Source organism: Fundulus heteroclitus, chromosome 5 (genome assembly GCF_011125445.2).
Source record: "Fundulus heteroclitus isolate FHET01 chromosome 5, MU-UCD_Fhet_4.1, whole genome shotgun sequence".
NCBI classification, from domain to species: Eukaryota; Metazoa; Chordata; class Actinopteri; order Cyprinodontiformes; family Fundulidae; genus Fundulus; species Fundulus heteroclitus.
This window is the reverse complement of record NC_046365.1, coordinates 42991562-43134514: the sequence shown is the minus strand read 5'-3', so window position 1 is coordinate 43134514 and position 142953 is coordinate 42991562. Positions and strand designations below refer to the sequence as shown.

The following is a 142953-nucleotide window of genomic DNA, read 5'->3' as shown; positions in this document are numbered from 1 at the left end:
ATGAAAGGCCTGAAGGCTTCCTTAACTTTGCGTTCTTGACGTTTAGGACTCTTCTCATATTTTGTTACTGATTGTTTAACTGCTCTGTTCCACTGACTCACATGTTTGATTTTTTTGTGTTATGAGATCTACACTGTAATGTTGCATCATGTTGATCAATATGGGTTTATAAAAAAATGGAAACTGTTTGCTTCAGACACACAAAGATCTATGGTTGATGCACCTTTTTGATTTGATATAGGAAGAACCAGGATCTGATTGGTTCTGAAGATCCTTTAATATTAGCTGGTAATGGTAACTCCTAGTTTCAATAGAGGTACTTCTCGCTCAGATTGGCCGAGAGTGGGATTTCACCTGGGGTCACATCAGTTTTTATCATCTTTTAGAAAAGAAAGGCCCAGCCTGCACTCTGATGCCCCACACTGGTACTCCTGGATTTGCAAGGTATGAAAGTGATGGATGATTGTCCGCGGGAATGGAGAAAGGAGAACCAAGTGGGGTTTGACAGGGTTGGGAAAGAGTAGATGGATTCGACCTTGGTTACTGAACAGGTTTAGCTTACCCAGTCTAATATAATTTAAAAATAATGTGCGCATAGGTACCTAAAACAGGCCTTACTTTATTAGATGAACCCTAAATTGTAGATAAAAGCTAAACCTTTGATTTTGTGTATTAAACCTCTATGAAGCATTCATGTTGACCTGTACTAAAAGTTCCAGCACTGCCTGGTTCCAACACGGGAACCCTTTGAGTCCCACTTTACAAGTTTACAGAAATGGTTCCTCTGTGTTTTGTTCACATTTTCATATGATGGGTCATCTTGTTTTGTCTTGATGCTGACGACGCCATCATCAAAAAAAAAAAAGAGGAATGTTATAAGAATTAATATTCTGAAGTCACTATTGCCTCACACCATTTGGACAGAGGAGGCCTGGAGACCTGATGTCTGTGTATAAGATCCACTGTTTGCTGATTGCAAGGCCAAATGCTGCAGCTGCTGAGGGATACTGATTGTTATGATAGACTGTCTTTGTTTTGTCTCATGGGATGGCCACTGTACAGTATTAGGGGGAACCGAAAAGTGAGACAGGCAGAGACAGGGCAGACGCAGACTGCAGCGGAACCGTGGGGTGCGATTACTTTCCATCTATGTGATCTCTGCTCTGTTTCTCAATAAAAGTGCTGGAACTGTATCATTCCACCGTCTCCTTCTTCAGGAACTCAGGGAAGTCAGTTATCTGTTCAGAACTCCCATAACACCGCCCATCCAGGAATCTATAGAACCCAGTCTCAGGTTTCCCGTAATTTTTGGTGGCCATCTTGGACTAAAGATGTGCGCGAATATGTTTTGGCCTGTCCGGTTTGTGCTCAGAATAAGCCATCCAATCAGCCACCTTCCGGATTATTGAACCCTCTCCCTATTCCTGGACGCCCTCTCCCTATTCCTGGACGTCCATCACATATAGCACTAGATTTTGTCACAGGTCTCCCTTCGTCTTAGGGTATGTCTACTTTCCTGACTGTAGTCGACAGGTTTTCCTAGGCTTGCCACCTCACCTCTCCGCAAGCTACCCAATGCCCTGCAAACAGCCCAGCTACTCATCTGACACATCTTCAGACTACATGGCATACCCACTGACATTCTCTCTGACTGGGGTCCCCAGTTTGTCTCTTAGGTCTGGCGGCACTTCTGTTCTGTTCTCGGTGCCCGCTACACCCTCACGTCTGGATACCACCCTCTAACTAACGGTCAAACTGAGAGAATGAATCAACAACTGGAAACTACCCTCCGCTGCCTCACTTCGTCTTCTCCGTCTGATTGGAACAAGTTTTTACCTTGGGTCGAGTATGCACTAAACTCCCATGTCTCGTCTGCCACTGGTCATTCGCCTTTTGAAGCCTCACCAGCCACCACTACTACCCATAGATGAACAACAAATCCCCTTCTCATCTGTCAACGACTACATCCGCCGTTGTCAAGACACCTGGAGGACTACTGTCACCACTCTCACTCGCACCGCAGAGCAGAATAAGAGGTTTGCCGACCAGCACCGGTCACCTGCTCCTCAATATCACCTCGGTCAGAGAGTCTGGTTGTCTTCCAGGGACATTCTGTCAAACCCTTCTGCCAAGAAGCTCGCCCCCCGGTTCACTGGACCATACGAGATTGAGTCAGTCATCAGCCCCACTTCCGTACGTCTATGCCTGCCACCTCACTCCCGAGTCCACCCCAAGTTCCATGTGTCACAGATCAAGCCGGTTCTGGAAATTGACCTGAACCCTCTGTCCGAACCCCCTCCACCCTCCCAGGACAGTAAGAACCCCTGCATCCGCAAGATCGTGGATGCCCGTCGACGGGGTAAGGGACACCATTACCTGGTTGAATGGGAAGGTTGCGGTCCTGCGGAGCGGTCATGGGTCTCTGGCGCAGCTGTGGCCAACCAGGACTTTCTGAGTGAGTTTTGGGCTTCTCGTCTGTCTACATCATCATCTGAGTCACCAGGAGGCAACCATTGAGGGGGGGGGGGGGGGGGGGTAGTGTCAGGTTTCTCTGTGTGTTGGTGATCCAACTCTGCTCCACAGGTGGTTCTAGTCAACCGGAGGAAGTGGCCCACACCTGTGGCTCGTTGGAGCAGTAATTCACTGGCGTCTTAAGGAGGGCACAGACAGATGGAAGACGCCAGAGCCTTACCCAGTCGTGGTACGATGTGGCCTCTGACCTGATCCTGGAAATCTGTACTCGTGAGTGATTAATTTTTGATCTCCTGTTTTTTCTTAGTTTGGCTTTTTGGATACTCACCCGCCTTGACTTCTCGTTCGATGAACCAGCCTCCCGTGAATCCACTACAATCAGATGTTGCTCTGGCATTCCTCCTCTTACTCCCTTGGCGTTACCAAGTTGGGCTCGAGGTTCCGCCTCCCTGGATTCTGCTGGTTCCCTCCGTTCTCTGATTAATCCATCTGTCACCTCTGTCTGCCGTGGCTCACTCCGGATCCCCCGCCGACTTACCATCAGCCCGCCGTCTTGTTACTAGCCACCTGTTAACCATCGTGAGCATTCAACTCCAGAGTTCCCTCGGCACTACTTCCCCGGTTAGATCAGCCCAACTAAATGGTAAGCGGCTCGGATTCTGGAGATTTCCCTCTGGTTCGATCTCTCATAATCCATTTCCTCTTTCTTTTCGCAGTTTCTCTAGCATTGATGTTCAGACCTCAATAGATCCAGTCAACTCTGCCGTTCTCTGCAGCCTGAACTTAAATAAACATCTTAAATTGCGCTCTGTCCTCTGTATTGTGTCTGCATGTGGGCAAAACATAGTGGACAGTCAGTATTTAACTAAATCAGATAAGAAGTCTGACAACTGATCCAAAAACAGAGTAAGGGCCCGGAGGACAATACAAAACAACAAACAGAAGAGGTTTTATTGCTTTGCAGTTTGGATGAAGGAAACTGGGGGTTAAATGTTCAAAAGAACTGTAGTTATTAATTAGCCTGGGACTAATTAATAAATCAGACTGAAAGATGGTTGCCACTCCTCCTCCTCTTCCCGTAGATCTGGGAATGTGGATATTTAAATAATTGGAGGGAATTGACTCATTTAGCCAGGTTTCTGTGAGACAAAATAAATCAATCTGATTATCGGAAATCAATTTATTAACTAACAAAGTCTTTGGAGGGAGAGACCTTTTATTTAATAAACCACATTTAATTGTTATATTTTTTAGTTCAAAGTGAGCCGTATTGATTTTTATTTGATTATTATGATTTCTTTTACATTAGTTTTTGATCTGTTCAGTTTTGGCCGTGGGAAAGACACCGTCTCAATAGGCTAACGGGTGGGTAACAGTACAGAAGCTGCAGAGAGGTGTGTTAAACTACGGCTCTGCTTCCTGGTCTGGAACCTGGGTTGTCAGCATTTAGGAGAACTAATAAATGCAGCCAGATTCCTAGAAAGTAGAGCTGCACCATCCAAAGTGGGATGAATGCCGTCTCTCCAGATCAGACCAGGTTTTCCCCAGAAAGTTCGCCAGTTATCAATGTAGCCCACGTCGTTTTCAGGACACCACCTAGACAACCAGCGGTTGAAGGATGACATGCGGCTGAACATGTCATCACTGGTCAGATCAGGCAGGGGACCAGAGAAAATTCCGGAGTCCGACATTGTTTTAGCAAACTCACACACCGAAGCAACACCAACTTTAGTTACCTCAGATCGGCTTGACCGGGTGTCATTACCGCCAGCGAGAAAAACAATCTTACTGTATTTACGCTTATCCTTAGCCAGCAGTTTCAGGTAAGATTCTATGTCACCCGTTTTGGCCCCTGGCAGGCATTTACCTATTGTCCCTGGTGTCTCTAGTGCCACATTTCTGACTATTGAGCTGCCAATAATCAGGGTCGGCTTCTCAGCGGTTGTGCCGCTGAGTGGGGAAAACTTGTTAGAAACGCAGACGGGTTGGTGGTGACCTGGGGGCTGGAATCTAGAGCTATGCTTCCTACGAACCGTCATCCAGCCGGCCTGGTTACCCGGCTGCTCGGGTGCTGCTTCTGGAGAACCGCTACATAAAGTTACTCTATGTGGCTCCGCGCTAGCAAAGGGGCGGCTATCAACTGTTTTTTCAACAGCACAGAGCCGGGTCTCCAATTCTGACACCCTAGCCTCCAAAGCTACAAAAACACTACATTTATTACAAGTACCATTATCACTAAAGGAGGCAGAGGAATAACTAAACACCTGAGAGAGCAGGAGAGAGGGGGAGACTTAGACAGAGACTGAGAAGCGGAGAGAGAAGTAGGGGAGGAAGCCATTATGGGGCTAAAGCTAGGCTAGGCCAAAGCTAGGCTAGCTCCCTCCCTGGGGGTGCACATCACGGACAACCTCACCTGGTCTGTGAACACCACGTCACTGGTGAAGAGGGCACAGAAGCGAATGTACTTCCTGAGGAGGATGAGGAGAGCCCACCTGCCCCCGCCCATCCGCACGACCTTCTACAGAAGCACCATAGAGAGCATTATGACCAGCTGTCTCTCTGTGTGGTGTGGAGGCTGCAGCGCTTCCGACCGGAGGAACGTGAGGCGAGTGGTGAGGACAGCAGAAGGGATCATCGGGGCTCCTCTTCCCGCCATTAAGGACATTTCATCACAGCGTTGCGTGTCCAGAGCCCGTAACATCATCAGGGACCCCTCACACCCCCACCATGGACTGTTCTCCTTGCTGCCCTCTGGGAAGAGGTTCCACAGCATCCGCTGCAGGTCCACCAGGTTCTGCAAAACCTTTTTCCCTGTTGCCATCAGACTGTTGAACTATAAACTGGACTCTGCACCACATTTGCACATTTGCATATCTGCGTCACTGCATCTCTATCGGGCATCACCAATGCTGCCGAACTTTTAGTTTCCCTTTACTCAATCCCTAGGGCCAAAACCAAAATTTTCAGGGCGGGCAGGGGTAACGCGACCCTCCATTTCCGTACAGCCCCGTACGGCCCCAATGTCTAGGTATGCGCGGCGGCGGGCCGACGCGCACCCGGCCGGCCCGCCCGCCCGTCCCGCCGCCGCGCACGCCGGCCGTGCGGCGGCCCCCCAAAGAAGGCCCTTCTCCACTCGCAGCGCGGGCTCCATCCACAGTGTGGCGCCCGGGGGTAGGGTCACAAACAGTACGGCCCGTACGCAGCCGGGGGAGGGCCGTACAGCCCGCGGCGGGCGGGAGGGGAAAAACGGGAAAGGTTCACGCATTGGCCGAGCCCGCGCGTCCGTCGAAGTGGCGCATTTTTGGGAGGGCCAAGCGGCCGAAACGTGGACCGGCCGTACAGGACCCATAGATTCCCTTTGCCGCTGGCGTCGGGCCTTCGGCGCCACCAACCTGTCGGAGAGGGGATGGCGCCAGCGTGGCAGGGGGCAGGAAGGGAAAAACGGGAAAGGTTCACGCATTGGCCGAGCCCACGCGTCCGTCAAAGTGGCGCATTTTTGGGAGGGCCAAGCGGCCGAAACATGGACCGGCCTTACAGGACCCATAGTTTCCCTGTGCCGCTGGCGTCGGGCCTTCGGCACCACCAACCTGTCGGAGAGGGGTTGGCGCCAGCGTGGCAGGGGGCGGGAAGGGAAAACGGGAAAGGTTTGCCCATTGGCCGAGCCCGCCCGTCCGTCGAAGTGGCGCATTTTTGGGAGGGCCAAGTGGCCGAAACGTGGACCGGCTGTACAGGACCCATAGATTCCCTTTGCCGCTGGCGTCGGGCCAGAACTAAAAAAAAAAATGCCACTTATTTTAATATAATGTTAAAATTATTATTTAACCCGTTTGCAAATATAGCTTCCAGACCCCCAATGTGAAATAAAAAAAAATAAGTTAATCTCCCACTTCCAGGCTGGGGGTGTCTCAGTCAGAGACCTCTCCCCAGGAAGAGTGCCTCTCGCTGGGTAAGAGTGCTTGACTGGACCCCCCCTTCTGGAAGTCTGCCTTACCATAGGCACAATTAGAGCTACTCCTGTTGAATTCGTATCCACCCCATGCTGGAGACAGAACTAAAAAAAATGCCACTTATTTTAATATAATGTTAAAATTATTATTTAACCCGTTTGCAAATATAGCTTCCAGACCCCTAATGTGAAATAAAAAAATTAAAAAAATTAATCTCCCACTTCCTGGCTGGGGGTGTCTCAGTCAGAGACCTCTCCCCAGGAAGAGTGCCTCTCGCTGGGTAAGAGTGCTGGAACGATGACCCCCCCCTGCTGGAGCTCTGACATTCATTAGGCAACATGGTAGAGCAGGTTACAGTTTGTAACCCCATTAGAACACATCCTCTGAAGCACTGGGCACTCCAGGCAGTCCAATGGGATCTTGACAGATCTTTGCACCGGTTACAAGTTTTGGCAGGATCTCATCCACAAAACCTGCGTTGTTTTGAGAAAACTGTAGGAAATAAATGAATGATAATCTAAGTCAAGCTCTTACCACTACTCACAGACATTTTAACACATATTTAAAAATGCCACCTCCAGGCTGGGGGGGTCTCAGTCAGAGACCTCTCCCCAGGAAGAGTGCCTCTCGCTGGGTAAGAGTGCTTGACTGGACCCCCCCTTCTGGAAGTCTGCCTTACCATAGGCACAATTAGAGCTACTCCTGTTGAATTTGTATCCACCCCATGCTGGAGACAGAACTAAAAAAAATGCCACTTATTTTAATATAATGTTAAAATTATTATTTAACCCGTTTGCAAATATAGCTTCCAGACCCCTAATGTGAAATAAAAAAATTAAAAAAATTAATCTCCCACTTCCAGGCTGGGGGTGTCTCAGTCAGAGACCTCTCCCCAGGAAGAGTGCCTCTCGCTGGGTAAGAGTGCTGGAACGATGACCCCCCCTGCTGGAGCTCTGACATTCATTAGGCAACATGGTAGAGCAGGTTACAGTTTGTAACCCCATTAGAACACATCCTCTGAAGCACTGGGCACTCCAGGCAGTCCAATGGGATCTTGACAGATCTTTGCACCGGTTACAAGTTTTGCAGGATCTCATCCACAAAACCTGCGTTGTTTTGAGAAAACTGTAGGAAATAAATGAATGATAATCTAAGTCAAGCTCTTACCACTACTCACAGACATTTTGACACATATTTAAAAATGCCACCTCCAGGCTGGGGGGGTCTCAGTCAGAGACCTCTCCCCAGGAAGAGTGCCTCTTGCTGGATAAGAGTGCTGAAACGATGACCCCCCCTGCTGGAGCGTCACCTACCGCGTTATGTACACTTTATATGTACGTCAGCTACCGCGTTATGTACATTTAGGACCTCAAAAAAAAAACGCCACTTTTTAAAAGATAATGTTCAAATTATTATTAAATCTGTTTCCAAATTTCCCTTCCAGAGTCCTATTAAGAAATTAGAAAAATATTTCAAAGTCTAAATTGTTTGTTTACATTAATGTTGTAAATGAGAATGTGATGGCTGAGGTGAGATTTGAACTCTGCTCCTCTAGATGGAAGGCAATGTTGTTATCCACTCTGCTACACCCCTTAATTTGCAGTTTCAGACATGTTGGCAGTATGCTGGGTGGGCAAATAAGCCATTAGGAAAACAGGCCCGTACACCATCCCTCCTTCTGTACGCCTATTTTTTTCCACAGTAAGGTAAAAAAACAGATACTGCAGGACATAGGAGGGGGCTACCTGTTCTAAAGTGGGCTTGTTTTGATCCTCTTAAATTAAACTTTGGTTTGGTACCAAGTTTGGTACACTTCTTTTTAGGAGGCCCTGATTAAGGCCTCATCAAGGTGAAAAAAACAGTTGCTGGGAGACAAAAGAAACAGCTACATGTGCTCAGGTGGGCTTGTTTCGATCGTCTCTATTTACTGTTTCGTTTGGTACCAAGTTTGTGAGGCTACGATGCTCCTTTGCTAAACAGTGGCACAAAACACTGCTTTCTAGGCAGCTCCATTGAGGCCTCCTAAGCAAGGTGAAAAAAACAGCTGCTGGGAGACAAAGGAAAAAGCTACATGGGCTCAGGTGGGCTTGTTTCGATCGTCTCCATTGACTCTTTTGTTTAGTACCAAGTTTTTGAAGCTACGATGCTCCTTTGCTAAACAGTGGCACAAAACACTGCTTTCTAGGCAGCTCCATTGAGGCCTCCTAAGCAAGGTGAAAAAAACAGCTGCTGGGAGACAAAGGAGAAAGCTACATGGGCTCAAGTGGGCTTGTTTCGATCGTCTCCATTGACTCTTTTGTTTGGTACCAAGTTTGTTACCCTTTGTTGCTCCTATGCTGAACAGTGGCACAAAACACACTGCTTCTCTGTGTTTTGTGCATCTCTTTTTCATACTTCAAACAGTTGCCATTCTTAGACGCAAGCACCCAGAGGCACAAAAATCACAGACGGCGGTTGAGGGTTGAGCTAGAACTCATATCTAAATTTTGGTATCACTGCGCATAAATAAACCTTTCTGCCTCAGCTTTTGAGACTCAAATACTGTCTTGAGCCCTTAGGAAGTTGGCAGATTTTTTCGGGGCAATCAGCTTTTTTTTTTTTTTTCACAGGAGGCTGATTTTAACATATTTTGTAGGTGACCTTATGAGGAGCAGAACCTGTGATTTTGAACTCCCTGGGTGGTTCCACGTGGACACAGTAGGGGTCAAAAGGTGAAAATGTGCAGCCTTTGATGGCACACAGCTCACACACGGCTTGTCTGTTCCAGCTCCAACTCGGCATACAGGAGCCCCTTTGAGGCATCTACCAACAAGGAAGAGCTCATACCTGTATCCCCTTCCTATAGCTACTTCCTTTTAGCAATGAGATAAGAAGATGTGGTTAGTGGCATGTTGTAGAGCCGGGCTATTCAATTGGCGGCCCCAGGGCCGGGTCCGGCCCCTTTGGGTTTTTGTACCGGCCCCTAGAGTGTACTGTGATTATTACATACTGATAGTCTTACATAGTGCATGAATATGACTAACTGCACGTTCTCTCGTGCAGTAGGGGGCGGGATGCGCACGTTTAAGTCATGGTGGAAAAACAGGAATACAAAAACAAATACCTGTTTTCGTCTGACATATATGTGAAGGATTGGCTAACAAGACAAAATGTTTCTCTCTACCTTAAAAAAAAAGAAAAGTTGACTCGGAGAACAGGCAGTCCAACAATGAATGGAAAGAGAAATACGCGTTTATTGCAGTTGATGCGAATCCTGTGTGCTTAATCTGCAACGAGTGCCTCGCCGTGTGTAAAGAGTATAATTTAAGAAGGCATCACAACACAACGCATGCTAACTTCAATGCTACTTTCCCACCGGGCTCAGCTGCTCGGAGGCAGAAGATTTCAGGGCTCACATTTTGTTATGAGCAAAGACGTCGCATATTGTTTCGGGCCTGTACGGATCAAGAGAGAGCAACGGCGGCATCGTTACGAGTGGCATGGATATTGGGAAAAAAGAAAAAGCCGTTTACAGACTCGGAGATAGTCAAGGAATGTATGCTGGCATCCATTAATGAGGTGGTAACAGATGAAAAAACCCGAAAAAGCATTATTGATTCGATCAAGCAAATTCCAATATCTGACACGTCAAATATGAGGAGAGTCGAGTCCCTTGCCTCGGATGTTTTCGAGACACTTTTGGACAAGCTGAGGAAGGCTGAGGTGATGTCTTTGGCCGTGGATGAGTCGACAGATAACGGTGATGTTGCGCAGCTGTGTCTCTATGTGCGATTTTTTGATGGAGAATGTTTTCGCGAGAATCTGCTTGGACTACTTCCTCTGGAAGGGCACACCACTGGTGAGATTTTATTCACCAAAATTGCTTCATTCTTTGAGGAGAGCAACTTGGATTTGGCGCGCGTCAACATGCTGGTGACGGATGGCGCGCCCTCGATGGTGGGCAGGGATCAGGGGCTTGCCGCGAGGATGGCAGCCGTGGCTCCACATATGAGATCGCTACATTGCCTCATCCACCAAAGCCTTCTGTGTGCCAAACTCAGTGCTAAGTTAAAAGAGACCATGGACTCTGTCATGGCAATTATAAACTTTATCCGTTGCACCTCCAGTTTACAGCACCGCCTTTTCCGCCAGCTGTTGACTGACATGTCTGCTGAACACAAAGATTTGCTCATTCACAATGACATTAGATGGCTTAGCAAAGGAAACGCATTGAAACGTTTTTGTGAACTAAAAGGAGGAGATTCTGGTGTTTCTCCAGTCTTCAAAAATGAAAAAAGCTGGCAAGTTTCTGTCTCTGATGGGAAATGATGATTTTAATGCCACTGTTTGCTTTTTGAGTGACGTTTTCCATCATTTGAATCAACTCAACATGGAGTTGCAGGGCAGGGATAAAACAGTCTCAGAACTTGTGGAGAAACTTCATGCTTTTCTAAGAAAGCTCTCACTCTTCTCTGCTGATCTTTGTCCTGGGAAGATGCTCCACTTCCCCACATTAAGGAAATCTGGTCTGCAAATTACTGAGGTGATGTCAGGCTTTATTGACTCACTGAAAAACAACTTTTCCATTAGGTTTGATGATTTCAGCATCTCCAGCGAAGTGGTGAGATATGTTAAGGACCCTTTCTGTGTGAATGTTGAGACAGACTTTGCATTGAAAGGAAAGGAGCTAGTACCATCATTGGATGAAGGTTTTTTACAACTGGAACTCATTGACATTCAGTCGTCAGATGACTTGCAACAGTCATTGCAGCAGGCAGGTTTTGAAAAATTCTGGACTCATGTAGTCAGCCAAGAAAAATTTCCACACTCAAGGGGTCTTGCACTTTTTCTTATGACAATGTTTGGCTCAACATACACTTGTGAGTCATCATTCTCACACATGAATGCCATTAAAACTCACAATCTCATATCCCTCACTGACCAGCATCTGCAACACTGCTTACGCATTGCCCTGACAACATATACACCTGACTTCACTGCTCTTGCTAAGTCAAAAAAATGCCATTTCTCTCATTAGATGCAAATGTTGGCAAACTACATGCAAAGTGACAGTCATGTTAGTCAAACAAGTAATGAGGATTGATTTTTGAACAGTATGATGCAATTAACATGTTATTCACCTCATAATATGCACTTAATGTTTTTTTTATATGGTATGGCTCAACTGAACTGAATATTGAGGTGTCTGATGCAATTTTAATATAGGCAGATAAAGGAAAAAAAATGTAAAGAGAGGTCAACTAAGGGACTGTTACAGTGATTTTTCTTCTCATGTTAGCAGGGCTAAAATGGCTGAGGTGATTATTGTTGAAAGCAGTTTGAAATGTGCCTTGATAAAGTTCACTGTTATGTTGTTGTAATTAGAAGCATACTATGCAGTTTTGTTTTTTATATTTGTTGGTGCACTTGGAATTGAAGTTGTTTGTCAGTTAAATGAATGAAAATGTAAACAACTGACAGTAGTAGTCCATGTGTGGATTTATGTGTATATGTTGTTCTGCATTACAAAACAGAATATATTGACTTCAGTATGTTGTAATTTCTTTTTTTGTTGCCGTGATTACTCATATTCTCTGGCCCCTTATTTTGCCTCAGATTCATGAACTGGCCCCAATTCCAAATTAATTGAATAGCCCTGTTGTAGAGCACTTCCAGGAAATGAGCATTTATAAGTTTGGTCCAAATCCATGAGCTGCAAAGGCCTCAATTATCAAAAATCAAATATTGCTTGGCTGGTGGCATAGCTCCAGAAACAAAACGGGCCCAGATTTCACTCTTGGCCATATGCTGCAGTACCATTTCCCACCACCATTGGTGCTATTGATAGTTGGACAGGCCTGTACACCATCCCTCCTTCTGTACACCTTGGCCCATAAAAAACGCGCATAATTAAATAAGCCACGGTCTTGGTCAATAGCAGAAGCTTCCCCACTTTTCCCTTCCCGCCCATAGTTGGTTCGTGCAGTGCTCTTTCCGACACGTTGGTGGCGCTATGCTGGGTGGGCTAATAAGCCATTGTAAAGCAATGGAACCAGTTCCGTACAGCCTCCCTCCTTCCGTACACCTTGGCCCCTAAAAAACTTGCATAATTAAATAAGCCACGGTCTCGGCCAATAGCAGAAGCTTCCCCACTTTTCCCTTCCCGCCCGTAGTTGGTTTGTGCAGTGCTCTTTCCGACACATTGGTGGCGCTATGCTGGGTGGGCTAATAAGCCATTGTAAAGCAATGGAACCAGTTCTGTACAGCCTCCCTCCTTCTGTACACCTTGGCCCCTAAAAAAACGTGCATAATTAAATAAGCCACGGTCTCGGCCAATAGCAAAAGCTTCCCCACTTTTCCCCTCCCGTCCAAAGTTGTGTTCGTGCAGTGCACTTTCCGACACGTTGGTGGCGCTATCCTGGGTGGTCTAAGCCATTGTAACATACAGCTATCCTTCCTTTCGTACGCGCCCCCCCTCCGATCCCCCCCGATTCGCTAAATCTAGAAGAGAGCGCCATCACATGGTGCACGGAAGGCAGCACGCCCGTACGAAACGCCGACTCGGACCAAGCGGGCGAAATGTAGGAGCTTGTATTGCGCGCGTAAGTACACTACCGCGTAACGAACACACGCATATTGATTGTATGTGTAAATCCATACGTACGGTGTTCAAAAGCATTGCGGCTGTACGGCCGAAGGCAACGTTTCGTACGATTTTCCCTTGACTCAATGTAAATGCATCTTTGCACAAATGCCTTTTTGCACCATTATTTTGCACATAAAAAATGGTTTGTACATTCTACTGCATACCGTGATTGCACACTGTTCTTCTCCTGCACTGTTTACATGTTTACATTCTGATCACTGCTGCACTTTATATTGTAAATGTTACCTTATTCCACCTGGATTCTGACTATTCTCCATAAACTGTATGCACTCTGTACATACAAAATGACAAATAAAGTTGTCTAAGTCTAAGTGTTGCAGTTGGATGATATAACACTTTGAAGCGGATGCTTGAGGTATTGAAATCCACACTTCACACTGAGACTCAACAGCATCCTTTGACCCCGCTCCGTTGAGCACTCCAGCTTCCACACACAGTCCCAAAACATGACTGTTTGGTTAAATGATTACTCTGAATTGCCTGTAAGTGTGATTGTGTGTGTGCATGATTGTCATATGCATCTATGTGTTTTCTGGAGATGGATGGGCTACCTGTCTAGGGTGGACTCTGCCCCACCACTGGAGAAAGGTACTAGATCATCCTCTTGCCCAAACCCTACAAGTACAACCAGATATAGACAACGGATGGAAGGACAAACTCAATGATGGGTGTCCAGATGCATTTTAAAAAATTGACCATAATGTAGGGGAAAGGGAAAAAATTGACTAATTCTCGCTCCCCTGTTATCAGACCAACTAACTGCAGTCATTGGCAGACATTGTTCTTCCTCATTGTCAAGGAAACCACAGCTGCTTAATCTCTGCACTGAAGGAACTAATCAGATTGCTGTACCTACACACAGACACAAACACCTTGTCATGTTCAACATATGTGAGAAGCCAGCACCTATTGTGCCAGGTTGCAGTTTTCCTCACTTCAGCCACCATCACTTTTGTGCAGAAGGTGGCTGAAGTCACGGTAACAGGGTCTTGCTCTGGGTATTTAATGAGCACTCCTCTCTCAACCCCAACAATTTCAATTGCATCTCATTTTTTACTGTCAAAATTTACTATCTTGGTGTGTAAAGTTGTACATGTTATTTGCCAACTCAAACCCCTCCTTCTTCAAAACTGTCTTTAACAATTGAACTGAAGAACCTGATAATCAGTCTTGAAAACTTTATTGCCAGGATGAGTTGTGGCAGCTGAGGCAGACAAGCAGAACTAGACTGGACAGATGATCAATGGCTGATGATGCAGGCAAGCAGAACCAGGTTAGACCAGAGACAGATCTGGACCAACGCTGAAGGGAGCTGATCAGAAAGGGAGATTCTGACAGAGGAGCCACCGGGGTGAGCAAGCAACTGGAGCTCTCACCGCTGTCACAGGCTGCATAAATCAGTGAGGGCTGAACACAAACAGGGAGGAAGGGTCCAGCTGGTTGAGACACGGCGGCTGCACACATGAAGCAAGACGAGACGATCTGACAAGGAGTTGATAAGTGAGGCAGGTAAAAGTAGGCAGGTCAACAGGTGAGCAGATTTGACTCTAAATAGTGCAGCAGGTGGATCTGATTAAGGACAGAGTGGTGGCCGGAAGGAGACTGAGCTGATTGGATGATAGCTGCTGGCTGAGGAGTGGCACAACAGATTCCAAGAAAGTCCAAACAAAACAAACAAAACCCTAAAACATGACAGTAGGACATTCACCAAGATGAAGCTCAATTTTTATTCTCCTCCTTATCCTATGGTGACCAGACATCCCCGATTTCCGGGAACTGTGCCCGTTTTGGACCACCTGTCCCCGGCCAAAACTGTCCCCGGAAATGTCCCCGATTTTACCGAGGGGGAAAATGTTGCGTATAGACTGTTATTACGGTAGAGCTGTTGCGTGCAGAAACAGGTGTTATGGTAGCTGGTTGCGCTGCTGACAAGGAACAGAGCGAACCACTAGATGAGCGGTAATGATGCTTTTGGATGTCAGCTGCCATTAAAACACAAAATAGAAGAAGAAGAGCGCACCACTTTTAAAACAGAAGAAGTGGAAGTTAGTTGTCAACCGGTGGCAACTGATGGGGAGCTCCCCTGAGTCATGGTAAGTGTGTTAATCGATCGGGCTGATCCTGTGATAAATGTTTGGTTTGTGTCCAGGTTAAAAAATAATCAATAAAAACTAAGACAAGACCACGAGTTGCTGCTTGCATGAGTAAAAGACACTTAGATAAAATGTTACAGAATGATTGAAAACTCTTTGTAAAGCACTAATCTGGTATGCTGGTTCTCCAGGGATCAACAAGGGTTTATCTAAAGATGTTTTAGAACTGATTATTGATGTTTAGTTTATATCTCAGATAGTTATTATAAGTAGAGTTCCATCCATCCATCCATTTTCCGAACCGCTTTATCCCTCATGGGGTCGCGGGGGTTGCTGGTGCCTAGCTCCAGCGTTCACTGGGCGAGAGGCGGGGTACACCCTGGACAGGTCGCCAGTCTGTCGCATATAAGTATAAGTAGAGTTATTACAAGTTATTTTGCAGATTTATGGTTGTGATTTATGAGCACAGACTTCCAGGCTTAGTGTGCTTTTCTACTGCTCAGTTTGGATATATGAAAGTTCCTCATGAAAAAATAGGAGTCAGTAACAGCTGAATGAGACAAGATCTGCATGATCTGAGAACAATGGAGTAAGAGATAACCGTCTGTTTAATGTTAATTTATTATGTAGTTTTTCTTGTAGCTCCAAAAATTGTGGTAATTAGCATTTTTTGTATTTAATCGGATGAGATAATAAAAATAATAATAATTGGAAGTTTTCATGTTGTATATTCTAATGTTTTTGGAAGTGATTTTAATTATATAATGTCTGTTTTAGAATAATGTAAGACTGATACAAGAGCAGAGAGGAAGAAGATAGGAAGACAGACAGGAGATTAAATGAGAGTGGAGGAAAATAGGAACACTGATGGAAAGAACTGTTGACAAGAAGGGAGAATAAAAGTATTAATAAAGTTGATAAAGTGATAAAGCGTTGACATGATTTAAGTGATAAAGTAACGTATTGAGTGATGTAGTGTGTTAAGTATGCTGTGTGAAACAGAGTGACTCAGGTTTGAATTGAGAAGCCCAATTGTCTGAGGATTTAACCTCTTTCTGAGTCTCTGCACTGAACATGAATTTCACTGCACTTCCCTAGCTGTGGCAGAATGAAGAGGCAGATTAGTTGTATTTTTTTCTTGTGTTTTAAAAATTTCTGTTCTGCACATAATATATCCTCTCCTCTTATTTTATCCAGACCTCTGGATACCGTGGCTGATGGCTCTTCAGACACAGAAGGCCTTGAAGAAACCAGAGATGATCTCATGTTAGTGACTCACTGACCGGAGTTAACTCACCTTAAAGGATCAAACAATATACTCACACATCAGCTACTACCATACACATACACATATTGTAGTTATACACACTTAATGTAAGTTTATACATGTTCATGCTGCACTACACACTCAATCACTTGCATTCATGTCAAGGGGATTTCCAAGTCTGTGCTTTTTTAACATGTTTAACATCTTTTCACCTCACATCGCCACAACCTATTTTCTCATCCCAAGCAGGCTCTATGCACAGCTCCACATCTTCTTGAACCTCAGCATCTCCTTTGTTTCTGTCTTTCATTATTGGACAGACTGATTAATCCAGGTGTGTCTGACCTCAGTAACAAACCACACACACCTGGATTAATCAGCTTGTCCAGTAATGAAAGTCAGGAAACAAAGGAGGCTGCTGAAGTTCAGGCAGTAGTGGAGCTGTGCTTATAGCCCATTAGTGAAATAAATGAATCTGCTTCTTAGAGATGCACAGCCCCCCCCCCCCCCCCCCCCCACACCTTGCCACCACCCAAAGACACGGTTCTAGTTTTCTATTAATAACACTATTGATGTATTCATTTTATTAATCTTAGGATATACTAAAAGTGTGGAGAGGCACATTCCGGCTTTTACACTTGATTTTTGTATCAACTGTTATGTTGTTTAAATATTAATATATATGTAAAAATAAATTAAACCATTACTGTCTCCATTTCCTAATTTCATCTTGATGAGATGTATTGATTTTTATCCACGAGCAAGAAATGTCCCCAGATTTGATTTCAGAAATCTGGTCACCTTACCTTATCCATATGTAAAATTAGTCTTGCTTGTAATATTTTGGGGCACTAGTGGGTTTTATTTGAGAGTAGGCTAACAGGATATGTGGTTGTGAGAGAGAGGGAAGACATGGTGCAAAGGTCCAGGGGGTTGGAGTCGAACCCAGGACAGTCGCATTGAGGACTGAGGCTTCTGCACATGGGTCCACCCCTGCGCCCCCACCGTGCCCATAATTGTAATTAAGTTTTTTTGAAAAGCTTGAAAAAGAAATTGCTTAAAAAAACATGAGTAATACATATCAGCTAAATTAGAATAAAACAGAACGCAGCAAGGGACACTAAAAAGAGAGACCCAGAAGAACCGTTTCTTAAAGGAACTGAATCAAAAGAGCCAGACCTCCCATCACTCACCTGTGTCTAGGCAAAACATTCAAGCAGTAGGCAGTTAAACACCTCAGCTATAATAACAACAACAGAAGGGCATCGCCTTGCTCAATAGCACCTGAACCACAATAAAGACATGAGCTAGATACTCCTTTTAGTTCTGTCAGGCCCACATTATTCCTGGAAGTTCAGGAATGTAAAGCAGAAAACCTTGGGTTCTAAACCCTCTCTGCAACATCTGATAGAGCTGTTTATGTGCCTGGTCTCACTTGTGTAATTAAATGCATTTAGGTTATCTAATATTTATCTAAATAACTGTGAAGTATTTTCCTGTGAAATATTTCATGGTTGTGATGCACAACAAACACTTTTGGTTACCTGTTTGCTTATTTTGTAGCTGGGCTATTGTTGCTAAATGTCAGACTCACAACAAAGTTCTGAATGGTGACAGGAAACCAACAAGACCAACAGAGCCCTAAGTCCAAAATGTCAAAATATCTGATATTGTTTCAGTTTTTGATGCATGACAGCAGTATTTATTACAATAAGCAGAGAGCGATGACCAATGAGCTCAACAGAAATTAGGTTTGGTTGTTTAATCATTACATTGTTTAGAAAGTTTGATCAGACTGTAAAACGGGTATAGATAAAACAGCAGTTGAAGCATTTAGATAATTTATCTTCAAATCACTCTGATTATATGTTCCATTGTATGATGTGATAAGCTGACAAAGCTGACATACTTCATTGTTCTTCATGTTCTGCAGCCTGATTCCAGGAACTATTTAATTGTAGTCATACCTGACATGGAGAAGAGGACCACCACAAGTCCACGCAGAGCTGCAGGTAAACTCATGGCTGCTGAGACACTTCACTCAGAACAAATCATGGCAGCAGGTATTGAAGCTGAAGCAGTTGATCAGTCGTCCAAGTTCACATCTGCCTTCAAAGCTGAAGGACGCCGTCTGTCAGTTTTTTTCTGTTGCCAGCCTGTGGTCTGTGGTCGCAAAATGGAAACTTGCCGTCTGACGTACCCAGATGTCCTGCTGCAGAACACCATTAGAAAACACTGAAGGTAAAAAAAAGCTGCTTCCTGTCAAGACCATTTTAAAAAGCTGTTTCACGCAATCTTTGAATCAGTGTATAACTGCTGAAAAACAGGTTTCCACAAACATCTCAGAGCGCCGTGTGTGATTACATCAAACCAGAAGCAAGTGCATTGCATTTGTACAAAGCTGATGGTTTGTTGCATAAATACACACTGCAGATTTCTTTCTTTCAATGCATTTGCTGTGGAAAACTCAGTTGCCCTCCTGTGGTTGTTGATCAGTCGTGTTAGAATTACCCAGAACATCTTAAACAGTCTCTAAATTCTCTTTCAGCAAGTCTTTGAAAAGTATTTAGAACATGCATTTATTCTCCACTCTGCTGAGTCTCTAATTTTAATTGAGATAATAAAATATCCAATATAAAGCTTTCCTAATTAAAAAGCTAGCTCAATAAAAATTATGTCTTCAGTGACAGAATCAATTGAGGACTCAATGTAAACTGTATTTGTGCAGATGGCTGTTACATAAAAGCAAGTACTGGGGAGATGAGCGGCTGAGATCTCGTGAGAGTAAAACGAGGAGACCTTGACCAGCCTTGAGAGCTACCTGGACAGTGAACAGTGTCTTGACAGCATCATAACGGGGAAACCGAAAACACACAATCAATAAAACGCTCCCGTTCGAGCTCAACCAGCGTTGCTTCAACAAGATCTCCAGATAGGAGCTATAGCGAAGTCCTGGAATCCATACATAATAAGCTAACTAGCCTGGTTGCCCGTCTCGCCTTGGTAGAAGTTCTACACAAGGAATTTCAAGCTCAGAGATAGTCGCTGGAATACAACCAGGTGTCATAGTTTGGGTTTTGTCTAGTTTTAGTTTTGGACTTTTTGAGATGTTTCTTTATGTTGCCTGTCACTCCTCTGTCATCAGTCACTAACCTATCAGTTCAGTCCACTTCCAGTCCCTCCTTAGGTCAGTTCCACCTGTTACCAGTAATCAGTTTTCACTCCGGTCACCTGTTCACTTACTTACTTATACCCGCCTCAGCCTACTCAACTCTGCCAGATTATTTAAAATCATTCAGTTAGTCTAGTGCAGCGTTTTCTGTTTGCCTGCCTACCTGTGATCTGACCCAAATTTGCCTCCTGATTATCTGAGCCTGATTAGTCTGACTGAATACTGGGTCCTCAGTTTCTGTTCATGACACCAGGAGCAGGTTGCTTCCTTGAAAGCTGAGAATAATTCGCTGAGGGAGGAAGTCAGGAAGCTCACTGATGGGATGGTTCAGCTGTGCGGTGGAAATAGTAAGATGAAGGAATCCATTCTGGACATTCAGTCTCGAAGCATGAAAGATAACCTCGTCTTTGCTGGAACAATCTGCGAGTTCCTCCGGCAGCAGCTGAAAATCCCGGCGGACAAGGTAAAACACATCACTTTCGAGCAGAGAAAAGAAGCCTGATATAATCTGACCTCGGCCGAATGTAGCTAAATTCGAGCATTACAAGCAAAAAGAGCAGGTTAGAAGTCGGGGCAGAGAGCCAGTTTCCAAAGGAAATCCTTGATCGAAGGTGAGTTTTATTCCCAATCAAGAAGAAATACATAGCAGAATGCATCAGGGCTACAGTTGCTGTAGATAAGCTTTATATTGTTCATCTGAAGAAGCTGGCTCTTGGGACGTGGAATGTCACCTCCCTGGTGGGAAAGGAGCCTGAGCTTGTGCGCAAGGTTGACAGGTTCCAGCTAGAGATAGTTGGACACACCTCGACACATGGCTCTGGCTCTGGAATCAGTCTCCTTGAGAAAGGTTGGACATTCAGCAGTGGGCATATGTGTTGCCCCTCATCTTGGTGCCTGTACATTGGGGTTTACCCCGGTGAACGAGAGGGTAGCCTCCCTCCGCATACGTGTGGGGTGACGGGTTCTGACTGTTGTTTGTGCTTATGCAACAAGCGGCAGTTCTTTTTTACCTACCCTTTTTGGGGTCCTTAGAGGGGGTACTGGAGAGTGCCCCTCCTGGTAAGCCTAATCGTATTGTGATGGTTTGCTGGGAACGTCTGGCAGAGTCCGCTGTAAGACGGAGCTTTAGCTCCCACCCCCAGGAGAGCTTTAAATACGTCCCGAGGGAGGCGGGGGACATTGAGTCTGAATGGACCATGTTCCGCGCCTCTATTGTTGAGGCAGCTAGTCGGAGCTGTGGCCGCAAGGTTGTCGGTGCATGTCGTGGCGGCAACCCTCGAACCCGCTGGTGGACACCAGCGGTGAGGGAAGCCTTCAAGCTGAAGAAGGAGTCCTACCGGGCTTTTTTGGCCTGTGGGACTCCGGAAGCAGCTGATGTGTACCGGCAGTCGAAGCGGCAGGTGGCTCGGCTGGTCGCCGAGGCAAAAACTCGGGCGTGGGAAGAGTTCGGAGAGGCCATGGAGAAAGACTTCCGTACGGCTTCGAAGCGATTCTGGTCCACTATCCGGCGTCTCAGGAGGGGGAAGCAGTGCAGTACCAACACTGTTTACAGTGGGGGTGGTGTGCTGCTGACCTCGACTCTGGACATCGTGTGTGGGTGGGCGGAATACTTCGAAGACCTCCTTAATCCCACCAACACGTCTTCCATTGAGGAAGCAGAGTCTGAGGACTCTGGGTCGGGTTCTCCCATCTCTGGTGCTGAGGTTGCCGGGGTTTTTAAAAAGCTCCTCGGTGGCAAAGCCCCGGGGGTGGATGAGATTTGCCCTGAGTAGACTTAGACTTAGACTTAGACAACTTTATTTCTCAGTTTTTATTTCTCGGAACCAAATTTCGTTTGCACACAGCTTGGAAATTACAGTGAATTGCAATATATTTCAGAATAAAGTAAATTACAGGACAAAATTACAGGATAAAGTGCAGCAGTGATTTCACAGTACAGCAATTGAAATGTAAACAATGCAGGAGAAAGAGAGAGTGTGTGATCCCAGTGTACAGGTGAGTATATCTTAAAAAAAACATTTTCATCAACATATTCGTTCCATGTCATTTCCCGTTTTATTTTGAAAACCCAGCTGAGAAAAAAGAAGCCTTTTCATGTGGAAGCATTTTCCCTCTTTCTCTCTTTTTTAAAAAAAAAAAAAGAAGTGCAAGCGAGGTGCAAATCTGCACAGAGAAGACAAATATTTATACCATGCCAAGGTTTTTCACCGTGGAAGAGAACAGGAGCTCTTTTGAAAACGTTCTAACGTGGCTTAACAACCAAAGCTACTTAAGCTAATCAGAATTAGCTCCCAATTTAATCCTAAAATAAAGTAAACCTTATATGTGATTATTTGCCTTTTTTCCCACTGAGGATTAAGGACTTTGATTAGGAAATTCTTAGATGAACATGTCTCTGCTTTCCTATTTGTCTAGGCCCGGTAATCTGATATATGTGTTTGGAGTGCCTGGTCAGGAAAGGTTAAGGTTCTCTGAAGCTTTCTGTTTTCAGCAACCCTGAAAACCCAGAACCCTTTACAGTCAGTGTTAGGTGTCAGGTAACCTGTGGGACTACCTCATCGTCTCCGTGGGTCCAGCCTGGTTCCTCCAGCTGTGTCAAGTCCACAACAGCTCCAGACCACAGCAGCTCGTCCCTGGGTCCCATGCCCCAGGGGTCTCCACACCCCCCTGTGTGCAACGTCTCTCATTGTAAGGATCTCACCTTACGTGCCGTTCAAGATGTTCTTTATACAACAGGAGTTCCAATGTGGGGTGTCATTGCTGCTTTAATGTTCCTCAGAGAAAACCTTCATTCATTGATATCACCTTCAAGCTGTTACCCTTTTATCATCACAGCCCACCAGCCATCCTGACCAGATCCAAAATGTCCCCAAAATTTAATCTAATTAAATAAATTTTACTTCTTTTCCGTATGTAAGAGGATAACCATTAAATTATCCTGATCTAAAAGCCCTCTAGGTTAACAGTTAGCTAACCTCTGTTTTATGCGTTCTTCCCCTTAGGATGTTTTAACAACCAGTTAAAAGAACTATTGAGTTATTTGTTCTAGTCGAGAGATATTAAATCTCCATAAATATTATAACAATAGTACACTGATGCTTTAATCCCAAATTTACCCATATTATTTAGTAGAATGAGGCATTATTCTAATGTTATTGCAACCATATCCATTTTAGTCAGTAACCTTTTGTTACAGTTTTATTGACGCCTGCCGGATTGGCAGAAATCTGCTTACTTTAAGATGTTCATTAAATGAAATTTAATTAAAAAGTTCAGATTACTCTACTTATATTGTGAAAACCAATTAATTTATTTATTTATTCAACTTTTGATATAATACCCACCTAATTTCTTAGGTTACTCTATGATTCCATCAAATTGCTTCTTTAAAAGTTTTCACCTTTAAATAATCCTAATAATTTCATAATGTGTGGGTTTTTTGTTCTTTTTTTCCCTTGTGTGTGTTTTGTTTTAATTGTGTACGAAAAAAATCTGAAGTGAAATGCATGAAGTCGTGTCTGCAGAACTCATCTGTGTTTGTTGTCGAAGGTTGCCAATGCCATAAACATTCAGATGTTTACATCATGGATTTGTTTATCATATCTTTTGTCCTGTATCAGGTTATACTGTTCCTCTGAAGTTAGCCTCAGCTCAGCATAACTAATAACATCAGATGATTCTGTAACTGATGACACGTGTAACGTGGCCTTCTGATATTCTGACGCTTTTCAAAATTTCTCATTAGTTGCATTCAAATTCCAAGTAAAAAGAAATAAAATAAATAAATAGAAAACCCTCAGAAAAACAACCATATTTATGTAACCCGGATAGTAATAAAAAAAACATAAGGGTATACCTTCTGTCACTTTTTAATTGACGGGTGATTAATGACCCTAATCATTTCCGCTCCCCCTTGATTTCCGGTCTCCCCTTTGATTTCCGGTCCCCCCTCCCCATTTCCGGCCTCCCTCGATTTCCAGCCTCCCTCGATTTCTGGCCCCTCTTGATATCCGGCCTCCCTTTGATTTCCTGCCTTACCCATATTATATTATTGTCATTAATACGATATTATTATTAATATAGTTATTAACTTTATTATCGTGATTATTTAAGTATGTCTAATGATTCCTTTAATACACATCCAGCTACTTAATTCAGTTTATCCACATCCAGTTATTTAATTTATCTTATACACATCCAATGATTTAATTTTATCCACATTCAGTTATTTAATTTTTATACACGCTCAATCTGATGCTTAGCAGCAGCATACCACCCATATTAAAAGGTGATATTAATTATAATACAATTCACTTTACTATCGTGATTATTTAATTATATCTATTTATTTCGGTTGTACACACGCAATTAATGTATCTTATACGCACTCAATCTAACGCTCAGCAGCAGACCAGCCACACTCTACGTGGAAAAAACCTCCGTCCCGCACCTCTATACGGTGAAATAGAGAATCCTTAATCTTTAATCCTGATATAAAGCTCAAGTCAGTCCTCCCTCCAAACTAAAGGTTTGGAGCGTCCTCATACTACGGTGGACAGTGTCTTACTGACCACAGGTTTTTGGGTCACGACCTAAATTTCACGAGTTCTGTAGAGGAGGGGAGGAGTTGTGTCAAACACATGTGCTGCGTTTGCATGCAGCAGGAAGGGGAGACAATATCGATCCGGCATTTGCAGTCAGCAAATTCGTGCAGGGCGTTATCTTATCATTTTCACACAACAGCAAAACCTTCCTTTCAACGAGCATGACATCCTTTCATTGTTAGTTAATAAACAAAAACACCGAGCCTCTCTGTTATCTTCATCAACAGAGTGTCTGCTCAGCGCAGATCAGTGGATGGACACTACACTTCCTGGTCAGCTAGGGAGCCGAGCAGGAAACCTCCCTGTTATCTCAATAAACCAGTGACCATCGCCGCTCAGTGCGCCACACACCAGGCCATTGTTAGTTAGCAGAACAGGAAAGCGTTTCAACTTATCTCAATAAGACACTGCTCCGCGCAGGTCGGGGTATCCGGCGTCGGTAAAACTTAGTATACCGCTGGAAGTCACGACTCTCTCGGTAAACGCATCCTCTCAGTACCAGAAATGTATAAAGATGCTCATTCGGTGCAATGTAATCATCACTCGAGATCATGCCAGAAACCTCTTCAGCTTCGCTCCTCACTAACGCTCAGATCCATGCCGAGGGTCAGAACGCAAGCTCCAACCCACAACATGGCATACGCTTCTTTGGTAAGTTCTAATGAATATATTCTAACGATTTTTAAGTTATATGTTGAATATACGGTGGGGGAATCCCCCCTATGACGCCACTGATCATGTGATACCGTAGTAATCTCACTTGGGGAATCCCCCTTACGCTTTTCGGCTGTGTAACAATATATGTTTAATTATTTTTCAGACCTCACAGGTGTGGAGCAAGAAAATGTACTTTTAACACCGTTGAACTAAAGTAGGATTTACTTTCATAAAGATAAAGTATCTCAAGTATTTAAAGATACTAATACGTTGTTTTAACCATTTTATTTTTATTGTTTTAGGTTTTTTTGATGGGAACGTTCTATAAGGTGAGGAAAGACTGAGCTAGCAATATTATCCTTGTAATGAATAGCTTATGAAAAATAAGTGGTTTGTGTGTTCTTTCTGTGGGGTTCCTTGTTTGGTTCCTTAGATAACGAAGGAGTCCTCAGAAGAACTTGAAGTGAAGCACACCTCCCTCAGTCGGGGAAAAGTTACAGAAATCATCTTTTTCTTTCGCCCGACGGCTGCAAAATCCTTTTTGCAAAATTAAGATTGGTTTGCTTTTCTACATTGAAACGTTTTACAACATTTTTCTTTTAAATGTGCATACTGTTTGTTTTCAAAGGCTATTTCTACCACAAAATCCAAGAATCAAACCCTTCCCATGATTACTGGCTCTTCTACAACCTAATCCACGGCAAAATATTTACTAATGTTTATTGGAGTAATCATTTTTCTTAAATCATGATTTTATTCTTGTGTTTTTGCCCCCAAAAACAGCAAGCGGTCTAACCCAGACAGAAGGCTACAAAGAGATGTGCAATAACGAAAAGTATCCCTCTTCAGCACACTGTGAAAAGGACAAAGACATTTATGTGTGAAATGTTTGTCTCCCCTTTTTAGATAATTTCAAGGCTCACAATCCATATAAAATTAACCATGGTAAAAATGAAAAATGATTTAACTTTATGGTGCTTACTGCTGTTTCTTGTTCTTCATTCAAATTTGCACAAATATCCTATTTCTCAATAAACTATACATTGAAAGGGTGGCTCTTTTTGAAGTGGATTTCTGTTATTACAAGTTATTCTCTCAAATAAATAAACTTTATTTGTAAAGCACTTTTCAGTTCTGCCTCACATGGGTTTAAAAAAAGAACTAAAGGTTATATGGAAGAAAGTAATTTATGAGGAATGGTTGAAAAACAGTTGTGGAGTTTAATGAAGAAACTGCATTAAATATGAAAACTTAACACAAGCTACCATCATCAAAAAGCTAAATGTTTTAACAAGGTCTGCTGTAAATGTCACAATTTAAAAGACATAATACAAGATGTTGATTATGTCAAACTTCCATGAAGTTGAACTTAGTTATCTGCTGCAGATATCAGGGGCTTCTCATTTTACCTCACTGTTGATTCATATAACACTTCACATACTAAAACACAGTTTTCTTTTTTAACAGAATATTATTTCTGAATTTTTACAACATTTTTGAGTAAAACGTTTAACCTTGGCTGAACATCGATATGTCCATAAATTCTAAAACACGTCAACCAGCTTCTTGGGAGTCAGGGTAGGAAAAAAAGCCTACTCTGTGCAACCATCACAAACTGAAAACCTAACTGTTCTGGGACTTAGACTGGAACTGTGTGCTTCGGTCAGAAGAGACTAAGCTTTAGCCTTTTGGAAACAAGCGTTGCAGCAGGGTTTGGGGTCAAACAATGCAATAAAGGCTGTGGTTGTAACATGACAAAATCTTATTCATTAGTAAATTAAATCCACCTGTGTATCGTTTTGTTTCTTTGTTGTTTTTTTGGAGCCAAGGATTTCGCCATATCTGTTTGAGAGATTGGTTTCTAAATCTGGTTTACTGAATAAAACATAGAAATCCACTATTACCATCCTTAAAGCAGTCAGCTTCACCATGATAGCGCGTTAAAATTCATTGTGTTTAAATAAAAATAAACAAAAGTAAATTGTAACAATATGGTTCTAATTCATCAGATCTTGACTAATTTAACCTTTTTCCTACTAGGTTTCTAAACATTGAATGCTTTTTCTCAGGATTCCAAAGTGTGTATAACCAATAAATCAGTTTTTCTCACTAATCTCTAATTTTGTATCTTAAATGAAATATTTCTTCAAAGGAGCAGCTAAAATGTTCTTTCTTATTATTCTTCTGATAATTTAAGTCACACACCATTACACCCCAAAAGTTTTTTTAATATCTCACCTTTTATGTTTATATTTTGGTAAACCCATAGTCTCTTACAGACGTTCAATTTATCTTTGGATCCTCTAAAGAATCGTCAAGGTCTTTGCTAAAAGCATTAACTGAGTAGGTCAGTAATACGGGGCTGCTAAGAGCAAAATGGATTTAACTATAAGATGTAAGAATGTATAGACATTTGTAGATGATACTCTTCCACTTCATATTTTTATTTTTGGGTCTCATGTTTAGCTTGATTTCTATATGTTATGCCGCTACTGCTCAATAATTCCCCAATTCTCGGATGAATAAAGTACATAATGTGTTATTTGAGTTTGTCCAAATGAATTGATGTCCTGTGAAAACAGGGCTTTCGCTGTATAATGAAAATGTATTATAGGCACACCATCACTTTGTTCCTGGTGTACTTTTAATACACGCAACTGCCGTATGCATGTATCAGTTAAATATCAGCTAATGTTCTTACAGTGTGAAAGACTTCAATTTTAAATACATTAATGATGAAACTATATAAAAATTATTTCAGTGTAGTCTGAAAAGTTATTTGAGTAATTTAATTGAAAGTTTTATAATGTATTGATTACATTTTTATGTAAAATGTCACAAAGTAAAGGCTATATGATAAGAACCACTGCACAAAAAGATGCATAATTTTTTTTTTGTCAATGTTTTTAAATCTGACTATACCAGATATTTTTTTGATTATTTGACTCCATTCTGATTTCAGTTTCAAATGAACAATCCTTTATAATTTCAGCACATAGTCTCTTGCATCTAGGTCCTCCAAATGCAAACCGTTAATGCTATAAAATAATAACTTGGGTGACATTCGTAAACGGGGCTCGTAAACAACTCAGCAGGTTTTTAACCACTGAAATTAGACCCCTTATAAACTTCATACTATCCATCCTCTTTACCTAACACAGATTCAAAGTCCATCCATTTTCTGACCCGCTTAATCCCTCATGGGGTGGCGGGGGTGCTGGTGCCTATCTCCAGCGTTCACTGGGCGAGAGGTGGGGTACACCCTGGACAGGTCGGCAGTCTGTCACAGGGCAACACAGAGACAAACAGGACAAACAACCATTCACACACAAGGAGAATTTAGAGAGGCCAATTAACCTAACAGTCATGTTTTTGGACTGTGGGAGGAAGCCGGAGTAGATTCAAAGTCTGATAAGCAATAAAATATTTTTCTGCAAGATTACCCTAAAGGAGTAATAACCGGTGGGTTTTTATAGCATATATACCGTAAAGTGACACACACACCCTGACCTATTTGACACCTTAGCCCATAGCCCAGAAAAAAGTGAGTGCCTCATTTTACATTCAAGTCCTCACTTTACTAGTAAAATTAGCAAAATTATTTGTTGCTCAGCTGCAAGTACAGGGAGGCTAAAGTTACTATCCCCACTCGTATTGTATGTTGGGTTCTTACAACTACAAAATACAACTTTAGAAAAAAAAAGACTCAAGTTTTCAAGTTTTAATTTGATATTTTTCCATAAATCGACATACGATACAATTTTACTAACACTATCAATCTGGCTGAAGCCCTACATGAACGTAGGCTGGCTGAGGCTTATTCATTTGTTGTCGTTAAGCGTGAACTGCACTGATTCTTCCTCAATCTGGCGCTGCTCTGTAAAGAATCAACAGTCCTGGGGGATTGTGATCCCTTTCATCCGTACTTCAGAGCATAAATGTTGAAAATATGCTAACTTTACAGGTTAAAATCTCTTAAAAAGTCAGAAGACTGCTACCGTTAGCGTATCTGCGGTGAAGCTCAAAGTGGACGTTCAAGCTTCATTTGATTAAACATTTACGCCAATAATTTGTAGATTTTATCAAAGCGGTTGAATGCAAACTCTATAAAACAGCGGCATTCACAGAGGGTTGCTGGGTCTAGTTGTGTTTGTAAACTACATGAAAACTAAGAGAAACTTATATCCTCCACAAAACTCCACCTTTAGTTCAGGGTTCATCCTTAAAACTCTGCCTTCCTACCAGGGGTCCGTTTCTACCCACTTTTAGCCATTTAGCCCCGGATCCTGCAGCGGAGATGTAGCTTTAGGGGTTTTACAACACCGGTTTAGCTGTTAGAGAGTCTGGTGTTCTGCGGCTGCCTTTGATTTCACAACAAAATCCAACAATTTTGTGCTTGTCAGCAATTTTGTCGAATAAAAGAAGAAGTTTAGACAATTACTGCCATCATTCAACAAGAAAAAGCCACTTCCAAACCTGTTGATTTGACCTAAGCTCCCCCCAACTAAATATGACCCCGGATAGAAAGCCCCAGCCTTCTCTAGTCGTACACAAAAGCAAGACCTCAAATCTGAATTCACAACAAGCAGCAACGGAAACACATTTTGTGTTTTTGTATAAAGTAAGTATTTCACTCTTTTTAGTTACAGTTGGAAAAAATAAAGAAATAATGAAACCATCTTCCAAGCAAGAATCACTGAAATTTAAAGCTAGATGTATGAAGCTTTAACTTTAACACAGATGATAAACTCTACATTCAAAGCCAACTTAACTGGACCCAACTTGACTGAAGAAATGCACAGAGAAGCGTGGGCAAATAGGACATTATTGTATATATTGCATTTTACAATACCATAACTCTTATTTTAAGCAAGTTTGAATGACCAGTAATCATCATCAAGTATTTTACCTTGCAAATTATTATATATGTAAAGAGCACAATACGTGTTGAGCATGTGCTGCTGTGCAGGTTGGTGTAGGTGACAACATCTGAACACCTGAGCTTCATCTGAAATGATTAAAAAACTAACTTTGAACTAATGCCGGTCATCTGTTTCACAGAGCAGAGTCTGAGTGAGATTTGTTGCTAATTCGTATTTTACGAGGAATTCGCTTTGGCAATACAACGAGCAAATGTAGAAGTAGTGTGAACAATACAAAACAAATCAAAGCTGTATAGGAATAGGCAAGAACACCTATTTGCAGAGGAAGAAATGGCAGATGTTTACACACTCATTATTCCGAGTTTGTGTTGCATTGCAACAGATTGAGATCGTTGGGATTCAAGACAGAGAAAGGCAGAAAAAACACATGTTTCACAGTGGGCATGGTGCATACAGGATGCGGTGTTAGTTTTCCAGCCCACCAGTATTTTCAGTGTTAGTCTGATCTGGCCAGTGTCACACTTTAAATGGGACTAAAGACTCTTTCAATATATAATATGTCATAAAGGTCGGATTTGCAGTGTAGGATGTGCCCGGGAAACCACCAAATAAAGGCCCCTTAAAGGCGTCTGCATCAGACATTTAAATGACCCCAGTTGACTCCTCTCCTCTATCTGTAAAAATCAGACATTTGACTTCTGAGTAAAGATGGAAGGTAGCATAGGTCTGGTATTACTAAGGCCACAAGCACTTATGTGCAAATGAAGGATAAGCTTACTCTGCCGTCTCATATCTTTTACAGTGTTATTTCTAAAGGCAGATAACCCTGAAAAATCACCTCTGGATTTTTATTTTGCGATTGTCTCAAAAAGAATTTACAAATTGAAAGGTATAAGAGGCAAAGGCAATTTGGATAAGCAAGAACCATATATAAATAGAAATGTACAATGGATGCAAAGGCATTTGTACTACTTGAACTGTTTTGCATTTTGTCAAATTATGATTACAAATGTCAGTGTATTTCATTGGTATTTTATGACATTGATTCATACAAAGTAGTGCATAATTGTAATGTGGATAGAAAAGAATCTGTGGTTTAAAAAGTGGTTTTCAAATGCAAATCTGAAAAGTGTGGACTGCATTTGTATTCAGGGCCTGATATTCCAAGATAAAAAGAAATGGCTAAATTCTAGTCAACACAAAGCTTATTGTTCAATTGAAATTGGAAAGAGAGGGGCATACCCTTACCAGAACATGGTCGTCAGCCTAAACTGACGGGCTATCACTCGGAGAAACATCTCCTTCTTTAAATTTATTTTTCAGAACTACCTTGAATGTAGTTAATCACCGGGAATGCAAAAAATTAAAGCAAATTGAAACTTTAACAAAGAAATAACCAAAATACCAAGCAAAATGTCTCCCAGGGAGTACAATGTGTCTCATTGATACATAGGTTATTATCTTATTTCAGACTTTTGTTTTCTTTCTGATCCCTTTGGCAATGCAAATTCAGTTATTAATGCTTTTAAATATATACAATGTTCCAAATCTCTACTTTTGTGACTTGACTCATAAGTATCTATCAGCACTAGCCATGATTTTAAATTTATGAACTTCTAGTGTTTCTCTACCCCTGGAATTCAGCATCGACAACAGTGTCCAAAACAAGACTAGAATTACAATTTTAACAAGTGTTGTATAGTAACGAAGTAAAAATACTTCACTACTGTACTTAAGTATATTTTGGAGAACTTTATACTTTTCTCGGGTATAAATTTTTTTGATAACTTTTACTTCACTATATTTCTGAACTTAATTGCATACTTTTACTCCAATACATTTTCAATGTTTGGTTTAGTTACTCGTTACAAAAAGAGAGACTCGCCAGTGATTCCCGTTCGGAATCACAGGCAGACTCGCAAGTGTTTTGACCCCACCTACTGATTGACTGCGACAAAGTCGGGACTTGCCTGGGCTTGTTCATCACCAACAACAGGATAAGAAGCTGGTTCAGTGGTTAGGGCAGATTAAATTAACCTTGTGGTATAGGTAAAGCATCTAAAAGCAGAGAGTTTTCTTAACTCAATGATAACCTGCAGGTGTATCTATTAGCAAGTTTACCACTTCCTGTAGGTTGGCTGGAACTGGTTTATCAATTAACCATCTTCTTAATATACACCTCCTGGTCTACATTTTGCCTGCACTTGGTTGTGTACAATTGTAAAGTATATAGCACTGACCTTACTTGAAGAAAGGTTGTGTTTTCTGTCTAAACTTGGTCTAAATTTCTCTTGCACTTGGCTGTTTATATTATTTCAAGTGAATTTGACTTTGTTTTACTTATACTTTTTATTACATTACATACATCTATTTTACAGTAATATTCATACGTAAGACATTTCAGATACTTTTACTCAAGTAACATTTCAGTCAGTGACTTGGACTTTTACCAAAGTCATATTTTGGAGAGGTACCTATACTTTTACTTGGAGTTCTGACTAATTAGTGCCCAACAGGTGTGACAGATTGCTGAGGGAGTGGAGGGTGAGCTTCTTCTTCTTTTTTTACCGGTGTCTTGCCATCAAATAGTGCATTATCACCGTCTACTTGATCTTTAGTTACTTTTCCTTAAATCGTTAGTTTTAGTCCAGTTTGTTGTAGATAAGATGACATGATCTTAAGCACCATCTTTCCATATTTATTTGAGAAGATATTTGTAATGTTCAGTTGTTTGATTCCTTCTTGTTCCAGTCCTTAGATCCATTCTTTGATTTGAGTATTTAATACACTCAAACAGCACATGTTCCACAGTTTCTGGAATGCTGATCCCAGTAATATGCTGCAAAAACCTACAAATAATCAGTTTATTATTATCAGTTTACACCTTAACTTTTAATTCATGAATGTCAAAAGCACAGCTTGTTTTTCCCATTCTCTGGATTTTTTTACCCATCCGTGAATACATGTACATAATACCCATATCTCTCATGTATCAAAGTGTTCACATAAGCTTGTATACTTAACACGTTATTGCTTGAACTAATCTTTTTTAATAAAGAAAGATCAACGCTAGTTGATGGTATAGCCGGCATTAAGGTAGACTAACGGCCCAATTATTGATTCCTAACTCCTCAATTATCTGAATAATTCCCTTACTAAATACCTCCATTTTAATTTTACTACTTTCCCAACTTTCAATTAGTATTTTTATTGTTAGATGTGTTTCTTTTTGACTTTGTAAATGAGCCCAATAATTTGCCCTCAACTGTTTCCTTCTAAGACTTAATGGCATTTCTCTAACCTCGATTTTACTAACCCTAACCCTTATGTCCAACCTTTTTAAAGATGAACCGAATCAAAAACAATACAACCGTAATCTAGAACTGATCTAACTAATGCAATATATACATTTTTCAACGCTATACGATCAGCTCCCCACACACTTCCTGTTAAACACCTCATAATATTCAATACTTTCTTAGTATTGAATAGTTTCCACGTAAGCAAACTATCAAACCCCAAGACTTTAAAAATGTTTACCCTTTCTAATCTTTGTTTATACAATTTCAGACAAATTTGACTTTCTTTCTCGTGAAAAACATTGAGATTTCTCAACAGACAACTTAAATCCCCCAAAGACCAATCTTCCACTACAATCAATAGCATCCTGAACTTTCTTTACAACATATTCCTTCCTCTTTTCCAAATTGCCCCGTCATCTGCAAAAAGGGATTTTCCTATGTCAGGTTTATCATAATAGAAAATAGTACTGGACTAACTTCCCTGAGGGGTGCCGTTTTCAACTAAAAATGAATCAGAAATATAATTACCCGCACGAACCTGGAGGGTGAGCTGAGTGAGAGGAGGAACTAAAAAAAAAAAAAAAAAAAACTAAACCATGACAGTTTCTACCAATTTTCATTTTAGAAAAGAAATATACCGTTGCAAAACTTCTTCAACATGTTTATACACTACTTAGAAATATTTGCTTGATTGGTTTTATCTTATAAACTACTAACACAATTATCATATTTGCATAAAAAGTAGTCAGTATTAGAAAAAAAAGATATGTAATGTTTTCAGACTTTAAGTAATGAAAGGAAAATATATTTAGCCTATATTCATAATTAACAACGGTAATGTTTTTGCAACAGGAAGACTTCTGAAATCAACATTAAAAACACAGATGTCCTGTCATGTTCTCCACCCCACTTTTACATCTCTCTGGTAAAAGAGAAGTTGTGCTTCAATTAATATCTGATACCCTTATGTGCTTGTGGGACGGGATAGCTGTCACACATGTAGAGATGCTGCTTTTAAGACTTTGCACCAGGCTCTTAACTGATTTCCAGACCTGCTTATATTAAGTTATTTCTTCTTTTAAAACTGAAGTTTTCACTAGATATCATGTTTTGCAAAACAATATTCCCTTGAGTTATTCTGCTCTTTGTAGAATAACACTGGAAGTGGAACGATAGGCTCGGGGATTTTTTGAATTTTTAGAGATAAGCTCTCTAGGCAGACAATGGAAAAATGAGCTGCAGATAAAAGCTGTTATTAATGTATTTTACTGGGTTTTACATAGGTGCATGCTGGCTTCTCTTTTGTAACTCCGCTGAGTGAGACGGAGAACAGGCACAAGGGGAGAAGCGCGGCTGAGGACATGTGTTGTGATTATAATACCTGCAGATGTTATCTTAGTTGTCCACAACGCCTCCACGGGATTGCCTAGTAGGCAACGGCCCAAAGCAGGAGTGCCTAAACTATTTCCAGGGGCCATTTAAAAAGAATTTCTCTTCTACCTCAATTCAAGAATGGCACAAATTTAGCTTGAAACTCAAAACTAGAGGTAGATGGACACAGATTACGTACAACTTAGTTTTCTTGTTCACCAGCCCGTGAGTAATTTCCACTTGATCGTTTTGACTGGTGGGGTGAAAAAGTTTAGACACCACCAATCTAAGGGTGGTAACTCAGAAAGACAGGGTACAGCCTGCAAGTTTGCTGCTTAACATATAACAAATACATGGTGCTCCTAGCCATTTGGAGTTTCAAAACACTGTTACATTTACAAGAATGACGAGTGGTGCCATTTTACTTCCCACGCCATGGCTGTAACAGATTTTTTTTTCTAGTTGAAAGAAACTTGTAGAAAGAATGTAGTTGGGTTTTATATATTTTTTATTAACATAAGGAGTGAGGAAAGAAATTACATTTGTTTATTATATCACAAACTCATTGTAAACAACAATCATTTCATATATCACAAGCTAATTGTAGGAAATACTACTTTAATATATCACAAACTCATTGTAAACAACCCCATTTTCATATATCACAAGCTAATTGTAGAAAAGACTCATATAATATATATCAAAGAAAGATATGAGAAAACATGTATGCATTGGTTTCAAGACCCTCCCCAGTAATCAAAGGCGGCTAGAAGCTGATCTCTATATTCGGAGCTTTCTTCAACTGCGTGAGCAAATGCAACATTGAGGGGGTCATACACCTGCTTGACCAGCGTCAATTCATACAGATAGGCCTGTGCGACGGCGTTGACTGTGTCGTTGTCTTGATGGATGTTGCGAGCGGCTAGAAACTGTTGAATGGCATCGGTAAAACGCTCGTTACAAAGCACAGGCATTATACGATGGTAATTTCTTTCAAAGAACCCGTCCTCAAAATGCTCCTAACGTTCAGGGTCACTCAAACTAGGACGGCCCGTGCTACATCTGTTCCACTTATCATGCATGTACTTTTCGATGGCGGTGCTCAAAAGATGATACACCACAGTTTTCACATCTTTGATGAAGCCGTAGCGAATCCACCCGTCGTATTCAACAGCGCCGGTGTCAGCGTCTGGTTCCCCGGATGGAAGCTGCGTATCCTCGGGTTGAGAAGGGTCCGGGAAGGCTGGTTCTCCTTGGCCGGAGGGAAGTTGCGAGTCCTGGAGCTGTGAGTACTCAGACTGAGAAGGGTCCGGGGAGGGTGGAAGATTCAGCACTTGTGAATCTTCCTCCTGGGTCTCTGACAGAGACGGCATGGCTGGAAGCCTGGCTGGAAGTGTGGTTGGAAGCATGGAATTCTCATCCCGTAAAACAAAGTACTCGGGCCGTAGTTTCACACCTCCAGGGGGCCTGGACCAGTAGACGGTATGCCTCTGCAGCGATGCGAGGAGACTCTCGCTGTCGCTTTCGTGAGATGATTCAGGGGTTGGCGAGGGTGAAGGAGGGTGGTGCGGGCCCGGAAAGAATTTGTCGCTGTCCAGAGAGCCATGCTGCGGTGATGTTGGAGTAGTTCTTTCAACCGCGTAGTTGTTCATGGTTTCAGATGCTAAAAGTCTGGTCAGTGAAGTTGCATGGAGGTCCCGATCAGTCTGCCCGGTTGTTTTTTTATACTGAGAAGGGGTGTGGTTAACATTGAAGGGGGGCGTTATCGGGTGTTGTGAGGAGGGCGGGTCTAAAAAGCAACCACTTTCTTGATCCCCCAAAACGTCTCTCCAGTCGCAAAAGTTGCAGAACAGCGTTGACATCCGGTCTGCTATCATCTTGTCACACCATGCGTTAAGCAGAAAAATAACCGGAGTTGTTTTATCTTGAGCCTGTCTCGGAGTTGCGCGGTAACCCCCCGTTTTTGATTGTCATGTTGGTGAGAAGATCCTATTTGTTGAATCTGTGTCAGTTTCGAATTCCTAAAGTGGGGGAGGGGATCGGAAATGGGGGGGAGGGGTATGGATTCCGGAAGTGGGGGGAGGGACCGGAAATGGGGGAGGGGTATGGATTCCGGAAGTGGGGGAGGGGACCGGAAATGGGGGAGGGGTATGGATTCCGGAAGTGGGGGAGGGGACCGGAAATGGGGGAGGGGGGCCGGAAATGGGGAGGGGGGACCGGAAATCAAAGGGGAGACCGGAAATCAAGGGGGAGCGGAAATGATTAGGGTCATTAATCACCCGTCAATTAAAAAGTGACAGAAGGTATACCCTTATGTTTTTTGTAATAATATAAGAGATGGCAAGGATAAGTTTGTTTATTATATCCTTTTATTTCAATTAACATTTCAAAGGTCATACAAAGTTATCAAATATGTTTGCATTGTTTAATATAAGTTCTGTATTTTGTGGTGAATTGCCAGTGAAAATTGTATTTTCCTACAGGAGTACGGTCAGTGAAGGTAGCACAGGGGAGGAGAAAAGAACCAGAGGAGAGGGTGGAAAAAACACAGGTGAGAGCAGAGGGTGGAGGAGGAAGCAATTGAGGAGATAGCCAAGGAGAAGCAGTTAGTGGAGATAAAAAGTGAGTAAGCTCAGAACTTGTCGACAGGAGAAGTTTTAATAAACAGCATGCAAGGTAGCAGGACCCTGTAGAGTTTCAACAAGAAGCTGTGGTGGGGTGTGCCTGTTTTTTCTTGGTTGCTGTACTTACCTGAGAGTAAGAGCGAAGCTAACCTAGCTGTTCGCTAACTTGGACTGCTGTAAGCTGGTGTTTCACTGCTAAAGTGGAACAAAAGGGCTGCAGAGGACTGTTACCGGCTTGGATAACACAAGACGGACTCCAGATAGTCACTCTGAGTGCCCACGTCGTTCAGAGTACCTCTGGCACCGTGGGAACTGAGGACCAGGAGATGTGGAGCCCGTAGAGAGCACCTGGAATCCCAACTGCATCATTTCTGAGCTGCTGTTTCATCTGATCGCTTTGGAGGTCCATTTGGGCACAGGACACAGGTACTGAGTTGCTTTAATATTTTTGCTCTTTGAGTGAAGAGGATCGGGACTGTGGAGTTGGTGGGACTCTTCCATTTTTTTTGAGTAGCTGATCAGGCCTGCAACGTAGAGGTAGTTTCTGCCGGCATTAGGTTTAGGTGTACCATACTGGTTATATGATTGGTGTTTACACTGTATGTGCATTCATTGATTCTTGGTACGGGTGACAATATTATGTTTTTACTGTTTTGTTTGCCTTTCCAAAAACCTGCCATCTTTTTATATTATTAATTGTGTCAAATTAAAGGAGGGTTACTATGGTCTATTTACAGGGTGTGTAGTGTAATTTACTTTAGTAGTGTTCAATGCTGCTTGATCCAAAAGCTTTAGAGATATTTAAACTAAATAGTAAGAGGGTATATGGAGATTTAAGAACCCAAACCTCACTTATCTATTATATACCTTAAGTGAGGGCTACATTTAGTTCCATACAGGTTTGTTCAAAGCACAGTTTTTTTTACATCTATTTAAATCAAAAATCATGTATCTCTAAACTTCTTTCACATGGACTGCTTTGTGATGAATCATTATTATTACAAGCGATAAGATCTCAGTCATTTTAAATTACTTTAGGGCTAAAACATATGTGATAGGATCTGTGCCTAATTTTGTAAAACAGTAAACTCAACAAGCTTTATGTAAAGCTTATTACCAGTTCCAATTTTCGAACAAAGCTGAAATATTTCCGTTCAAGCCATGTTAATATCTCAGTGTATCAATTTAATTTGGGTCGGATATTTAAAGTGAAAAAAAAAAACTTTGTTATTGAAGTCCCTCTTTTCCTTTCTCTAGCTTTTAGTTAACATAGTCCATGCTTAAAAATGTCATTTGAATTAGGTAGCTGCAGTCTCTCAAAACATTTTTGAAACCATGATATTTATAATTTTGACCGAATTAATTCACACAGACGAACGATCGGTACAGCGCCCGCTTCACAGCAGACGCTGCACCAATCCGCCTGTCGATCTCCTGCTCCATCTTCCCCTCATTCCTGAACAAGACCCCAAGATACTTGAACTCCTCCACTAGAGGCAGCACATCCTCCCCAACCCGGAGAAGGCACTCTACCCTTTTCCGGTTCAAGACCATGGTCTCGGATTTGGAGGCACTGATTTTCATCCTGGCCGCTTCGCACTCGGCTGCGAATCGCTCCAGTGAGAGCTATAGATCACGCCCTGATGAAGCCAATAGGACCACGTCATCCGCGAATAGCAGAGACGCAATCCTAAGGCCACCAAAACGGATCCCCTCAACACCTTGGCTGCACCTAGAAATTCTGTCCATAAAAGTTATGAACAGAATCGGTGACAAAGGGCAGCCTTGGCGGAGTCCAACTCTCACAGGAAACGAGTCCGACTTACTGCCGGCAATGCGGACCAGACTCTGAGACCGGTCGTACAGAGACCTGACAGCCCTTATTAAAGGGTCCGGTACTCCATACTCCCGTAGTACCCCCCCACAGGATCCCCCGGGGGACACGGTCGAATGCCTTCTTTAGATCCACAAAGCACATGTAGACTGGTTGGGCAAACTCCCATGCCCCCTCCAGAATCCTGCTGAGGGTGTAGAGCTGGTCCAGTGTTCCACGGCCAGGACGAAAACCACAGATAGGACAGGGTTGTGAGGAAATAATGTTCATTCTTCACAATCAATGCCATATGTCAGCACACGGTCTAAAGTATGTAGCCAAGAGTGCATCGGTTTATGCACATTTTAAGCAAAACCAATTGAGTCTAGGATAGTTTTAAAGGCTACACTAAGGTTATCACATTCAGTGTCAACATGAATGTTAAAATCACCCACTATAATAAACTTATCAGTATTTACCACCAAAGCAGATAAGAAGTCTGACAACTGATCCAAAAACTGAGAGTAAGGGCCTGGTGGACGATACAAAACAGCAAACAGAAGAGGTTTTATTGCTTTGCAGTTTGGATGAGGGAAACTGAGGGTTAAATGTTCAAAAGAACTGTAATTATTAGTTGGCCTGGGACTAATTAATAAATCAGACTGAAAGATGGTTGCCACTCCTCCTCCTCTTCCCACAGATCTGGGAATGTGGAAATTTGAATAATTGGAGGGAGTTGACTCATTTATACTAACGTAGTCCTCTTGTAGCCAGGTTTCTGTGAGACAAAACAAATCAATCTGTTTATCAGAAATCAATTAATTAACTAACAAAGTCTTTTCCCATGTTTTATTTTGTTTCATTTTTTCTACATTTTATTCCAACTTGCTTTTATTCTATTTTGCTTGCCTATGTTTTAATGATTTAAAGCACTTTGCATTGTCTTTGTACTGAAATATGCTAAATAAATAAATGTGCCTTGCCTTGTCTTTAAGTAAACAGAGTCTTCATGGTTCCTTCAGCAGCAGCTGCAGAACGGAGACAGGACAGTAGGCGACAGCACCCTCCAGTGGAAGACCACTGTCACTACAGGAGAACGCCTTTAGTCTACCTGGGAGAAGTGGAGCTTGGTGAGCAGTGTAACAGCTCCTCCCATCGTGGAGTCGCTGTTACACAATGATCCTGGGAAGGAGAGGAGGAGTGGCGGTTTGAGCTCCGGAAATGAAACTTAGCAGCAGCATCAGTTCTGACGAGTCGTGATCCAGTTGAGTCCATCTCTCCAAATTCAGGTGAGTCCAGATCATCATCAGACATTTACTGCTAAAACTCCCACCATGAGCTCCTAACATCAGGTCCACTGTGGTAATTTTCAGCTGAAACATTTCTCTGACTCTGTTTGCGAAACAGAAATATACTGATTTTCACGCAGGTCCACTAAATGAAGAAACCTCCACCTTCGGCTCTGAAGAGTTTAACTTAACTGACCATATTCCGCTCTTTCTACTTTTAACAGGCCAGCAACACAAAGAAAGGTTCTGGTGTTTGTTTTGTGTTCTCAGATGTGAACTGTTTCTATCAGTGGAGAAAAACACTTAAAACCGGAATTAATCAGAAAGAATCCTGAAGAACTGGTTCAAAGGCTCTTCAAGATAAACATTTATCTTAAAGGTGCGGCTGCAATTTAGCCAGAAACACTCACTCCAACTGTTTACCTTCTATTAAACATTAAACCATTTCATCTGGGTCGATGCAGTCTCTCCAGAAAAGCTTGAAACTACATTTATACCAGGAAGGAAACTGAATCAGCAAACAAGGAATTACTTTGATTAACTTTAAACGTCCAGTTCGACTTCTACGTCACAGTTTACTTTATTCAACCATCCGTACGGGACAACGGAGAGCTGAATCCTCTGTGGCCGCTGTGATGAGGCAACTAAAGTAAATCTGATTAAATGTACAATTCAACCACAATGAACAAAAGGAAAACAGGATTTGAGAGTAAAAGAAAGGATAATAAAGAGTAAGGGCCAAACAGGAAGAGGTGACCTTTCTGACTGTGTGAAGCTGTCTCTGGTCTGCAGGTCATGGTCCTTGGCTGATATCTGGCCCGTTGCCTGGGGGGTGGGTCCCCTCCTCGGTGCTGGCCGGTCTTGTTGCCAGAACTCTGTGTGGGCTGCCCGGCTAACGAGGAGACTGGAATCTGGGCTTGGACTGATGCTGGGTTGTGTCTAATCGTTTGTCCTTTAGCCTTCACTGGTTCATCAGTCTGGGTCTGAGGTCTCAATGTTACTTTGTTTTGTCCTTCTCCACAGTCCTTCCTGGTGGGTTCTGGCTTGGTTCAGGAACATTTGTGCTGTTTCTGTCCCACATGTAGCCCACATGTAAACTGTCACAGCAACCTGCACCCTTTGCCTGCCAGCAGACCCTGTCTTTATGTACTGGACTGCCTTTGGGAGATAATTGCTGCATTTCTGGGTCTGTGTGATCCGGTAAATCAGTCTTTTGCAGAACTTCACTAAGTCAGTGACTCCTTCAGTCTGTCTGCTCCATCTCATGTTGTCTATCTGTGATGGTTCCTCTTCTCCAACCTCGTCCACATACAGTCCCGGCTGCAGGAGTCTTTGCAGATCATCGCTGAGTGACTCTTCTTGTGACATTGACTCTCAGTCCTTTCCTCCTTTGACTTTTTCTTAAACATTGTTACATACTGCATTGTTCTGTCTGCAGGTTCGGAGTCTGGGGGCTGGTTGGTGCAAAAGATTTTCTCTTTGGGGACAATAAAGTCCAAAGTATAACCTTTATCTAACCAGGCAAAAGACCCACTGAGACCGAGACCAGTGGGCGGTCTCAGGGTGGCGGGCTAAAATATTCCAGCTGCAAGCAGCACTGATGCAGGGATGTTAAGGTTAGACCCATTTCAACAACAAGGAACACTAGAAGTTTGACAAATACCAAACTCTTAAATAACAAGGTTGACCAAAGTCATGTTCTCAGTGGTGTCAACTAGAGGACTTAAAGCAGTTTCAGAAGGTTTGAGGGACCATAGAGAAATATTCCCAGATGAAAAAGATATTGTCTGCACCCATAAACATTTATTAAACCAGTCTTCTCTGTCTCAAGCTGCAGACATGTCGGCTGCCAGCTGCCATCTCTCTGAAGATCAGTTTCTGTGCTCCATCTGTTTGGACTTGTTCACTGATCCCGTCACCACACCATGTGGGCACAACTTCTGCAAGAACTGCATCGCTCAACACTGGGATGTCAATGAAAGCTGCCAGTGTCCAATGTGTAAGAAGCACTTCAGTGCAAGACCTCAACTGGAGGTCAACACCTTGCTGTCTGAGATGGTGGCTCAGTTCAGACGTGAAGCTCAGCAGGAAGCCAGCAGCAGCTGCAGCTCAGAGCAGCAAGCTGCCAAAGCAGGAGAAGTTCCCTGTGACGTCTGCACAGGAACCAAGCTGAAGGCCCTGAAGTCCTGCCTGGTGTGTCTGCTCTCCTACTGCCAGACTCACCTGGAGCCTCATCTTACAGCTCCACGGCTGAAGAAACATCAGCTGACGGAGCCTCTGGAGAACCTGGAGGACAGGATGTGTCTGCAGCACGATAAACCTCTGGAGCTGTTCTGCAAGACCGACCAGACATGTGTCTGCTCCCTCTGCTCTATTTTAGACCACAAGAACCACGAGTTTGTTCCTCTGAGAGAAGAATCTGAAGGAAAGAAGGCAGAGCTGAAGAAGACAGAGGCTGAAGTTCAGAAGATGATCCAGGACAGATGCCTAAAGATCCAGGAGATCAAAGAGTCGGTGAAGAGGAGTAAAGATGCTGCAGACAGAGAGAAAGCAGAAGGTGTTCAGGTCTTCACTGCTCTGAAGGAGGCTGCTGAGAAAGGCCTGAAGGAGCTCGTCAAAAAGATTGAAGACAAACAGAAAACTGCAGAGAAACAGGCTGAAGACTTCATCAGATATCTGCAGCAGGAAATATCTGAACTGACGAAGAGGAGCTCTGAGATGAAGCAGCTCTCACAGTCTGAGGACCACGTCCACGTCCTTCAAAACTACTCCTCCCTAGAAGTTGCTCCACCCACCAAGAACTGGGCACATGTCAGAGTCCATCCAGCCTGCTATGATGGGACTGTGGTGAGAGCTGCTGCTCAGCTCCAGGAGATCCTCTTTAAGATAAATGTGATGTTTGAGATGGATCTGCAGAGGGTCCAGCAGCATGCAACAGACGTGACCCTTGATCCTGAAACCGCTCATCCTCATCTCTCGCTGTCCCCTGATGGAAAACAAGTGAGGCATGGTGATTTGAAGACTCTTCCCAACAACTCAAAAAGGTTTTTTGTATCTGTCAACGTGTTGGGAAAGCAGAGTTTCTCCTTCGGCAGGTTTTACTTTGAGGTTTGGGTTAAAGAGAAGAGTCACTGGACTGTAGGGGTCGCTGCAGAGTCGGTTGACAGGAAGGTAAAAACTCAGCCGAGTCCTCAGAACGGTTACTGGACTGTCGGGCTGAGGAAGAATACCTACAAGGCTCTTTCTAACCCCCCAGTCAACCTATCTCTTCTGTATTCTCTGCAGAAGGTGGGGGTGTTTGTGGATTATGACCAGGGTGTTGTCTCCTTTTATGACGTTTTCGCTAAAACTCTAATTTACTCATTCACTGACTGCAGCTTCACCCAGAAACTCCACCCGTTCTTCAGCCCAGGTCCTAATTATGGCGGTGGAAACTCTGCACCTCTGATGATTCTTCCTGTTAGTAAAACCACCTAGGTCAGGAACTTCTAGATGCTGCTGAAGCTGATTAAAGAGAGTCATTATCCACAGTGAAACCGGTCCAGGGCCAGCACGGTACCAGATAATAAACAGGATTAAGGATATGGGGGAAATTAGCATAACTGGGTTAAACTTGGAACACTAGATAGCAGCAAAGCGTTTCCAGGGTGATCTTTGATAGAAGTGTTGGTGTACGTTAGGGATATCTGATAAATCGCGTTGTAAATTATACCTTAGTTATTTGAACATGGTGTGATGATTTGCCAATAATATGATCTTAATTGTGGTAAAATGTATTTGTATTATCCTGAAGTTCAGATGGTGATTGGTCGGAGGACCTTCCAGTGAGATGCTTTTGGCTCAAGCTCAAGAAATTGTGGTCAATGTTTAATAAAAGCGAGTTCCTGCGACAAACACCACGTGTTATTTCCTCTGTTTTAATTTATGTATACTTTGGACTAGAAAATGGGTGTGCATGCAAGGACGGCTCTGATAGACCTTCCTCTGCTAATAAACGGGTCTTCTGCTGTTATTGAATATTTCCTTCAATATAAAGAAGAGAAAAAGCAGAAGCTGTTCTGGTACGTATGTCTACATCACGGTTCATCATTTCCAAATATACTCTTCAGTGAGACATTAAAGGAGCTATAACCTGCTAAATCAGTTTTTTAGCCCTTGGATACATTTTGCAGTCTATAGAAGTGCAGAGGAGTTGAATGTAGTCTATCTAGGAGCTGTGTAGATATGTTTAGATTATAATTGGGTTACATTTTTCAAGACGTTTAGTTTTTTCTGTCCTCTATCACATTTTTAAATAATTATGTCACAGTATGACAACACGGCCATGGACGTCCAGCTTACCAATTTAAGGAATCTGACATTTTTATTTTCTGCTGCAATTTTGTGGTCTAAGCTGAAGGACGCTGAAGCTATGAGTGGATTCTTTCTTTTTTTGTAATGTAAATTTACCAAAATAACGCTGACTTGGATTTGGAATCACCGTTTAATCTTAATTAATAAGTAATTAAAGAATCACTTATCATTATTTCCCACAACAGTATCAGGGTCACCTGCAAAACTAATTTCTTTCCACAAGGGCCCCAATAGACACCTTTTTTGAATTTTGAATTAAATATTTTTGTGTTCACACAATTTTGTCTTATTTTGGGGTTAATTTTGCATTAATTACTTGTACGGAATGGCCATTTTCCTTTTTGTTGAGTAACAATGCAACAGTTCCTCAGATTTCATTTCTGTGTTTGGCTTATTATTGCTGGTCAGGCCCTTGGCTCCATGAACCCAGTCTCTTCTCATTCTAGCTCTATAGTCCTACTTCCGGTCTACGTTGTTATCGTACTGTAATCTATTCGTATATCACAAAGGGGAGCTTCACAGAACTGTTTCTAGCCTCTGGCCATCACCTGCTGTTGAAACCTGCTCTTCACCTCCAGTCTCTTCAGCTTTCTACAGCAGAGATGTTCAAGTCTTAGCTTCCTTTTCATAGATACATTTTTTAAACACAACACAGTGTTCGGTTCAAATATTGGGTTCTTTGCCTGCTCAAGCATGACATGTTTAGCTGCTTCTATTTGCTAATGGCTCACCATGATGTAATTCTGGCATTCTTTACACATAAAGCTGTTCTTCTCCATGGAGGCCAGCTCCAGCCCAAGGATGTTCCTCTGCTGCCTTTTTGTTAAATAAGTGAAGGGATACTTGAATCATTCAGTTGATAACAAAGCACTGGCTGCAGGAGCAATTCTGTTTCACTTTGGGTGCATATTCAGGTGCAACAAACAGACAAAGAAGAGATTTCCTCTTGTTATTATTTTAGAAAAAATTTAAATGAACTATAATTTTTCCTCTAGATGGAGAGCTGTGGATGAAGACCTTTTCTTATTTTAGTTACTTTAATATTTTAAATATTTGTTTTTGCATATACCATTCATGGCTGTTGGTTTAGAGAGCTGATTTGAGGCCTTAAAGGTTGAAAATGTGGACAGAAGCACTGATAGGGTGCTGGAGTCGGCAGCAGTGAGGAGAGAGAGCACAGCGTTGAAACAGGGACTTCCCTTAGCCTCCATCATCTGCAGGGAGGGAAACAGACTTTCACACACACACACTGCCTCCCACGTACACACACACGTACACCGCGCCGAGCGCTAGCAAGAGGCTTCACACGAAATCCAGACAAAGGGACTGTAACCTGCAACGATGGAGGAAAACATGGATGAATCCCAGAGCCAGAAAGGTAGGAAGGATAATAAATCTCTACATTTTAGTCAGATTTCATCAGATTCTGTGTTATCCCATTGTTCTGTTCATCCATCCCTCTCAGCTTCACGGGAATCCTTTGTGTGCTGTGGGCAGATATGAAGCAGGCAGCGTTCACAGGAAAAACAAACACTTTCTATTTATTCCAGCATTTTCCTGCTTCAGTGTTGGTAAACCGTGAGCAGAGACGGTGACATAGGCTGTGAATGTTGAAGAAGCCGTCTACATGTCTGCCCCGGATCCCATTTTGGGATCATCGCTGCCCGTTTTCCAGTGAGCTTCGATGAATGGATGCATAAATAAGCAGATTGTTTGGGCTGAGGATGAGAGGAGATGCCAGACACTGGAGGGTCGTGTTGTTTTGGAGGCTGGACGGACAGATGGACGGACAGATGGATGGATGGATGCATGGATGGATGGAGGAGGTGGGAGTGGCTCGGGGGAGGAAAGGGGGAGAAAGAGGGAGGGAGTGTCAGGCAAAAGCATGAAATAAAGAGTAAAAATGAGAGGGAGGGGGATAAATGGGGCAGTGATTGATGCCTCCATTGGGATTTTCTTTGTTAGCCTCCATTGTTGGTGCTTCACGCTTGTCTGAACGCCTTTTCCTCTCCTCTCTGCATGTCTCCCCCCTTTTTCTTTGCTGTCTGTCGCTCCTCGCCCGTTCCCTCCATTTTCTTCATATCTCTTCATCGGAGGCCATTCCCTGGCTTTTCCGTCCCATATGAGACTTTCTGCATCCATCAGCCTCCTTCTTGTTTTCTGGCTCTGAAGCTTTATTTTGACTCATCTCAAGCTGAAGGTTCCCTCCCTTCACTCCCATCTCGCTCCCTCCATTTTTACCTTTTGTGTTGCTCTTTGAAGGTTTTCCACAAAAGTTTAGTTAATTATTACAAAATGAAATCTTCAAAGAAAATATGATTTTATTCTTTTTAATTAAGAGATCATTTTTAATGACTGTTGTTGTCGATGCTAAAAATGGGCGTGTCCCTCTTCTTCATCACACCTCCACTCCTAAATGCCACATTAGGTGCAGTCTGGCAAGTAAACAACAACTGAGCCGTTCAAACAGAACATGAAGGGATTCTGCCTGATGTTTCTGCATTAACCTTTATTAACACTGTATCTATGGAAACATCACAGTGCCAGTGTCTTCTGTTGTGTGATAGGTTGATTTGTGTGCTTTTTCTGGAAGGAGCCGGTTCCAGCCAATCAGAGAGCTCTGTGGTGATGCTCAGTGCTCATCCAAACATCATTTTTCATCCCAGGACTTTTATTCCCAGGTTTCACCTCCTTTCCTTCTGTTCCTCCTCTGAAGCAATTCCCATCATGACTTCAGGTGTCCATCTTCCTCTCTTTCGTTTAATGTCCCTCTTTTGTTTCACTGAAGCTGGCCTCGCCCTTTCTTCATTTCACTCTATTTTAAAAATGAGTGACTCACCTCAGGTGTGATGAAGCGAGCCAGGTGAGAGGAAGATGGAAATTAAGGGAGCTGTGAATCGGTGAGGCGAAGAAAAGCTGGACAGCCTGTCTTTGCTGGGACATTGTGGAAACTTTGTTTTTATTTGTAGAGATCGGTGGCTCCTCTTCAACTTCAGTGTCACAAAACGTGAAAAACCATGAAATCCCCCTGATTCTGAGCTTTCCTGGTAACAGGCCCAGCTGATTGGCTCACGAACATTATTAATCACAAATAGCTCAACTCTGACTAAAGCCTTGCTCAAGTGATGCAAAGAAACACCTGTCATACAGTTCGCTTGTGGATAGATTCACATTTTATAGTTAAGTATATGCATATATATATATATATATATATATATATATATATATATATATATATGCCAAAAAACTCTTTGGGAAACTAAACAGATAAGAAATAACTTCATAAGAAATAACTGAAATCACGTAGTTACAGTGTTTTATGAAATTTTCCGGTTGTGGATAGAGTCACATTTTATAGTTAAGTATATATATATATATATATATATATATATATATATATATATATATATATATATATATATATATATATATATATATATATATATAACTCTTATAATAACTTGATAAGAAATAACTGAAACCACGTAGTTACCGTGTTTTATGAAATTTACCAGAATCCAAATGTTTGGTGACTTCAACATTAAAGCTAGAGTCTGTGATTTTTCCGGAAGTTTCCAAGTCCCTGTTTGAATAACTGTGCATGCTCAATACCGTCTTACCTGCTCTTCCTCTCTTCAGGGGCATCACGTCTTAAAAATCTCCCAAACTATCTGTCAGACAGATGGCTTGAAATGGGTGTTAAGGAAGCAATCTACATTAAGAGAGAAAAACCAACCTTAAACAGAGGAGGAGGCCTTAGGTTTCAACTCTCAAAAACTTACAACACAGCTATAGGATTAATTCCAGCCAATCATCACCTTAACTCTCACCCTCATTCGGGTGATCAAAACATTGTTCCTTTAAGCCAAGCCAATAACAACCCTAACGACTCCTCGTTACAGAGGAGTGGACCAGTTTCGGTCCATTCTGCTGGCTTAATGGCTTTAACGACCGCCCATTACTAAGGGGTGGTCCTGTTTCTGTTCAATCTGCATGTTATCTAATCCATTACAAGGCCTTTGCTAGGCAGTAGTATAAAGCTTGTTACTCCACATTACTCCAGATTTCTTGAATTGAGAAAGCTTCTTGGAGAGGAAGCGAAACGTCTTCATCTACGGAAAACAAGTCCAGTTGCTTTGTTTTTTTACCTTTTTGAAATGACCATGACCTGATGACTGAGAATCTTCACCAGCACACATTTGTGCATATTTACCACAAGACCAGGTGACCAGACGTACGATATTGCACATGCTCACAATGAGTAGACAAGAGGAAGCTTCGTCCAGTGCAAAAAGGAAAAGTCCAAGATCAGGTGTGGAAAAAGTGCAAAAAAAATCTGGTGCCAAGACAGATAAAACACGAGTAGCTGTGAGCTGTCGCTTTACTGCGAAGCGTTGCAGGATGGTCTGCTGGCTCTTAAATCAAACTTACCATTTACACACAACGCTTTGCTTTATAAATCACCTGTAAATATGACAACATCCCATAATTCAGACATTTCTGACATGTTAACACTAGTTGTAAAATACAAAAAAAGGTATTAATGGCTAAAGCTTAGCAAACAACAGCAACCAGGAACTTTTAGCATTGGCCAAGAGGGAGATGGCAACACATCACCATGGTGACAAAAAGGTCATGTGACCGTTTCCTGTCTCCATCCCTGAAAACTGTAACCAAACCAGCACACATGTTTAACTCAGGTGGAGTCATGAGTTTTATTCTTCGTGTTTATAATATGTAGCTAACTCGCTGTAGAACCTGTCTGATGGTTTTAGGAGCTCCCGCCTTCTGATGGCGTCCTCCACCTGCAGCTTCTGCCTCCTCAGCAGGACTTCACCATTAAAATGGAAAACAGTTTGTTCTGGTTTAAACACCAGAACCTGTTAGCATCTATCAGTGCGCTAACCTCCTTCTGTCTGTCAACTAAACACGTCAGGAGCTCATTATGTCATCTGCAAACCTGAGGCGTCTCTCAGATATGACATCACTTCCTCTTCCTGTCAGATCGATCTTCTGCTGTAAATTGGGCTGCATCCTCCGGTTCTTTGTCCCAGGAAATATTTTTCCTGATATTGGAGAAATGATTTTCTCAGCTATGTTAACTGTTTGAACAACTCTGTGTTGGTAAAATAAGTTGAATTAATGCAGAGTTTTGTTATTATCAAGCTGAAGATTGATGGATGGGGAAAAAAAGGGCACCAACATGAGCAATGAGTTCAAAATGTGTCAATTTTCTTTAATTTGCCTCTGAGATCCACCACAAATTACAACAAAAAAAATTAAAAACCTAAGAACCAAATCCTTCAAAGAGGGTTCTGTTAGAACTTTCCATAAACTCCTGTGGTCCCAGTGGGGCTGAGCATGTTCTGAACCTGAGCAGCACCAACAAAAACACCCAGAACTTCCAAATTACACTCAGAATATTATAAACCAGTCATGAACCAAAGTTTTTATACCAGCAGAGACAGAAGCAGACGGAGGTCCAACTGCACGTCTTCCTGTTTGATACTCAGACTGAAGCCAGAAGTTCTCTTTGACTTGATCTCCATCATCTTCCAGTTTGTCTTGGAAACAGTCAAACTGGAGCGAAACCTGCAGATTTGACTATAAAAGGATAGAAATCTGGACAGAACTCAGGGAATCTGCTGACTCTGGGCTCATGGTCATCTTCTCCTGCAGCAGCTGCTGGGAGCACTGACCGTGAGAATCCAGGCGCAGACCTGTAACTGAGGCTGGACTCTGTGTGTTTGCCTCATATCCATTTCATTATTATGACCGCTAATAGAAAGGAGCTTAGTGGAGAGAGGAACGGGTCGATACAAATCGACTGAGCCGGACCCACACATCTACAGAGAGAGGCAGCAGAGGCCGATCTGCTTCAGCTCTGCATTCATCCGGCATGCAGTGATCACACACCTGCGTGTCCGACCAGTAAACCGGCTTCCTGTTCTCAGGCGGCGCCGCCCGTTGATGGAGTCGCTCCGAGCTCAGTGTGAGGATGACATCATCTTACTCCTCATCATCACCACCACGGTGTCTCGCTGTGCTGCTCCTCTGAAGGAGGGAGTGGTTCATCCTCTCCATCTTCAGAGAAATAACAGCTTTACGCCGCATCATCTGATCAGAACCGGCCATATGCTCCAGTTTTCTGACATGGACCAAGCATGCTGCTCTGAATGTAGTTTTTCTGAGCCTAATATCCTGCAGAAAGCTGCATGGCAGAACTACTCCTGGTAAAAAAAAGCAGAAAAGCTGCTTTTATTTTAAAAACAAAAACATTTAGATACGTTCCTCAATAAATCAAATGTTTCTGTGAATATTACTGAAATACTTTTACACAGAATAGTTGTCCCTGTGTGAGACGTAATATTTACTGAAGCAGCTCTTTAGTTAAACTCTGATGCATTCATTCAGTGTTTGGATCTTAAGAGACGAAAAGGAAACAAACTTTGATTCTTTTGGGTTTTTAAAGAAGCTTAAAGAACCGATCCTACAGATGCTCTGGGTTACTTTGCAATTAAATGTTGCTTTAGGTGAATGAAATAACCTCTCTGTTTCATCATTTGGTTTTACGTAAAAATATGCACAGATCTCCAGTAATGTCATAAAGCAGAATAATAAAGCTGCTCCATTGAGTTCATTTAGTTGAAACTGCTGTAATAATAACAGTTATGCTGCTGATAAATCCCCAGAAAACAAGGAGCAGTATTTTTATAGTCAGGGTCCAGTGAAATACTTCTACTGCCACCAGTACGTTGCTGTAAAATTCACCGGCTGCTGGTGCAGAACGCTGAAAATCTTTCTCTCACTGTTGAACTTTGACCTCTGGATGATGTCTGGCTGCCGTTAACGAGCATCGGCTGATTTTAACGAGTTATGCTCCATCATAAAATTTCTCACTGTGTGTTTCCCAGGCTGAGGTTAGAGTTACAGAAACATGCAGCAAGGCTCAGCAGTTCAGAAAATCTGGGTTTAGACGTCAGAACAAACAGATTGATTAAATAGAACCTGTCTGACAACAGGAAGTAGGCATCCAGATCAGAGCAGCGCCACATTGTCCGGTGATCTAGAGAAATTCAGCAGATCAGAAATAAAGTCACTGAGGTCTCTCCGTCTGAAAGGCTTTCCACTCCAGAGAACCAGTGAGAGCCGTAATCTTCACACGGAGAGAACCCAGGAGAAGCTGGTCTACCAACATCACGCCAAGAGTTCACCATCCAGGAGGAACCAGAACAACATCTAAAGCTCTGCAGACCTCACTGCCTCAGTTAATTCTATAACTGTGCAGAAATGGCCTCCATGGTGGAGATCCAAGACCAGAACCACTGCTGACCCAAAGGAGTGGATATCTCTATCTCCTCACAGCTCTGTAGATCATCCAGTCAAACATGGATGTTATGAAGCTCCTGATGGTCTTCGTAACCAGCCACACTGGTATTTCCTGTCAGAAGGATCCTGGTTCCACTGGGTTCCTCTGTTTCTGGTTCTGTTTGCAGACATCTCTGCAGAGTTTGAAGAAAACAGAGAAGGTTTGAAGACTCCATCGTTCCTCAGGTTTCTCTGTCGCTCTGGAGGCTGTGAGTTAATAATCTGTAGAGGAAAGGAAATCTCACAGTTTACGGGTCGTTTGAGACATTTCTAATTGACAATGTAAAAACACGTTATATTTACTCATCAAATGTTCACATGAAAAACTATAAATATTACAGCAATACTGACGATTATAATATAATAATATCTCATTCACACTAATTTTGAAATTAATGAGAATCTTTATTTCGCTTCACTGAGAACGGAGAGGAAGAAAAATGTGTCCAACTGTGACCGACAATGTTTATAGGTTTAAACGGTTCTGTTGAGCCTAAAACAGCATTTCAGCCTTAAAGCTTATTGAAGCATCTCTGAGAACGTTTTCAGCAATGAATCAGCAGCTGTTCGTATTTACAGTCTGTTGGCCGACTGGGATCAGTCCTTTCCCTGAGCATCAGTGCAGAGTCTGGAGTCCTGGTCCACTCTGACAGGAGATTTACAGGCTGCTGGGTTGTTTTATTTATTCATGAAGCCATAAGGTTCAGGCTCTCCGTTTAAAGGCAGAGATGGGAAATCTCCCAGAGGCACAGCTGAGAAGAAGGAGGAGTTATGGATGGAGAGACGTGATGATGGGCAGCTGGAAGGATCCTTTCAGGAGGCCATGCCAGCAGAGATCAGCATCACTAACCCAGAGACCGAAGAGAGGAAGAACTCTGCTTAGATCTGATCCAACCCAAACAATCTGTGCCTGAATCACCTGAACCTATGCAAACAGTTCACCTGCACGTTTGGTTCTGACCTATCTGGGTCACCCTGTGTGAAGCACATCTTCAATGGGGCTGAAGATGTCAGCCTCCATTAGGCCAGAGCTGTGCCTGCTGAGTGAATCTCTTCCTGGGTTTCTGTCTCTGGGTCCTCGGTGATCTCCTCAGACACTCTGATGATCTTCAGACTCACACAGCAGGAACACTGGACACCCAGACCCGTCCAAATAACTGCCTAACGAGCTCTGCCTAACGAGCTCTGCCTAACGAGCTCTGAGTTCTGATGGGCAACTTCAGCGACTAAAACTGGATCATCACTGATGAGCGTTCATCTCCAGCAGCCAAACCTAAAATCTTCAGTCACAATGAGACCTGAACACAGTAAATGAATCGTGTCCACACAAACGGATCAGGAGTCGTAACATAAGTTCTGAACCAGTAATCACAGCGACATTCAGGGAGAAACTATAGAACCTTTGCATTAGTATCCAAATATTTAGGCAATAATACAGAAAACTGGTGAAACTATTGGTGTGATAGTCTGATGCAAACATTAAGATTACAGGAAAACATGAAGCAGTTCCTCCATGATAACAATAAATCAGAGCTGGAAAATGATCCGGTTTCATTTCACAGAAAAATAACCCGAAATAACATTAAAATTGACTAATTCGCCGAATAACTGGAACACCAAACTTTAATAAATTTTGACTGTTTTGACCCCTTTAAATGATTCCTATAAGTTGGAATAAATATGAACGCTGAACAGGCTTGTAATTTAGTAATTAACATGTTTATGTGAGGAAATCATCCTTGGCAACATTACCGTGAAATAAACCCTTCCCTCTTAATGCCACACAATTTCTAATGAGCGATTAAGACACTTGCTTCTGTACTTTCTGGACCTCGTATCTGCTGTACGTGCTTCATGAAAAGTCGGGGAGGCAGCGGCACTCTGTCCCGCCCACCTCTCCTACTGAGCATGCTCAGAGCAGCTGTGGGCGGCGCTCAGTAGCGGCTCACAGGCAGAGAAACAGAAAGAACCGCTAAATACGACTTTTTGATCAAAAAAGAACCCCTGCCGGCTTCATCGGTTCGGGCCGTGAGCAAAGCAGCACAGTAATGCAAGAGAGGGGACCCATCTGCAGCCGGTACCAGGCTCCATCCTTACAGGAGTCTGGTGTCTGGTTTAGTCTTTTACCGAGATTATCTTATTTATTGCAACTATTTTCAAGAGATTAAAATTGAGCCGTTTCTTTGGTAATAAATAGAAACATATTGATAAACTCTATATTACTGTTCTTTTTCCAGTGGATGTGATGGGAAAGTATTTGTGCTCAGGGCAACCAAACGGCTAGCGCCACCACTGTTCACTGGATTTAGTGCTTTTACTGCTGATTTCACTGGATTTAGTGGTTTCACTATGGCTGCATTACATCTCCGAAGGTCAATTAGTTTGCAGAGAGCGGCAGCTGCAACTGTCTCACAATGAATTATACAGACAGCAACTTCACAAAGTTAAAAAGAGATCAATCTTGAACATACCTTTATAAAATCAAATAATAACAATAACAATAAGATGGTTTCCCTGGGATTTTCTGACTCTTTTCAGAACCAATTCTAACTGCATCGGACCAGACTGATGAAATGGATCCATGTCACAGTAAATTCTGGGTCAGTGATGGGGTGACTCTGACACAGTGATTACAGTAATCTGTCACAGATTTGCTTTGATCAAATGGGTTTTTAATATGCAGTCATAAGAAAATATCAGCGAAAAGATGAAGCAAGTTAAATGCAGAAACCATCTGAACAACGTAGACCTCTTTTCTCTCATGGAGCTAAACTCCAGGAGGCCACTGGAGCCTCCAGTGATCAGCAGCCGGATCATCTTTGCCGTGGTGTCTCCGCCCAAACAAAGAAAACAGCCGCAGCCTGTCCCACTTTTTACCGGGTCACTGGGTCTCTGCAACATCTGAAGCCCAGATATGTAAATATGACGAGGATTAGAACATGGCTGTGAACACAGAGCGAGATAAGGAACACATACATGCAGAGAAACAAGTGAACATGCAGCACAGCCTCCCTCCCCCACCACACACACAGCACCAGACTCCTCCTCTCTGAGCCCGTCCATCTGCCTCTCTCTGACTCACAAATGTGAGCAGAGACAAATTTAGCCCAAGCCTCTGCTGTGACCAGCCTTTTATTAAATGGAGGCAGTCGGTGCAAAATGGTACCGTCCAAACTGGGCTCGGCGGCCATCTTTGTTCCGCCGTCACCGCCCCAGTTGGGGAGGCGAGCGTCTCCATAAACTGAGCGGACTCGGCCTCCGTGGAAATGGAGGACGAGCATCAGCGAGGCTGGCGCTCGGAGTCGAGCTGCGCTGTTGCCATGACAACGCTACAGGCAAAGTGGGTCATTGGGCTGCGGCCACGCCCCTGTTGGCATGGCAACAACATCGGTCAATTAAACTTGAGCAGTGCCATGAATCTCACACTCAGTGAAAAGCAATGTGTGTGTGTGTGTGTGTGTGTGTGTGTGTGTGTGTGTGTGTGTGTTTGTACTTGTAGCTGAGTGGGACATTTTTTTGCATTGTTCCAGTAAAGTGAGGACTTTGGAAATTTTTTTGGCCTTCGATTTTTTTCTGGCCTACGGGTTAGGTTCAGGGCTTCGTTGTTGATTAGGGTTAGGATTAGACTGTAGAAAGTCTTAAATGGCTTGTAAATGTCAGGTCTGACAAACTGAAGGCGCTTCACACTACATTCACACCCTGACGGTTGTGAGCTATGCTAGCAGCCACAGCTGCTCTGGGGCAGACTGACAGAGGCTGCCATGCATCGGCGCCACCAGACCCTCTGACCACCGCCAGCAGACTTGAAGATGAATGGAAGTCTATCAAACTCACGACATGGTCCTCACTTTTTATCTTAAACAAGGATTTGTGTGTATGTGTGTGTGCGTGTACTTGTACTTGTAGCTAAGTGAGACATTTTTTGTGCTTTTTTCCGATAAAGTGAGGACTTTGCACCTCTTTTTGGTCCCAGATTTTTTTCTGAGTTAGGGGATAGGTTTAGGGCTAAGGTGTCGAGTAGACCATACAAAAGCTTCAATGACTTGTAAATGTCTTGTGTAGCGCTTTAACTAGTCTGACAACCTGAAAGTGCTTCACAGTACAATCACCCTGATTGTGGTGAGCTATGCTAGCAGCCACAGCTGCTCTGGGGCAGACTGACAGAGGCTGCCATACATCGGCGCCACCGGACCCTCTGACCACCGCCAGCAGGCTTGATGAGTGGAAGTCCATCAAATTCAAGACATGGTCCTCACTTTTTATTTTAAACAAGGATTTGTGTATGTGTGTGTGTGTGTGTGTGTGTGTGTGTACTTGTACTTGCCACTAAGTGAGACATTTTTGTAAATTTTTCTACTGAAGTGAGGACTTTGTACCTTTTTTTGGTCCTCAATTTTTTTTCTGGGCTAGGGGTTACGTTTAGGGCTAAGGTGTCAGGTAGGGTCAAACAATAGAAAGGCTCCAATGGTTTGTAAATGTCTTGTGTAGCGCTTTAACTAGTCTGACGACCTGAAAGTGTGTGGAATCCTGGGCATGGATGCCAACTGACAGCACATCTGCGATGTGATTGGCTGAAGTCAGGGCCTGTTTTGGTGCTGTCAGTTATGCAGGACGGCACCAAAACAATCCCCAGCCTGAACTTAAAGGAGACCTGTTACTGAGCTGCTCTCCCCTAAAGCGAGACGAGCTCCTGAGGACCGGATCAAAGGATGATTTAAATGGGCGCAGTGGGATTCTTTGCTCCCCTCTTCACCACTGCGTCTGGGTTTTAGTAGATAAATAATTTGGTCATTAGCAGGACACAGTACAACTACATCCTGTGGAGGTAATTCAGGCATTTGATCCTGGTGTGACACCCATCCATCCAGCCACTGTCTCTACTACAGTCTACTGACTCAGTATGTCAGATGGGGATCAGAACCTGTTGGTTCTGCAGCTCCTGTAACCTCTCACATTACCGCATATCTGCCTTGTCTTCCAGAAATGGGTGAAAGCAGCTTTAACTACACATTGCACCGATCATTCAGCAGCATTTTACACAGCTGATACTATTACATCACATCATTTCCAGCTAAACCAGGCCGGCGCAGATTCCTTGGATCTAAAATCCTAGTGACGCATAATCTGCACACATGCTCCACTGACCCAAAATTAGGATGAATGTGAATTTCATAGAAAAGTCCTATTGATAGCATGAGCAGCTTTATGTGGATGTTCTGTCTGCACCAAGGATCGCTCACCTGGGTTTTCAATGGAGACATGGCTGAGGAGTTGGCCTCATCTTCTGACTAATTCTGCTGATATTTATTTGACCACCAGGGAGCGCTGACATACTCTTTACAGAACATTGTATATCCATCCTTATGGTCAGTAGATATTAAGGAACAATACACTGAGATACTGACATCACAGCGAATTCCGGTGGACTTCAAACAGGACCGCCAATGTCTACAATTAATCAAGTGACAATAAAGTCTCTTGATCAATTGTAGTAATATTGGTAGTAGCAGTAGTAATAGTGGTAGTAGTAGCAGTACAAGTAGCAGTATTACTAGTAGTAGTAGTTATAGTTGTAGTAGTAGCAGCAGCAGCAGTAGTAGTAGTAGCAGTAGTAGTAGTAGTAGTAGTAGTAGTAGCAGTAGTAGTAGCAGCAGCAGTAGTAGTAGTAGTAGTAGTAGTAGTAATAGTAGTAATAGTAGCAGCAGCAGCAGCAGTAGTAGTAGTAGTAGCAGTAGTAGTAGTAGTAGTAGTAGTAGTAGTAGCAGCAGCAGCAGCAGTAGTAGTAGTAGTAGTAGCAGCAGTAGTAGTAGTAGTAGTAGTAGTAGCAGTAGTAGTAGTAGTAGTAATAGTAGTAGTAGCAGCGGCAGTAGCAGCAGCAGCAGCAGCAGTAGTAGTAGTAGTAGTAGTAGCACTACTAGTAGTAGTGATAGTAGTAATAGTAGCAGCAGCAGTAGTAGCAGTAATAGTAGTAGTAGTAGTAGTAGCAGTAGTAGTAGTAGTAATAGTAGTAGTAGCAGCAGCAGTAGCAGCAGCAGCAGTAGTAGTAGTAGTAGTAGTAGTAGTAGCAGCAGCAGCAACAGTAGTAGTAGTAGTAGTAGTAGTAGCAGCAGCAGCAACAGTAGTAGTAGTAGTAGTAGTAGTAGTAGTAGCAGCGGCAGTAGCAGCAGCAGCAACAGTAGTAGTAGTAGTAGTAGTAGTAGTAGTAGTAGTAGTAGCAGTAGTAGTAGTAGTTCACAATTTGATATTAATTATAATCCAAATTGATCTCGTTATAATAAAACTCCAATTATTTCATCCCACAAACTAAGAGTCACAGTCCAGTTGCCCCAGTTGGAGATGAAACGTTCTACAGCTGCAGCATTGAATCACTGCTCAGTTTCTCAGTGGCTGTGGTCGTGCCATGAAGACCCGGGTGGAGGGGCGTAACCTAGTGTGTGTCGAGCTAATAACAGCTAGCATGTTAGCTATTTCAACTGGAAGGTTTTTAAACCTGGCGGCCGCTGGTGGAAACCCTACAGTTGACATCTGTCCTCATTTTCAGCCAAACACATGAACTCTGGATCGGGAACATCAACTCTGATCCTGTTCTTGATTCCTCAGGCCTGCTGCAGCAGAAATTCAGTCACAATTTAGTTCATGACAAAAAGAAAACAGCTGAAAGGCTCAGGAAACCGTAGCTCACATCTCTGCAGACCCCACACATCCTGCACACTAACTTCCAGACTTCCAGAGCGCTGTTTGCTAAAACCTGACGCCACAGAGAGAGTCTCTCCCCCCAGGATGAACCCCTCATGGTCAGCCACACTGCTAAGAAACCAAATCAGTAAATTCCACTACCACAACTCACCACCTCCTTTTTATTTACATATAAAAGCAAACACACTGTTAACTTGTGCAGATTCCTGTAAACTGTGAGCTCTGTCAAATTCCTTGACTGCACACAATCATGGCTGAATAAAGCTGAACCTGATTCTGTGAGGAGGTCCCATGGCTCGCTCAGGTTTAACGCTGAGAAGGAGTCTGTCCTCCTCTCCTCACTTCTGATCCAAACTGCAGCAGCGGATCAGAACCAGCCTGTCCACTGGCAGCAGGGTTATTTCCTGTTGGAGCTGCCAGCTGGCCAGCCCTTTATTCTATGTCCTCTAATAAACTGTGATTAGCCTGGATGCATCTTTAGTTCTGACAGAACAGCAGTAAAACTGCAACAGGAACAAAATATTTCCTGAGATCAGTAAGTCGATCACCAACATGTTCTGTTTTATAGGTGCTGAAGGAGGGTGTTCCGTGTTAAAGTAATTTATTCCTCATGGGAAGCAAGGCGCTGCTAACCAGCCTGAGGCCTGAGAGGAAAATATGACCCATAATTAAAAATAACGACCTTTAAACTGGAAACTGCTCTGTGGCTCTTGGCTTCTTGCTGCCTCTGAAATGCTGCCGGACTCCAGGCACAGGAGGAACCTCTGAGTCGGTGTCATCAGTGTCCAATCAGCTGTGTTTTAGTTTCCAACTTTTTCTTTGCTTGTTTTTGTCTTTAAAGAACAACTGCTGGACAGACATCTGGTCTTTTTGCATCATATAAGATTTTCTCTGTGTGTTCTTTTAAATATCTATCTCGAACAACTCACCTGGTACCACTTTAGAACCATCAGCTTTCTAACATACGGTCCGTGTCACGATCATTGGGTGTTAGGTTCTCATAAGAGTATGCCTGGAAATGACCACAGGAAAACAGCTCCAGGCCTAAATCTGCTGATATCTACAGTTCACAAGAGGGAGGTGGATGGTGAGGGAGATAAACATTTCTCCAAAACTCACGATTAAGGAACTGCAGCAAAGAAATAGCTTCTCAGGGTCACCATTTCTCCATGACAACCATCAGATGCTTCAAAAATTGTTTTCTGAAAGCAAAATGTTCATTAATGTTTGGAAGACTAATATCAAGTGTTCTTTGGAAATATTCTCAAGTTGAAGTAATTTCTATTTTAAACATACATCAAACACCCAGTTTCAGTTTCAGTTGTATGTTATCATTCAGAGGACTGCTGGTTCTGATCCGGTCAGGAACTTTGATTGTTTGTTTGTCACGATCACGTTACCGCCTGCAGTTCTCAGAAATACCAAGTCCACCACAGGAATGGCTGATATGCTGATGATGAAGGAACATGTTGTGTGTCTTCAGGCTGTAAGGAGTGCTGTGAGCGATGCGTCGGCAGTCTGCCCTGGGCCTCCCTCATCGCCACCATCCTCCTCTACATGGGCGTGGCCTTGTTCTGTGGGTGTGGCCACGAGGCTCTGAGCGGCACCATCACTATCCTCCAGAACTACTTTGAGGTGGTCCGAGCTCCTGGAGATGTCCTGGACGTGTTCACCATGTGAGTAACACACATTTCAGATGAGCTTCAGGTTGGCGTTAATATCAGCTCAACAATAAACTGCTCCAGTTTTCTCTTAGCAAAGGAGAACATGAGGGTTCTAAGTTCACAGTGGTGTAAAACTGAATAAGACACAATGAATGTAGAACACCAGTAAAATGTTGTTGATCTTTTACTCAGTTTATGCGTTTGGTTTCTTTTAGGCCCTTTAAAGCTGTTAAATAAAGTTCTATCCAGGATAATTTCAACAGTTTCTGTTCAGCTTTGCTCCACCAGCTGCATTAAACTAACAGTCAGATGTACTGTTGCCTTGCAAGAAGGACATTTTAAATTCTTGGATGAACTTTGGTTCCTCAATGAACTTTAAGATTCCGTGAATAATTTTAATGGTGATGGTTTTTAAAAAAAAATGTATTTGTGCTTTTGTGTGTACATAGTTCTTCAGTTTCTTTAATATTGATTTAGTTTAGTTTTAGTTAAGTTTCACTAGCCTGGTAGAAAAGAGTTGTTGATTGAAATATCTTTGATTTGAAGCTAAATTATTTATGTCATAAATTCTTATATTTGAAGACAAGTTCTCACACATTTATTCCACATGTGTGCAGAGTCTGCTGTTAGAAACGTTAGAGCTCAAATCCTTCTTTCACCTATTCTCCTGACGTCAAATCCAAATATGTTTGATATTCACAGGACAATACCCGACAGACCGAGAGTCATTCGATAACTTAAAAGGATTTAATAACACAATCCCCCTGACTGGAGTCACGCTGAGCATGAGCCCCACAGAAGGCAGGTTCTGTTTTCCCTGAGCACAACGCAGACCAGGATGTTTCTGACTCCTTCAGAGAAACGTGTTGTTGTGCTGAACGCGAACCGTAGAAACACAACAAAATGTCGTGGTGTGCTCAGCTCCTGAAAATGAATCCTGGTGAAAGGATTTATGGGCGTGGCAGCCCTGTGTCTTACCATCACTGATGGAATAAAAGCATCATCACAGTAAATAACGGCGGCTGTTACGGAACAGCTCATCATCTGATCAGGGGCGGGTTTCTGCCAACCCACCCCCCCCCCCCCCCCCCCCCAAAACATCTCAGCATGATTCCTGTCAGCAGTCCCACATCATTACTGCATGCAAACATCAACATGTAAACAGATGAATACTCGTGTTTGTGCCCTCTCCACAGCATCGCCATCCTGAAGTACATCATCTATGGCCTCGCAGCTGGTTTCTTTGTGTTTGGAGTGCTGCTGCTGGTGGAGGGCTTTTTCACCACGGGAGCCATCAGGGATCTCTACGGCGAGTTCAAGATCACCGCCTGTGGACGCTGCCTGACTGCATTTGTAAGAGAAACCCTGGGTTTTATTAAAAATACTTGAAACAGTTTGGTTGTATTGGTCTAAACAATAAAATAAAACTAATATATATCTTAAATGTTGACAGTTGAACCAGAAACATTATTTTCAGTCTATTTTTTCCTTTTTCCTTTTCTTTGCTTTAAATCTGAGATTAATTTACTGAAATCTGCTTGTCGAAGCTTCGTCTCCTGCATTTAGCTTTGTGTCGGTGCATTGTTTTTACATGACCAGGAACTACAAATGTGTGTGTCATCATAGTTTTACTGCATATTTACAAGTTGCGTTTGATGAAAATGTTGGCAGGATGTGTCTACATGTTCAGAAGGCTACAGAAAAAAATAATACAAACATTTCACTTCCAGATATCATTCTGCTTAAAGAAATCTAGAATTCACTGGAGTTCAATGAAATGCATATAAAACAGGAGATATCCGCATATGCATGTTTGAACATGCATATGCATATATCTGGTGCAGTCCAGTAAACATGGCAGAACTGTCTAAACGCAAATTACAAATTATCGCCGCGTTTAAAAGGGTTTTAAAGGTGATTTAGAACAAGGTAGTTTTGATCCAGGCTGGAGAGACAGAGTTAAGCAGATGAGCCAGATGGATAATGTGGTGAAGAAGAAACATCTTCAGTGTAGAAAGGTCACATTTATCTCCCCCAAAATATAAAAATGCCTGTAAATGCATATCCAAATTAAATTGGATGCAAGTCTTTGCCCCTTTGGAGCACCCAGCATAAGCTTGATCTCTTTGTAATGGTAACAATCTGAATATTCAACCTGAGCAGTAAAACTTGTTATACTGCACTGTATTATTTTGTACTTATTTACATTGGATTACACAGAAATCTCACTTTTTCTCTTGTTGGATTTGTTTTTTGGTCTGTTTTATTTACCTGGGCTAAAGATATAGGCTCAGATATCAAATGAGGCTTGGAGGGGTCAGTGTGTCTCCTTTAAGTGATGGCACCAAAACAAGACGCGTCTCAAATCAGGGGCAAAAGAGGAGCTGTGGGGCAACAATGACAAATTCAGACCAAAAGGAAGAACTTAAAAGCATAATATGTCACCTTTACGGGGTTAAAGACTGAATAATAATCTCAAACTGAACACAGGCCTCCAATCCAGACCTAGCAGCAGCTTAAAGGTTCATTGGCTTCAAAACCTTTCATTACACGTTGAATCTGGATTTATTTCTAACGTCCTCAAATCAATGATGAATTGATCAAACACAAAATTATCTCTTCACCTTAGCAAATTAATGTGAAGTTATGAATAATACTGAGAACAAACAACAGATCTGCAGTTTGAATAAATCAGAATTGTGAGTTTATGTGAGGCAGGGACCCAGCGACAGATGAGCTTCGTCCACCTCTGGCCAGCAGGATTCATCGGCCCACATCTGCAGTCTCCTGAGCAGCGAAGAGGAAAGGCTTTCTAGAGCCTCTGGAGACAAAATGCAGAACCAGGAAGCGAAAGAGAGCAAAACACTGACACGTCATGTGTCTCAGTGGCAACTGAGGCATAGATCTTGTCCTGGATGATTACTGGCAGAGTATTACATCTCAGCCCTGTCCTGTTCAGCCAATGACAGGTTCTGTCCAAATCTTCTGGGTGTGGGTTAAAGTTATGGGCCTGTCGGGCTTCACAGTTCAGGTTTCCACTTATTAATGAGAAAAAGGAGCCAGGGAGCACCAGAGGGAGAAGGACAGAGACATTGTTACTGAGGGGGAAGGAGAACTGGTGCTCCACTTGGTGCTCCTGCTAGGAGGAGCTAATATCGGCTCTGCAGCTCCCACCTACTGGTCTCACTGGGAATTCATTCAGAAAAGAGTTTTTCTTATCAACATTAAAGTCCTGAAAAAGTAAAATTTCACATTTCAGAACTGAGAGTCCAACGGTGTTAACTTTCTTAAGTTAAAAGTGTAGAGAGGAGCAATACCAGGGAGCCATCTGACATTTTTACCTGATGTGCCTCAGGTAAAAATGCTTGGTTTCTGCTTACCTATAAGTCTGTATTTCTGAGTCGTCTCTTCTTGGTCTGGCTGTTTGCAGCTGATGGTTCTGGCCTACCTTTTCTTCCTGGTTTGGCTTGGAGTGACGGCATTCACCAGCCTCCCGGTCTTCATGTACTACAACGTCTGGGCCATGTGTCAGAACGCCAGCTCAGTGGAGGGAGCCAACCTCTGCCTGGACCTGCGTCAGTTTGGTGAGTCCCATCAGAACAGCCAACCCCAGCCCTACAGACTCTATTACCTCTACCTGTAACTCTACCTCTACCTGTACCTTCACCTGTAACTCTACCTGTACCTGTACCTGTACCTTCACCTGTAACTCTACAAGTCGCTCAACCTGTGCCTTCACCTGTAACTCTACCTGTACCTATACATGTATCTGTACCTCTACCGTACCTATACCTGTACCATTTTACCTCTATCTCTACCTGTACCTGTACAAGTAGCTCTACATGTACCTTCACCTGTACCTCCACCTCTACCTGTACCTCTACCTTTGTACGTTTTGCTCTACCTGTACCTGTGCTTATCAGGTGCTTTATTTGTTATTATACATACAAGGTACATACGACGAAATGCAATCCTTCATACTTCTACCCGTATCTATCTCTGTACCTCCACCTGGTGCTTCTCCCAGCTGTCATTGGGCGAGAGGAAGGGGACACCCTGGACAGGTCACCAGTCCATCACAGGCTGGAGATGATCCATTGATATAATGTTCAGAGTTCCTGACCAAAATTATATTTAATCACCAACAATCACTGAGTGTTGAGTTGTTGAAGGTAGAGTGGACAATGTTTCTGGATATGTAGATAAGAAAAGGCCAAATCACGTTTTCAATAACTGTGCAAGACCATCTTACCAGCTCTTCCACTCCTCTGGGGGACAGAATCTCAAAATGCACTCTGTCTTATTTCTTTCTACTTAGGCCTTTAAGTGCAGCATAATTAACTAATAAATAGTATAAATAACTAATTATCTTATTTTAGGGGTCAAAATACTAATTTCATTGTCAGATCATCTTATTTACCTGCTCAAATCAAGTACAAATACATTAATTTCAACAAAAGTTTATTTACTTTTAGTTCCCTTTTTGCAGTGTAGAACTGAATTTGCAGACTTCTCTCCTGGACCTGAAGTCCTGCTAACTCTGTTTAGTTTTGGTTTCGGTTCAGTTTATTTATATGGCACCGATTCACAACATGTCATCTCAAGGCTCTCCCCAAAGTCAGCTTCCATCAGATCCTCCAGGTTGGTGAGAAAGTTTCCTCTCTAAGGAAACCCAGCAGGTTGCATCAAGTCTCTCCAAGCAGCATTCACTCCTCCTGAAAGAGCGTAGAGCCACAGTGGACAGTCGTCTGCATTGTTGATGGCTTTGCAGCAATCCCTCATACTGAGCATGCATGAAGCGACAGTGGAGAGGAAAACTCCCCTTTAACAGGGAGGAGAACCTCCAGCAGAACCAGAACCAGGCTCAGTGTGAACGCTCCAATCACACATGACCAGAGGTGGGCAGGAACTAGTTACGTTTTGTACGTATTGGTAATGATAGTTACTGTTTGTTACACTCATTTTTTTTTTATTATTCTAAATAGGAGAATTTGCTAATAATTACATGTTTTGTGGCTGATTACATAATTGTTTAACATGTGGCAGCTGAATCAAACAGAAGCTCAGACCCACATCTGGGCATGATGGCACTGCAAGGAGTCTCCCCATGCCTTCATGGAGGCAACTGTAACGCCATATTTCACATCCGAGAACGCAGCTCAAATAAAAACATTTAATAAGCGCATAAAAGTAGCAGAAGAGCTGTGTGAGATGCCACATTTTCATGAGAAAATCCTTCCAGGGCCAGATCGTGGAACACAACCAGCTCTGCCGGGCCTGGGACAAGTCATAGGAAACGTCTCCATGTTTTAAAGTCGATGTAAAGCAACATGAATCACTATGAGGTGCCTGTATATGTAGGAGCTTGTCAGGGAGCCAGTCTGTTTCTGCTGCTCCTCTCCGTTGCTTTACTCCACTCTCCTCTAAGGCAGGTGATTGGCTAACCAGCAGGATGAAGCACTGATGCATGGTTCTGGTTCTGGTATCAACTGTGGCTAGACATTGTTTTATATGATGTAATCACTGCTCTGTCCTCCATGTTGTTCTGCTGCTCGCTCACATTAAACAAGCTACGTCAGACTCACATAGTGCTGCCACCTTCTGCTCAACGCCTGGAACTGCAGTTAGACCCACTGTTTCCATGGTGAGAGCAGTAAGAGCAGGTTCTGGGAAGTGGAGGTCCAGTGAGGTGTTGACTACCTGTGCTCCAGGTTCTGTGTGGGAAGAAGATTAAAAGCAATCGTTAACTTTGATTTTTGTTTTCAGGAGCGGTGACCATCTCGGAGGAGAAGAAGGTGTGCATGGGGTCTGAGAAGTTCTTCAAGATGTGTGAATCCAACGAGGTGAGCAGAGGCGGTGCAGGTGTGAGGATCTGGGTCGAGAAGCTGAGTCCAACCTGACTCTGGTTCTGTGTTGCAGCTGGACTTGACCTTCCATCTGTTCGTGTGTGCGCTGGCGGGAGCAGGAGCCGCTGTCATCGCCATGGTGAGAACCTTTGTCCTCATATCTGCTTGGCTGTGAACCTCAGAAGGTTCTGAAGACCCATAGTTCATGTCGGCCATTTGTTTGAAACTCACCTTGTCTTTTTCTGAGGAAGTTCCCCAGCGTGTGGATCCAAACCGGTTCCTGCATGTAGAGCAACATTAAATTGTTGATTTATAAGGTTCTTTGCACTATGGACATTGTGGACATTCTGGACATTATGGATATTGTGGACATAGCGGTGGCATGGTTGGTAGCAAAGAAGGTTCTGGGTTTGCATTCCTCCCACAGTCCAGAAAACTGTCTGCTGGATTCATTGTCCTCTCTAAATCCCGCCTAGTTATGAATGCATGGTAGTGTCTCTGTGGTGCCATGGCTACTTGTTCAATTGTGTTCACGAGTGATGGTCGTATCACGGAGGAGACGAAGACAAAGATCAGGGCCTCGTCTGCAGGGATGTGGATGTTTCACTGCTCTCTTGCAGAAAAAGTAAAGAGGGTTGCAGTATGGATGCTGTGACCCTTCCCTAACGCCGTAGGATGTGAATCTTGACTGAAAACTGAAGGTCTGCTGAACAAAGCTTGCTCCATAGAGAGGCTCGACTCAGCCCTGCTGACGGGACTGAGTCTGCAGGCCCAGAGCTGCAGACTCAGTCTTTGAAGGGCGGACCCAGAGCTGTATGGAGGGACCATGAAGCCCTCCTGGCAGGAGAAAACCCGTGTCTCTCTGAATGAGCGTAGAATGCGTCAGTGGGGAGGGGGATGGAAATAAATGCAGATAATTGATCTTTCACCAATGATGTCTCTGCTTCCTTGTTTTCTCCTCTTGATGATGTGGATCTTTGTGTCTCCTTCCCTCGCGCCCTCAGGTCCACTTCCTGATGGCCCTGGCCGCTAACTGGGGCTACCTGAAAGACGCCAGCCGGATGCAGAAGTACGAAGACATAAAGTCAAAGGAGGAGCAGGAGCTGCACGACATCCACTCCACGCGCTCCAAAGAACGCCTCAATGCCTACACATAAACCCAGAGCTGCCGGAAACAACACACACTTACCTGTCAGACACACACACACACACACAGACATACACACAGCGGCTGATACAAGCCTGAGGACAGCATAAATCCACCAGACAGGAGAAACACACACACACAGAGACGAGAAGGCAGAAACAAGATGACAACTCAGACACCATCATCATCCTCGTGTCTGCAGCAGATCATTGGCTCTGGTGCTTTTTTTAACCTGACCTTAAACTAAACACATCAGCTCCGGTTCTTAAGAACCTACTTGTGATATTTCTTGACTCAAAGGTCCCCAAAAATGTGTGAGACGTTACTGAGAAAAAAATGATTACAGCACAAGATTTACAGAAACCAGCATAACCAACAGAGACCAAAAACAATGAGCCAGAAGAACCCAAAGAAAGTGCAGCAGGGCTGAATTTGGTGAAAGTTTCTGCATCCCTGCTGAAGCCAGCAATCCCCGGCAGACACGGGATGAGTTTGGTGTCTAGGAGCTCATCAACCAATAAGCTTCCCCTTTATTTGACCTGCAGCAACCCCCCCCCCCACACACACACACACACACACACGGAGACATGTAGATGTGACTGAATGGTCGGTGTTGTGCAGGCAGTGTTGTTCGGTGGTGTCATGCTGTGTTGTGTCCTTTCACCGCACTACGATGGCCGGTGCTGCAGAGAAATAAGGTCCCCAGAGGAGATTTGTGCCTCCTGGGTGCAGATGGGTAGCTTTGCCCCCGCCCCCCCAACCCCCAAAACCAGTCCCCCCAACCTGGAGACCAGTTTCACTGCTGGCTCCTAAAATTATTCAACTTCCTGATCTAGAACCAGCAAAACGAAGACATTAGATCGATAAAAGTCCAGAATCTAAAATTGCTTCATTCTTCCCGTGTGAAACTATCGAGCAAACAGCAATGAAAATTATTTAAAAAAACTCCAGGGAAGCTGGTCCCCCCCCCCCCCCCCCCCCATCCTGCCCCGTTTACCCCCGGATTGTACAAACTTGTCGTTTGTCCTCAGAGACAGCACATCCTAGCAGCACAAAGTCTTTTTGTCCTGTTATCCGTCCGTTTTCATCATGATTTTCCTCACTTTTTGCGGGATTTTTGATTATTTATGTGTAATTATAGCACTGAGGGTATTTGAGCGGGAGGTCAGGGGTCAGCTGGGAATTGGGTTTATGTCACATGTTCATGTAATGAGTCTGTATTTCAGTGGTTCTGCACAAACACTCACACATGCAAGCACACGAACACACACAGCTTCATTCTGTTGTCACGATTTCTTCTGTTCTCAACCAGCCCAAATGTGACCAAATGTTCTCTGTAAGTTAGAAAACCACCGATAGGAACGGCTAACGTGTCAGCGGGAGGCAGGCGGGTAAGAACGGGGTTTTCACTGCAGGATTTAAGTCCCAGAACATCCTGAAGGTGCTGCTGGGACCACTCTGACCGCCGTAGTGAAGGTGGGAGGCAGCAGCAGGAAAGGCCGGAACGAGAGACGTCCAGCGAATAAGCTACATGTTCAGGATTAGTTTTCTGGAGGGTTTGTGTGGTTTTAAAACTTATTCGGTGTCTTACACAGCGATCTCCTCAGGTGCTTCAGAGCTGGAAGCTGGAATCTGGATGATTTGGGACCAGCTCCAGATAGAATCAGATGCTTGAGATGTTGACTTCTAAATCAACTTGTCACCTTAAATTTTGCCAGATTTGACCAGAGAGCAGCTCAGTCTCTGTGAGATGCAGCGTCCTCAGCTCTTCAGACTAAAGAGACAGACTTAGTTTCCTGATTTCAGTTTGTTTGACGAGTCTCTATCGGCCAGTAGAGATGAGCCAGAGAGGTTTCTGTTAGTCTTCAGGAAAGAGCTCGATGAGTAAGGCGACGACTTCAGTTTGATTTAAAGACACACACACACACACACACACACACACCACCGTCACTCTGAGCCATAACTCTTTTCACTGATGACATCTCACTATTTTATTATCAACTTTGAAACTTTTTAAATGTGAAACTATTTAATTAGAAAGACATTGTGTTTCTTTTTTTTTTTTTGTTTCTGCGCGGGCAGTGAGAAGGACTGCCCCTGCAGCAACGCTGTATAAAGATATACATATATGTGAGACAGTGGAGGCGAGCAGCCGGGAGGACGGACTCCTGTCGGCTCCAGAGTCTGGAGGAGGCGGCTCAGTCCCAATGTCCTGGGCCCGCGCTCCCTGCAGGAAGCTGCATTCACACCCAGGCACGGCGTGATTGGACTTAAACGAGCTCAAATTAATCCGCAGCAGAGAAGAAGAAAACCGGGCCGGACGTAGAACCCCATGCAGACGGCACCTGTCTGCAGGGCCGTTGAATAGGGGGGAAAGTTAGGGCAATTCCAAGGGCCCCCGACTCACAGGGGCCCCCAAAAAGAAAATGTTATGTAGTAATATGAGCTTTTGAGATTATTCAGACCTTCTTGTCGCGGGGCCCATAATTCCTGGCGGCTCCCTCGCCTGTCTGGGTTTGAATCTGGTGAAAATGCAGCTGAATGTGAGGAAAGAAAGCCGGCGGCCATGATGTGGGAGACTCCTGCAGACTCGCGTCCTGTTCAGGTGAATCCCGGCTGCGAGCGGTCAGTATTTTTAAGGGTCTAGTTTTACAGTAACAGTATTCTATCATTTCATTGCCTGACAATGGATGTCTTGTCAGTGTTTTTAACCTCAGATAAAAGAAAAAATAGTTTTTTGTGCACTTATTGACCATTGTGAGCTCTCTCTCTCTCTCTCTCTCTCTCTCTCTCTCTCTCTCTCTCTCTCTCTCTCTCTCGATGTGTAAGTGCATTGAGCCCCCCCCCCTCCCTCCCCACGCCGGGGCCTGTGTATAGTCTTGCAGCATTGGTTATAACCTGAACAAATAATGATGAAAACGAATGAATTCATAACAATGAAGATAATCTTATTCTACATAAAAAAGACAGTGAATCTAGTTGTTGTCTGTGGCATGGTTATGCATTCAATGGTCATCATTTTAAAGATTTTAAAATGAGAATTTTAAAATGAAAAAAGAAAAAAAAAGGTCTTCTTTTCCACTGGCGCTGTTCTGCTGTTTCTTGTTTTATTCCCACTTCTCAGTGTGCAGTATTGCAGTTCCTGTTGCTTATGGTGTTGCTAAGCTCGCTTGCTTGCTCAGTTGTTTACCACCAGAGCAATATATGGTAGCAGTTTGACTCAATCGAGACGTGAACAAGAAATCCATCCCCTTAAATCTCCAACATCCAAGTGCATGAATCTTTGATTGCAAGTCTTAAGTGATATGATTATGGTGTTCTGTATTGTTTCTCCTAATAAAGCGGATTTGCAGATGTGGTGTAATGTATTGCTCTGGCCATCCGTCATCACGCCTCCACCCCTGCTCACATCCTCCTCCTCCTCCTCGGCCTTCAGGGCGCTCTCACGCTCCAGCTGAGACCCGTTTCAGATTATTTCAGTCTGAAAGTGGTTCCTGTTTGGTTTGCAGCGTTGCTTCGCTTCACACAAAACAACTGAGGTTCTCCATCACGACTACAGCCCGCTGTAGCTTAGCAACAAGCAGCGCACAGCTCAGACGGCCATCTGCACCAGCAGGTCCGTCATTCCTGAGGCCAGAATCAATCAAACGCAGATTGGATCAGTGGTTTCTGACCCAAAGTCTCGCTCCATCACCCGGGCTGTCTGATGGTGTTTTCAGGGTGAGGCAGTGAGCAGCTTGTCCTCCATTCATTTTCAGTCTCCATCCAAAGATCAGCTCTGATCCTCTGTGTACCTGCTGACTGCAGCTGAACATGGACCCATCATTCCAGGATCCTGATCTCACTCAGGATTCACAAACCCTCCGTGTCAGCAGAAAAAAAGCATGAATTATACTAAAATCTGACCTCCAGTCCTCTGTGAGAAGATCTGAGCTGGTTCTTACAGGGTGGATGATCAGCTTTCTCCATCCTGAGCAGGTCTGAAGGTCTGCGATCTTCAGCTGACCTTCAGCTTCATGCATCTTGTCAGGTTGGACATTCTGGACATCAGATGTCTTCTTCTCTGTTCTCCATCACCTCCCCGTCTCGCTTTACATCCCTCTGGTTGCTTAGTAGCAAGCTCCATCTGGTTCGCTCCATCTCTGTACATATCTGTGCCAACAGCTCAGGCAGACAGTGGCTTTTTGATTTGTAAAGACATAAACTTGCTTGCATATATAAATAAATTGAATTCAGACACTTGTGTACTTGTTAAAAAGGGAACATTCTGACTTTGTGTCTTCATTTCGCTTTCACAACAAGCTTACATGTAAAAGGTTTCAGCTGATGGGTCAAATTCCCAGCCTGGGTCTGATCCTGAAGAACCCGTCAGACCCGAACATGTGGAAGTTCAGTCTAACCTCTGAATACTCAGTACCGCCCCCTGCTGACCAGAGGGCAGTGTTGTTCAAAGTGTGGCCTGCGGGCCTTTATCGGCCCTTGGAATAGTTTTCTGTGGCTCCTGACTGCAGTTAAAGGATTGTAGAAATTCGACCCACCAGCAGATGGCGCTCATGCAGATCAACACTTTTGGTGTTTTTATGATGAGATTTTCAAAAACAAATCTTTTTAAATTGAACATTTGTAGTAAAACATCAAGTATTTTATTCTTTGATTGGCCATTTAATTTCTAATGCCTTTTCATTTTTGCTTTTATTTTAATATCATTAAATAGACTAAAACTCACAGTTAAACCTTAAACATGGAGAAATACAGCGAGGCTTTCAGAAAAATAACTTATCTGCTTTGTTGCTGAACGATTATTTTTCAGTAAAAAAAATGTTTCCTCATTTGAATATTGCAGGTTTCATTTTATTATTGAGCTGAAAAAAGTAAAAGGATTAACAATGAAATTAATTTGTGTTTATATATTGGAAGAAAAAAACAACATTTACTTTTAACTTTGCTTTTCCTGGCCGTGATTTTGGATCACGTTGCAGTTCAGAAACAGCTGCTTTAGGGTTTCTCTCCCGTATTTAACCGTTTCTGCTGCCATGTTTACTCAATGTTTTCCAATGAAGACAGTTTGGTTGCATTTGTTCCGCCCGTTTACGACGGCGGCCCGGTTTGAAAACAGGTCCCAGAGTTTGAAGGTTCAAACGCTCCTCGGTCTCCGTTGTCATGGAAGCAGGGAAAAACTGAAACTAACTTTTTTCAGCTTTTTACAAGCATTTAATCTGTTATTAACATGCAGAAGCGTGTCTTTAAACGCACCATGAGCAGGCAGTGGATCACGACCAGAGACCAGCTACAGAGCTGGAACCAGAAGCAAATCATTTTTCCCAAACTGTGTAAACCGGGTATTGTTATATGTTGATGTTAGTAACATGATGACTAGTATGACTAGTTAATAAATACTAATGTATCATGCTAAACTAGCTAACAAGAAAACTAATGTTGTTACCTCTGGCCTTGCTAGTTAGTTCATGCAAGGAATAAACCCAATCCTTTTTCATTTCTATGCAGAAGGTTTATTAAATCTGCTGTTCCACATATTTAATAAATCTTTATTGCCACAGCAGAGAGAGCAGAGTCACAGAGGAGACATTTTATGTCCAGTGTTTTCATTTTGCACTGAATGATCTAGAGACTTTCCCTGTGGATGTTTGAGGATCATTTTCTCAACTCAACCAGAGTCTGGCAGCTAAAACCTTAGATTTTGTAAGTATATAGTTTAAAGAACTAAACCCTGGTGCTGAACTTTGACTGTTAGTGATTACGCGGTTCTTTAGTCACTATGAAGCGATGTGAGAGGATCAATCACTCAACAGACCCCCTCATATATGGGATGATGCCCATGCCCCTGCTCATAACTATCGTTTGAAAATTTTATTCTCTGTCACCTCAAACGTTTATTGGTTGTGGTGGCTTTTAGGCAGAATTTTTTTGTATACATGCATATATTGAGTTTAAACATTCCATGAGAACGCAGAAACGCAGAATGACCAGACAACGGGGAAACAAACCAAGGGAGCTTAAATGCATGTGGGGATTAAGGCAACAACAGGTGAGTCCAATTAACTAAACAAGTCCACGACTCGGAGATCCTGACACATGTAAACAAAATATAATAAAAATTATTGCTATGGTTAAGCAATTCTCTCTATGATTTATTAAAACAAGGGGATGTTGCTCTTAAGAAATCAAAATCAAGGTTAACAGCTAGTAAATACATCTATAAAAGTTTGAGAAATTAAGTGACCATGCAGCTTAGAACGGCTAAAGCGTTTTTTCTTCTTAAAAAAACATAAGACGTGGAGGTGGGGTGTGGGGGGGGGGGGGGGTGTTCCTCGATCTGCGCAAGGTGCAAGACAATTTTCTTGTAATATAACCAAACAACATTGGATATAATCATACCTTGGTGACAGGCAGCAATGTGTAATGGTTATAAATTTGACATATCCTTTAAAAGTGTATAATTTGGGGTGCCACAGGGTTCAAATCTAGGTCCACTGCTCTTTTAATCAGTGACCTCCAACCTGTTTAATACAAATATACTTATATACGCTGATGACATTGTATTATATTATCATAGTAAACTGTAAAATAAGTTGTTCAAAAGTTAACAGAAGAATTGTCGAAGGTTTGGTTGACAAACTATTGTCTAACCTTAAATATTCATAAGACTGTTTCAATATTTTTTCACAAATTGACACAGACCTCTAAATTGTCCTGATACCTCAATAGAAGGTCAGAAACTAAAGAATGTGGTGAACTCAAATGTTTAGGTGTTATGTTGGGCCAAAGAGTTTATAAAACATATACACTGGTTATAAAATACGTTGAGATTAAATTCATTTTAGGTACATGATAAACTGACTGACCAGCAGGGCATCAAATATGTATTTAAATATTTATTATCTCACATTCTCTGTATTAAATGACAACATGGTATTAAGGATTTAAAACTGAAGGCCTCTGGAGTCATCATACAAACGTTCCTTTAGAATCATGACAAGAAAACACGTCATTTTCTTACAAAGTATAAAATTCAAAGTTTAGAAAACATTATCATGTACACAAACATACTTCTGCTTATTAATTTAAAAAAAAAAACACTCGAAATGGAAAAGCGTTTCAACTCGCTTGTTCAGCATGTTTGAGGTGAGTGTAGATAAATGCAGAAGTTCTTTTGATAAATTGTCGTTCTGAAGTGTTTCAATACAACAGTGGAGCAATCTGACAACAGAACTACTAACATGAACAGATTTTCACAAGTTTTCACGCCCGGCCAAACAAACCTGTTTTCATACTGTGAGCTGATGTGTGCCAGTGGCGCCTACACTGGAGTTTAGGGTGTAGAGAGGTTATTATTACTTGCATATGAATTGTGTATATATAGTATTGAATGTATATGTGATAATATTTTTATGAAGCACTGTTTTTGTTGTATTATTTCCCCTGAAATAAGAGTTCAGCCTCTTCCTTCCTTCCAGGCTGAAGCCTGACTGGTGGTCCCTGCAGGCTCCTCTGGCTGATCTGTTTCAGCATCGCTGACGACTTCTCAGGCTGAGATGTTCTGATAAACAAGCTCAGAGTCAAACTGAAGGAAACAGAAAACGATGGCTTTTATTAATTACACTGCTTCAGACATTTTGAGTCTGGGCTTTTACTTCACATCCATCACAGACGCAACTGTTCCAGTTCTCCCACAGTAGCCGGGCCTCTCACCTGCATCCCCTCTGCAGCTTCATTTGGTCCAGTTTGTGAGCCGAGAGTTTTCTTCCTGAATTATTCCCAACAGCAACAACAGATTCATTGAATAAAGTTAAAAATAGAAGGTCTGAAGAGGAGAATCAAAAATCACTGAAGGAACTGAATGAGTTTTATTGGTTTACCACGTCCACCGACTGAAGACCACCAGAGGAATCAGCATCAGGACCACCAGAGTCAACCTGATGATGTTCATTATCTTTACTGGTCGATCTGAAAACTGAGCTGCGGGGAGAAAAATAAATTAGAGAAAGATTAGGTTAATTATTTAATTTCCTAGCTTATGGTCTGATATTGCGTGAAGAAGTTTCTGAAGGAGATAAAATGAGCAGACTTTATTTTTTGTCTTCATGGGTTCCAACCAGTGAACCACTGCAGATGATCTGCCTCCATCGCATCCTATCCATCAGCTACACCAACCATCTCCATGTCCTCCTCCTCTGAGTCCAGCAGTCTTCTCATTCTATTTGACGCATTCATTTTCTCAGAACTTGTAAATACCATACCCGGTTCTGCTGGAGGTTTTTTCTTCCCGCTAATGGGTGTTTTTTCTTTCCACTGTCGCTTCATTCATGCTCAGTATGAGGTATTGCTGCAAAGCCATCAACAATGCAGACGACTGTCCCTGTGGCTCTACGCTCTTTCAGGAGGAGTGAATGCTGCTTGTCGGGACTTTGATGCAATCAACTGGTTTCCTTATATAGGACATTTTTTGACCAATCTGTATAATCTGATTGAATCTGACTTTGCAAAGTGCCTTGAGATGACATGTTTCATGAATTGGCGCTATATAAATAAAATTGAATTGAATTTAATGTCAGCCGTGTCTCTCACACATTATCTCCACATAAGCCAACCTCAGCTGACCTGCTCATTTCTGATCCTGGTCCAGTGAGAGTCTGTTTAACTCACGTTTCACACGGATACGTTCGTATTGACACATCTTCCTCCCCAGCCGATTGGAAGCCACACAGCGATACTGTCCAGAGTCAGAGGCCTGGATGGAGCTGAGGGTGAGCTGGGCTTCATCACTGATGCTTTGTTCCTCATCCTCCTTGTACCAGGAGTAGCTAGCTGCTGGGTTAGCATCACTGCTGCAGGTCAGATTCACTGAGCTGCCCTCCACTATCTCACCAGAGGGACTCACTGACACAGAGGGACGCTGAGGAGCATCTGCAGGAGAAAACATAAACACATGAGTTTTAATCATTTACCGTGAAATTTCACGGTGGAAGCCATTTTAATGCAATCACACAGACCTTTATTGACGCACACTTTATTAAACAAAGGTCTCCTTACTGACTTTTTTTCTTTGCTTAATTATATTTTGAAGCTTCATGTATGAGTTGAACTCTGGATGGAAGAATTATCTCACAGTGAACCTGTATTCATGCTGTCGCAGGTACTCACTGCCACAACGTCTGCTCCCCGTCCTGAGGAGCAGCCACAGCGGATGTCTGCAGAAACCCAATGAACTCAATGGCCGGCTGTGTGTTCACGCAGGACATGGTTCCAGGAAGGTTGCTCCAGGCATGACATCTCACAAGCCTGTGGTACCGTCATGTCTGAAAACTGCCACAGTCATCCTTGTACCAAAAAATCTTGGTCTCTCAGCGATGCCTGATAGCACCCACTGTGATGGAGTGCTTCAAACTGGACAATCATCATATAATCTCGACTTCCCCAACATTCAACCCATACCAACTTGCCTGCCCCTCCCACCGAGCTACAGAGGATGCTGGTCGAGGACACCTGGAAGAAAACAAGACTTGGTGTATGGATGTTGTTCCTGGACTTCAACTAAGCAGTTACTACCAGCAACCCACAGCACCTGGTGAGCAAACTGCCCCCCCCCCCCCTGTGAAACTGGATGCTTGACTTCTTCAGCCTGGTTCTGCTGGAGGTTCTCCTCCCTGTTAAAGGGGAGTTTTCCTCTCCACTGTCGCTTCATGCATGCTCAGTATGAGGGATTGCTGCAAAGCCATCAACAATGCAGACGACTGTCCACTGTGGCTCTACGCTCTTTCAGGAGGAGTGAATGCTGCTTGGAGAGACTTGATGCAACCTGCTGGGTTTCCTTAGAGAGGAAACTTTCTCACCAACCTGGAGGATCTGATGGAGTCTGACTTTGGAAAAAGCCTTGAGATAACATGTTGGGAATTGGAGCTATAGAAATAAAATTTAGTTGAATTGAATTGACCGATGTAAGTCTGTGTGGGCGGACTCTCACTGTCATGGTTCTTAACACAGAGTCGCCTCAAGGTTACTCCTGTTCGCCCTGACAACACGGCTGCCCTCTTCCTGAGCCATTGCAACCAAACCTCATCTGGATACGTATTTAGTGATGTAAGCCTGAATGACAATAAGGATAAGGCTAGGAACTCACAGACTGCTGGAGAGGGAAACTCCTGGAATCCTTTCAGAGCACAGGAATATCTGTCTGCAGGATAAACTGAGACTGAAAGAGAAGAAGATGTTTCTCTGAGAAGTTCCCGTCCATTCCTGATCCAGATGTAGGACTGATGACCAGCCTGACAGCTGCTTTCACATCTCAGCTCTGCTCTGCGGTAACTTTCTGTGTACTCTGAGGTGATAACCTGCACCTGGAGAGCTGAAAGCAAAAGTCTTTAATGCAGCAGCATGCATGAGAAAATCCCCATGAAAACACATGTTTCAGTAAAATGTTACCTGTAACAGACAGAGTGACTCCAGGTGAACCAGTATGACTTCCTCCATGGTTGGTACTGAAGCTGAACTTGTACTGAGTCGAGTCGCTCTCTCTCAGGTCTGTGATTCTCAGAGTGCAGACAGGCGGGTCACAGAGGTACTGAACACGACCTTTGTAGTCTGGGTCTGACTTCAGGTCCACAGGAGAACCTACACCACCTTCACTGGACCACAGGGTTTGTAGAACTTTAGTCTTTTTAAATAATGGCATGGTTGGATATGTGTAGCTGCAGCTGATGTCCACAGTGGATCCTTTCACAGCACAGATCTGGGTCTGATAATAAGTCACTCCCCAGTAGCCCTGACCGTGAACCCCTGGAACAGAGAACATCAGATGTTCAGTTATTATTCTGCCTCCTTTAGTAATAATGGTAATAAATGAAGTACTTTTGTAGCTTTTTAGATGTCAGAATTGGAGCTGGTTGAAAACTAGCTAGCAGAGAATCCTTAGCTAGCTCAGCGCCATCATGGCTAGCTCCACACACGGAGCTTCGTTCACAGAGTTTATTGAGGGTTGGATGAGATGTGGAGGGAGAGAACCAGAGTCCTTTACCGGGTTGAAGCAGGTGGATGGTGAGGGCAGGAGCAGGCAGATGGGAGGAAACTGGAGGACCACGGGTGAGCCTCGGGGCGGGACCCGAGGTTGCAGGTGAGCCTCGAGAATTATTTTTGTTCTTTGACAATGTATTTTGGGAAAAACTGGGAACCACATGTGTTATTTTGCTTTAACTTGTTTTAACTTGTGGTGGGAACCTATGACAATGTGTTGTGGGAAAGACTGATTCTGTATTCCTTATTTTGCTTATATTTGCTGTATTCTGAGTTTGCAATATTATTTTGCTTCACACACTGCTGAGATGCTGGAAACGTTTTTTGTTTAGGAAACGGGACGAACAGCTCAGATGGGAGGGAGAAGTGGCCACTGTCGCTCCCATCTGATACTTTGTTTATTAGTATAAAAAGGAGGGGACCGCCCTCAGTCGTTGAAGTCAGCCGTGGGTTGTGTGGACGCCCGGCCGCGTGGATTGTGCTCTAACCGGACTGACTGACTTCCCAGTCCTAACCATGGTAAGAGATGATGGAACAACACGCCTGTTTGAAAGATTGTCGGCTTTAAGTGCTTGCTACTTTGCCTGTGTGAAGAGCTTGCTGTTTGTGTTGCTGTATTCTGTGGGGGATAATAAATGTGGGCGCTATTATCCTAATAGAAACAGCGTTTGTGTTCTTATTTGTGTCTTGCCGTTCTCTTCCGGACCTGAATAAAAATTTCATAAAACACCAAGTCAGTGGAAAAGAGGCTTAACACTCACTGAGAAGCCCCCTCTGGTCTCTAGACCAGAGACACCAGGGACCAGTGAAACGTTTGCCAGGGGCCAGAACGGCACACGTCAAATCCCACCGAGACAGAAACACAGTGAGGTTGTGATTCACGCTGGCGCCAAAGACCAAAGGTGTGGACTTTGACTCGATGACTTGACTTGGATATGTTAGAAAAGACTTTGCATTGGCTATTTTCATATCATAACATATATTTTCTTAATCTCAAGGGGATTTTACCAGGTTAAACAAAATTAAATATAATAATATAGCTATGATTAAAAAAATTATAGAATTTAGGTATATTATTCTGATTTCCTGGACATTTTAGTATTAAATACATTTTATTTCGTCATGATTCAGGTGACCAAGTACTCCATTCACATCAATTAATAATATCTAAACGATATGGTGGGTCATTGGTTTCCATCTGACCTAGAATACACCTAGGAGGATGGACCTCCATGTCCTGTAAAGGAGTCATCACCTGGAATTCGGACTTTTTCATGATAAAACCTGTGTGTTGGTGTTGGGCCTCAGTTAAAACCTTCCAGAAACCCAGGAGTGTGAAAGTGACTTCTTTTTTTGGTGTGGACTCTTTGTACCAGAAAAACCCACAAAAGTGCGCTCTCCACAAAACGAGATGTGGGTGCTGCTCCTAGATTTCCGTCACTCGTGGACGGACGCTAACATAAGCCACGCCCGCCTCTCGTCCACCGACTGTCCCTCCGAAACTTTATAGCTCCGATTTAGCTCCGTAGCAGAGCGCTCCCTCGAGCTCCAGCATGCAACTCTTTCTGTATGGGCGTCACACTTTGCTCCGAGTGTTTCGTTAACTTGGGACAATACCAGGCGGAGATGGTATCAAGCCTGTGTTTGGAGAAAGGGGCGATTCCACTAGGGACTCCTCTGCAGTGCGCTCAGTAAGTCTTGTTGCTTGTGTAACTTTTTACCCGGGTTCTCTCTTCTCTGTTCGCTTTGCTCTGACTGCAGCTGTTGTTACGGCCAGCTGCAGCGCCGGCACTGAGAAACGATGGTAAACAAACCATGACACATGCACACGCAGGTCAAATCCTTGCACAAAGTAAAACATTGGAGTGAAAAAGGGTCAGAATGAGTTCTATTTTAAAAAGATTCTCCTAAAAATGACTGAACATGAATTTTAAGACATTTTTAGAAGGATAGCACATGTAAAATACCAGGTTATGACACCTTTAAAAACAGCAGTGCTCCAACTGCAGGTTGCTCAGAGCCTCCAGAACTGACAAGAACTCCTGGACAGGCGTGGAAACATCTTCAGAAAGAACTGAGAGAAAGTCCGGTTGCCTCAGATTTAAGTCTGTTTGCTATTGCAATGACCCGGATAACTGAGAATTTGCATTAAATACTTTTCCATTCGTCATATGTTGAAAACATTTTAACACCTTAAAACATTTGTTTTATTGAACCAGTCTCGACTCCTTTGGCTGCTCATTGTGAGACTAACCTACTTAGACTATAGTGCAGGATAGGCTGCACTGTTCACTGTTCGCCACTAATGCTTTTACCCTCCCCCTTTCTGCTCCCTCTTTCTTTTTTAACTTTCTCACTCTATTCTATATGGTCTACAAGGAGTCCAGTCAGGGTGTTATAAATTAGACTGGTTTATAACAGAAATTAAATTATTGAGGGCTTCATCAATCACGTGACCGGGTGCCGGCGCTTGGTCCGACGCACGACTTGCATCTTTCCGCATGCTTTTACATTTATACATTTGCTAACACAGGGGAGTGGATAGCTATCCTCTACTCTATTTGCTCCGATTGCAGGTAGGGTTTGCAGGATGAGGCAGCTGTAGCTGCCTGTGAGACTGACTGCAGCGTTTGGGGAAGTGGTGAGGGACTGACGGCTGGAGAACAATTGGAGCTTTGAAGTGAAGTCGTCAATAACACATAAAAAAAGATGGAAGTCACTTTTTTGAAAATAAATCACTAGAGCAGGGGTTTCAAAAGTGGTTAAGATGGCCAAGTCATGCTGTTACTGGGGGGGGGGGGGAGTCCATGCATTTGTTACTTCCAGGCTGGACTATTGTAATTCTTTACTATCAGGAAGTCCACAAAATGCAGTTCAAAGTCTTCAGCTGATCCAAAATGCTGCAGCAAGAGTTCTGATGAAAATCAACCAGAGGGATCATATTTCTCCTGTTTTAGCTTCCCTATATTGACTTCCTGTTAAATCAAGAATAGAATTTAAAGTTCTTCTTCTAACGTTTAAAGCCCTCTCTCTCTTGTGTGGATCAACAAAGTCTTGTGGCGTGTGGAGGCTGCTGTTTGTTGCCAATTATGCCAAGTAACAATAATTTCATGCAATAGAGTGGGTCACCAGTGGATCTCCTCCAGTCCCCAGTCTGTAGTGAAGAATCAGAGAACACTGGTCCAAGTTACCAACCTTTTTATTTCTGTTTGTAAGTTTTAAATAGACAAAAAAAAATCTTTTGCAGAAAGAGAAATTTTCTGCTATCATATATTGATATTTGTGGAAAATGGTGTAAAAAAAAATCTAACTTTTGTTATTATATCGCTGTTTAAAACGCTAGTCATTATTTTTAGCCACAGTTACTGTTCTAGAACCCAATGTGGCATTTGGAGCTCAGGAGCCGCAGGATCAGATAGTTTTACCACTAAAGAATAATAAGAAAATATTTACTGATGACTTAGTATCAATGTAATGCAACAATTAATTACACCTTAATGACTTTATATGTGTCTCCATCACAGTAAGTTTTACTGTTCAACACATCAACAGGTCATCTGCTGCAGATTCAGAGAAGAAACACACACACATCCATGTTTAAAAAAGTGAAGACCTTGCCTCAACTTCATTTTCAACCCTTTCCATGCCCTAACCCTGACCTAAACCTAAACCTGATTTACGCCTTAGTCCTAAACATAACCCCTGGCTCAGAAACAAACTGAGGACCAAAATAAAAGGTCCTCGCTTTACATCCAAGTCCTCACCTTAGTAGTAAAATGAGTGAAAAATGTTCTCACTGCTAAAGTACAAGAACACACACACCTGAAAGCCCAAAGTCATCCGCTCTGAAGCAGACGGTGTTCAACAGGAAGAGCTGCAGCAGAGCGAAACAATTTCAACATATCTGTTTTGAAAGGAGTTTTACTAGTTAGCCATAAATTAAGGATCACATCTAACATCACTAGTTTCTGATTTATAACACAATAAGGCTATTTATTTGTGGTTTTTACATTCCCAGTTTGATCCAGTGAATATAAATGTAGTCCTAAAGTACCTGAAACAGAGAGGAGGACGAGGACAAGTCCACTGAGAGCTGCAGGTAAACTCATGGCTGCTCCCCTCGTCTGTCTGACGTCCTTCAGAGACCAGAGAACATGTCTGCAGGTAGATAAGGTCTTCTGTCTGTCAGGGCGCTAACATCCGCACTCCTTTCAGGACCGGACGTCTGCAGAGAAACTTTCCTGCATGTCTTCATCAAACTGAATCTAACTTGTGACATTAGATTTCCTTCCTCTTTCCAATAACACAAGAAAAACTGAACTAATGGAAGAGCAGCCTCTCGCCACCAACTCCAGCTTTATTCATCAACACATCCTGGACAAATCCTTGGACATGACGTACCAAACTTTAACCCGCCGCTGGCCTGATGTAGAGGCCTGTCCAGGCGGCGACGTCTTGCTCCAGGAGCCCTGCGGCTCAGGTTGTTGCTGTGGTCTGTTTAAAAGTAAGCCTCCTATCTTTACCACATCTCTCCTCATTTATCGACCACCAGCACCAGATCAGGGGTCGACCGACCAGGCTATCAAAAGATACGTCCCTGGGTAGTTTCCAGCAGACACGCGCTCACAACTGGATGGGTGGATTCCGTGATTTTCTAAAATGGGATTTTAGGACAAGTTGTAAGTGTTTGTCTCTCCTTGGAATTCCAATTGTAATAAATATATTTATATTCTAAGTGTTTTGTCTCTGATAATTGTTTTCTTCCTTTGCTGCCAAATCTATAAACTGGGTGAGGCAGCCGTAGTGAATGAGACAGGAAGAACTAGAGGCCGCCTTATCAGAACAACAAAAATTCTTCAGTTATTTCAACTTCTGGCAGCTGCACAGCAATGATCCACTGGGGTCACAGGTTTCTTCTCTGTCCACCATAAAACTAGATCTGGTTCAGCTCATAGTAACTGAAACACTCCTCTCTCTTCTCCTTTTGTTCTCAGAGCATGTTGGGTTACTCCTGGTTAATCGAATGAGCCTGGTTTAGGTGACGAAAGGACCAATAAGGGATAAAATTCAATGGGTTGTGTTAAAATTTACCTTTTCTGACACTAGTAGGTTTTACTGAAAGAAAATAAACCAACAGCTAAAATCTGATCTGCAACGCTGCTGTAGCTCATTAGTTGTGGACCACCTTGGACTGAAATCTACAGGATATTTTTCTCTTCTCTCCTACCTGCCAGGTGTGAGGGGCAGGTGCAGGCTGCACCTGCAGAGCAGCTGACCAGTTGCTCCTTCAAAACTAAACATAAGCTTAGGCGGGGGGGGGTGCTTTTTCCTTCCATTGTGCATTAAAGAGGCTACTTCTCTCTCTGATTCTTAAGACTCATTTCTCAATGTCTTGGCTTTTGACACCATGTGAGATGCTGATTTTAGCCTGTGAAGTTATTTTTATTAGACTTTTGAAGTTCATATTTCATGATTTCATTGTATTATCTATTTTATGTCTTTCAGTCTGTATTTGTTCTTAATATTTTACCCTGTTTACTGTACAGCACTTTGGTCCTTGGGAAATTTTACAGTGCTCTACAAATAAAGTTGGAGTTGGTTCCCTGACAGCGGTGCCAGATGGTGTGGCATCTGTGAGGATCTCCTGGATCTCCATTCCTTTCCATAACATTAAGCTCTGATTCTCACTTCCTGACACAAAGATCTAACCACGTACCTTTGTTCCTGGTCCCATCCTGAAACCCGGTTCTGAAAGCCTCTGAAAATAAGTTCTGATGACTGCTGCCTCCAGCAGAACCAGACAAACACCACGACTGGGCCACGTCTCAGCTCTTTCTGTTTAATGCCGCTAAACAAGAGATACAGTAACTCCATTTAAAACGTTACGTTGTTGTGTGACACAGCGCTGTGCGTTCAGAAAACAGTCGGAAAGTAAAAACTATTTGCTAAAACAAAGGTAGCAGTGAAGGTGATGGTGGATTTAGCCCCCCCCATGTGTCTGCTGCAGACCACGGTGATGAACACCTGACTGTCAGCGTAGCTAGTTACTCTGCTGAGAGGAAAAGAACATACCATGTTTTTCAGACCATAAGATGCAGTTAAAATACTTAAACATTGATGCTTCGCCTTATAAAAGATTAAAGTTCTGCCACTGACAGATTTTATGTGGTACAATGTGCTCAAAAACTCTGTCAAAATGTGTAAGTACAACTTTGGTGAGCAACGAAGTCGCCCCGCTCAATGGATATTCTGAGCATTACGGTTCACTGTGTCACTACCTGAGGACCCCTGAGCTGTCTACCAGACTGCCTGACTGTAATGTCTAAACTAGAAGTGCATTTGTGTCAAGGCGCCCTCATACTCAGGTGTTGATCACGCCGCAGAGCTCTGCTCATACAGGTACGCGCAGAGCTCAATTTGCATGATTTCTCAGTGGCAAGAAGTCTTTACATTGAACAGTTTTATCCTCTCTGGTGAGACAGTTAGATAAAATGTTCTCATCACAGTTAATACAGTAGAATAAAACTGGTTTATTTAATCTTTGTGCAAAGAAGAGTTTTAAACCAAAGAAAAGAGTCCTGAGTTGCAGATTTGGGGTTTGGTGATTTAAATGATGCCCAGGTTGTCGTAGATGACATCACTGACCGGTTCCCCTCCGGATCCGGTTGGACTGGTGATGGTGGAGGAGGAAGCTGACGTGGTGGCAGACGCTGAGTTTTTACCTAAAGTTGCTGCTTTGCAGACTTGAGCGTAAAGGTGAGCAAACGGGTCGGGTTTGGGCTCAGTTTTAGAATCTGCTTTGGTGACGGGCTCAGAGTAAATGGGCTCATCGGCCGTGTGTGGAACGCGTTGCTTGCTCTGGTCTGAACTGATGCTATCCAGAACCTCTGAGTAAACTAAATCCGGAACATTTATATTGGGGTTGGGATGTGACTCTGCGATGGCGGGACAGGCGGCGGCGGATTCTTGTGCACATGGCGGCTTCAGAGGGAGGACTTTCACCGGGTCGATGTACTTAGCCGTGGTTGGTGCGGGTATTTCTACAACTGGGAAGCAGTCGGTTCGGATCAGCGTATATGGCGTCTGATTGGCTCTTGGGTTTGTCTCGGCAGGTGATGTCATGAGTAGGAACCGACGGCAGAGGCATCAAGGTGATGGGAGGAGGACCTTCTGACGGACTGCTCGACTCTTCCAGGCTTTTTGCCACGTTGTCAAACACAGGAGATCTCCTGTCCTGCATCCTCAGCTTGGTGTCCATGATGGCTGCCAGGCTGGGAGCGTCGGGGATTCTGGGTAGAGGGGAATGAGGCCGCAGGCTGGTCACAGTAACTTTCTCTGGCTCCGGGGTTTCAGCAGCCGTGGCTCTTTGTTGGATGTTGCTCCGAATCAGGGAGAAGATTTTCTCAGCCTGCTGGGTCTCAAAGGAGAAGGTTCCAGGTCCGGATCCACAGCGCCGGCCGGCTTCGATGTTAAAGGCCACCTGGTAGAAAACAGAGCGATGAGACGCCGCCCCCCCACTGTGTGGACCAGGGAGGTTAGGAGAGAGTCAGAACCTTATCAGCCCCGTATCGCCTCAGCAGTTCATACGGCCACTCGTAGACAGCCGTCTTCTTCTTCGTGTCTTTCAGCAGCAGCGACTGCGCCTCCACCTGCAGGCAGTACGCCCCCTTCAGGCCACACCGGGTCGCCGCGTCCGTCTTCTGAATCATCACCCAGAACTGGGGGGCTAGAGACGACAGGAGAGAGTTCACATCAACCAAACATGGGGGGGGGGCTATTGCCAGCAGTCAGTGGGCGAGAGGTGGAGCCTCTTCGATATACAAAAATATAGTTGAACTAAATACTAATATTAATGTCTACACATGTGTTTGTGGGTTCTGACAGCAAGTAGAAACATATTTAGCAGATTTAGATAGAAAATTGTTCTGACGATGCTTCTTGGCTCTACATTTTATAGGAAGCCTGTTTATTTCCCCTAAATGGCGTCACCCCCCCCCCCCCCCCCCCCCCCCCCCACATGATCACCCTGGACCCTTTGATGCATCTGTGCTGAAACAAATGAAACTCACAGAGTTAAAGATCTGCAAACAGGGAACAGAAGGTTTACCTTCGTCTGCTGAGGCATAAATATGGTTGTCCTCCATGTGGACCTGAGTGGATCCTGAACTTTCTTCTCTCTGAAGGACAGAAGCAGAAAAACATGACCACTCTCTATATACCGTAGAGGAACATGATCATCTGAGTGGAAATATAGTTGGAGAAAGGAACGCTGAGATGCCGAAGGGAACGTTTCATTGTTTCCAGTCAATGGATGATTAGATATGAAGACACAGCAAAGCTGGAAGGAATCAGGAGAAACCAGAGTCTCGACTCTAAAGCCTGTAACTCCTAAAGCCTCCAGGAATATTTTACTCAGACAGATTTGGTTGACAGGATCTGGTTTCTAAGGAACTTCACAAGAACCAAACAGAATATTGTGAAAGGATTGGGAAACGGTGGGAATCTCCTTGTTTCATCTGCTGGATGGTCTCTGGGCTGCAGGACAAACAGGGAGACAGTCTCCAGCTTGTCTCAGTGATCTGTGTGTCCACAGGGACTCAGGAGGACCCTGGAGAACCGAGCATCCTAGATGCTCCCGGCTCTTCCTTCTGGTTCTGTTACACATCCAGGTGGGAAATGGACTCATCTGTCCACAGCAGACAGGTCCACCGTCTGAGTGTCCATGTGGGATGAGCTTGTCCCAGAGGTTCTCTGCAGATATGGCTTCTGAGCCAGGGGTGCAGTTTATGGCTGTGTTGATGGTTCTCTGACGTCCTCTTGGGTCCATGTGGAGGTTACTGAACAGTGACTTCCCACGAAGAACCAACAAAGAGCTCAAAGGTCCTCCTTCAACCAGGTCCAACTCACAGAAAGGGAAATAATGGAGAGTATGAATCTCCACTGGTCTAGTTGTTTATTTCTGGCCATAATCCGTCTCCTGCTCCTCTCTGGACAGTATCTCTGGAGGCTTGAAGGTGTCGGTTTGAACGCTGAGCCTTTACCTGCTTTATGCCGCCTCCAGTGATTAACTGAGGCCCAACCTGTGTCACGACCTCCAGCTGTGTGTTTGTGCATCAGGTCTTTATGTTCCTGGGATCGTGCTTCTTCCACTTTATTCATCCCTTGTTGAGTAGATTCTGTTGTACATCCTGTTCCTGTCCGGTTTCCTTTGCCTCTTCGTCTGCCATCATTCTTCTTCCTCTTCCTCAGCTCAGCCTTCATCACTTTCACCTGTATTCCCTCATCAGCTGATTACCTCCACCTGCTCCTTCTCCCCCCCCATCCTCCTGGTATTTAAACTGACTGGTTTCATCTTCGCTGGTTTCTCCTGGTTGACACCTCGCTTTGCTTCTTCAGGTCCTCCCTGTAATTTTCTTTATCCATTAAATATCCATTTTTTTCTGGACCACGGTCTCCTTCAACCAATCATGACACCCTGCTGCTCTTCTGAAACATCTGTCATCATGATGTCACGCCCTGTTACCTGGAAGCTGCTCTGACACAGTTTGTCCACCCAGTCCACACAGTCGCCCTTAAGAGCAGCGAACACCAGCGTCCTCTCCTGGGTCTCCACACAGAACGCCGACATGTTCTCCTGCACACACAGAGAGCAGCTGTTACAGGCTGCACAAACCAAACAGAACCAGGGGAACCTGACGGAGCCAGGCTGAGGAACCCACCATGGGATAGGCCTCAGCGTTGGGCGGCAGCTTCAGAACCGAGTTCAGCTCCGACAGTCGGATCACCTTCACTTTCCTGTCCGCGTGAAGCGGGCGGTGTCTCCAGGGCCCGGGGCTGTGATCGCCGCCTCCTGCAGGACCGAGACAGAACACACACAGGGTCAGCTCACCTGTCAGGTAACGGGTCATCCTCCAGCTGCTAGGGGAAGTTCAGACGGAGCCTAAAGAATCCAGAGCTGGACCTTTATTCACAGATCACTCTAAAACACCGCGATGGACAGAGTTAAACAGAACACGGCTCAGCCAGGACGGCTAAAGATCAGAGCGTTGGTTTGATTTAAACTGGAGTCGGTTCTGAATGAAGGGAAGTTCTGAACTGGTCTGGATCCTGAACCTCAGCTGAAGCAGCAGAACCAGCCGGAGGTTCTGACCCAGTCTGAGGTTCTGACCCAGCCGGAGGTTCTGACCCAGCTGTAGGTTCTGACCCAGTCTGAGGTTCTGACCCAGTCTGAGGTTCTGACCCAGGACCAGGACCTTGCTGCAGGGCTACAGCGCCATAAAGTGTCCCACTGTGCAGCCATTTACCATAAATACATTAAATGGTGTAATAGCATGAATTGACCACTAGAGGTCTACATATTCCTGCATTTTCTGCATTGGAGGATTTCAGGAAAATTGTTGCTTTATTATATAAACTCAGTTTCTAATTAATTATTTTCACTAAATCCACTGAAAATCCTCTTGCTATTAATTATTAAAAGTCTTTTCAATAAAATATTATTTGAAGCTTAGCTTCACTGAGAGGATTTTTTTCTTTGGTCTTTAAATAATTTTGTATTTATTCAGAATATTTGCTCATGAAGCAGAAGGCCCAGAGGTTCTCCAGCTCAGAGCCTCAGAGACGCGTTCAGCTCCATCATAACCTGAAATCTGGCCCTAAAGCTTCAAAGCTCCCATCTGATGGTTGTGTTCTCCTTATTTTGTCCTCCTCCTCTCAGGTTGTCTCCTCACATCATCATTCATCTCCTCTGTGTCCTACTTTCTGTTTCCTGGATGATCAGAACATGATAAACGTTCTGGGCTCACACAGATCACTCAGAGAAGATCTGCGTCATTCAGCCAGAGCTTATGTAACTCTGTCAGCGTCTGCAGACCCCCCCCCCCCCCCCCACACCCTGCATCCACCACTGGGCTCGCTCCATGATCCTTTGTGACACAACATGATTCTTCAATCTCCCGGCGCTCATGTCGTGTCAGACTTTCAGCTTCCAGAGGCTCCTCTTCCTCACTTTGTGGGCTCAGCTTTTCTGAGGAGAACTTCTTCCAGCCTGCTTCTCATCTGAACACGTTCACATGAAGTCCTCCTTAAATTAGTCATGGACTCCTCATTTAGCGCCTAATCACTTCAGCCTGACACCATTTCTGAGTTCCTCCGTGGTTAAAAGGAAGCAGAGCTGCTTTCATTTCTGAGGCTGCAGATAAAACTTCAGTCACTTCTTCTCTCCATGTCTAAAGTTATCTTCAGACCAGGAGTCCATTCAGGGTTAGAAGACGAGTCCGCCTCATGATCCAACAGCCTGTAGAACCTCCAGCAGCCTGTAGAACTTCCTCAGCAGCCTGTAGAACCTCCAGCAGCCTGTAGAACCTCCAGCAGCCTGTAGAACCTCCAGCAGAGTTGATGATGTTCCACTCAGGTGTCACACCCACATCATCATCATTTCACCACCATGGCAGCTGGTACCACATGTTTTCATTGATCTGCGGTTCCTCCACCATGGTTCCTCCACCATGGTTCCTCCACCATGGTCCATCATCTCTGGTCCTTCCTCCAGGAGCAGCTCTGCTGACCTCAGTCCTGCTGCCATCTTGGTTCTTTCTCCATCAAACCTTCCAGCAGCCAGACTGGTTCAGGATCATGACCTGTAGAGTCTGAGGTGGAGCTCCTGATGGTTCTGGTTCTAGGTGGAGCTCCTGATGGTTCTGGTTCTAGGTGGAGCTCCTGATGGTTCTGGGTTCTGGTTCTAGGTGGAGCTCCTGATGGTTCTGGGTTCTGGTTCTAGGTGGAGCTCCTGGGGTTCTGCTCATTTCTCTGAGCTTCCAGCTCTGACATTGGGCTGAAGCTGCTGGACGGCTGGCAGCTGCTGAGATGTTCTCCTCCTGGCCTTATATGGCGTTAAACCAGTGACAACATGCAATGACATCACAAATGAGATTTGGCAATTAAACAATTAAACATTGAAAATTTAAACACTGAAAAATCAAACACTGAAAAATCAAACACTGAAAAATCAAACATTGAAAAATCAAACACTGAAAAATCAAACATTGTTAGAAAGTAGAAACTTACATATTCTCATTTTATGCTGCAGCTTTTTTCAATAAGAGATGTTTGAATGTTTTCAAAATTTATTGAATTATCCAGTTCATGTGTTGCTGCTCGACCACAAGACAGGGAATAATTTTCATTATTATCTTCATTAGCTTATGCAGCCAATGACTGTAGAGACATCATAGCTGAAGGAACTCTGCAGAGACACTGAGAAAAGCTGCAGCACAGAATGAGAAAATCATCAAGTTTCTACTTTCTAACAATGTTTGGCCTTTCAGTGTTTAATTTTTCAATGTTTAATTTTACAATGTTTGATTTTTCAGTGTTTAATTTTACAATGTTTGATTTTTCAGTGTTTAATTTTAAAATGCCAAATCTCTTTTTTAATATCATTGCAGGCTGTCACTGGTTTAGCTCCATAGAATCGTCTTCCTAAATGATGAACGCTCAGTTACATCAACGCAAAATGAAAATATCCATCCATGTCTTCATTTTTAAGATGCACCATAGTTTTGAAATTCACAAGGAATGAGACTATAGTGAACAGGTGATCTATTATTATTATTATTATTATTATTATTATTATTATTATTATTATTATTATTATTACTATTCCTTTTTTTAATTAGAAGAAAGTTGTTTTTGATTCAAATGCTTGTTAGATATAAAACGGTCAACTCATAATGTTTTTTTGTGAGTTAATATCAATGTAAATAATAGTGTTAGATGGACCGATGATATCGCATCACAATAATCAGAAATCATAACAGACTTTGTGGCAAATATCGTATCGTCGTCCAAACAAATTGATACAACATCGTATCGTGATAAAGCTGCTGGTTTACAGCCTGGTCTGGAGATGACGTTTGAACCCCCCCCCCCCCCCCCCCCAGGTTGATGGCAGCAGTAGTCGTTAACCGATGTTTTCCTGGCTAACCTGTTTGCTCCAGAGCAGAGAAAAACTCATTAGGTGTTCTGAAGTTTTTACACATGCTGCTTCTGCTTTTGGGTTTTCTGTTGAACATCCCATCCATCCCTTTCACAGCTTCCTGAATCTGAACAGGGTCGGGCCGCTCATGCAGACCTCACCATGCGAGGCTTTTATATTGATCCTAACAGAACTGCAGCTCTCAAGGAACTAACTTTCATCCATTTTCCTCTCTGGCACTTTTTCAGAACCGTCTCACCTGCTGAGGAGGAAACACTTGAATCATTTCTGCTTAATTACACGAGCACCTCTCATGCAATCAAAGCTTCACAGGACTCCGCTGCAGTAAAGCCCAATTATCTGGCATGAAAACAGCTTCCTTAAACTCTGCTGCTTGCTCCTGATTGGATAATGACACCTTGTGTGAACCTTACCTCCTGCTTCCCGGATCTCCAGCCGACCCACTCCGCTGCTGCTGGAGGCGACCAGAGACAGCAGCACTGGTTTCCATTTCTGAAAGAAAAGGCCAGGTGAAAGGTGGCCAGGTGACACGATTCAGCTTGATGCTCGAGTGGAGGAGAGAACACGTCATGGAGGTGACACATTTCCTTTTAGTCCGCCACACCTGGAGAGGCCTACAGGTGTGATGCACAGGTAAACATGAGTCAGGTCTGCTGTGTGTCAGATCTGGAGCAAACACTCTGAGAGAACCAGAGATCCTGCAGCCGGGGTTCCTCAGTGACGCTGCAGGAATGTGCTGGGAGGAAACCAGCTCTGTTTCAACTTGTTTGTTTGGATTCCTGAAATCTCCTTAAACTTCACACAGCAACGCCAAAGAAAAGCAGCGAGCTCCAGAAACTCTGCATCTGGGGCTCTGGGCTCAAACCAAGCAGGAACCTCTTTGAATATCGTCCTTCTATCCGTCAGCCGGCTTATTTATTTCCCTCTAACCAAACCAACGGCGTTCAGCTCTAGTCTGGATCTAAACCTGCTTCCTAGTCAACGCTCACGGCCGCAGAGACGCAGAGATCTACTCACTTTGTTGGGTTTGTGGCGCTGAAGGAAAACTTTCCCTTGTTTGATGTGAGACTCCATGGAGGAAGAAGCAGACCTGCTGCTGCAGGACGGCGCAGAAACACGTCTGGAAAGTTTCCTGCTCTGCTCGAGATTAAGGTTGGGCTGCAGGGAGACATTCCTGAAATATGATCCTCACCTGCAGCCACACACAAAAACACACAAAAACACACAGACACACACACACACACACACACAGACTCACAGAAACACAAAAACACACAAAAACACACACACACACACACACACAGACACAGACACACAGAAACACACAAAAACACACACACACACACACACACACACAGAAACACACAGAAACACAAAAACACACACACACACACACACACAAAAACACACAAAAACACACACAGAAACAGACACACACACTCACATACAGCCTTGGCTGCAGAAACAATGCGGCCAAAGTCCAGCATTCATGCTTACATAAACTCCTGGTGACGTTATTAATAACAGACGATCATCAGGTGTTATTCTGACTTCTCTGTATATTTCTATGACCTAGAGGTCATTATAAAGCTACAAAACATTGTTCACTTTTTTAATTCACTTCAAATAAATGATGTGAGTTAACTGACTTCTTTAGTTTTGTTTTTAGTTCCTCTAACAGATCATTTACTATAATTTAGTTTTTGGTTCTGATCAACATGCCGGCTCTCTGCTGCCGTGACAAACGTAAACATTTAACCTGGTTTACTGCCAAATTAATTCAGTCTGTCAGGTTAGATAAAAATCTAAAATGTTAATAAAACTGTGAAAGACAACAGAAGATCTTTTGTTTTATCTAAAGCTTCCATCATGGAGGAACCAGACCTTCCTCTGGCCAGCGGCATCCTGCAGCTCACTCTGGGGGAACCATGTGGTTCCAGGACCAGACGACACACACAGTCCCTGCAGAGAGTCCTGGGTCTGCCTCTGGGTCTCCTTCCAGACGGACGTTCCCCGATAAACTCCTGAGGGAGGCACCCAGACGCCGTCCTGATCAGAGGTTCCAAAAGCAAACACCCAGAAGGGATGCCAAGAGACCAGAACCCAAGTCTGCTGTCATCTTCCAGAAGGTCAAAGGTTAACTGCCTTTTATTTGTGACTTGGTCCCAGATGTAGATAGAGAGATGGGGACGTTTTAAAGCCTGGTGATATCAAGCAGTAAATGTGGCATTAAATGCTTCCACTGTTTAGATTTACACTTGAATTAAAGTCCTGAGGGAGTTTCACATTAGAGCTCAGCGCCTTCATCTTCCCTCCTGACCTCCTCATCAGGCTGACTTTTCCCATCATGCATTTAAAGCTTTCATGCTCTGGCTAGAAGACGCTTCTAGCTGGGTTGGGTTTCTACATCAGAACGAGTCTGACTGGAGGACCAAACTGCAGCAGGAAAAGACAGAAATATAAAAACAGGGAGAGCGTCACAAAGACAGGAAATCCTGAATCTCTTCTAATAAACGTTGGGTTCAGAGAAAAACAGCAAACACGACCTGACAGACGAGAACCGGTGAGATGGTCAGACGTCGTTTATAGAACAGAGACCATTTATAGGAGCAAAAATCTCAAAGAAAAATAAACTTTGTACCATATTTCCCCAAAAAACTTTCCTTTGTGACAAAGCTTCTAGTCAGAGTGGCTCATGTTACCCTGAGCTACCTCTATAGTTATGCTGCTATAGGCTTAGGCTGCTGGAGGACATCAGGGTCTATTTCTCTCTCTCTGCTGAGTTCTCCTACTGCTCTCCAATCTGCATAGTTTGTTGTTATTTCAGCTTTTAACTTTTTGTTCTCCGTCATTTTTCTCTTCATAGAAGGTACACCTGGTCTGGTGTTCTGTTAGCTGTGACATCATCAGGGAGGCAGATCATCCTCTATTACCATCTAACATAGAAAGTACTCCTGGGTCAATGTGAGCTTCTGAGCTTTCTGTGTCTCTGCTCTGTCTTCTCTAAGCCCCAGTGGGTGGAGGCAGATGAGCGTTCACACTGAGCCTGGTTCTGGTTCTGCTGGAGGTTCTCCTCCCTGTTAAAGGGGAGTTTTCCTCTCCACTGTCGCGTCATGCATGCTCAGTATGAGGGATTGCTGCAAAGCCATCAACAATGCAGACGACTGTCCACTGTGGCTCTACGCTCTTTCAGGAGGAGTGAATGCTGCTTGGAGAGACTTGATGCAACCTGCTGGGTTTCCTTAGAGAGGAAACTTTCTCACCAACCTGGAGGATCTCATGGAAGCTGACTTTGAGAGCCTTGATGATGATGTGATGTTAATTGAAAGTATATAAATAAACTCAAAAAGAATTGAATCTTCAAAAGAGAGACCTGTTTGCAGGAGGGATGCAGACATTTTGACTGAGATGCAGGAAGTGGTTTGCTGGCGTCTTTCTAGCTTCTGAATGATGTAGTTTTAGTTTCCAGGATCTGCCTGCAGGTCAGATTGCCTTGTTGCTGTTGGCTAAATTAAATTATCGGCTCTTAGAGGGGTTTCCTTCGTGGGATCTCAGCCGCTGTAGCCGCTCTGGAAGATGCGATTTGACAGGTTTGGACTGAAAAGGCCACGAAGGATCTGGAGCCACGATGAGCTCCACCTACAAACACACAGAGAGCCCTTCTGATGCTCTGAGGCGGCCGAGCTCACGGACCCAATGAGATCTGCTCTGACAGCAGAGACCGCAGGCGGGCCGGTGGAGGTTTGCTCAGACGCCACAGACCCGATGAACACCGCTGAGAACCAATCCGTCGCCTCATCGGTGAAAGCAGCTCAGCTCTGCTGGTCGGCGTTGATCTAACGATGACGATGAGTATCTGCAGGCTGAGGAAGAGCTGATCAGAGGCTGTTGGTGGAAAACATTCCACAGCAGCAGCAGAACGGCCTGAAGGAGGGTCACCGCTCCCTCTGGGGAAGGTCAGCCGCCGACAACACGCCGTTCGTCTGGTCCCCAGTCTGGCCGGCACATCCAGACCGGTCCGCTCCTTCTGGAGGGCGGCTCATCAGCACAGACGGTCCAGTCTGTAAATAAAGCAGCAAAACGCTGCAGAGCTGCTGGAGCAGCGTTTTCACTCAGGAACCGAAGCTGCAGAGAAAGAACGTGCTGCAGGTGTGCCGGCATCTGGAGCAGACCTGCTCCTCTGTGGGGGAAGCATCAGCTCCGGTTCCATCGCTGCGTCTTCTTCCAGCGTGATCATCAGCAGTCATGTGACCCGCCACACAGAGGAACGCCATGGAAAACAAACGGAGATGTTGTTACCTGCCTGCAGAGCCGGTTCTGCTCCAGACTTCATTAAATCAGACACGACCGAGCTGCAGGTGAAACAGTCAGATTAACTTTTCCTGTTCCAGAAATAAAAACTTTTTTTTCCTCAGAGCATCAGGAAGACGTCGCAGCGCTGATGTGTCTGCTGCTGCTGCTGGGACCGGAGGCTGCGTGTTTTCATCCTCTGAGTGTGACCTCTGACCCCGAGGAAGCAGGGGCTGTTCAGCGAGGCAGGATGGGATGTTTACTGCAACACTGAGGAGGTCTGAGGAGGTCTGAGGAGGTCTGAGGAGGTCTGAGGAGGCCGGGGGCGGCGCTTCAGAAACATGGCACTGATGTGAAGTATCTGTGGAACAGTCAGGCATGCAGACTCTGTGGAAAGCAGAGGAAGGTGTGATCGGTACAGGTAGAGACACGATCGCTGCTGGAGGGGGGGGATGACGGCACGGGTTCCACGTACCATCATCAGGAGCCAGAGACATGAACTCACAGCTTTAAGGAAAAGGCTGCTGCTGCTGCTGCAGCGACTGCTGCATCAACGTCTCCCTCATTCACAATCAGAAAGTTTAATCTCACTAAAATCAACGAGAAAAAGACAAATAAAAAGCCGAAAAATGAAAGAAATCAGAGCAATGAAGATCAAGGCGAGGAAAACGATGGCCTTCCTCACCTGAGCAGGTAGACCTGATAAAGAGGAGGGAGGCCAGACGGCTGCAGGCGATCAGATTATTAATAATGTGAAGCTGCAGGGTTCACATTATTATTATTATTCTAAAAGTATAAAACATCAATAAAACACATTTTACACTATCTGCTAATAAATAATGGAGATAATGAAATGGTCAGATGAAGCAGCAGACCAGGAAAGTCCCAGGAATCTGAACCCTGAGGACCATCAGCTCTTCCTCCATGGACCTTTTGTCAGTGGGGGGGGGGGGGGGGGGGCAGGAAGACATGGTGGGGAACTGTCATCCATCTGAGTTTGTTAGAAATGTGATGCACGCTGCAGGGATCTCCTCCTGGAGGAGAGAGTCTGGAGCTCATCAGATGGATCAGATGTTTCCCTACTAGGAGACACCTGATTTACAGCACTGAGCTCTCTACTGGCCCCAGTTGGCCTTAGTGGGAGATCAGGAGATCAGGAGATCAGGAGATCAGGAGATCTGGAGATCAGGAGCTCAGGAGATCAGGAGATCTGGAGATCAGGAGCTCAGGAGCTCAGGAGATCAGGAGATCAGGAGATCAGGAGATCAGGAGATCTGGAGATCTGGAGATCAGGAGATCTGGAGATCAGGAGATCAGGAGATCAGGAGATCAGGAGATCTGGAGATCAGGAGATCAGAAGATCAGGAGATCAGGAGATCTGGAGGTCAGGACATCAGGTCACTCAGTCTGCTGTGTGTCAGGTTAGCTGGATGGAGAAGAGGGACTCGGCCTCCCTTCCTGGTTCCTGACACTTTCTCTCCTGCACTCTCAGCTCTGCACTCTCTGCATCTCCTGGTCCCTCACAGATGGAGCGAAGCGGCTCGCTGTCTGCAGACCGGCACGGAGTGCCTCGCCGGGTTATAAATGGGGCGGACCCACATGTCTGCTGTTATTTACAGCACGGAGCTCAGCGCGACGAGAACCAGACTTTCATTAGAAAGTTGCTGATCCGATTCCAGCCTCTTCTCCCACCAAGCCTCTCTGGGCAAGGCAGTGGGGCTGAGCTCTGATTGGCTGAGGCCGGCGGGGCAGGGGGCGGGGCGCTCGCAGCGGACCCGGAGCGCAGCGCATCTGTGCGCTCCTCAGCTCCGCTCCGTCTGTGCAGCGCGCAGCTTCGCTCCTCTCCGCGGCCATGCCGAGCCAGAGCGCAGCCTGACTTCCGGGAGCCACGGCGGGATGTCCGCGAGCTGCGCCGTCTGAGCACACCTGGAGCGCGAGCGCTGTTGGCGGTGCGGAGCGCGCGGAGAGGAGGAGACATGAGAAGGAAGGAGGCGTCAGCGATGGGCTGGAAGCTGCTGCTGCTGGTCAGGTGAGCGCCGCTGGGTTTACCTGGAGCTGTACCTGGGGAGGAGCCGCTGGCTGAGGGCTTTATCCGACCAGCGGTGGGAGGCAGCGGGTAACCAGGGACAGCAGGTCGGTGCTGCAGATGATGGAGATTCATGGAGATTCATGGAGATGAGTCTGATTCAGCGGCGGCTTGTGGCGTCACGGTGGATGAGAACATCTCTGGTGTTTTCTCCTAAAAGGAACTGGTGGTTCCTGGTGATCAACTTCTTTCCTGTTCCAGCTGGGAAGGTTCGGTTCTGGATCGCTGATCCCGGCTGGATCACCATGGAACCTGGAGAACCAGTTCCAGTTTAAGTTTTTTTTAATGAGATGATCGATCATCTCTGATTCTTCTGGAGAAATCTGAGTGAAATCAAATGAATCTGTCAGTAGGTCCAAACCCAGCAGCTCCTCAGAGGAGCTTCAGGTTTCATCAGTGAATTCATCTGAAATCATTAAATCATCTCCTGAGACTCTGAGGCTTCTGACCTTCAGCAGATGATCAAATCTCTGCATGCTGAGGTAAAACAGGAGCACTGAGCGCCAAGCAGGATCTAAGGTTAGCTTCTTTAAGATGCTGAAAGATGAGATCTTTGTGTCCTGAGGAGAACGCTTGGTGTCCTCAGGATGTTCTCCCAAGCTCTCCTCCCTGCAGCTCTGACAAAAGCAGTCTGATGGATCTAAGCACATCGTATTGATTCAACATTATTGCTTCATGTACTTAGAGAACAGAATAATATGGTGCAGATACTACATCATATGAATAATATATTAGCATGTTCAGTTTAACTTGATTGAAACTGAATTAATATATTTAGGTATCCTAAAATTGAAACATCGTTTTGTACCGAGACAGATGTGTTCAGGGAGATGTTTAAGAACTAATCAAAATGAATTCCTTTTCCTGAATTAATCTAATATAAATTCATTTTGCTGAGTTAATGCACTGCTGGTTCTGGTGGGTTGTGTTCTTGCTGCACACCCGTATTCTCATCACAATATATAAACCTGAAGAAGTCAAAGGAACAGAAAACTTTAGGAGAAATACATTAGACACAGCGGATCAGATGGCTGACAGTAAGGAGACACCTTCAGTAATTAACAGAATCAAACCCGCCTCTTTTAATTCATTCAGTTGTGTTGAAGTGACCAGTTTGTCTCCAATTAACACAACATTGCAGAGTTTTTATGCAACCAATGTCCTCTGTGGAATTAAGTAGATCCCATGCTGTTTTTTATTTTTTATTTTTTATTTTTTTTTTGGTTTGCTTGGTGTGTGCGTTAGTTAAATATTTGTAGAAGTGAGGATAAACTTTTCTCTCCTCAGTGTGGAGCCCACATGGAGGCCGGAGTCACAAAAAGTCTCCAGACTGGTGGTCTGAGGCTGGAACCAGTTTAATGTGCAGAGATGAAGGAAGAAGCTGCAGGTTTTACTGTGAAAGGAGCTGAATATTAATTAGGCGGAGATGTTCATGATTATTCTGGGATGCTAAAGGCTCATAGCAACCTGCTCAGGCTAGCTGTAGCTTCATGGTGACAACAGGAACCCAACAGAGCCCGGATTAAACCACTTTGGATCATTTCAGGACAAAATGAATTTAACTGTCCTCCAACCTTCTCTTGCCACTAAGCTAGCTGCTACAAGGCCACTTCCTGCTGGGAGTATCAAAATAAAATTACTTCCTGTTCCATTCAATTAGAAGTTCATCTCTCCTTTATTTCCTTCCTCCACTTTGTCTCAGTCTTTATGTTTTAAGGTGTTTTAAATCTGAACATATTTAGAACTGAGAATAAAGGTTTTAATGTGGATTTAGAAAGATATTATTAAACTTCTCCAGGTCATAGTGACGAGAAGAAAACCATTAGAACCAGATTTAGAGCGATTTATAATGAAGGAGCGGACGATATGACGACAAACAGCTGTTAACTCATTACAGAGACAAAAAACAGAAACTCAACAGGTTTTAATCTCTTACATTTATTATAAATATTTATAACTAAATATTACATTTGATGAATTCTCAAATCGGCCTTTCATGCATATTTGGATGGTGAATGAAATGGTAAATGATTGAAATATTACTGTTAATAACTAATAAAATATAATTTAAAAATGTTCAATAAAGAATTTAAACCTGGAGACCAACAGTAGAGGTTCATACATCAGCAAAGCAGAGTTAGATGTGAATGTTCTGGATTAGATGAGAAATGTTTATTTCAGTCATTAGAGACATAAAAATGTCTGGTGCAGAGACACGTGGCCGACTTCTCTTTATTCTACTTCCTGTTCAGATTCTTCACATTTCCAACCTTAAGCTTCCATCGCCTCTCATTCTTTATTTAAAACTGAACTTTCTGAGCGAATCCCGGCTGCATTTACCGTCAACCCGCTTAACGAGTTTATTTTTGGACTCCGGCAGTAAAAGTCCTTTCTTCCAAAAGTTTGAGCGAGTTGTGACAGAAAGATCAGCCGAAAGCTGCAGTTAATCTGCTTATGGGGTCATGGATGGATCCAGAGATAAAATCTCTAACAGGATTAAATTCTGGCATACAACAGGAACTGGACTGGATCCAAATCCACATCAATTTTCTCTGGAACAATAGAAATCTTCCTGTTTTTTTCCCCAACAGAAGCTGCAAAGGAAGAAATTATTCATATCAGATTTGAATTTTCCCACTTCTGACAGTTTTCATCTCCAGACTGAGACGCTTTGAGGCGATTTACGCCTTCCTGCTTTCAGGGAACTGGAGCGGCTGTTTCTGGTTCCTCAGCGTCTTCCTCCTCGCTCCATCAGCGTGTCGCTGGAAGCCTCCAGGCTCAGTCCTCTCCAGGCTCAGTCCTCCTGGCATCCATCTCCACTGTTGCTCAGGCTAAAAGTTGTTTTGGAGGCGTTCCTGCTCAGAAGAACGCCGGGGACAGGGACAAAGCCGAAAACAGCCGTACCTCCAGGGCAGGAGGGGAAACAACGCTGTGAGGAAGAGGAAGCGTTCCCCACAGCAGGCAGCAGCAGATCTCACGGCTCTGCTAGGATGGAAGAACAGGAATGATGCTGATAGCCTCAGAGACAGAAGCCTTCAGATACTGATTCCTCAGCAGCATCTCTGCGATACAAAGTGATTTTTTACCCCAGTGTAGACGGGGTCAGACTTTTGTATTTCAGCACCAAGAGAGCTTAAGCTGGACCTCAGACCCTGTGAGAGGTTCCTTCAACGATCCGAATCCACAAACTGAATCAGTTGATGGGTAAAAAGTGTCGCTGTGTTCCTGTTTCACTCCTTTGGTTGTTCCTCTGCGATGTTGTTGCTATGAAGACAAAGAGGAAGTCCTCTCTGTAGCAGGAAATGACATCCATGGTAGTCCAGAACCATGACTGGAGCCTCAGTAAGAGCTCTCTGGGCTTTTAGCTTCTGTTGAAAGCGTACAGCGCTTTACTGTGGAGGTGACGTGACATCGGGGGCCCGGCTGGGACCTGGAGGACATTAGGTCCACACTGTGAGGGTTTCCAACACCAGAGTGGAATAGTTGTTAAAAAATGATCTAAGCTGCTGCAGGAATGTTCTCCAGAAAAGACAGCGTACTCATTTCACATAGAAACTGAGATGAACCGAGTTCCCAGTTTAAGCACACACACCTCCAAATTGCACCCAGGCTCAGATGTGCCGGTTGCTATGAGACCAATTCTTCAGGCTATTTAAATGTTTCTGTATATAAAATATCAGATTTTAGTGTTGCTCCACCCTGAAGTGTCTGATGGAGATGCTGAGATCAAAATGTCTGAAAATAATGAACAAAGTTGGTGAATCTGCTGAACATTAACCAGCTGTCATGATTCCTGGAAGTGACAGAGACGGAGGCACGTCAGGGTTTTAAGATGTTTGTTGGAGTAAGATTAGGGAGGAGTGGGACAGCAGCCGGTGGTGGAGGCTCTGATAAAGAGAGAATGAGCGCCGCCAACAGGCAGACTGGATTCTGAGAGGTCAGGCTGACCTGCAGCGGATCAGCGGTGGTCAGTGGCTGGATGGGTGATTCCTCAGAGGACGCCAGCAGGGAGAGGAACCTCGGGTGGACTGGAGCTCCAGGAGGGATTCAGATCTTTCTGCTGGCTGGAGTACGGATGGTCATGGAGAGACCAGACAGGATGAGCAGACTGGACTGGATCTGAGGAGGAAGACAGCAGACATTAGGTGACGGGACCCAGGAACCGCTCAGGAGAGCTAATGCTCTGACGCCTTCCCTCCGTCTGATGATGAGAAACACCTGCTGACAGGTGAGATCACCACAGAGCCCTGATCCACTAAAGGTGACCCCTCGTCCCAGCAGCCATAAAGAGGAAGCTCCTGTCTTAAGGCTCATCTATTTAAGGAACCAGCACGGTAAACGGTGGTTGTTCTTCAGTTAGCACCTGAAGATCTTTGCTCAGGATCTAAATATCTGGACCTGAAGCCGCTGCAGCTCATCTGCTTCTCTCCCTGCCGTGATGCAGCAGAGACACCAGAGAAGATCCGCTAAGCTCCCTTCTACCGCATCTTTAATCAAACACTGGAGTTGTAGGAAAATAATAGGTGCTGTCAGGCGTGTGCGTTGAGTTTTTACAATATTTATGTGTTGAATGGAGACGTTCTGCTGACGTCGGGAAACATTTGTTCTGCAGAGACGTGATGATGGCAGATGAGGAGGACAGAAATCCCGCTGCCTTCCTCCTAAGCTGCTGATCTCCCACCGACGGTGAAGCATCAGGATCACTTTGCTAAAAGGCCTTTCCTTCTTGTCCTCCTCTGCTAAATCTAAAAAGGCATTTAACGAGCGACGCTGCGCTGCAGGTGTTGAAACGGTAACCTGTCAGAACTGGTCACATCAGCCCAGAGCAGGATTTAAATGATCCACATTAAAAACCGGTCCAGGGACGGCGCATTATCTCACTTATCAGCAGAGAGGAGTTAAAGTCTGATCTGCTTCTTCCTGCCGTCCGCCTTTATCCTGCATGGCTGCTGGCGCTGTCAGCACAACCCAGCTCACACCATGCAAGGTGTAAGCAGACAGAGAGAGGTCCAATTAGTGTGGATTAGCATCGATGAGACATGTTTAATGTGCAGGAATGGTGCCTGATAAAAAAGCCTGAAGAAGCCTGATGTAATTCACAAAACTAAAAGTGAGGCACAAGACAAATCCGTTTATCTGGTTATTATGATGAAAACGTCCAGAAATGAACCTGCTGACTTCTACTAGCCGTCACTTAACTCACAGGGTGAATTCAGACGATCCAGAGAGAAGAACAGGAACGCACATCTAAAATGTTGATGCACTTCACTATGAGCAAGTTTGACACAAAAACCTATTTTTGTCCAGCTGCAGAGCGAAAAGGCTCGCCGTACCAGATAAGCTGCTAGCCTAGTGATTAAAAATCAATTAAAGTAAATATGAAGACATCAGAAAATGATTTAGTCTCTGAATAACCAGCAAAACTTCCTCTCACCCATGAGCAACAGTGAAACAAATGACAGCACAGCAACATTGGTGCGGGCTGCTCGGTCAGCTCCTTGGTCAGCTCAGTCTTCCAGGTTTTACATAGAAAACCAGCATTAACCTGCCAGTGGCTCCTGCTCTGTCTCCAGTGAAACGTCTTGCAGTATTCTGGCTGGGGTTCTCCTCATTGGTCAGTTTTCAGCAGAAGCCATCAGGCTGCTGGGTTCACAGCGGAGCTCTCCTTCTCCTGCTAACCTGCGCTACACTTCTCTTAAAATCAGAGCACCGACTGATTAGCTGGAGTCAAAACCAGATTCTTTGGACTCAAATGCACAGAAGTTAAAGGAGGTTTGCAGTGGTGAGAGACTTCATGCACAAACAGGAAACGTCTGCATGGGGTCTGAGGTTAAAGCGCTGAGCTGTGTCTGGTGGTGAAACTGTTCTGTGGAGCAATCAGGTCTCTGATATATGAGGAAAGGAAGCTAAAACAGGAGAAATATGATCCCTCTGGTTGATTTTCATCAGAACTCTTGCTGCAGCAATTTGTATCAGCTGAAGGCTTTGAACTGCATTTTGTGGACTTCCTGATAGTAAAGAATTACAATAGTCCAGCCTTGAAGTAACAAATGCATGGACTAGTTTTTCAGCATCACTCCTGGACAGAATGTTTCTAATTTTGGCGATATTCCTGAGGTGAAAAAAGGAAACTCTGGAAACCTGTTTAATATGGGATTTAAATGACATGTCTTGGTCGAAAACAACACCAAGATTTTTTACTTTATTACCAGAGGCCAAGTTAATGCCATCCAGATTAAGGGATTGATTAAGAACTTTATTTTTTGAGGACTCTGGTCCAAAGATTACAACTTCTGTCTTGTCAGAATTTAAATGCAGGAAATTTAAAGTCATCCAGCTTTTGATGTCATCAAGACATGACTGCAGTCGAAGTAACTGATTGGATTCATCAGGATTTATGGATAAATATAGCTGAGTGTCATCAGCATAAGAGTGGAAATTAATCCCATGCTGTCTGATAATTTTGCCAATCAGAAGACAAAATATTTTCTAACTTTGAAAATATTCCTGAGGTGAAAAAAGGAAACCCTGGAAACCTGTTTAATATGCAACTTGTCTTCTCTTTAAAGTGATGATTTTCAGTTTGTTTTCAAAGAAAAAGTTTTCCAGACCTGAGAAACTGAGTCCACAGATCTGCCGTTAGAGCAGCTGGTTCAGACCTCAGAGATGCTGGAGGACAGCAGAGACTCCAGAAATGATGCAGACCCCGCCTGCAGCTCCTGTTTTAGTGCTAAACCTCAGCTCCACCCTGGATGTGAGTCTGTTGCACGACAGCAGGACCTAAAGAGCAGTTTCTGCCACAGGAAGCATTTGCTGCAGAACACAGAAAAGTAGTGCAGCGCCCGGCTGTACGTGAGGATGAGGAGGAGGAAGGGAGGAAGGGAGGGTGGTCTCCACAGTAAGTGAACATTTGGCTGACGGCGGTAGTCGACCCTGTCACAGCTCTGCTCCACGCTGTTATACCTAAAATCCTCCGGGCTTCACAGGGAAATCTTTTAGGATGTTTTTTTTTAATCCTGCAGCTAATTAACATGAACCAGAACCACAGCAAACGAGCCAGAAAAGGACCCTGCCAGACTGAAGAGGGGCAGAAGGTTCTCCTACGAGCTGGAACATCCCAAAGGCTCAACGCAAAGTAAAGACAGAAAAGTAAAGAGAAAAAGTACCGAGCTCGTTTAAAAGCGAGCAGGCACATTGTGAAGCTGGTCCCGTTACCGTGACCTAACCGCTCCCTGATCCCCTGAAAGCATCGCTCGTCAACCAATCAGAGCTCTGAGCAAAGTTTCAGAGGGAGGTGCGTGAACAGACTCCTCCCCCGCACCGTTCATTAGAAACCCTCAGAGATCAGAACTGAGACTCACGGACCTCAAACACTGATTACATCCTGTTGGGGACTCAGATTAATGTTGAGTTCCTTAACAGATCTCCATGCTGACAGTCAACCCTCAAACTCACATCCAGTGGCGCCTTTAAATAGATCAGAACAAAGTGTAAACAGTGAACATAAATTACAAAAACAAGAAGTAGTTATCATCTGTTCTCATAAATCATTTCTCAGAGTTCCCGTTATATGTCGGGTTTATTTGAGGTTATTTTTGGGTTTTGGCCTCATTTTAATCATTGAACACCGGAGGGGCACCAATCAGCACCGTGCAGCGAAAGAAAATCTAGCAGTTTTTTTAACTAAACTTAAAAATCCAGCAGCAGGCAAGTGACTGTGGACAGATTTATGTTCAGGTTCATAGTTGTGTTGTGATCTCCAACATCTAGATAAAGACGTTAGCTGCTGCTGCTCACATCACATGTAGTTTTTTTATACTCTGGTTTTCTTCTGTGGAGAACTAGAGTTTTTCTCTTCTCTGAGATAAAAACCCAGATATATTGACCCTGATTGGGTGGACAGGCTCCTGGTTGCACAGCCTTCCTCAGATGAACCTCTGAGCTCTGCAGACTTCATCAGGAGGTGCAACCACACCATCTGACGGAGCTTTGCTCCACTTTCTGTGAAAGTTGCTTTTCTGCAGAGAGCAGAAATAATTTTGCTTCGTGCTGCAGGTGACATCAATCTCTACCTGCTGCCTCCAACCAATCACTGACAGCAGAGTCACCTCTTTATGCTTTTATTGTTTCTAATATTTCTGCTAACTTTTCCTCATGTCACCTTCATGTCACAGGACGACCCAGTCCACCGCCGCCCGAGTCAGTGTGTCCATCAACAACGAGCGGACGGGTCAGAAGATCCAGTTTAATGCAGATTAGATATAAATTACTGGTTTGGCCCCTAAAATGCGAGGAATTGAGATCAGAACTCGACTGAATGAGGCTAAAGACCACAGATGGGCCCACCTCCACCTTCAGTGGAGAGAACCTACGTATGCATGGGATTTGAACCCAGGACCTTCATGTTTAAAGAGACGGCACCAAAACGAGTTGCTCTCAGATGCAGTTCAGAACAGGGGCAATTAGGGGGAACGTTAAATTAACGAGGTATTCAGACCAGAGGGTTGCTGTTCAAATAGACCAAACTGGATGATTTTCATGTGAAAAAGAAGAACTGAAAAGCACGATGCGTCCCCTTAAAAGTTCTGCTGTTGGTCTATGAAGCATTAAATGGTCTTGGAGTTACTTGTCAAACATCAACCAGAGACCCGCCTACTCAGCATTCTTTGGACCAGAACCAAACAAGGCGAGGCAGCATTTAGTTTCTACGATCCTCAGATCTGGAAAATCAAACCTGAGATGTGCAGAAACTTGTTTCCTGTAAATCACGACTGAAAGCATCTGTTGTGGACTGATTGAAGATTAGATCTGGATTTAAGTTGAAAATGAGGCGTTCGCCGTATGAAGCTCTCTGTTTAAGCAGAAACACCGAGGCTCTTTGGTTGCCTTGTCTGGACGGCGCGGTGCAGAGAAACCTGCAGTGTTGGTGGCAGCACAGTGTGAAGGTCTCTGTTTTCACCCTTAAGTTTTCAGTTTTCATGTTCTTCAACAAAACCCTGACAGCAGATCGCTGGTTCTGTTTTATGAATAAAGGTTCTGAAGCAGCTTTCAACCAGAGCATAGCAACATAACACCATTCACTCTGGATGCTGCGACCTGAACCAGAAGATCTCTGAAGGGTTCCGGTGAGGTCCTCAGGGATGAAGGCCGCTGGGATGACCTCCACCTTGGAGGAAGTTTTCTGCGACCCAGTCGCGCTCTAACAGACAGAACCTTTAGTACCTTTTTAGCAGAAGGTGATGGAACAAGGTTCTGAGACAACATGTTGACTGGTCGGGGGATGGGTCGGCTGTTTCTGCTTCTGGAGGATAAATACGGATCATTAATCAACACAGAAATGTTTCTGCTCTTTCCTCCTGACAGCCAACAGCGCCACCTGGGGGACAGGCTGATTAATTCACTACAAACCAAGTTTTTACAACGAGTTTCAAGACACTGTATGAAACTTTACAGCAATCCCTCCTCCTGACCAAGCATATGGCAACAGTGGAGAGGAACCACTATCTTTTAGCAGGCTCAGTGTGTGCCGCCATCTTCCCTAAATGACTGGGAGGACCGAGCAGACACAGGAGGACGCAGAAGAACTAGTCCAGCAGTGCTTGCTAAAGAAAAATAAAATAAAGCTCCAGAAGATGAGCAGTTGCTCTATCTATAGAGGCGTTACCGTGGTTAGAGGCAGCAATAGCTCCTTCAGTGGCTTTGTCGGGTAAAAAGACGGCATCAGCAGACCCAGTGGACCTTCTATGGAGATAAATACCAGAGAGTAAATGCGACATTTAGTAGCAGCAGTGGCTCAATCAATGGTCCCTTTTAGAATAGAGACACAGCAACAGAAATATGAATAGTTTGCTAAATTAACTTTAAATCTGGTCAAAGGAAGCAGCTCCCGTCTGGATCGTCGTTTAACGGCTAGGAGAGCGTTCTGATGCATCCGTGCTTGGAAGTAGATCCTCCAAAGTCTGCTTCCTGTTTGCATGTCTGAGATCTCCCCCGCTGCGCCACATTATGCAGTCATGCATTATGCATGTCTGAATCCAAGCAGGCAGATTGGCCTGTGTTTGAGGTAACAGCTAAAGGCCCTGAGGCGAATGACCTCATATTCTGGAGCGGCAGAGCAGAGCTTGGAGATCGTGGCTGTGCCAATGAGCCAGCTGATGACTGCCTCCCTCTGTGAGCACAGGAGCTAAAACGATGAGCCACTGGCGCCCTGCTATAATTAACATATGCTTTGTTGAAGCAGAAGACAGACGAGCATGAATATTTAAAGTTTAACACGAGGGCGAGGCTCATCTTGTTTGTTCTCCTTGGCCTGAGATTAAAGATGGAGAGAAATCCTCAGAGCAGAACAGATGTTGCTCTGTCTTTTCAGGAGTACAGAGGAACACTTTCACATCAGGAAGGAGCAAAATTGGTTTTTGGTGTTTGGAGAAGCGCTCTGACAGCGACAGCAGCCGAACACCAGCTGAATAATTTGTAAACGTGCCGTCTGTGTCGGCTGTGATAACGCTGAGAATGACACCGAGCGCCTGGAGCATGACCTCCTTCCTGCCTCCTGCTTAAAGTATCAGAAATATATCATAAATCTTTATTTGCACAAAAATATGAACATAAAGGAGAAAAATTGATCCAAATTAATTCAAACTGCACTGTCCCCAACAGTAACACAATTCAGCATAGGTGTGACGATGGATTTCCAGAGAACCCGCCCCACATTGTTCCCTCTCATCATCCACAACATGTCTGCTGTTGATCCCTGCCGGTTCCTGGGAGCCCAGATGGTTCCTCACATAGACTCTTTTTGAAAGACGTTGATTCGTACCACAGTAGAACAGAGCAGAACCTTATCTCGATGAGGAGTTCAGACCATCAGAACCCCGTTGTTGGGCCGTTCGGGTCTGTGAAATAAACAGCTAGCTTTAGCTTAAGGTTTACTATTTCATTGTTGCAGATCCAGGAGCTTTAATGATTTATTCACGTTGCCCTCAAACATCAGCGTCATAACGTTAGCTTGTTGCATTAGCTTGTAACGTTAGCTTGTAGCATTAGCTTGTAACGTTAGCTTGTAGCATTAGCTTGTAACGTTAGCTTGTAGCATTGGCTTGTAATGTTAGCTCGTAGTATTGGCTTGTAGCATCAACATAGCTTTAGCTTGTAGCATTAGCATAAACTTAACTTATAGTGTTAGCTTGTAGTGTTAGCTTGTAGCTTTAGCTTGTAGCATTAGCATAAACTTAGCTTGTAGTGTTAGCTTGTAGCGTTAGCTTGTAGCATTAGTGTAGCAGGGCTCACCAACCTTTTTGAAACTGAGAGCTGCTTCGTTGGTGTTGTATCGTACGACGGGCTACCTGTACTGACTTTTGAACTACAAGAGTCAAAGTTGACCTAAACTTTATCTAAAATAATACAAATTTTCACGCTTAGTTGTTGTAGATATTGTCATTTTTAAATCTATATAAATGCAAGTGTGAATAACGGAATAAAATAAAGTTTTAGTGGTGGATTGTGGTATTTTTAGAACAGGCTCATGGACAGCACATGTGATCCTCGGGGGCCCGTGGCCACCATGTTGGTGACCCCTGGGTAGCATGTAGCATCGTTCGGTATTTTATTTTTCCTGTCCGTCTGCCTCATAGAGAAGGTTTCTCTGAGATCACCTCCTGATTTTTTCTGTCTGAACTCAACAAAGTTTCCGCTTTCAGCAGCAGATCCTCGTTGTTGAGCTGAACGTCCGCAGAGATGCTGATTTAGACGCCAATGAGTATTTTTGAATAATTAACTTTTTGTGTTGATTATATTGGGATACTGATTATTTTAACAACACTTTGTTATTTTTAGAACACTGTAGAAAATCTGTATTTGTGTTTTTAGCTATAAACATGGAGACTAAAACCGACCACTTAGCTTTACTGCTGGCGGCTGCTATTCTGCCTTTGTGACCCAGTGTCTCTGTTGCTGCACCACTCAGACCTCCAGGCAACACGTCCTCCTGTTTTTAAAGGCTGCAGCTTGTCGCGGTGCTCCTGTTCCTCAGGTGAATAAAGTTAAACTGAGTGCAGCCAAAAATTTACTTCAGTTTAAAATAGTTGATTTAATAAAGGTTTCTTCAGCCAGTCTCTGTTTCAGACAGCAGAACCACTCCTGCAGTGAATCTGCCTGCTCTACGGAGGGAGGAGTTTTGTTAATAATTGGTCCTTTATGAATAAAAAACACATATTAACGCAGATGTCTGAGTCAGCCTCGACCGGTTTCACAGTCAGGTTCTGAGATAAAACGTAATCAGGTTCTCTGCATGATCCATTCAGATCATTTAAGATAAGATAAGATAACATAAGATAAGATAAGATAAGACGGGCTTTATTGATCTGACATAGGACAAATTTACTTGACACATTGGCTCAGTAGTCATTAATCAGAAGAAGGTGCCAAAAACAGGAAAAGGTGCATCAGCTGTGTACAGTGCGTCCTCATATTTACAGGAAATGCTGGACTCCCTCTCTGTCCTAAAGGTCTGAATGGAAACATGCAGGGATGGGAAGCCAGGATAATGGACTCTGCCAGTTTTGTTGTGCTGAGCGAGCACTGCATGGCGTGCAGATAAGGGGGTTACGTAACGGCGGCAGCAGCGGGGGGGATAAACAGAGGTCTCCAGATGCAGAAGGCCTCTTCTGTCTGTCTCTTCATGTCTGCTTCATCAGCTCGTTTTGTTGCATAATCACAGAGACAGATATAAATAATTGTGACAGCACTTCAAACGTCTCTGAGCCGTTTCAGGTCCTGGCTGCACAGAGCAGGTTTTACAGCATCAATGAGCTCCTAGATTCAGAAACACCATGAAATCTGATCATTTACAGGCCAGAGAGAGACTCATGGACAGTATTAGCTCTGGTGATGCTGCTTCAGTAGGATTGTCTGGTGAGGAACATCTAAATCTGGATCCTCTGGGTTTTTCTGAGTGTTGGAAGCGTTTCCAGTGTTCAGGGATAATCGCCCTCAGCTGATTGGGAGGATGTCAGAGATTGACAGCGTTATGTCCCGGTCCGGTTCTCCAGCCTGAGGACTTACCACTAAAACGCTGAGAGAATCAGATGTGCCTGCAGAGTTCCTCGCTGCTGCAGGACTTCGGCTCATTTAGGCGTCCGTCTTTGAGACGTTTCAGAGTCCAGGGCAGCTGGCAGCCATGTTTCTTTTACACCCTGCTGTGAGTCATAAAACATCATGGGGGAATATTTGAAATGTTCCTCGTCGCCTCAACCAGGTTTTGTCCACAGCTTAGAAAGTTGTAATTTAATATGAAAAACTGACCCTGATGATCCAGGCCTTCCTGAAGCTCTGCTGCGTTTGCTGCTTCCTGTTATCCGCATCTCCTCAGCGCGCTGCTGCACGTTTTACATGCATTGTTTTTTTTTGAAGGAAGAAACTGGACGTGTGTCTCTAGACTTCAAGTTCAGGTTTTGCATAAACCAACGATGAGATCTTAAAGCAGCACAGGGAATCAGTCGGGTTCAGCTCAATGAATGACAGCTGGTTGCTGGTTGCTGGTGTCTAATTAGAGCGTTTGTAGCAGGGGACTGAGAGCTGATGGCTTTAGTGATGAAAAATCAAAGAAACTTACAGGCAGAGCATGAGGAGAACAGGTCAAAGAACCAGAAGCTAGGTGTTTCATTACTGAGGAAAGGTGGAGAATGACATTAGGACCAGAGGAGCATAAATAGTAGAGGAGGCTGAGGGAAGGAGACTAATTAACGAACAGGGAACCGGATTTAGACAAAAAATGATCTATATGGCAAGACCTTAATGCCAATAATAAGCCCAGAAACATCACCTGCTGCAGTTTGAGTCGTCTGAACTGGGCATTAAAATCATTCTACACTAATGATAGACTTAAAATAAGGTTTTTGAAACTTCTTCAAGAAAATTAGCAAAAGACATTGAAATTCTTTTTAAATTTGATCAAACTGTCGTCTTTACGTTACCAACCTTAGTTTTAGGTTCCCCTCATCGGCCCACGGCCAACTTCCTGAGCGGTTCAGTAAAAACGGACCAGATGATCACATCTATCCAGCTGAAAGAAGAGAGAATAAATAATTCTTTGTCCTGGTTTAGTGTTTAAATCATCTTTTTAATTTGGCTCTAGATGCTGCCGTCGGTTTGCTGAGTTCTACTTTTAATATGTTGGTTTAGTTTTTCCTCACATCCACTCATCTGAAGTCGTTATTACCTCAAGAACTATGTAATTATCTGTTTCTACACCCCACGCCTCCTAATTTGATCATTTCATGTCTGAGAATGAACCTATTTGGGCTCATTGAGCAGAAAACGCAGCTTCTCCTACCGTTGGGTCCCTCTGTCATGTGTCCTGTGGCCTCGGCGGCTCCGTTCTGCTGCGTTAAGCTTTTATTGAGTCGGGATGTCATGCAGACGCGCGGCGTGTCAGCCGGGCCCAGGGACACGGCTGCATGTCCGCTCTGAATGTGTCATACATGTTACACGCTTCCCGCCTCCCTACCCTCCACAGGCAGTCCAGGGGAAAACGGCCAACTAGCTGAAACTAACCGGATGTAACCGTTCCTCAGTGGTTTCACGTATGAGAGAGCGCAGAGCAGCGGAACCACGGTGGCTTTGGAGCAGAACCCACAGCCGACCACAGCCTTCCTCCTCAGTGGAAATGAGTCCAGCTCTGGTGTTTCTGTGATTTCTACCTTAGCAGGGCGCGCTCTGCAGCACTGATTCCTTCTGAAGCAGACTAAATGTTCTCTGCAGCTCGGATGGCTGCAGGGCCGCACGGTTCCCCCCGCCTGGTGAGATTGTGAGGAACCAACAGAACATCAGAAGCTCATGTCTGAGCTGATAAAAGTTCATTAAATCCACATATTCTGGTCACTAACTCCTTCTTCCTGAGGACCTGAGCATGGAGGAACTGCTGGTTCTGCTGGAGGGTTTTCCTCTCCACTGTCGCTACGTGCATGCTCGGTATGAGGGATTGCTGTGACGACTCAATGTCAGCAACTGTCCACTGTGGGTCCATGTTCATCCAGGAGGAGTGAAAACTTTGAAGCAGCGTGTCTGGAGGATGTTGGAAAGGCCGTTTTAGATCGGCTTTATATAAATAAACTCTTGCAGGATGTACAAAATTTTTAACTTTTAACAGGAACAAAAAGGTCATTACCTCCATCATAAACTTTAGTTTTCCATCTTAAACTCCCTTCATTGGTTTGCTTTGGATGTCAGGCAGCTATAATTTCAGAGTTCAAGTCTGTTCCTAAAACACACCTGTTTGCTGAAGGCTTTTGCTCATCCTGACAGGTTCACTCCATTTTTAATATTTTATTTTCAATTATTTTAAAATTATTATTATTATTATTATTATTATTATTATTATTATTTAAAATATTTCTTTTACTATTTTTACTGTTTTCAACGATCTTGTTTGTCTATTTTAATTTTTCAGTTATTTTCAGTTGTATGTAGAGCACTTTGTTGACCTTGGTTCTTGTAAAGTGCTTTATAAATAAATATGGTTTGGTATAAATAACCTGAATTAAACAGGAAACATTTGGTTTCAAAGCTTTTACTGAATGACTGATGGCTGACGTAGCTGTCAACTATATAACTATATATATTTATTTTTTTATCAATATTTATTAGATTCTTTATTTCAAGAAATAAAAACAGTCCAGGACAAAAGATTTTAAAAACATTCACATTTTTATAGAAAACAAAGGAGTCATATAAAACTTTTACCGTTCAGAAAAATAAAGAAGCATATAAATGTATGTTTATTTAGATTTATTTTCCTCAATGTAGGCACTTCCTGACCCCCACAGAACCAGAGCTTCAACAATAATCTACAAAACTTTGTGGTTTTCTCATATATTTTCCATTTGCTGAAGTCCAATGCTGATTTGTACTCAGCATAAATTTAACATAAATTACGTCAAATATTCACGTTTTAAAGATGTTGCTGCGCTGCTGATGGTGGTGTTAGCAGCAGACAGCAGTGGGAGAGAGAAAAGGTGAATTAAATATATTCAGCTGGTCTCTTTAAGTGGCCTTTGTGTTTGAGAGATGCGTTTAGTAAGAGAAGCTCATCCATTAAAGATGAGGACGGAGGTTTTATCACGCAGCTTCCTGCTGTGCTGCTGTTTTAGAGAAGGAGCAGAAATAAAAGGTCAGACAGGGAGGAGGCCTAAGCAGCTTAGCGTTCAGCAGTAAGCTGACATCTCTGCAGGGATGTTGCTGTGAACCGTTCACAGAAGCAGGCTGAACTGTGTTGAAACGGACAAATTAAATAACGAGATTAGGCCGCACTTCCTTTACAGCAGCTTTCTGCTGAACCCAAAACCTCTGGAGATCATCAGAGTAGTTTCATTTATCTGAGTCTAATGGAGGTTTTCCATCTAAATCCTGATTTAAAAACAAAACCTTTCAGTTAACGCCGTAACGCATTTGATCTGTCCTAAAACTGCATTTATCACCCAGTTATACAATATCTAAACATTGTGGTCTTCATTATTTCATAAAACCGTGTCACATGTGAACCTTTAGGAACAGACTTTTTGGGGGAGTATTAAAGAGGTAAAATTAATAATATGTGAAAAAAAGTCCTAGGTAAAAAACAAACAAACACAAAAGTGATAATATTATGAGAAAAATGTCATATTATGAGAATTAAGAGGGAACATTTCCATAATAGTCACAGTTTGCAGAATTATTTCACTCCTGGAGTAATAGGGCCAGGTTAGATTATTTTTATTATTTTTATTCGACATCGACTAATTAGCTGGATCGGATATCGGATGGATATCGATGCAGCATTCCGATCCAGTCACGCTTTTTTTAACAATATCTTACACAGAAATACAGATATTTACTATAAGTTTGCTATGTGGAAACATTTAAAACTTGGTACGTCAACAAGTCTGACTGAAACATGCAATACAAGATGTGAGGGCTGGTGATAAAGTTGGTAAATTTAAATTAGCACCGTGGTAAAGAACAGTCACATGGCAAGGTAAACGGTTCATTCATTTAAAAATGAATCGGATCCGAATAATTTAAAAATGAATCGGATCGGTATTGAGTGACGGCCGATACGCTCAGCCAAGGGATCGGATTGGATGGAAAAACCTGGATGTGTGCATCTCTAAACAGGACTGCTCTGACCAATCCTGTGAGATGTGAGGCGTACAGATGTGAGGCGTACAGATGTGAGGCGTACAGATGTGAGGCGTACAGATGTGAGGCGTACAGATGTGAGGCGTACAGATGTGCCCCAGCTGCAGGCTCAGGGTTAATCCATGTTGTTAAAGTGGATCAACGTGACATTAGAGGATGAGTCCCTCCAACTCGCTCACGTGGTTCAGGTTCTCCGTGTTTCTGGGCCCCCAGAGAGCTCAGGGTGTGTTTAGTGCAGCCAGCAGCTCCCCCCCCCCCCCCCCCCTCTCTAACAGAACACCTCCTTTCTCTCTCTGCGTGTCGCTGAGGCTCCCTGGTCTCAGGACGCTGTGGCTTTAACGCCGCGGTGCTGTAGGCGGGTCAGCGCCCTTTAGACGGATGATGGTGGGGGGGTCCCTCCACTGCCGAGCTGAACAGGTGACAGATATGAAGTGGCTAAGCTCAAAGGTTGGGGGAAAAATTAACAATTAACATAGTGCTGCATCTTTTTTGGGGGGTTCAATTTTTTTATTTCAATTCAATTTTATTTATATAGCGCCAAATCATGAAACATGTCATCTCAAGGCAATTTACAAAGTCAAGTTCAATCATATTATACAGATTGGGTCAGATTATACAGATTGGTCAAAGATGTCCTATATAAGGAAACCAGTTGATTGCTTCAAAGTCCCGACAAGCAGCATTCACTCCTGGGGAACCGTAGAGCCACAGGGAGAGTCGTCTGCATTGTACATGGCTTTGCTGCAATCCCTCATACTGAGCAAGCATGAAGCGACAGTGGAGAGGAAAACCACCCATTAACGGGAAGGAAAACCTCCGGCAGAACCGGGCTCAGTATGAACGGTCATCTGCCTCGACCGACTGGGGTTACAGAAGACAGAGCAGAGACACAACAAGAGAGACAAAAAAGCACAGAAGCACACATTGATCTAGTAATCTGTTCTACATTAGATGGTAGTAGCGGGTGAGCCGTCTTCTCTGGATGATGTCACAGTTAACAGAACGCCAGACCAGGTGTACCTACTATGAAGAAAAAGAGAGAGAGCAAAAAGTTAAAAGCTGAAATGACAACACATAATGCATAATTGAAGAACAGTAGAACTCAATATAGTGAGAAAATTAGATCCTGATATACTCCAGTAGCCTAAGCCTATAGCAGTAAAACTATAAAGGTAGCTGAGAGTAACATGAGTCACTAGTTATAATTTTTGTCAAAAAGAAAAGTTTTAAGCCTAGTCTTAAAAGTAGGGTTGCTAAGATTTTTCTTCCACTTAATTTTCCATCAATATCACAGAATAAAGCTTTATATGAGCAGCAGCTCATGTCTTTATACATGTTATATTCTGAAGGCTACCTGCCTCTCCTCCTTCCTAACTCTTGATTGAAGGAAAATCTCTTAAAATCTAGAGTTTAGAATAATTTTGAGCTTAACTTTATTTAATTTTATTACATGTGGGATGTTCCTGATCCACTCCTGGGCTACATCTAGCAACAGAAATGTGTTTTCCGGGAATAAAGCAGCCATCCTACTCCATAGATGGACGCAGGAAGGTGGATTTCTGTTTTTTTCTTGGTGCTTTGGGTCAATCAAAGCACCTTGGAGACGGAACCGGCCTGCGGTCCGTTCTGGGACCGTGACGCTGACTCCAGCTGAGTTTGTTGGCCTCTGCAGAGACAGATCTGAATGCAGTGAAGCCGCCGGTGGTGCTGGAGCGGAATGAGACGAGCTCCGCATGGCGGAGACGATGAATCACGGCCTGACATGAAGGTCTGCACCAGGAACTCAGAGAAGACTGGAAGAGCGCCTCAGGTGTCGTCATTTCAGATCTCTGTCCCAGATGTCCTGATCCGGCTCTGGGTCTGGTCATGTGACCTCCGTCCATGATATAAACACAGACTCTGAGTCATCATCACATCAACACTGCCTAGCTGAAGGCTTTACAGGCATTTAAGCAGGAACACAGACAGTTCTGCAGAACCTGGATCCGTCCTCCTCTGGTACCGTCAGACAGAGAGACGCCAGCTGCATGATGACAAGCGTTACTCGACAGACTCATGCAGACACGGAACACGCGTGACGCAGCAGCGACCAGAACACGTTCCACAGTCGGGTCAGAGAGATCTTGTTCATGATGAGAACGTCTTCATCACAGCGCGGTGCTGATGATGGGTTCAGGAAATGAGGTGTTTGCTCATAGGTTGAGTTTTGGTTTCTCCACCGTCCAGAGGACATTCTTCTAGAGGTCTTCTGGAGGACATGCAGAAGTTCCCTTCATGTTTCTCTGCAGGGTGACGTTCTTCAGGTGGTTTTGGGTCAGGAGACACCTGTGTGCTCCAAACTGATCTTTAACTAACTAACTAAGGGCTTCTGTTGTCCCCTCAGGGCCACCGTAGCTCAGGTAACAGAAGCTCAGATGAAACGTTTTCTGGATCATGAGCTGAACAGATGTGTTCCTCCTGCAGCTTTGTTCTCTTCAGACCCGGTTCTTCCTGGTTCTGGACGGCGTGTCTCTGTATTTAGAGACGGTTCTCAGGGGTTCTCTGAAACATTCATCCCTGCTGGAGCGAAAAGTGTCTCCTGCAAATGCCAAAGTAAAGGTTGATGAAAGTACGCCTGGATGTTCTGGGATGAAGGGGGCATTGTTCTGAGCTCGGACGTTATTTCTGCTGCTCCTCCTCATCCCAGCAGACAAACACGGACATGAAGGAGAGCCGTTTCAGGATCATCAGGCTTCACGGTGGCATTTAGAGCTCTCCACCCGTTCAGCCCAGGAGACGCATGCAGGTACACAGGCTGCGTGATGTTAAATGTCAGCAGCGGGGGGGGTTATGTGATTAGCCTGATGGCCTCATGAGATCATGACCCAAACATGCCATTAATGGTTCTGATGGGCCGGGACAATGAACCACACACCTGACAGGTCAGCACACACCTAGATGATTTCTGAGGAAAACAACCAGGACAGGATGCTGGGAGATATTCATGGTGTTGATCGTTATCATCCATGACGGGTTTAGAGCCTCAGACATGGCTTCCTGTTTATTAAAAATCAGCGTAAATAAAAACATCCATTCATTTCCGTTTTACTCAGATGATCAAACCTGTTGTTGTTGAGTTAGTCGAGCAAACAGTGACCAGCCTCCAGTGGTTCAGTTCACTCTGACTAGAAGCTTTGTCACGAAGGAAAGTTTTAAGATTAGTCTTAAAAGTAGACAGGGTGTCTGCCTCACGGACCAAAACTGGGAGTTGGTTCCACAGGAGAGGAGCCTGATAGCTAAAGGATCTGCCTCCCATTCTACTTTTAGAGACTCTAGGAACCACCAGCAGACCTGCAGTCTGAGAGCGAAGTGCTCTGTTAGGAACATACGGGGTAATCAGAGCTCTGATATATGATGGAGCTTGATTATTAAGGGCTTTATACGTTAGAAGAAGAATTTTAAATTCTAATTAGTGACAAAGTGAGAAACTATGATGAGTAGTGAAAAAAGTTCATTTAATTTTCGCTTGTAGCCGTAGCTTGACTGACCGTCTACAGACCCAGACAGATCCAGAACTTCTCCACGACAGACTTAAAAAGCCGTAAACCAGGGACAGTGTAGCCAGCAGGGGGCGCTCTGCTGATGACAGCCATTAAAGTCACCTCTCAGGTGATTGACTCCTCCTGTTTCCTGACAGCGTGAGTCGGTGTAAGGAGATGGACGGCGCTGCGAGGACACGGCACGCTCCGATGTCTCCCTCCGACTTTCTGGACAAACTGATGGGACGGACGTCCGGGTACGACGCTCGCATCAGACCCAATTTTAAAGGTAGTTCATTCTTACTCCCAACATCTGATCATTGTTCTGTTAAACATTTAATCATGTTTTATATTCCCCACCTTCTGCCTTTTCTCATCCCTCCTGTCGTCACATTTCATCCCTCTCATTCATACTTTTAAAATATTTTCCAGATGTTTTGTTGATTTAACTCCAGCCAATCAGGGATGAGCTTGTTTTCCCCCTGCAGCCGTTCTCTCTCTAAAGCAGCTTTGAAAGAATAACTGCCTGGGTCAATGCTGTAAATGAGAACTAGTTTTCAGTAGTCTCGCCTGGTTAGATAAAGGCTAAATAAAATAAAACCCAGATCGATATAAACATTAACTCTAGTGCCGTAAGATAAACCCTTTTGTTAAAAATGTAAGCACCAACTTTCCACTGACCAAACCCCTGGATGAACATGCAAACATCCGTCTCTGCTGCACTGGGTGGTTCTCCTTCCTGGAAGACCACCATCCACCCTGTGTGTCTGTGTAGATCATCTTACCTCCGTGTAATGATGGTTTTCCCTCCTGCAGGTCCTCCAGTCAACGTCTCCTGCAACATTTTCATCAACAGCTTCGGCTCCATCGCAGAGACCACCATGGTGAGTGACAGAAACCTTAAAATCCCAGAAAATCCTGTTAAACATGCTTTCCTCAAGCTGTGCTTTCAGCACTTTAATAAGTTGATGCGTTCCTAATAACCCTGGGGGGCTCCGTGTCATTGCTGGGACATTAAACATGGAGATGTCGTGTGCATCTCCTCTGCAGCACTGAAAGGCTTTTTGCACTTTGCAGCTTGTTGACAGAATTATATGAATAAATCTGTAGTTTTGTAATGTGCAGACAGGCTGCTGCAGACGGATCAGACAGCGTTGTCTCTGAGGGCAGCGTTGGAGCGTTCTCCTAATTAACGTGTGCGGTTGCTTATTTATGACCTGCAACATTTAGAACAGGAAGAACCGCAGCTCTGAGGCCCAGAACTGTTCGACTGCAGCACATCAAAGAGTTTAACATTTTAGTTCTAAAAACTTTCTTCATGGAAACATAAAAACAGTCTCTGTTTGGTGCTGAGCATTTATTTATTCAGCTTTCTCTTCTCCAGCCAGATTGGATGTTAGGATTTTATTTGGACCTGGTGGCGCTGGTATGCTTCCTGCTGTCTGCGATGTTCTGGAAGTCTATCTACATCCATTCAGACGCTGCGTTAGGAAGTAGGAAGTAAGCTCTCTGTGCTTCCCCGGCTGCTGGGATCACTTTCTGGGCCGATAATCACAGAAACCAACCCGCCTAAATGTCAGCGGCTCAGCAGCAAAATGGTTCTAACCTCCATAAAACCCAACCTGTCCCTCCAGTCTCCCCTCAATTCAATTGAAGTCTATTTTATTTATATAGCACCAATTCATGATACACATCATGTCAAGTCTCTTTCCAAAGTCAGACTCCATCAGATCCTCCAGGTTGGTGAGAAAGTTTCCTCTCTAAGGAAACCCAGCAGGTTGCATCAAGTCTCTCCAAGCAGCATTCACTCCTCCTGAAAGAGCGTAGAGCCACAGTGGACAGTCGTCTGCATTGTTGATGGCTTTGCAGCAATCCCTCATACTGAGCATGCATGAAGCGACAGTGGAGAGGAAAACTCCCCTTTAACAGGGAGGAGAACCTCCAGCAGAACCAGAACCAGGCTCAGTGTGAACGCTCATCTGCCTCCACCCACTGGGGCTTAGAGAAGACAGAGCAGAGACACAGAAAGCACAGAAGCTCACATTGACCCAGGAGTACTTTCTATGTTAGATGGTAATAGAGGATGATCTATTCAATTCAATTCAATTTTATTTATATTTCAATTCAATTTTATTTATATAGCGCCAAATCATGAAACATGTCATCTCAAGGCACTTTACAAAGTCAAGTTCAATCATATTATACAGATTGGGTCAGATTATACAGATTGGTCAAAAATGTCCTATATAAGGAAACCAGTTGATTGCATCAAAGTCCTGACAAGCAGCAGTCACTCCTGGGGAACCGTAGAGCCACAGGGAGAGTCATCTGCATTGTACATGGCTTTGCTGCAATCCCTCATACTGAGCAAGCATGAAGCGACAGTGGGAAGAAAAACCACCCATTAACGGGAAAAAAAACCTCCGGCAGAACCGGGCTCAGTATGAACGGTCATCTGCCTCGACCGACTGGGGTTACAGAAGACAGAGCAGAGACACAACAAGAGAGACAAAAAAGCACAGAAGCACACATTGATCTAGTAATCTGTTCTACATTAGATGGTAGTAGCGGGTGAGCCGTCTTCTCTGGATGATGTCACAGTTAACAGAACGCCAGACCAGGTGTACCTACTATGAAGAGAAAAGAGAGAGAACAGAAAGTTAAAGCAGAAATGACAACACATAATGCATAATTGAAGAACAGTAGAACTCAATATAGTGAGAAAATTAGATCCTGATATACTCCAGTAGCCTAAGCCTATAGCAGTAAAACTATAAAGGTAGCTGAGAGTAACATGAGTCACCAGTTATAATTTTTGTCAAAAAGAAAAGTTTTCTGCCTCCACTGATGATGTCACAGCTAACAGAACGCCAGACCAGGAGTACCTTCTCCTCGTCTTCATAAGATGTCAGGGCTTTTCTCTTCTGGTTTGCAGCTCATGCTGCTTCTTGTTGCAGGAAGAGAAACTAAACAGAACCCATTCGTGTCGGATGTCACTGATTTCATCGTTTTCTGTCACAATGTAACCGGGGGGTGTTTTATTTCTGAAAAATGGCCGCAGTCTCTTCCTGTCCGCCCTCCTCTGTGGTGATCCAAAGAGGCTGAGCTGTGATTCATTCCCTGCATTCAGGAGGATTTCTGGCCTCAGTCCGGAACTTTAAAACAACCTCCAGCGATCTGCCACTGCGCCAATTAACCGCCTCAGGTACCGCCGTAACTGTGTTGGTTGTTCATGTGTTCAGGTTTAATTTTTAAAAGCAGAGTCTTGAATCTGGAGCCAGACGAGGTAATGATGGAGGCGGGCAGACGGAGATGGAGATCTGAGGAGACAGACGGGCAGACAGGAATAGCAGATGTGCTCCAAAGACGTTTAGCCACTCTGACAGCAAATACGTTAAAGTGGTCCAGGAGTCTGTCCAGGCTTCACACAAGCTGCTGCTTGCTTAGTATTCACATTTGCGTGTCTAGAACCAAAAATTTTAAAACCAGAAATCTGCTTCCTTTCCTGAGTGCAGTCTGAGGGTTTTATCGTCCAGGTGAACCTGTGAAACTAAATCCTCCTCCTGCAGGATCTCAGGGGATTCCTGGCCGCCATTAGACCCCCCACCCCCCGAAAATAATTTCCATCAAATTTGAATTACAGAAAAATGAATATGGAGTATGAGCGGCTCGTGGTTTAGAGGCATAAGCCTCCTTTTCACCTCAATACGGACTCCAGTACACGTTCTCTTATTTACTTTCTGCTGTGTTGGCATAAACAGCCACGTCTGAAGAGCTTGCCTGAGAAAAGCAAATTATCTTGGAGGCTGAGATGTTTCTACAGTCTCTGCTTTCAGGAGGATCTGAAAGCAGAGACTGAAATAAGCTGGGAGTTTGTTTAAATTGTCCGTGGTTCTGTCCTGTGAGGATGGAGTAGATCCTGTGAGTGGAATCAATTTTTGGTTTGTGGTGTCTTAGCTGGTTCGTTTGGTGAAAACTTTCCCTTTTGGTGCTTCGTAGGAGTTGTCTGAGGAACTACCGTTTGCTTACAGCTTTGAACGGGATTTTGGTGGCTTGGTCCCTGTTCGAGCAGATTCTTTGGTACCGTGTGAGATTTTAGGATACCTGTAGAGGTGTGCTTTGTGTTTTGGGTGGAAGCTGGTTGTGTCTGTTGGTCTGAAGTAGAGTTTGCTCTCCAGTTTCCCAGGGGTGTGAAATTGTTCACCTTTATCCAGGAAGTTTACCTGTTTTAGGTCCATTGTGGGTTGTGCTTTGATGGAAGGGTGGTGGCTATTCAGGGGGGGGGGGGTGAAGGAGTCCAGATGCCCCAGATGTCATCCAAGAAGTGGTGGTAGGCTTCTGATAGTTTCAAGCATTTCTGGAAGGCCTCCTGTTTCCAGAGAACTGGGAGGAATCTTTTTGCCATGGCAGTGTCCTTAATACCCACTGATCATCAAACAGGAAGTTGTTGCACTGCAGGTTCAATTTAAGGCGTTCCAGGATCTCCCTGTCTGGTCTGGAGGGTTTGGGGTTGTTAGTAAAGCATTCCTGGATTTCTTCCAGTCCCCCTGTCTCTTTCAGTGTTGGTGTAGAGCAGGGATCACCAACATGGCGCCCGTGGGCACTAAGTAGCCCTCGAGGACCTCATGTGGTGTCCACAAGCCTGTTCTAAAATAAAAAACACAGTCCACCACCAAAACTCTAATTTACTCCACTACTCTTCTTTAGTCACACTTGCATTTATATAGATTTAAAATTTACCATATACATAAATATATTTATTTATTTATTTATTTACATACAGTTAAGGTGAACGCTGACTCTTCTAGTTCAAATGTCAGTCCAGGTAGCCCTTCGTATGAAACAACATCAATGAAGCAGCTCTCAGTTTCACAAAGCTTGGTGTAGAGGCTCTCTGGTCCCGTGGTGAATAGAGTGCTGTTCTCTGTCAGAGGCGTCTTTAATGCAGCTGTTTGGTGGACAGTGGGTTCAGATAGTGGTCAGTCGGTACCACTGAGACTCGCTGCCACAGCCTGAGACGATCGCTCTGCCTTTGGGATGCGGTGAGCTTTGGCCCATTCTGAGGGGTTAATTCTGGGTAACGGATAAAAGTAGCAGGCTGTAGTTGGGTTTGTGTCTGTTAGTTTTTTGTTAATTATTGTTTGTTTCTATAACTGTTTGCAAAGGTTATTCACTAGGACCTGAGTTTCTGGATCAAGGAGTGCTTCCAGAGGTTGGTAATACTGTGTGTCATTGTCATTATTCATGATAACAATGACTGAGCCGTTATCTGCTGGTTAGACGACGGTAGATTTGAGGTTGGGGAGCTCTTCTGAGAGCCCCTTGCTCCCGTGATGTGAGGTTTGGTGTTTCTGGGTGTGATCTTAAGTGTTGTATGTCCCTGTGGTCCTGTTCTGTTAAGGGTTAGCATTAGGAAACAGGAAGTTCTCCCTCTGGAACCGGATGGATGGTGCTCAGTTCATCCAGCTAATGGACCGCTGTAACCCCGGTCCCTGGGGTGATGATGGGCACGCTGACGTCTCCCATAACGGACCTCAGACCACACATCCAGGAAAAATATTTATTTTTTTCAAAAAACATCTCTTAAAAGTCAAAAATGATTTTTTTTTTTAAATACAACTAAGAAAGTCTCTCAATTGAAGTAACAAATAAACAAAATACAACGTTTCAACCCCTCTCCCGGTTTTCTTCAGAAAGTAAAATTAAATAAAATACAATAAACAAATGTCTCGTCTCTAGGGTCAGGGCTAGTCCTCAGAAAGAGAAGTCACGGCAAGGTTCTCAGTGAGTGATTAAAAACAAGCGTGTGTGTGTGTGTGTGTGTGTGTGTGTGTGTGTGTGTGTGTGTGTGTGTGTGTGTGTGTGTGTGTGTGTGTGTGTGTGTGTGTGTGTGTGTGTTTGCCTTTGTGCGCTGCCGGCTCTGCCTGCCAAGAACAACCCGTCAGAAAAATTTCAGATGGAAAAGATTGCTTTCAGTTTACTTTCATTATTTATCGGACACGGATGAATTTTTCATGGCAGCTTGTGTCGACACGCCGCTGAGCCGGCCCCGCTAACGTGTCTCTCTGGCTTTCTGTGTGTTTTTTGGCTGTTGGCCTCAGATGATGACTGCAGGCAAATTAATCTTTGAACTCTTTTGCTGTTTTCAAGGTAAATGAGCCAAAAACCACCATTCCTCCATTTCTGATGTTTGCTGTCATTTCTGTCTGTAAAAGATCCAAAAGTACCTTGTGTTAGTTCAGATGAATAAAGTTCTGTAAACCGTCATCTGCTCTCTAGTTAATTTATTTGTTTACCTGCAAAGTATAAAAACCTTTAGGTCAGATTAGCAGATGCAGTGACGTTTTTATAATAAATAATATTATTATGCATGTTCAACAAAGGACAGCGTTCTTTGATTTTTTTTTTTTTATTTAATTTATCTTCTATATAAAGAAAAATTATAATTTCTATTCTGGAAACATTGAGAAATCTGGGAATAAATTCTCAGAAGTATCCATCAGTCAACTCATCTGAAATTTGTCCTGTTGATAGAAAATATGCAAGATTTTTCCACCAAACTGGATCCACTGTCAATTAAAGCGAGAACCAATTAAACTCCAGAACCATGAAGCTCTGGATCCTGTCCTTCAGAACCTGGGAGATCTGGGAACCTTTAGCCACTTTGGTATTCAGAACGCTACGATGCGATTATAAACCCATTATTGACGTTACATTGCACCCCCGCCCAGGCCACTCACACACAAACAACCATTCTGTAAATAAATACAGAAAACATTAAATGTCCGAGTCATTTTCCCTCAGGGTGCTGAGGTCGCAGAATGCACACAACCTTTTCAGCACAAACAGGCCGAATGCTGCGCTCACGTGGTTAAGAGTCCTGCCTTTAGCTTTCCTCAAAATAAGGTTCTAAATGAACGTTAAAATCATCGTGTTTTGGTTTTTGGTCATAGACTCAGAATGTTTGAAGAAACCTACAGAGTTTGACTTTAAACTCCCTGAAATACGAGGAAAACAACAAAACATCTGAGTTTCAATATGAACAGTCAGATTTTCTCTGGATTAGCATTAAACTCGCTGTCCACCAGCTTCCTGCTGTCTGTGGAGAGCCTCAGGGCTTTATTCTCAGGTCCATATTATTCTACATGCTTCCCTCGGCTTTGTTTTACCAGAACATCAGCATCCTGCCTGATACTGCTGCCTTCTAGGAGAAGATGTGAGGATCTGAGCCTCCTTCCTTCAGCACATGGAGCCCACAGACTCATTGAAGAAGTTCTGTTGGATCTTCCAGCTGAAATGTTTCCACTAAATAAGAACTAAGCTTTGAAAACCAATCATCACCCAGGGAATATAATGTCTAGGTGGTAATAGTCCAGATTTTATGGAGCCAATTTAAAAATATGGTTTTGAGGTGTTTTCACAAGAAGAAAAACAAAAAAACATCCGTTTAATTGAAGGTGATATATAATGAATCCGGTCCAGTTGATCCTAGCTATCAAACATTGTGGCTAAGTCCAGCTAACGGTTCCTGAAGATGTTCTGTGGTTTGGTGTTTCTGCTTCAGTTAATCCGTCTCAATCTGAGCTTCTAGCAACAGCAGAACCTCCTGAGCTGAAATGAACTGAGTGGGTCTCCGGTTTCTACCCTGAGAATGAGCAACAGGTCCTGATGATAATCTGCGGCGACATCACGTCAGCCTGCTGCCCCTCTTAGAGCCGCTGGAGGTGGCGGACCAGCACCGGTGTCTCCCTGAATCAACCTGAGGTCAGCGAGAAGATCCTGCAGCTGCCTGAACTCATTCCTCAGTTCGCTCAGAGGAAACTCTGCCTGGAGACAGCACACATCCGCGTCTGATTGGCTAATCCCCCCAATGCAAAGCTGCCCACAGCACCTTCACCTTACACCTCCATCTTATAGAGAAGCCTCCATCTGAATCCTTTGGTTAATAAAAATCAATGATCTAAAGTCCTGCTTTGCTTCAGGTGGAGTTCTCTGGACACCTTTAAGGCTCTGATTGGTTCCTGCTGGTTTCTGAGAGACGCTGACGCCACAGGTTTGCTGCAGCCTGTTATAAATGTGTGAGAACGATCAGAGGTCCCAGCTTGTCAGTACATGGGTTAAAGCCAGTCGGACCCGCTGAGCGCAGAGCGCGATCAAAACGTGGACCTGCAGACGTCAGAGAGATGAAGTCTGAGCAGAGCAGAGGTCCAGAGCCATATGTCGCAGAAGGATTAAGAAGTTCCTCCCCGGCCTCCATCTGCGTCTTCATCTGCTCTGATGTCCTCTACCAAACGAATCAGAGCGGTGATGTAACCCTGCAACGTTCTCAGCATGCTTCTCCAACAGGAGCAGGTCAGCGGGAACATCAGCTGATGTGGGAGTTATTCACTCTCAGGATGCTGGAGGCTGAAGAATGGGACAAAACGCCGTGAGGCTGCTGGTTTCTGCTGCACGGTGCTAAATCACCTGACCAGAGATGTTCTCCATAAACCAGAGTCCTCGTGTTTTCCCTGGGAACGCCGCTGGTTTCTGTCCCATCCCTGGAAGACGGAGGAGGAAACCAGGAGACTCAGAGTTCCCAGCCGGCTCACAGAGGGCTTAGAGCCGGGCGCTCTGCAGCAGCGACACATTTACACGCTCCTCTTTCCATCTGCATGCTCAGTCGCTCCAACCCGCCTAATCCTCTGTGGGTTTGTGTGTGAGACGCTCTTTATCGCTTCCAGTTAACCGCCGTGTTCAGCTGATGCTCTCAGAGCTGCTGTCTGCAGACTGCTTCCTGCTTCTCACCCAGATCATCCTGACGAGGCCTGCAGTTTCCTTTCTACCCAGTGAGAAACTTTCTGCCTCCTCCATCAGCTGTTGATGCTCATCGGCTCGTTTCTGTGTGCCGCTGCTCAGCTGGAGCACAGAGGGTCTATCGGCCACAGCTGCAAACGGCCGGGACCTCCACGCCTGCAGAACTAAAGCAACGAGCTCACAGAGGAAGCAGAGCTCAGTCAGAGATATTAGTATTTTGCTCAGCTCTGAATGCTTGAGATTGGAGGACCCTCTGAAAGCGTGAGAGGAATGAAAACATCGAGCTGGAGATCTGTGAGGCTGCAGCTTAGAGACGATGTGTAGATAGAAGTCGAGGCTGATCGCTGGAACATCTGCCTTTCTTCCTGCAAACAAGGATCTGCTGCACTGATGTGTTGATGAGGAGCGTTTAATTATTGTGGGAGATTTTAACTTTCACGTTGAAGACAGAGGAGCAAAAGAAACACTTAGAAACATTTTAACTCAACATGTTAAACACTGATGTTGACCTATCTGATCACTTTTCTGCTAACTTTGAAAGAATAATTTAATTTAGCCAAAGGGACATCGTAAGAAAACGCACCTTTAAGGACAATGCCACGGAAACTTTTATTCAAGCTTACTCTGCTACTTCAACCTTGGGCTGCAACTCAGTAGATGAGCTAGTAGATAACTTTCAGTCTAAAGTCTCAGACATCATTAACTGCATTGCTCCAGTTAAAGTGAAAGTTCTTTCTGGGAAGAATAAATCTCCTTGGAGAAATGCTCCAGCAGTTAGAGGTGAAAAAAGGGAATGTCGGAAAGCTGAACGCAGGTGGAGAAAGAACAGACTCCAGGTTCACTACGACATCTATAAAGAGAGACTTTACAGATATAACTTACAACTGAAAAATGCAAGAGAATCTTTCTTCTTTGAGATCATTAAAGGAGGAGTCCGGTCAAAATCAGAATTCAAACTGCTGAAAGTACTTTAAATATAAAACTACTACATACTGTGCAAAAAATTATACGTTTTTTAAATTATGAATAATTTTCATTTAATCATGTTTATGTGGAAGAATCCATCTTGGTCAAGAATAGTACTGTCACCTCCCATTTTTTGACGTCACTTGGCGGACCCTCAGTTGAGCAAGTTTCAACGCTCTGTTTGTCACGGCGCACTTTTGTCCAACATGGTGACGACTGGTGCTCTGTACGAAGCAGAGAGTGATGAAGTACTTAGTGACAGTGATGAGAGCTCCGTGGAGCTATCATCATCTGATAGCGATATGGATTTTTTTAGAAGAGTTTCTTGACAGAAACCGGACTTTTGACGGAATCCAGCGTACCTATTTCCAGTGCAAACTCAGTCGGGTCCTACAGTATATATGTATACACGCGCGTGTGTGTGTGTGTGTGTGTGTGTGTGTGTGTGTGTGTGTGTGTGTGTGTGTGTGTGTGTGTGTGTGTGCACGCGCTCCGCCGCAGCACGGCTTTGCCGGCGCTGCAGGGGAGCGCGCACACACACACACACACACACAGCGGAGGAGAGATCGCGCTGAAGTGACTTAAGTAAATAGGGCAGGTGGTCATTATTGTATAAATATTAAAATATAAGAGCGTTCCAGCACATGCTGGGGCGGAGGGATACCACATCGCATGTGGTATCCCTCCGCCCCTCTGCTCGGTGACCATCCCCGCAAATTCATACTAAAAAATTCTAAAATAAAAAATAACTTACTGTAAATCCTCGCTCTCATGTCATGTTCAAAACATTCTTCTTCAAAATGGTTGCTGCATATGACGTGTTTTCTCTCTGGCCAGAAGTTAGATGGCAAATCCGTTCTGTTCAAGTTGGCAATCCAGCAACGAGCCCGGTGGCTCATGAATCAGGAAGTTGAAATAAGCAATGTTTTTTCTACTTTTACCAGTTGTGTTGGAACATCCGATGGCCATGCACGTGGGCATCGTTGCTTCAGCAAAAGCTCTTGGGAATGTCAGCGGTGAAGTCCTCTGGAAATCCGAAATAATTATTGATGATGGCAGCTGTGTAGAACGGCTCCTATTGACTTTGCATGGAAAGCGGAGAGAAATGCTGTCGCCGCTTCCGCTTTTCCACGCCCCAGGATGTGATGTCAAACGCCCCTTACTGCCCAAATATGGGCAGTAATGTCAGCCCCCATACACAGTGATTCAGACGACAATTTATGTTTTTATTTTCTTATTGATTAAAGATAAGTTCATTAAATAACTACAAACGTATTAGTTTTAGTTATAGCTAATGATACCCTGATTTTTCCTTGTTGACCGGACTTCCCCTTTAAGAAAAACATTAATAACGCTCGTGTCTTATTTTCCACAGTCGACAGGTTAACAAATCCTCCTGTGTCCGTGGCTTCTGAACTCCACTCCACCAGGGCCTGCAATGAATTTGCTAACTTCTTCACTGAAAAAATCCTAAAAATTAGAGGATCACTTTGTACATCCACACCAGCTCCAGAACCAATGCTTTATTCAGCTGGAACTACTTCTGACAAAATGTCCCATTTCAGCCAAATAAACCACAAAAGCTTAGAGCAGATCACTCAGCAGTTCCTCCTCATGCTGTCTTGATGTTCTACCCACAGCGTTCTTTAAGAACGTTCTGCCTGTCATAGCGTCTGATCTGACTCAGATAATAAACACGTCCCTTCTGTTAGGTGTTTTCCCCCAGTCCCTAAAAACAGCAATTATCAAACCACTGCTGAAAAAGAACAATTTAGACAAACTTCTACTCCAGAACTTGAGGCCCATCTCAAACCTCCTTTATCAGTAGATTATTGAAAAAGCTGAGTTTCAACAATTAAACACCTTCTTAACTACGACCAGCCGCTTTGATGTTCTCCAGTCAGGTTTCCTCACCACAGTACAGAGACCGCCCTGATCAAGGTGCTGGTTCTGTTGGACCTCAGAACCTCAGTACTGGTTCTGGTGGACCGCAGAACCTCAGTACTGGTTCTGTTGGACCTCAGAACCTCAGTGCTGGTTCTGTTGGACCTCAGAACCTCAGTGCTGGTTCTGATGGACCTCAGTGCTGGTTCTGTTGGACCTCAATGCAGCATTGATACTGTGGATCACTCCATTCTGGTAGAACATCTGGAGAACTGGGTCGGCCTCTCTGCTACAGCTCTCCACTGGTTTAAATCCTACTTAAAGGACTTTTAGTGTCAGCAGGTAACTTTACATCAGAGACGACATAAATCACATGTGGGGTTCTCCAAGGTTCCATCCTGGGTTCCTCCTGTTCTAGATCTACATGCTCCTCTAGCTCAGATCACTTCAAGCTTAAATAGAAATAGAAGAAATCAATTCATGGATGTGACAAAATGTTTTTTAACTGAATAAAAACAAACTGAAGGAATAATTTCTGGACCATAAACATGTAAAGAGGAGATGCTCATCAAGACAAACACTTGGCATATATTGTTGTATTTGAAGATGAATACATATTTTTGTTGTGATATCTTTTTATGGTCAAAATACGTGTTTAGTTCCTTTAATGTGCAACATGACTGTGACGTCATAATGATATTTGTTTAGGCAACACTAAACAAGCTGAAATATTTCAGTTAAATTGTCTGAGGCTGTGAAAACGAAGCTTCCTAAACTCTTTAAAGTTTTTCTGTCCACACTGAATAAACCAGAGTTAACCGTAGCAGATCGCTGAAGAACAGAATAATCCTGTTTTTCTCCCTCTGTGCATCAAACTCAGACATCCGCTTTAATAAAACCTCCTTATTCTGCAGCCTTTATTAAATTAAATATTATATTAAACTAATTTATATAAACAGGTTGACTCCAGGCTCAGCTGTGGTGCAGTGAGGTGGAAGACTAGTGATGTCACTTCCTGCTAGAGGAAATGGTGAATGTGAGGTTCACTACAGTCTGCAGTGCCTGCTGGGAGTCTTCAGTCATATCAAACCTAATTTTTGTTTTAATCTGGAATTAAAGTGAATCCAGATCCGTTCCTTAGACACACACATGTTTAAAACACAAAAGGAAGACGGTGCCTTGACTTCCATTCACCTTAGTCCTAACACTGAGCCCGGAAAAAAGTGACGACCAAATAAAAGGTCCATCAAAGTCCTCACTTTACTAGTAAATAATGTTCTCACTCAGCTGCAAACACACACAGAGCTGGTTAGATGACTAATGAACCTCATGTTCCCTTTCATCAGCAGCGTTCTCATCACTGCTGTCTGATAAGCAAACCTGAACCTGTCTGACAACAGGAAGTGGGCGACGCCTGCAACCACAGACAGTCTGAGAACGATGCACCAAAGCTGCTGCAGCCGCTTCATATTCAGGAAAAATAACGTCATGTTTGTGGAGCACAGGGCGGTTAAATGAGCTCGTTCTCGTCTTTTCCTGTCTGGCATTTATTTCCTGGGACTTCCTGTGTCAGAAGGTCAGACTGAGTTTGTGAGGAAAGAATCAACCTGATGACATCTGCTGAGCGTGATGGACGGCGTGGTGCCGGCCTGTAATTAGCGCCGTCTGCTTTGTGAATCCTGTGAGGAGGAGGATTCACAGAGGACTGAGCTGAACACCGTCTACAGAGACGATGTTCAGCTCAGTCCTCTGATAGGTCCCAGAGGAGACCCTGGAGATGAGAACCGGCCTGAGCAGCTTTAAGGCGCCGTGCTGATGCGCCTCTCTCTGCAGGACTACCGCGTGAACATCTTCCTGCGGCAGCAGTGGAACGACCCCAGACTGGCCTACGCCGAGTACCCCGACGACTCGCTGGACCTGGACCCGTCCATGCTGGACTCCATCTGGAAGCCGGACCTGTTCTTTGCCAACGAGAAGGGTGCCCACTTCCATGAAGTCACCACAGACAACAAGCTCCTCAGGATATTTAAGAACGGAAACGTTCTGTACTCCATAAGGTGAGTTCTGCTGCAGGCCCGGTCCGGCTGGCATTAAATAAACTTTAACGTTCTCTGGTTTGAGCAGCGAAGCTTGGCTCGGTGTTCTCTGAGGAGGCCGGAGCCTCAGGATGAGCAGAACCTCTGCTGCTGCTTCGTTGATCCGCTGCGTTACGACCAGCAGGAATAATATTTCATGTTGTTCCACTCTGAGGGTCTTCATCTTCTCAGCATGCATGATTACCCGAAGCCGGAGCACAGCGACCCGTGCAGAGCAGAATAACATGCAACACATTAACCAGGCTGGTCTGGGAACACAGCACATAAATTACATTCAATTAAAGTTTTAAATATGCCTAAAAAATGGAATGACTGACTCCAGATTCCCATTTAGGGATGTTTTGATGATTTACGCTGTCGTCACTTCTCTGAAAGATTAAACAGCGAAGGCTTTTTACCAAATGTTGGTTTATGTTCTGTGAGGATTTTACCTGCAGAGTTTATTTGTTATTTCCACTCTGGTTCTCTGTGTCTGTCCTCAGACTGACCCTCACCCTGTCCTGTCCCATGGACCTGAAGAACTTCCCCATGGACGTCCAGACGTGCATCATGCAGCTGGAGAGCTGTGAGTCCTGCAGGAGCGCCGGGCTGTGAGCGTAGAGACGCCGCCGCTCTGCCACAGACCGGCAGCAGAAACAGGCGGGGGAGGGGGTGGGGGGGGTCACTTTGGTTCCTCTGGCCGTTGGGTGTCCATCAGAGTCAGCCTGGAGGTAGAAACTGTCTCTGTGGCGCCACCTGGAGGTGACGGTCTAAACAGTTTGTGTCCAGGATGTGTGGGTCCTGATTGGAGGTCAGACCCGATGATGCAACGCATCAGTTCGTCATGGTAACCAGGAGTTATCCGCTCGCTGCTGCATGTTCACATGTTCCAAACCTGATCCACGGAGGGTGGAGCGAGCAGCCAGGGTTAAAACACGGAGGATGAACGCGTGCTCATCAACACGTGAAGGAGAAACCAGGCGGCTGCAGCGCCGCAGGGAACATGGCGGCTAACCTCCCTCTCCTCCAAATAATGACGTTCTGCCCCTTTAAGAACCCCGCTGGGCTGAAACACGTCGCCGTGACTCACTCAGCCTTCATCCAATCAGATTGTGTCTGTCCTGCTGGCCGTCTGTAACCCCCCCCCCCCCTCAGACCTGCTCTCAGTCCCACATGAGGCTCAGGTTATTTTTATCACTGAGAGTTTGTTCCGCGTCACGATGACGAATTAATCAGAGAAAAAGCTTCCAGTGATGAAAAGATTCATCGTGTGGAGAAAGTGAAGAGTTTAGAAAAATGTCTGAAGTTCTAAGGAGCAGATCCTCCTTCCTGCATCCTGTCTCTGCTGGATAATGTGAGACGTTCCTCTCTTTCAGTTCTTAGAGGCTGGTTCTGGACAGATCTAGTCCCCAAACTGGACCAGGGGGCAAGAAGCGATGGAGGAACAGTTCAGGAACGTTTCAGCTCAACAGAGAGAAGTGGTTTCAGAAAGAGACGCTTGGTGAGGCGGCCTGACTGTGGAAGATCCCTGGTTCTCCGGTTCTCTGTTTCCCTGGTTCTCTGGTTTCCTGGTTCTCTGGTTCTCCGGTTCCCTGGTTCCCCGGTTCCCCGGGTCTCTGGTTCCCATCCATCCATTTATTATTGGTCTGAAAATGTCTGAAAACTCATTTTTATTCCCAGAAATGTTTTGTTGTTCTGGGAGGGAAGCTGCAGCAGAGCTGCTGACACAACGCGTTATTCTAATTACAATCAGGTTTATTTTTAAAGTATTAACATGGATGCAGTTGGTGGAACCGGCAGAACATGTTCCGAGTCGACAGACGGAGGTTTTATGTGTTTAATAACATCTGAAGTGAAGGACGAGATTTTTTAAAGCAGCTGCAGGCGTCTCTCTGTTGTCTTGAGACGGGTTCCTTAATGCGTGGCCCCGGGCCTCTACGGAACCATCAGCTGGTTCCTGCCTTCACCAGGAGGCCCTGCAGGTTCTAAGAGCTGCAGAGATGTTACAGAAGGCAGGATTCAGTCAGTGGGAATCAAACCGCAGCAGGTCCAGGCTGACAGGCAGTCCTGCAGCTCGCCGCTGGAGGCGCTTTAGTTCCCGCTGATTTATACTCATGACAAAAATAAACTGGTAAAATAAACAAAAGCCCAGCAGAACCTGGATGGTTCCAAAGCAGAAAACGAAGCACCAAGTAGATTTGGACCGGCTGGAGGTTGGAGGTGGAAAGAAAAATGGTTCCAGATGGAAACACCACTGCAGAGGATTTGCTGCTGCGTCACGAGGCCGCATGCTGCGTGACGCCATAACGGACCCGACCAACACCAGGAGACGAGAACAGAGATCCAGAGATACAGAGATCCAGAGACCCAGAGATCCAGAGATAGAGAGATACAGAGACCCAGAGACCCAGAGATACAGAGATACATAGATACAGAGATCCAGAGACCCAGAGACCCAGAGATCCAGAGACCCAGAGACCCAGAGATCCAGAGACCCAGAGATCCAGAGACCCAGAGACCCAGAGACCCAGAGATCCAGAGACCCAGAGATCCAGAGACCCAGAGATCCAGAGACCCAGAGATACAGAGATCCAGAGATCCAGAGACCCAGAGATACAGAGATCCAGAGACCCAGAGATCCAGAGATCCAGAGATCCAGAGATCCAGAGACCCAGAGACCCAGAGATCCAGAGACCCAGAGACCCAGAGATCCAGAGACCCAGAGACCCAGAGATACAGAGATCCAGAGATCCAGAGACCCAGAGATCCAGAGATCCAGAGACCCAGAGACCCAGAGATCCAGAGACCCAGAGATCCAGAGATCCAGAGACCCAGAGACCCAGAGATCCAGAGACCCAGAGATCCAGAGATCCAGAGATCCAGAGACCCAGAGATCCAGAGACCCAGAGACCCAGAGACCCAGAGATCCAGAGACCCAGAGATCCAGAGACCCAGAGATCCAGAGACACAGAGACACAGAGACCCAGAGATCCAGAGATCCAGAGACCCAGAGACCCAGAGATCCAGAGATCCAGAGACCCAGAGATCCAGAGATCCAGAGACCCAGAGATCCAGAGACACAGAGACCCAGAGATCCAGAGACCCAGAGATCCAGAGATCCAGAGATCCAGAGACCCAGGGATCCAGAGATCCAGAGATCCAGGCGGACTGCTGCAGGACGGTTAATCCTGCATACAGATGGTCACATCCAGGCAGGCGTGGCTAACCCTGCAGGGCGTAGATGCACTCAGCCTCTAAATCAGCCGTATGAGCAGAAACTCATGTGGAACCTTCAGGTTCATAAACACCACAGAAGCCCAAACATAAAGGACAATTAAAGCCGTTAAAGGTTCTGTAGAGGAACCTGCTGGCAGAATAAATCAGCGGAGGCTCTTCACTGGAGCGGTTCTTCCCCCTCTCCAGGGTCCGGTGTCGGGCTTTTTGGGGCGATCTGGGGGTGTGGTGGCCTGGTGGGTAGAGCATTGTGCTTGTGTCCCGGGGGTTCTGGGTCCAACTGGGTTCTGGGTCCCTGACCGAGACCCTTAAACCCAGATTGCTCCCCGGGGGCCGTGGCAGTCCTCTGCTCCCCAATGATGGTTAAATACGGAGAAGACATTATATTGGAATGTCTGTTGCAATGATAATAAAGGTGATTATTATTAATCTGGAGGCAGCTGCTGTTCCCAGGTTGACCACTAGATGTCAGCAGATTTAAAACGCTGCACCTTTAAGTTCTGCCTGAAGTTCTGAGCAGCAGGTTGGGTCATGATGCTGAGAGCGTTTTCCTTTTTTGTTCCTGACATAAGTAGAATCTGGGTCAGGTTTTAAAGAGAAACTCAACCAGATTCTTTAGATTTGTACGGTTTTTAGCAGCGGGGGGTTTTATTTGGTGTTGTTTAGTGCGTCTAAACTGTGAAAAATGAAAAACTGCTGTGATAAAATGTGAAAATATGTGCAGACTGAACCATTTGAGCCATGAAAAGACTCTTTAATTGACTCGGTTATTCTGGTCCTGGTTAGAACCACGACCCAGCAGCCTGGACCATGGAGAAACATGCTGGAACCAGAACATCTATGTGAAGTTGTTTTAAGTCCAGTTTGATCGTCTGTTTGTCAGAAGTAGAGAAATAAAACAGTATTTTCCCTCTCAGACGTCTAAGAACTGCTTGTTGGTCCGCTGCTGCCATCAAGTGGTTCTGATACCCGGTCCGGACTCTTTAACGTCGCTGAGGACAAACTCTGAGGCTTAGGTTCAGACTTTGACTAGGCCACTCCAAGCGGTCCAGAGGTGAACTATCTGGTGTTTCTCAGTCAATATTTGAAGAATAAACGTTTTATTTCCTCAGGATATCTTTGATATCAACAGTCGTGTGTTTAAAACGCAAAAAGAGAAGAAATGTAAGGGGGTGAATACTTTTCTGGCGTCTCTATGTTCCTGAGTTAAAGTCTGACTATAAAACTGTTTCCTGTCTGACTGACCAGCCCTCCGGTTCTGGTTCTGACCCGGTTCTTCTGCCTTTTCCAGTCGGCTACACCATGAACGACCTGATCTTTGAGTGGCAGGAGAACGGGCCGGTCCAGGTGGCCGAGGGCCTCACGCTGCCGCAGTTCATCCTGAAGGACGAGTCGGACCTGAGATACTGCACCAAGCACTACAACACCGGTAAACACGCTCAGAACCAAGCTCAGAGCAGGAGGAACCTCCTGGACGACTTAACTGGACCTGACCGGGCCGCCCTGGAGGAGGTGGCCCTTCATGCTCGGTCACATGGAAATGGTTCTGCTGCCGCTGGGCAGAAGTCCAGCAGGTCCATCAGGTCCAGCAGGTCCAGCAGGTCCAGCAGCAGGAGGTTCTGGATCAGTCGTTGTCCTGATCATTACAAATTCAGTTAAATTCAATTCAGTTTAATTTCTCTAGCTCTAATTAACATCACATCATCATCAAGGTTCTTTCCAAAGTCAGCTTCCATCAGATCCTCCAGGTTGGTGAGAAAGTTTCCTCTCTAAGGAAACCCAGCAGGTTGCATCAAGTCTCTCCAAGCAGCATTCACTCCTCCTGAAAGAGCGTAGAGCCACAGTGGACAGTCGTCTGCATTGTTGATGGCTTTGCAGCAATCCCTCATACTGAGCATGCATGAAGCGACAGTGGAGAGGAAAACTCCCCTTTAACAGGGAGGAGAACCTCCAGCAGAACCAGAACCAGGCTCAGTGTGAACGCTCATCTGCCTCCACCCACTGGGGCTTAGAGAAGACAGAGCAGAGACACAGAAAGCTCAGAAGCTCACATTGACCCAGGAGTACTTTCTATGTTAGAGAAGACAGAGCAGAGACACAGAAAGCTCAGAAGCTCACATTGACCCAGGAGTACTTTCTATGGTAGATGGTAAAAGTCAGGAAGTTTTTAGCAGCATCTCAGAAACTCCCAGATCGGACCAGGCAGCCTGAAAACAGAAACATCTGGACCTCTTCAGAACCATCTGCAGCAGAACCGGCAGCTACCTGTTGGGTCGGGAACATTTCATGCTGCCTTGCTCAGCGGCTCAGCACCGTTTGGGTCTGTAAACTCTGATTGGACGCAGCAGAAACGTTGATATTTAAATTCATCAAACTGGTAAAAAAAAAAGTTTCATTTGGTCCCAAAGAGCAGCAGACATGAAGTTTGGTTCCGACCCAGATTTATCTTGTTCCCCTCTTTGCCTCCAGAACCTGTTAGCGTGGCGTTTAACCCCCCGCTGTGTTGCAGGGAAGTTCACCTGCATCGAGGTGCGGTTCCACCTGGAGCGGCAGATGGGCTACTACCTGATCCAGATGTACATCCCCTCCCTGCTCATCGTCATCCTGTCCTGGGTCTCCTTCTGGATCAACATGGACGCGGCGCCGGCCCGCGTGGCGCTGGGCATCACCACCGTGCTCACCATGACCACGCAGAGCTCCGGGTCCAGGACCTCGCTGCCCAAGGTCTGTCAGGTTCTGGGTCGGTTCTCAGGTTCTGTTTGCAGGAACGGCTCAGGGCGGGTACAGTAGAACGGTTCTGGAACAAGCGTTCTGGACCCGACGCCTCTACGTCTAACCACAGATATTTCTGTTGAACACGGTCTGGACCCGAGGTTCTGCTGCGGTTCTGGAGTTTTTCTCTGGCCTGATCCTTCACTGATTCCTCAGACCGGCCCGGCCCAAAGCATAAGCAAACCTAGGTGCCAGCTGCTGCTCGGGTCCATCTGGACCGTACCGAGCCTGCTTCACACGCTCCGGGCCTGAAGTTCTGATCAGGGCCAAACAACCTGGGTCCGGTTCTGGTGAGCCGGCCAGAATGATGCCAGCAGCGGGTTCTCCGCTCTGTGGGATCTTTGACCCGGTGTTGGTGGGGGTGTATGTATATATCTGAGCCGGTATTTATAAATCCAAACTTGACCCGGTTCTGGTTTTGAAAACTTATTTCAGTTCTGTAAAATGATTTTACCCTGTAGATCATTAACGTCCTTTATTAACAGAACATGAACGGAGGGAAGGTTCTGACCCGGACAGCCGGACCAGCAGCCGTTACGTTGCTGCGGCTTTTTTTGTCTCCGGGTCGAACAGAACCGCCGCAGAACCTGAAACCTTCTTCTTTCACTTTGAGGCCGTCTCTGAGTGGCCACAGGGGGGCGACGTGGAGTCATTTATCCTGGTTCTGGTCCAGAGTCTCTGAACCTGAGCTGGAGATGTTCCTGTATGTGGAGCGGGCCGGGCCGGGCCGGGCCTTCAGAACCTGCAGGTTTGTAGGGCTGAAGGTAAAAGATGGGAAGGCCTCCATTATGGATGCCGTGCACGGTTGGTTCCACTCGTCAGGATGCGCTGGAGCGGGAAACGGCCCGTCGGCCCGGTTCTGGTATCGTGTATGCATGAGGAGAGACGGTTGCGTAACTGCCGAGGACGAGTCCTCAGAGCGAACACGCATGTTTAGGAGGTTTCTCATGTTTCTGCAGCTGAACAGCACTTTGCACTCTGTGGTGCGTCCAGCCGGCAGGTCGGTCGCAGCTGATTGGTTCAGGCAGCAGATCGGTCGCAGCTGATTGGTTCTGAGCAGACCTGAGGTCCTTCATCCTGCAGAGAGGAAGATGATTCAGCAGGATGGACGTCCAGCAGGTTCTGCCCAATGTCAGAGCGGGAAGCTCAGAGAAATGAAACCCAGGAGACCAGAGATGAAGGACCATGATGGACAGAACCATGGTGGAGGAAACCAGAGCCAGCAAAGCACGGTGGTGGAGGAATGATGATCTGGACCATGTGGTTCTACCATTAGATCTTAAGTGGACCATCATCTCCTCTGCAAAGAGTCAGTGTGAGGCCATCTGTGTGAAGCTTGGACCAAACCGGGTCATGAACAGAACAATGATGCCAAACACAGCAGCAGGTTCTGCAATGGCCTAGTCAAAGTCCAGACCTTAGCAAGCTTCAAATGTTGCTGGAGGAGGTTCTACAGGTTTTAGATGGTGGGGTTTCAGTTCTTCACGTTCAGTAACTGTGACGCTGTGTTTCTGGACTAAGACCATCAGAACCTTGGTTCTGGTGCAGGGAGGTTCTGCTGCTGCTCTCTCATGTGTCTGTGTGCCTCCAGGTCTCCTACGTGAAGGCCATCGACATCTGGATGGCCGTGTGTCTCCTCTTCGTCTTCTCGGCCCTGCTGGAGTACGCCGCCGTCAACTTCGTGTCGCGGCAGCACAAAGAGCTTCTGCGCTTCAGACGGCAGCACCGCCCCAAGACCAAGGTGGGCAAATCAAGCGCTCCCAGGCACACAGCGCCCCCGTGTGGACGCCTGCTGCTACTGCAGCGCTGTGGTGGGACGGCATGTTGGTGGGCATGAAGTGTTTAAGCGTCCTCAGCTGTTTCCCTGACAGGAGGTTCTCCAAACAAAGGAAGAACGTGTTTGGTTCTTTGTTTGGAGAGGATCAGGCCGGCTTTCAGAGGCAGAGCCGCTCTCTGCCGGGTTTCACTGGACGAATGGGAACCAGATGCTGGACTCGGTCTGGGTCGCCGGCCCACTTTAGGGTTTTTAGGAACGTTTGATGAAAGTGTGAAACTATCCAATAAAGACTTTCTTATCTTAAACTCCTGGAGACCTGAAAGCAGAACCTGAGAGGAAGCAGAGCAGAAGTTAACATTTCAGCTTTTCTCTAACAGGAAGCTGATCCTCAGCTGTAACCTGCTGAGGATCAGCTTCCTGACCACCAGGAAATGTAAATAAATCTTTTAAATGAAATATTTCCCTTTAGCAGAACGTTTTATGTTTATATTTCAGACTAAATCCCAAAATCATCTGGAACAAAAGCTTCTTATCCTCACAGATGAGTTTAAAGGTTTTAGAGAGAGATGATTGTGATCCTGACTCCTAAATCAGTTTTAGACGCTTCTGGACCCAGAACCAGAACCACCAACAGCTGACGGAACCTCAGGGTTCTGGAGAACCTTTGTCCAGCCTTTACTGAGCGGAGAAGAAGCCAGATGTTCTCCTCAGAGGAGGACTCTGGACCTTCATGGACCAGATGGACCGGTACTGTTCTCTCTGATGGCAGCGTTAGTGCAGAAAAGTTTTAGAGCAACATCTGGTGCCTTCAGAACCGCATCTTCTCCAGGATGTCCAGAATCTTTCTGGTGCTGAACTGGGCCTGACCGGACCTGCAGTCCTGACCCAAATGTTGGAGAACTAAGGAGCCAGAAATGGGACAAAGACCCGTTCTGTGAGACACGGTGTCCAATTATTTCACCTTTATGTGTTCAGGTACGCCTCTTTGAGACACCGGGTCTGACTGACCAGTAGAAACAGAACCGTCCAGCGCCTGGTACCGCCAGAGATCCGGTTTCTGCTGCGTCGCTCAGCTTCACGCTGATGTTCTGATGAACTAAACCACAGAGAGACGCCTCAGACGTCTGGTTAACCTCAGCACTCTGGGCCTAGAACCTGCTTCCTGTGACGTGGTGAAACAGAACCAGTCACACACTGCTGCCCCCTAGTGGCCAGACAGGAAAGCTGCAGTTTGCTTTGGGGGGTAGAGGGTTAGTTGTTGGTTTTATTTTTAAACCTTTATGGTTTAAATTTCTGCCAACCTTTTAAAATTCCCAGAAGCCAAATATTTACATACAGCCAATAAAACCGCAGCAGAATAAGATTTGTAGCTGTTCTGGGGTCAGTTAGGAGAAACTAAACGATTTAATTTCCCTGAAGTATGAGAGAGAAAATTAACTAATTATTCTTCAAATTCAGAAGTTTAAATCCTCATTTTCTGGAACCACCGGTTTGACGTGGGTCGAACATTCTGGGTTTCTCACCACAGTTTGCAGGAATCGTGTCCCGTTCCTCCCTGACTGGACTGTGGGAGGAAGCCGGAGTACCCAGAGAGAACTCCAGTAAGCACAGGGAGAACATGCAGCTCCCTGCAGAAAGACCCCAGGCTGGGATTCAAACCAGCAACCTTCTTGCTGCAAGGCATGGAGGTCTTGCATTCCCTGCAGAACTTGTGTGGGTCTATTTCCCACCTGCAGATTTGTGTTTTAGGGCTGATTTCTACATCTGACACCAGAAGAGGCTCCTGTCATGAAGCCCATGGAGTCCTAAATGTGCCAACAGCGCCCCCTGCTGTGTGGTCTGTGCCTGCAGTCACTTTTATGATCAATATTTTTAATAAACTCCTGAAAAAGTACAAAACTTGCTGTAACTGAAGCTTGTCTTTAATATTAATGGCTTTATATTATTTCTGCCACATGAGGTTCATAATTAGTTTAAGGCTGACTGCAGGTATGAGTCGGGCTAAAAACCTTTTATATCGTTAATATTATAAAGTTTTAAAAAGTGTGGCGATGTTGAACCTTTCTAGTTGTTAGAAAACGTAGTTATATGTTAGAAATGGACCCACATAATGTATATGTTAAACATGTTGAAAGGGATTCTGGGTAATCTTCAGAAACGACAGCTTCAGCGCTTTAAAACAGAAAACAATAAAAGTTACATTCTGACCCATTTTGTTGGGGGGGGGGGGGGGGGGGCAGCAGAAAACCACCCCTGGTTTAAAGTAACGGTGTTTCTGAGCTAAATGTGTCGCCCAGGTGGTTCTCTCAGGTCTCAGCGATGTTTGCAGAGAAACCTGATAGATTAACGAGATCTTCCTCAGCCTCCATTAAACAAGAATAATACTCTTAAATTAAATTATTATTAGAAATGTTTGTCTCTTTAACTCCTGCTCAGTTTCAGCAGCAGGTTCAGATTTAACCTCCTCCTCCTCCTCCTCTTCATCTCTCCTGCAGGAAGGGGAGGTCCCTGAGAGCCGGCCGACCTCCACCGCTGCTGTGACGTCCACTCCCAGCAGCACCAAGGACTCCAAAGTCAGCACCAACAACGCCGTGGCGGTGCTGAGCACGCCGGGCGGAGCCGCCAACGCTTCCCAGAATCCACCTGGAGGAGGAGGAGGAGGAGGAGGAGGAGGAGGAGGAGGAGGTAAAAGCTTGGAGGAGATGAGGAAGCTGTTCATCGACCGAGCCAAAAAGATCGATACTGTGTCGAGAGCCGGCTTCCCTCTGGCCTTCCTCTTCTTCAACATCTTCTACTGGGTCCTTTACAAGATCCTCAGACATGAAGATTTCAATAAGCAGTGAAGGAGGTTCCTCTGAAGCTCCTCTAAAGCTCCTCTGAAGCTCCTCAGCTTTAAGCTCCTCTGAAGCTCCTCTGAGGCTCCTCTGAGGTTCCTCTGAAGCTCCTCTAAGGCTCCTCTGAAGCTTCTTTGAAGCTCCTCTGAAGCTCCTCTGAAGCTCCTCAGCTTTAAGCTCCTCTGAAGCTCCTTTGAAGCTCCTCTAAGGCTCCTCTGAAGCTCCTTTGAAGCTCCTCTGAAGCTCCTCTAAAGCTCCTCTGAAGCTCCTCAGAGGCTCTTCTGAGGCTCTTCGGAAGCTCCTCTGA

The 142953-nt window shown here is 44.4% G+C and overlaps 5 protein-coding genes and 1 long non-coding RNA gene across 11 annotated transcripts; 3 read left to right on the top strand and 3 right to left on the bottom strand.

The window, feature by feature from the left end:
- Positions 1–39959: 39959 nt before the first annotated feature.
- Positions 39960–44036, top strand: LOC105918090 (nuclear factor 7, brain). Of its 5 annotated transcripts, none has more exons than XM_012853100.3 (2): positions 39960–40140; positions 41972–44036. In XM_012853100.3, exon 2 carries the CDS (start codon positions 41980–41982, stop codon positions 43615–43617), a length of 1638 nt encoding a protein of 545 aa, XP_012708554.2. In that variant the 5' UTR covers positions 39960–40140; positions 41972–41979; the 3' UTR covers positions 43618–44036. The 5 variants fall into 5 exon arrangements, with proteins under 5 accessions (XP_012708554.2, XP_021166551.2, XP_021166550.2 ...); XM_021310876.2 differs by having other exon boundaries at positions 41164–44036; XM_021310875.2 differs by having other exon boundaries at positions 40933–44036.
- Positions 44037–45660: 1624 nt separating this feature from the next.
- On the top strand, positions 45661–71453 carry LOC105918091 (neuronal membrane glycoprotein M6-a). Its single transcript, XM_012853101.3, has 7 exons — positions 45661–45871; positions 60041–60233; positions 61418–61574; positions 63652–63805; positions 65988–66064; positions 66141–66206; positions 67072–71453. Exons 1-7 carry the CDS (start codon positions 45835–45837, stop codon positions 67222–67224), a joined length of 837 nt encoding a protein of 278 aa, XP_012708555.1. The 5' UTR covers positions 45661–45834; the 3' UTR covers positions 67225–71453.
- On the bottom strand, positions 71009–72078 carry LOC118563245. The gene is made up of 2 exons (XR_004931131.1): positions 71595–72078; positions 71009–71558 (listed from the first exon to the last, which is right to left on the bottom strand). It is a non-coding gene; the product is annotated as an uncharacterized LOC118563245 (long non-coding RNA).
- Positions 72079–74089: 2011 nt separating this feature from the next.
- Positions 74090–76921, bottom strand: LOC105918089 (B-cell receptor CD22). Of its 2 annotated transcripts, XM_036137653.1 has the most exons (4): positions 75879–76918; positions 75092–75191; positions 74925–74979; positions 74090–74796 (listed from the first exon to the last, which is right to left on the bottom strand). In XM_036137653.1, exons 1-4 carry the CDS (start codon positions 76174–76176, stop codon positions 74758–74760), a joined length of 492 nt encoding a protein of 163 aa, XP_035993546.1. In that variant the 5' UTR covers positions 76177–76918; the 3' UTR covers positions 74090–74757. The 2 variants fall into 2 exon arrangements, with proteins under 2 accessions (XP_035993546.1, XP_035993545.1); XM_036137652.1 differs by having other exon boundaries at positions 74090–74979; positions 75879–76921.
- Positions 76922–84752: 7831 nt separating this feature from the next.
- On the bottom strand, positions 84753–92389 carry dok1a (docking protein 1a). The gene is made up of 7 exons (XM_036137649.1): positions 92257–92389; positions 91653–91731; positions 87962–88092; positions 87766–87876; positions 86350–86419; positions 85796–85968; positions 84753–85722 (listed from the first exon to the last, which is right to left on the bottom strand). Exons 1-7 carry the CDS (start codon positions 92311–92313, stop codon positions 85258–85260), a joined length of 1086 nt encoding a protein of 361 aa, XP_035993542.1. The 5' UTR covers positions 92314–92389; the 3' UTR covers positions 84753–85257.
- Positions 92390–97222: 4833 nt separating this feature from the next.
- Positions 97223–142696, top strand: glra3 (glycine receptor, alpha 3). The gene is made up of 9 exons (XM_036137648.1): positions 97223–97558; positions 118467–118597; positions 119125–119192; positions 131788–132011; positions 132533–132615; positions 136555–136692; positions 137773–137987; positions 139627–139776; positions 142308–142696. Exons 1-9 carry the CDS (start codon positions 97506–97508, stop codon positions 142653–142655), a joined length of 1410 nt encoding a protein of 469 aa, XP_035993541.1. The 5' UTR covers positions 97223–97505; the 3' UTR covers positions 142656–142696.
- The last annotated feature ends 257 nt before the right edge of the window (positions 142697–142953 follow it).

Bases quoted from the DNA above. Each gene is read 5' to 3' on its own strand.
- LOC105918091 (XM_012853101.3), top strand. From the start codon at position 45,835: ATGGAGGAAAACATGGATGAATCCCAGAGCCAGAAAG. The intron at 45,872-60,040 runs GTAGGAAGGATA...GTGTGTCTTCAG, and splicing joins TGAATCCCAGAGCCAGAAAG to GCTGTAAGGAGTGCTGTGAG. The intron at 66,207-67,071 runs GTGAGAACCTTT...TCGCGCCCTCAG, and splicing joins GAGCCGCTGTCATCGCCATG to GTCCACTTCCTGATGGCCCT.
- glra3 (XM_036137648.1), top strand. From the start codon at position 97,506: ATGAGAAGGAAGGAGGCGTCAGCGATGGGCTGGAAGCTGCTGCTGCTG. The intron at 97,559-118,466 runs GTGAGCGCCGCT...GTTTCCTGACAG, and splicing joins AAGCTGCTGCTGCTGGTCAG to CGTGAGTCGGTGTAAGGAGA. The intron at 119,193-131,787 runs GTGAGTGACAGA...CTCTCTCTGCAG, and splicing joins CCATCGCAGAGACCACCATG to GACTACCGCGTGAACATCTT.
- LOC105918090 (XM_021310876.2), top strand. From the start codon at position 41,836: ATGTTCTCAGTGGTGTCAACTAGAGGACTTAAAGCAGTTTCAGAAGGT.
- LOC105918089 (XM_036137652.1), bottom strand. From the start codon at position 76,176: ATGATTAAAACTCATGTGTTTATGTTTTCTCCTGCAGATGCTCCTCAG. The intron at 75,192-75,878 runs GTGAGTTAAACA...TTCTCCCCGCAG, and splicing joins CGAACGTATCCGTGTGAAAC to CTCAGTTTTCAGATCGACCA. The intron at 74,980-75,091 runs GTAAACCAATAA...GGAATAATTCAG, and splicing joins GTCTTCAGTCGGTGGACGTG to GAAGAAAACTCTCGGCTCAC.
- dok1a (XM_036137649.1), bottom strand. From the start codon at position 92,313: ATGGAGTCTCACATCAAACAAGGGAAAGTTTTCCTTCAGCGCCACAAA. The intron at 86,420-87,765 runs GTAACAGGGCGT...TCTGTCCTTCAG, and splicing joins TGTGTCAGAGCAGCTTCCAG to AGAGAAGAAAGTTCAGGATC. The intron at 85,723-85,795 runs GTTCTGACTCTC...GTTTTCTACCAG, and splicing joins GGCGATACGGGGCTGATAAG to GTGGCCTTTAACATCGAAGC.